This window comes from Artibeus jamaicensis, unplaced genomic scaffold (genome assembly GCF_021234435.1).
Source record: "Artibeus jamaicensis isolate MK-2021 breed Jamaican fruit bat unplaced genomic scaffold, CSHL_Jam_final contig_477, whole genome shotgun sequence".
Classification (NCBI taxonomy): Eukaryota; Metazoa; Chordata; class Mammalia; order Chiroptera; family Phyllostomidae; genus Artibeus; species Artibeus jamaicensis.
In genome coordinates this window covers 6,798,881-6,920,200 of record NW_026521854.1, presented here as the reverse complement: position 1 = coordinate 6,920,200, position 121,320 = coordinate 6,798,881, and the positions used below count along the sequence as shown (strand labels likewise).

The following is a 121,320-nucleotide window of genomic DNA, read 5'->3' as shown; positions in this document are numbered from 1 at the left end:
AGCCCCACACAGGACCAGGGCCACCTGGCTGTGACAGACAGACAGACGCACACACACACAGCCTGGGCTGCTACATTCAGTTCAGTGAAATTTATTGTAGGTTGAAAAAAATCAGCATTCACCTGTTTAGTGTACAAAAAGGACACTAGATCTTTAAGAAAATATTAGGAAACTGCAGACGTGGATGCTTTCAATTGTAACATTTTGGCAAAAGTGAAAAGTTCTTGTAAACACCAACTCCATGGCTCAATATAGTTTTTCTCCACAGTACAATATTAAAAGAAAAAAATAACAGTATCAATAAGTTAAGACCATATTTAATCACCTATAACTTTTGTCCATCAACCCCCAAAGCATAAAACTTTTCTTAGCTTCGTAATTCCTTAAAAGGAAGGGAAAAAAACAAACAACCAAAAGGAAATTCATCTGAGAATCCCCTGACCAGGTTCCCAGGGCAGAGGGTTGGGCCTCCTTCAACAATCCCTTGTCACTAGTCTGCCCATCCACACGCGTGGCTGTCTACACAACTCAGGGTCCCGAGTTTTCTCAGCCCTTTGTCCACTCTGTCCCAAATGAAAAACAACACAATAGCTACGGAAACATGAAGGGTGAGCTTCCTCGTTGCTTGGACACCCAGGGGCCTGTGGAAAAGACTGTGGGGTGAGCACAGGGCAGGCGTTCATGAGGGGCCTGCTCTTTGGGAAACCAGCAGGAGACACCCCACAGCTTACACACGGCTGTGCCTGTGAGCACTGCTGCTCCCCTGTGCGGTGTGGTCAGTTACCCTCCACCCCCTGAAGGTGGCCCTGAATCTGAGTACAACCCTCAGACCCCACCACGCCCTGGCACCCAGGGTCATGCGCACACACACAAACACACACATGGCTCCCCGGTGCTCTGGAGGACACTATACTAGGCACAGTAACTAAGCAGCAATTGGGGTGTCCATATAGCCTGTGTCCCCAGAGTGGGTGGACTGGGAGCCTCTTCTGAGCTCACTCTCAGGGGTCCCCTGACCCCACCAATCCCCAGCCCCTCCCTGAGTGCATACCCCATGGTGGCTCTGCTAGGACAACACCAGGACCCACAGGGGACTGAGAAACAGAGTGAGGTCTCAACAGTACATGAAAAGCAGCAGTAAAGGGGAAATTGAGAACACGGAATAAAGTCCAGCACTGTTGCTGCATAACGAGCTTGTAGCACAGAGAACCCCAGCGCCTGACAGCTGAGGGCCTGAAATAGTGGACAGGCCAGGGGCTCCAGCAGCTGCTCTGGGGGCCAGCTGGAGTTCTCAAAATAGACTGGGGGGTTGACGTACCCTGCACACCCCCTTAGAGAGAGCCCACCCTTGCTTGGGCCTGAAGAGCCTGGTTAGGCACTCAGCCAGAGCCCAGCATGGGAAAGGTGACCAAGGCCGGTCCCCTGCCCAGACTTTCCAATGGCATCTGTAATACTGCAGAAAGAACACAGGGCAGCATCTAGACCCTAGGCATCCAAAGAGGGGGAGGCACAGGTTTAGAAAAAAGATGCTTTCTCTTTCATACAAAAATAGACTCAAGTCTCATGAGCAATAGCTAAAAGTGGCTGTCTTTGTATAAAACTAGAAAAGGCAGGCAGGCCAGCCAAGTCTTCCCTTGGGCTGTAGTCAGTGAAGAGGTGGGCTTCCTAGGGAGCTTGTTCCAGGCAAGGGCTGCTCAGGAGGTATGGGGGCCAGGGATCGGGACACCCCATCTGGATCTGTGACCTGTGGGTGCCAGGTCTGCAGGGGCTCTCCTGAAAGCCGGCATTGCTGGCTCAGATGAACGTGTCTTCCTTGTGTTTATTTTTGTTAAATAAATTTCCCCCCATTTTTTAGCTCCCCCCGCCCCCCTGCCCCAGCTCCCCTGATCCAGGGTGGGGAAGCTCCTGTCCTATGGCCTGGGCTAGGGCCAAGCCTGCAGCTGCCGCTGGTCATACTCAGCAATGAGCCTCTTGATGTGGGCCAGCTTGCTGTGCAGGTACTCACAACGGTGCTTCTCCTGGCTGTAGTTGGTGTTGGTCTGCAACAGAGTGGCAGGGTGAGCCCTGTTCTGCAGCCACGGCACCCTGGAGCATGGCTGTAATGGGGGCTGCCCTGCGTGGAGATGGCTAGCCTGCTGGCCATTCGGGGCTCCCACTACTCCTGCTTACAGGCCAGGGCCCACTGGGCAGTGACAGGGACCCCTGCTCCACCTTGGACTAGAGCCCTGGTCTGGTGTCTCTCCTAAGCCCCAGGCCCTACCATGGGAAATGGCATTGTGGCCAGGGTGAGAGTTGGAGGCATGACCAGCATGAAGCCTCCAAGCTGGGTTAAGGGCACGGCTGGCAAGGAACCAGCTGGCACTCAGGTCACACATGTGGTAACCCACACCTAGTGACCTTCAGGAATAAAAGCTGACATTGCCCTGGCCAGGCATCAGTGAGGAGCCAATTTACAGCTCTTCAGGGACCCCGAGGAGAGAGCCTAGAGCCCACAAGAACGGGCAACCCTGCCAGGCTGGCAGCTGAAGCTGGGAACTTCATCTCCTTTCCTTGACCATACGAGTGCGCACTGAGCAGTGGGAGAGCTGGAGGGCACTGGGGTGCACGGACAGAGACTGCTCCCTACCACCTCTACTGTGGGGTGGAGACTTACCTTTTTGATTTTGCGATACTCCTGCAAAATCTGCCCACGAGTAGTCTAGAGAAAAACAAAAGAAGAAAACAATGCCTTCACCTGTAGGAAGCTCCAAGTGAGTTTGGGGGGTGGGGGCTCACTGATAACCCATGACCTGCATGTCAGCACTGGCCTGGGGACAATAAGCCTCCAGGTGGCCTTGAGGGGAGATGACCTAAGAACAGAGGAAGGGCGGGCTGGGGGAAGGAAGCTGGACCTGGGGCAAAGTGCAGGGGCCCAGCCTCAGGGACGAGCCAGCACAGTGGGAGGGGGCAAAGAACAGGCAGGCGGCCTCCTTCCCTTGTAGCCCAGCTGGCCTGCCCACTGTTCATGGCTAAGCGCAGAGGCCCCTTGACTACCTGAGTGTGCAGGGAAATCCTGGGGCAAATCCACATGGGGCCAGAAAGGATGGGGATCCCTGGGGGCTCATCTGTCCCAGAACCTGAGAATCCCCACTGCTCCTCCAATCAGCTGTCTCCTCTGAAAACCAAAGTGGCCTCTGCCAGTGGAGACAAACCCCGACCCCTGATTAATTATGGCTGGCCCTGTAGTCAGGTGATCAGTTCTGAGCAGTAGCCCAAGCAGGAGGCTGGTGCCCCAGAGCCGGTGACCAACTCTCATTGCAGGGAGCTCCCATATAGGGGCTTAGGGAGAGTACGTGCCCTATGCCAGAGGATAAGGGACTCCTGGTACAGGTAGGAGGACCACAAGGATGCTCCATCCTCTCCCACTTCCCACGGTGGCTCTGACAGTGCACAGATGGGCCATGGGGTGCCGTGTGGCCTGGCCCTTCCCCTCCTGGCCAGGTGCACCCTGTGATGGGGGTAGTGGGCTGCAGAGAGGACCCCATGTGGGACACAGCCCAGGCCCACTGCTCCCTGGCCTCGCCATCCTGGCTGCTCTAAGCCTCACCCTCATCACCAGGGCTCATGTGCCACCTGCTGAGTTGGCTCCACTGTCCCCATTGCAGAGGCCAAGCAGGCAGAGAGCCTTCAGGCTCCAGTGGCACAGCCCAGGGATAGGCCTCAACCATGTGACCAGCAAGGAGTGGCCACCTGCCAGTCCACGAGGGGCAAAATGCTGGCACAGACCCTCCTCAACAGGGATGACAAGGGTTGGGTCTGGAGGCCTTGGGCTTAGCTGAACTGTGAGAAACAGGCCCACCCCTCACCGGGGTCAGGTGTGGGCAGTGGGCCCTACCTCGTATTCCTCGGAGCCCTGGGAGAGCTGCCGGAGCTGGGCATCCAACTGTGTGAAGCGCCGGGTGATCTGCTCGATGCGGGCGTGTAGGTCTCGGTACTCACTGTACTCAGCATTGAAGTCATTCTTATAGCTCTGGCGCTGCTCCGATGAGGAGATGGTGGCGTATTTTCTGGAAATGGGAGAGAGAATGGTGGGGCTCAGGGGCTGCTGCAGAGAGGCTGCAGTGCCTGTGGCTGTGCAGAGAGCCCCACCCAGGAAGGGCCCTGCCAACTCAAGCAGGAGCCTGGCCTAGTACAGGGTGAGTGGCTGGAACCCACACATGGGGACTCAGACTCAGTCTTGCTGCTGCTGATCTGCAGTGCAGGGAGGGGATGGCAGGGGATGGCAGGGGATAAGCCCCTGGGAGAAGATTTGGCTGAAAGGAAGTACTCACAGCAAGTAGTCGGGTGTCTCTGAGGTTGATGTGGGGACACTCGAGTTGTTGCAGGTCCCATTTAAACCTACAAAGACCAAACAAAATCTGCAAGAGGTTCATGCTTTGTTGTCTGAAGGACATGGAGGGACTGTGAGAGACCGTGGGATCCTGATGGACCCAGGGGAACCTCAGCCTTTCATCATGTTCGCATGTATGTTCCTGAACCACAGCTGTGCAAGTGCAGAGCAAACAAGTCCCCAGGGTGTTTGGTTTCCGGCCATGAAGCCCAAAGACAGATGGCCCCAGGGGAAACCTTGAACCTGCCTACACCTCTCTCTGCTGACGGAGTGAGTGGTCCGAGGTCCACCTAATGCTCCCACTCTTCCCATCAGACAGAGGACTTTGGGACCCAAAGGATAGCCCCAAAACAGAGCTGGGCTGGGCACACCCCAGGTGGTTGTGCTAGGCTCGAGGACACAAGACCAAGGCCAACCGGGGCCGTAGTCAACTGAAACGGCAATCCAGTGTGTCTACCCTCACCTCCCCTGCCAGCTTCTCCAATGGCTTTTCCCAGCGTAGAAGAGGTTTTATTACTTTGTAGCATATCCTCAGTGACAGAGGTCTGCCAAGCTCTCTGCTGGTTCCACACTTGGGTAGCAGGCATCTGGGCACCAGGCCACGCTGCAGCACGTGAGTGTGTTGTCTTTAAGGAGGCTGTGCTCTCCCTGGGCTAAAGCCTGATGGATCCGTAGTAGAGAGTTTAGTCCATGTTCCCATGACACATGCCTGGCTTAAGGCAGGCCTCCTGAGATGTTCTGCCGTGAGGCTCAACAAACCTTTGGGGTCCTGCCTGCTGGAGTATTGGCCTCCCTTGTACTGGCAGAGGGGTTTCCTGCAATGGGGCCTCGGCCTCAGTGGCAACAGCCCCCACAGCTGCTTCTCTCCCCACATCTCCATTACTCCACTAGCTTCTCCTGTGCCTCCCAGGGACAAGGGCGAGGGGACGTGTCTAATGAGTTCACACTGCAGGATAGAAGGGCTTCCCAACCTGCCCACAGCGGTCAGTGGGCCTGAGCTGAACCCAAGCCCCCTACCCAGCATGCCGGCCTGCCCAGGAAGGCACCCTGAGGCCACAGGAGTGGTCCATAGCCTGAATAAGAGCTGGGGGATGGGCACAGGACCCCGGAGTGGTCTGTAACACAGGGTGATGAAGAGGGTGGCCAGACAGTGGCTCAGTGGGGGCAGGTGCACCAATTGGGGTCAGAGGTGATCAATCATTAGGCAGGGCTGAGACAACAGGGCCAGACTGGGGGACAGTGCCATGCAGAAGAGCAGGCTAAGTCAATGTAGGACGCTTCCTCAGGTGCTGACCTAGAATGTTCTCCGGCATTTGGGAAGGGGCCTGGTGCCAGCCAACAATGCCACTGTTAAGAAAGATGGATGGTTCCTACACGTGCGTGTTTGCCTGCACACACTGAGCACAGCCCATACCCCAGAAAGAGCCACAGAACTGCATAGGGTGAAGGGGGCTCTGAGGGACCGTGAGGGGCTCTGTGCCCACCCATTACTGTTATCACGTGAGCCCCCTTCAAGATGTAGGTTAAGATGATCATCAACACGAGGCTTGGCTTCTGGTGCTCAATCATCGCCTTCTTCCCAGGGGCGTCTACTCCCTGGTTTGTCTGATTCTAAACCTTACTTTCTTACCTTGGCCTAGGGACTGGGGGACAAGCTGCCTGGCTGATTCACCAAAGGCAGGATCTGAGCCCCAAGTGTGCACGGGGCCAGCTAGGGCTATATCTTTCTGGTCCCAGTCGCCCTCCTTCCCAGGGCCCTGCCAGAGGCACAGGGGTCTTGCTTCCATCATTCAGGAGAGACCATGCTACTGGGCCGGGCTGCTCACAGCCTGTCTTCCTGGGCAAGATGGGATCACAGGGGCACTCAGGGGACCAGGCCACCTTCTTCCAGTCTGCCTACCCAGCAGCACAGCAGGACCAAGAGAAACCCAGCTGACTGACCCTGTGTCTACCAGGACCTGCCCTCCATTTAGAGGATAGGGCTGTAGCAGCCTTTCTGGAGGGCAGTTGAACAACTCCTTAAAAAGCCAAAAATGGCTGTAGTATCTCAGAAATGGCCCTCGCTCTGACCCTGCCTGGGGAAATGATCCCAGAGCTGCAGCAGATGACAAGCCTGGGACTGCCTGCACATGACGGTGAAGGGCGAGTCATGATTGTGCTGCCACACACTGACCAAGTTTATAGCCACATGGGGTGCTCAGCTCAGGGGCCTGGCCCAGGTGTGAACTCAGGGTGGCCCAGGCTCTGCTGACAGCCTGGCCAGTCCACATGCCTCTGCAGCGCCCCATAGCGCTCTTCCTGCTCAATACATGGCCTGCGCCAGCCTTGTACCCCTCGTCCTGCTGCTGAGGCCCTAGATCTTTCCACCTCTGTCTTCCTGACTGGCTGTGTCACTGGCTCCACAACCTTGTTCTGGCTCTTACTGCCTGCTGTTCTATGAACCACCTCCCAAACCCTTCCCCCACAGGCTCTTCAGGACACATGAGGCCCATGGCATCCAGGTGCGGCCCTTCTCCCACCAGGCCACCTGCACAGCTTTCCCTGAGATCATCAGGCCCCTGCCCAGCCCTGGCTCCTTTCAGTGTTTGCACCAGGAACTTGTTCCTCTCCCCATGCACTGCCCCTCCTGTGAGACTCGGCTCGGTGGAACCCATGTCTTAGCCCCCAGTGCTGGCCTGGCACACGAAAGACTGCCGGAGACTCCAAGACTGAGACCTCTGGGTCACTCACAGGTGCCCGGTGTGAGAACATAGTGCAGAGGGGCTGAAGGTGCAGTGTGAGCCAGCGCAGGGGCATGTGGGGCAATGCAGACCCCTTGGCACTGTGTGGAGCCAGTGCTCAGGCTGCCAGCAGTGCCCTCCTACAGAGCCCCGGCCCGTGGGCCTGCCTCTCAGCACCTACCCGGGGCACCTGGTGGGGCTCCAAGGGAGCCAAGCACAAGGTCTGGTGGCTCAGCCTGGGGCCTGTCCTCAGCTGCCCTCTCCTTGTCCTTGTGCTTCTTGTACTTCTTCTTGGACTTGCCACGAGACGAGCTGCTGTGGGGTTTGCTGGGCTGGGCACAGTCCTTCAGCAGGGGCAGGCTTAGGCACGCAGTGGGGACTGAGGTGGCCACTTCCCCACGATCAGAGTCCCGGCCACTGTGGCCCAAGTCATTGCTGACATCAGCCAGAGGGTCGTGTGCCCTCGGAGGATCCAGCCGTGGAGGTAGGTGGGCATCTGTGCCAGTCAGTGGGCCTGGGGTGGGCAGCAGGGCTTCCCTGGTGTGGGGCACACTTAACTTCCCATTGAGGGCGGGCTGAGCTCTCTGTGTGAAGTGCGATATCCTTGGTTTCTTGTTGGCCAGAGGGTCGATAAAATCAGGAGGCTGGGGGCGTTTCTGGAAAGGATGGGAGACCATATTAGAGGGAGCCTGTGTCTGGAGTGACTGGTGTCCCCTGGGGAGTGGCTCAGCAGCAACAGGCCTACCCGACCTAAGTAAGCAGGGAGGCCGGGCCCCAGGAAACCCAGTGCCCGCCTACTCTGGCCACACAGGGGCACGCAGATACCAGGCAGGTCCTTGGAGCCCACCCCAAGGACACGTGCTGAAGAAGAAGGGTGGCCAGGTCATCTGTGCACTGGCCCGACCACCTCCAGAGATTGGTTTGAAATGTCGCTCTGCTCAGCGTCTTCCCCGACGACAGAGATGGTCAATGAGCCAAGTCTGAGGGACAGAGGGCAGCCCGGGGTCTCATCCTCAATTCACAGATGATTACACTGGGGCATGTGAGGCGAGGAGGCCCCACAGCTGGGGTGTATGCATGGACCCAGCCTTTCCACAAGGAGGCCTTGTGGCCATGGACATGGGTTGAGTATTCCAGGCGAGAGGGAGAGATGAGGGGGAGAGGGAAGAAGGGAAGGGGGAGGAGAGAGAGGAGGGGCCTGGATGTGGGACTCAGGTCAGAGCACAAAGGTGGCTGGGGACAGCTTTTACCAAAAAGCTCAAGCAGTGATGAGAGCGGCAGAGCGAAAGACCACCCCACCCAGAGCTGGGTGGGCTGCACCTCCTTCCACTCCCTGCCACCCTTCCTGACTACTGACTACAATGGCAGCAGCCACCACAGCTCACATCGCCCCACTGGGTGCCATTTGTCTTGCAGCCAGAACACTGGATTTTATGGACTCCTCAATGGCTCTGAGAGGCAGCAGAACCACATACAGACAAAACATGAGACTCAGAGCAGCCTAGTGCTTGTCCTCCCTTAGCCACACACTGTAAGGTGTCCAGGGGAAACACACCCCGGTCCTGGACCCTGGCCTCCAGCCTAAAAGAAGCCCGACAGCTGCTCACTCATTGAAAAAAATGTCCCAGCCCTGAGCCAAGGGCCTAATAGACTCCCTAGACATCAAGGCTGGGTCAGGCCCAGTGGCTCTGGGTGAGATCCGCTCCACAAGCACCAGCATCTCCACAATGTCACACTCATGTCCACTGCTCCTACCTGCGGGGGTGAGACCGAGCTCCCATGCTCTCTTGGAGGGCTGGTGGCAGCGGAGTCTCCAGGGAGGCTGCTTGCACTCTGCGGCTGGCACAGCTTCCTGTGAAGGAGAAGCAGGGTGGGTGGGGGCTTGCAGCAGTAACCCACAGGGTGTACCCAGGCCCACCTGTCTCTGCAAAGACACCACACGGTCCTACCTTCCCTGAGTGATTTGGGGATGGGCTGCTGCCCTGAACCAGAGGAGGGCAAGTATGATGAGTACGTTAGGACCTGGTGTGCAGAGCCGCCAGAGCATATCCTGCCCTAGGTTTATCCACAGCTGCCCCTTGGCTGTGGCCTCACTACCCAGAGGACTGCCCTACTGGGTGTCCTGTGCCCAGAGAAGGGTCAATCGATAATCCATTCATCTAGATTCCTGTTACCATGGAAACCAGGAAACCATGCAGAATTGACCAAATTCTCAATGTCTGTACTGTTTACCCAAGGGAGCTGGGACACTGGGGTGCTGGCCTCTCAATTGTTCATCCTAATAATGATATTCACTGTAGAAACTTTACAGAATGTAGAAGAGTACCAAGATGCCCTGGTCTGTGACAGGAAGGGCTTCTGGATTCAGTACCTGCCTTTCTGGGGGCCCAGACCACAGCATCTCCTTGTGGATCAGAAGGATGGCCACTGACCCACCTGGACCTGAGTAGAACAATGCAGCCAGGAATAAAAGAAGAGGCAGACACCCCAACACTTAATGAGCAAAAGTAGGCCCTGACAGGGACCCTGGCACTATGTGTGGTGCTGAGGGCCCTCCTTGACCTGCAGGGAGGCTGAGATCCAGGGGCTCAGAGGCCACATCTGTGCTGCTCAATCAGTGACAAGCAAGCCTGACTCCCTGCCCAAGGGCCACACTCCAGACCACTGGTGCTATCCCCTGCATGTGGCCCAAAATGCAGCAAGAGCCACAGGAAAGGTACCCAAGACATGCAGGTACCTGTCCTGGCTGGTATGCCTTGGTTAATTGGAGTGTCGTCCCATGCCCCACAAACCGAAAGGTCACAGGTGTGATTCCCAGTCAGAGCACACGCCTAGGTTGCAGGTTTGGTCCAGGTTGGGGCACATGCGAGAAGCAACCAATCAATGTTTCTGCCATACACTGATGTTTCTCTCTCTCTCTCCCCCACTCTCTTCCCCTCTCTCTAAAATCAGTAAGCATGTCCTCAGATGAGGATGAAGAAAAAAAACATGCAGGAGCTCACTAGGCAACATGGTCCCCAAGGCCAAGGTGGGGCAGGTTTGCTGTCCAGCCACAGGGAGGCCACCAGAGCTCTGGTTAAAGACTGAAAACCAAGGACAGGCATTTCTGTCCACTCTCTTTCAAGTCCCCCACTAAAAAGACATGAAGAGGAAACAGGAAAAGAGAACAGCATTCAACACTAAAGCAGCACAGGTGGTGTCTGTCCTTTATGATCCTGAGGCCTGAGGGCTGGAGCCTCAGGGACCTCCAAGGAGGAGCTCCAGCCATGCTGTTCCCACACAGCCCTGCCCTGGGACCTGGTCTGCTGCCGAGTCTGCAGCACGTCCCGGAGAGAAGGAACCCAGGCCTTCTCCAGGCACTGAGAGGCTGCTCAGGTCACGTCTGGAGGACAGGAGAGACAGACGTGTGGCCTTGGGAAAAGAGAAAGCAGAGAGACCCTCCAGAGGAGTCAGGGTCGCCAAGTGGGAAGTCCTGAGGAGGTTGGGGCTTCTGGGCAACAAATGTCAGGCTCCAAAATAGAAAAATTCATTAAAAAAAGAGAGACCGAGGGCATGAAAACTAACTCACCAACAAAAACACCAGTCTTACTACTATCTTCAGAAAGACTAAGGACTTGAATAGACATCTCTCCAAAGAAGATATACAAATGGCCAATTAGCACATGACTGGGCACTCAACACTGTTCTTCATCTGGGAAATGCAAACCAAAGCTACAATGAGATACTACTTCATACCTACTATGATGGCTAGACTCAAAAATGAAAAACAAAAGTGTTGGCAAATATGTAGAGAAACTGGAAGTTCTGTGCACTGCTGGTAGGAATGTAGAATGGTACAGTCACTAAAGAAGAGTTCAGTGATCTTCAAGAAGTTAATCATAGAATTACCATATGGTGAGGCCCTGGCCAAGTAGCTCACTTGGTCAGAGCACTGCTCTTATATGTTAAGGCTGCAGGTTCGATCCCAGGTCAGGGCACATACAAGAATCAACCAAATGAATGCATAGGTAAGTGGAACAATAAATTGATGTTTCTCTCTCTCTCTAAAATAAATAAATACAAAGTTTTTAAAGCTTAAGAAATGGTATGTGGCCCTGGCTGGTGTGGCTCAGTGGATTGAGTGCTGGCCTGTGAACCAGGAGGTCGTCAGTTCGATTCCCAGTCAGGGCACATGCCTGAACTGTAGACTGGGTCCCCAGTTGGGGGCGTGCGAGAGGCAACCCATCGATGTATCTCTCACACATTGATGTTTCTCTCCTTTTTCCCTCCCTTCCCCTCTTTCTAAAAATAAATAAATAAAATCTAAAAAGAAAAAAGAAAAAATGTTATGTGTAATGTTATGAGAGAACTGAAAATCCACACTCACACAAACCCTTGGACACAAATGCTCAGGGCAGCACAATCACACCAGGAGGTGGAGACAACCCAGGTGTCCACCGACAGATGAATGAATCCATAAAATGTGGCCCAACCACATAACAGAATGTTATTTGGCCATAAAAAGAATGAAGCACTGACACACACTACAACCTGGATGAACCTTAAAAATATCACAGGCACAAAAGGCCATGTGGTATATGACCCCATTTATATGAAATGTCCAGAACAGGCAAGTCCACAGTGACAGAAAACAAATTAGTGGTTGCCAGGAGCTGGGGGTGGGGGGAGATGGGGGAGTGACTGCTAATGAGGACAGAGTCTCCTTTGGGGTGACGGAAATCTTCTAGGAATTAGAAGTGATGGCTGCACAACACTGTGACTATTCTAAATACCAGTAAGTTGTACACTTTAAATGAGTTACTTGTGTTAAGTTAATTGTATCTCAATAAAGCTATTGTTTTAAACAAATATCCTTAAATCAGCCCTGGCTTGTGTAGCTCAGTGGATTGAGCGTGGGCCTGCAAACCAGACAATTGTGGTTCGATTCCCAGTCAGGGCACATGCCTGGGTTGCAGGCCAGTTCCCAGCAGGGGACACATGAGAGGCAACAATGCATTGATATTTCTCTCCCTCTCTCCTTCCCTTCCCCTCTAAAGATAAATAAATAAAATCTTTAAAAAATGACTTATTTAAAAAAAATCCTTAAATCAGAAGTGGCATCACTCCATGGGTAAGAACACGATGCTGCAAAAAGACTACTGGAAGGACTCTTGGGAACTAAAAGCGATGGCCAAAAGACAGGATGGGAGAAGCCAAAGAAATCTCCTAAAGGAAAAAAGAGAAAAGACAAGAGGCAGACAATGCGAAGAGTCCAAGAGCACAGTGCCCTGGTGGCAGAATCAGAGGAAGCATAAAGAAGGACAGGGCGAGATTTCAGACTCCAAGGGCCACAGTGCCCTCTCGCCCCCAAATCACCTGTGAGGCTGTCCATGTGGATGTGCACAGGGCCGGGGGGACCTCTCACTGTTTCCTACCAACCAAACACGTGTATGTGTGTGCACACACTTATATGCAAATAAGCCCACAGGCTACTTGCTCTCAGCCATGCCCCTTCCTGGGAGCTCAGTGAGGATAAGGCTCTGGGGTCCGGAAACCTGGTGAGAGACTTGGAAGGAAAGACAGACAGGAGCAGCCTCACTGGGCCCCTTAAGTGCCCCATGCCAATTCAAAGCAACTGCGTGAGAGTAATCAGCCATTTTAACACTGGACCTTTTACCAAAAATTCTATGATGAGTGAAAACGCCTGCAGGAGGGGTCAGTGACAACCTGCCATGTTTAGCTGGGGCAACAGAAGACCACCAGAGATAGGAAATGGGAGAGGGCATCTCTTCTACAGAGACGGTCTGCTCTCAGCTCCCCAGCACCGAGGGACCTCAGACAGCCAGAGCAGGGGCAGGGGTGAGGAGAAACTTGGGTTTCACCTAGATTGGCCCGCCCCAACTCAGTTCGGCTTTCCAGACGCAATTACTCCTGTAAAGAGCTGAATTAAACAAACAACAACAATAAAAACACCTGGCTGGTGTAGCTCAGTGGACTGAGCCGGGGCCTGCAAACCAGACAATCGAGGTTCGATTCCCAGTTGGGGCACATACTGGGGTTGCAGGCCGGTTCCCTGCAGGCCAGTTCCCAGCAGGGGACGCATGAAAGGCAACCATACATTGGTGTTTCTCTCCCTCTCAAGATAAATAAATAAAAATCTTTAAAAAAAAAAACAATAAAAACAGCCTTCATAAAGCGCTCCATGTCCCTAAGTAATCATTTAAGTATTATTGTACTTTGCCATGCATAATGCACATTCAAATTTTTGAGGGAAAAATAAGGATGGATATTATACGTGGGTAGTTCCTGAAATACCTTGTATATGTTCTTGTGTTTTGTAATAATTTGCTACATAAAGTTTCTTGTACCATAATGTGTTAAAAAATAAATGCGAAAATTTCTTTATAATACAAAAAACAAGTATCTAAATATAAATGAGTAAAAAATTGAATTAAAAAATTAAAACAAAAGATTTTTTCTGAAAGTTTGGGCCAAAAACATGGGCACACATTATACACAGGAGCGCATTATACGCGGCAAAATATAGGTGCTCGGCAATCCACCAGCTCCCAGGCTAGGCCTCAATCAAAAGGAATCAGTCCCTGGCCATTACTCACTCCTCCCAAAGCCCCCTAAGCCACTCCTGACCTCTAGTTCCAATTGACCCCAGAGGGGACGTGTTTAATTAACATGCTTAGTCCCATCTGTGGGGAGCTTTAACTTTCTCTGCTTCTTAAATGGTTCCAAGGAGGAGGCACAGTCTCCTAAGCAGAAGCCCTTGAGGACTCACAGGTTCTGAGAAAGAAGCTTCACGGGAAGGGAGGCGGGCAGTGGAAACAGTCTGGCTGGATTGAGGCCTTTGTTGGGCACCATGCTGTTGGTGAGAGTGCCACATGCCTTCTACCCCACATCAGGGGCTGGCCTTTCCCCTAGCAGGAGGCCAAGGTGGACTGCTCAGGCAGTGGGGAAGATTGTCAGAGAGTTCCCAAGGACCCTTCCACCTGGCTCTGGGCCCCAAGGCCTTTGGGACTAGACGAGGCCACCCCAGCATTCTGGTGATGAGATCTGTCCCAGGCCCAGGGGAGGTGGCCTTACCTGACAAGCATGCGCTTTAGTAGCTGCTGGTCCCCCTCCGAGTAGCCAGGCCAATCCTTCTGCACATCCTTGTACACACAGTCCTTCAGTGTGCATGTGCCGTCCTTGGCACTCACATTGGCCACCTGCAACACAGAGCCATCATCAGCTTGTGGGAAGCCTGGAGGGTAGGGGACATGGAGGAAAACATGGACCTGGAAAGAAAGACAGCACCCTACACCCAGCTCTTCTGCACTAGGTCCTGAAACACACATCTTACAGTTGCTAGGGGACAGCCTGGCTCCCAAAAGGAGGGGTGCTATCTATAAACCCCATCACCAGCCTATCCCCCTGCTATGGACTGAATGAGTATATCCACCTGAAATTCATGCCACACTATGTGATAGTATTTGGAGGTGAGGCCTTTGGGAGGTGAGTAGGTCCTAAGAGTGAGCCCTCATGAATGGGATTAGTCTCTATAAAAGAGGCTCCAGAGCTCCCTTGCTCCTCCTGCTGTGTGAGGCAGTGTGGAGATGCTGTCTATGAACCAGGAAGGAGGCCTTCACCAGCAACCCAATCTGCTGGCACCTTGTTCTTGAACATCCAGCCTCTAGAACTGCGCGAAGTGAGTGTGTGTTGTTTGAGCCACCCAGTCCATGTGACTGTTAGAGTAGCTCGAATGGATGAAGACCTCTCCACTATGATTTGCAGCTCCCAGGACAGAGGGTGAGGCTGAGGCTGGGGATGCCGGGTGAGGGGGGCATCCAGAGGCCAAACTGACCCCACATTCCATGCAGCAGACAGCTCTGCTCCCACTGGTTAACAAAGGCTGAGTTGGCCTCCAACATGGTTTTCAAAGATGGATTTAAAGTATCTGCTTTAAGGGTGCTTGAAGGTGTGAAGGCCACTGCCCTAAAGCAGGCACTTCTGTGACTGTCTCGCTGGGTGCACTGGACGCCCTGGTCTGCCGCACACACACGTGTAGCCATATGCTGCTATTCCTCCCTATTGCTAGGTTCTAAGAGGACCACGTCACTGCAATTTCCACAAGGAATGTTTTTTAACAGTTGAGTAATATTCCACCAAATGGCTAACTGTGATTCATTCTAAGGTTTTTCCTTTGTTGGACACTGACACACTTCCAATTTCTCTGCAGCAGAAACAGACGTCACTGTGTGCAGGCTATTCCACGCAGGCAGTGTTTTCTTCAACCAGCTTCCCAGAAGTGGGATTAGTCGGTCAAAGGCTCTGAACATTTTTATAGCTTTTGATACGTTTTGCTTAAATGCTCACCAGAAGAGCCTCCCACCCATCAACACTCCCACCCAGCACTGGAGACAGATGCCTTAAATCTCTGCCTTAAATGTTCCCACAGAAGGAAGAGAGAAGGCTCAGTTGAGGAGCACAACACAGTCAGTCTGCTCATCAGAGCCCCTGGGCACACAGGGAGGCTGACAGCCTGGGTGAGGAGCAGCCCACAGTATTCCCAGAGATCTTCCTCTTCCCCATGCTGACAGGGGCCTACTGCCCCTGGGGAGGGCTAGGTGGAGAGTGAACACAGAAGCACAAGGCAGATGGAGCCATTCAAGAGAAATCAGAGCAGGATGCTCTGCCTGCATATGCTGGCTGGGCTGCCTCCAAGAGGCTGCCAACCCAAGCTGAGCAGAGAAACCAGAGCCCAGCATGGTGCCTGCCTGGTTCCAGAAGGGCCTGGAGCAATGAGAGCATGCAAGGGGGGTTGGGGGGGTGGGAGACAACTAGAGATAAAGCAGGTGCTCTGGGCAGGTCCCTATCAGAACCTCCAGACCTGTCTCTCCAGAAAAAGGAGCCTGGTGTCCTGCTGTGTCTGAGGGCTGCTCTGAGGGTAACCTCAGGTGCAACCATGTGCTCAGTCAGCTAAAGTTTCACCCTCTGCATCTAAGGTGCTCTCCTGTTTCTTCTTCATTCTAGGCATAAACAGCGGCACAAGGAGGAAGACGGGAGTGAGGGCATTGCTAAGAACACCACACCAGAGGCTGAGGGCCCAGCTGGCAGCACTGAGGGCTGCAGGCATGTCCAAGGGCAGGCATGGGTCCCACTGGTGTCTTTAGTCCTGACTCACATTTGACAGCTGTCAGACTCCCCTCCTTGGTCTCTGGGGGTGCCCAGCCCCAAGGAAGGGCCTTCTGTATGCTTCCCTTTTATTCCCAAGGACAAAGCCAACACATTTGACTATCCAAGGAACTGAGTTCCCTGGGAAGGTTGTTCTTGGTTCTGGAGCTTTCTGGATGCTTTGGCTAACTTCCAAGCCAACTCGTGAACTCTCAGGAAGAAAACCGTGGCCTGGTCTCTGCCAGCATGACCTATGATCTGGGGATGGTGCCTCAGGAGGCCAAATCCACAGAGGTACCCAGTGAGTGGTCAGGGGAGCCACCAACATCCTGGTGATAGACCCTGGGACACAGGAAATATCTTCCTAGCAAAGGGTGGGGAGGCATCTGCCCATGGGCCCTTGGTGGCTATGGGTGGGCCTGGGCCCCAGCCCAGATATGCAACCACACATGGACTGAAGCTTTATCTTTTCCAATAGGGGAAGACCGCAGAGGCCTCATCTCCCTATGCCTGCCCTTTGCCATGAACTCTGGGGATTAAGGGTAACGAGGGACCCCAGCCAGAGCACAGGTGCCAACATCCTCCTACCAAATGTGCTGTGTGGATCATTAGAGCTTTGAGTTGCACTGAGGAGGGGGAAGAACACCTGGAGGCCCACTGAAGAGCTTGGCAAATGTGAAACTTCATTCTCAGATACAGCTACCACCTTGGTGTGGGCTTTCTGCCCCAGGAGATGCTGGGTGAGTGCCCAGAGTTTCAGAGGTGGAAAGTAGCAAGGACAAGTGAACTGGTAGAGGGAAACCCAGAGAGGCCTGACCGAACCTCCTCCTCGGGTTGCTGGCAGAACTGTCCTCGTGGCAACAGAGCGAAGCACCATTGCATGGCCTAGCTGATGTGGTGAAGCCAGAGCAAGCCACGCGCTTCCCAGGGTCCTCCAGCAGCATGCCCCAAGAGCCCTGGGAGGGGCCCAGAGCAGGGGCTCAGTAAGGTGGCTGGGCTCACTGTTCTTACTCCAAAGCACAGGCTGTTTTTCAGCAGCAGGCTCCACTTGCCAGCATCAGGCTCCTACCAGGTAAGCCCTAGTCCCCTGTGAGGTGCTGCAGTCATGCCCCAGCCACAGATGGGAACTAGAGGGTTCAGAAGTGAAGCCTCCTGCCCAGAGTCACAGCTGGTAACTGGCAGGGAGGCCCACCTAACTGTTGAACCCTAGTTTTTGCTAACTAACAAGTGTGTATCCCTTGTGTCACTTAGTTCTAAAACATTTGTACAACTGAAATCTTGGATCTCCACACGTTAGCAGATGTCAAGGAGCACAGCGCTGGCCTCTCTGAGCTGACCCGTAAGCCCCCAGACAGTAAATGCCACACTCCCAGCCCACCATGTGTCCAGACCATCTGCAAAGGGTGCTCACAGGCTGGCTGGACCCACCCCTCCCCCAGCCAGCCCTGAGGAAGCATGCACCTGCTGGAGAAGGCTGTCCAGCGTGTCCTTGTCTGCCTGGGCCAGGCCATCTTTCTGGAGCCGCAGCAGCAGTTCCGCCTTCCGGTAGGGCCTCAGTGCCAGAAGATGCAGCACCCGGTCACGGAAAGGTCTCTGAGACACCCCACTACCCCCACTAACACCACTCTTCTTGATGGCACTTGCCAGGTTGATGGGAGTTGCCCGCTTCCGGGAGGGCACAGAATCTGTTGCTCCTGGGGCTGGTTTCCTAAACTGAACCTTCTTGCCTACAATGAGAACCAGGATGTTAAATAAAGGATTGGAGAAGGGGGGGGAGTGAAGCACAGTGCTCCAGTGCTTGGGGCTGATGCCAAGTTCCTGAGTGTGGAAAGTGATGGGCAACAGCACTACACCCGTGACTGCTAAGCCAGCATGTCCCACCTAGCCTGCCTGGTGGGAATCCAAAGTGGCTGAGAGCGCCACCTGCTGGCCACATACAGTTCGCTGGGCACCAGCAGGCTCAGAACTGAGAGTGGAAGAAGTACAAGCACATTTAGGGTCATAACTGACTCATCACGGGCAACACGAATCCTGGGGACAAAAACACTGACCACCACAGGGAGAGGAAACTGGTCTATGAGCCCTCGTGATGTTAAAATGGGGAGTGGGAAGGCGTGACCTACCAAGGACCCCATGGGACCCACCATTTCCTTTTATAAAAAAGGAAATAAAGGTGTCAGAGCTATTCGGGTAGCTGCTCTGGAGAACCTGAGATGTTAGCAGCTCCTCAGGCAGATGACTCTGCTCAGAGCCCTGGAGGCAGCAGGCCAATGCCCATCCTTCTGGTACACACTGTGGGGCCCGGCATGGCTGCACCCTCCGAGCCAGTGAGCGCCGCTCTCGAGGGAGGAGGTTAACTCCGTCCTGCACAGCACCCCTACTACTGAGAGAATATGGATGGCCCAGCGTATGCCCCAAACCCTTGGGCCAAAAAAATTCCCCACGATGATTTCTTTTTGCTCTTATCCCTCAAATTGGATTAGTCAGATTAACACAGGAAAGAGTGTTTTTGAGTCCTCAGGGCCTGACTCTGTCCCTAGAGAACCCAGCTGACAGGATGACATGGGGTGGGGACCAGGCCCAGCCAGACATGCCTGCCAACAACCTAAGAGGCTGGATGAGTGCTTCCATCAGAACGCAAACTGTGGCAAAAACCCTCATTATATATACGGAGTGGTCCAATAAGACAAATCTTGACCAAGTTTTTGGCCAAGGATCCAGAAATTTACTAAAATTTGTATGAATGTCTATGTTCGCATCTTGAGGGAAAAGAAAGTGGGCAAAGCCTGTTTGGTTCTGGCCCAGTGGCTGGTGGCCCTGTCCCCTGGGGCTCAGCACTGACTGATAGGGATGTCCTTCAGAGCAAATCCACTGCCAAGCAAAGGAAGCCAGGCTTTCTTGGTGGGGGCGGGGAGATGTGAAACCTTCCTGCCATTTCTTAAAAAAACAAAACAAAACACAAAGCCACCGAGTCCTTCTTTGCTGTCAGCTGGTTCATGCCTCTCTGGCCTGATGCCTCTCTCCCTGGCAATAAATTCTTATAACTCCTCAACTATGTCTAGGTTCAAAAGGTGAAAAGACTACAGCAGGACGATAAGCTTTCTGAATAAATTGTACTTTTCTCCCTATTTTTAATGTTGTTGGGTGTCTCAATTTCACCAAAATTATTTCCGAGCAGATGCTGAGCTGCTGGAGTCTTCCTGGCAAGCAGGGATCAAGACCTTTCCATACAGGTCTCAACCTAGCACCCCCTCACCAGCCCCAACACAGCAGCAAGCCACCGTGGGGTGCATCTGGCGGTTTGGAGCATGCTGGCCATTCGGACTTGGTGAGGAGTCAGCTGGGCAGATGAGAAGGGGTGGCAGCCAAAGAACGTATGGCAACCCTGTCTTCATGGAGCACGTATGCGTGTCCCTGACAGGTAAAGGCCCCTAAGGCTACATCCTGGAAGAGAGGCTGCAGATTCAAATTCCTCCAGTTCTTGGATCCTGAGTCCACCTGAGGGTTCGGAGGCAGTAGAAGGCATAGCCCCCACCTGACTCAGCAGGACTTTTTCCTGACCTGACATGGACCTGGCTGGTTCTGCTCAGGGGCTGGGCCATACCTCTGTCACCCATCACTCCTACCCCTGGCCTGGGGGGGGGGGGCTTTATGTCTCCTGCTCCCCTAAGAGCTGCCTGGCAGGAATTATCCCCTCACAAGTAGAGCCCCTCATGGTAGGAGCCCCAGGTCCCCTTCCTCACCTAGGTATCGGCCTCCGGCCTTGATGACAATGGCACCCCTGCTCCGCGTCTCCTCCTCCGCCTGTGCCATGCTCTGCCGTGCCTTCTGGTAGGAGTCGTCAGTGGCGCACACTGTGATTTTGTCCTGGATGCTACCCAAGCAGTCCAGGTGTACATCCCCATGGCTGTAAGACAAGGGACCAGGAGCCAAGATGAGTACCTGGGAGACAGGGAGCTATGGTCTTGGGGTCCCCACCCCACCCATCCCCCACCAGGAAACAAGGCTCAGCACTGATGGAACCACACAGTTTCCACAAGGCACATCTTAACCCAGAAGAAACAAGGGGACCCAGGCTCCTGGGTCAGAGGCACAATGCCAGGACCTAACAGCCTGGACACACTGAAAGGGGTCAAAGGAGCTCATCTGGGAGAAGGGGGTTCCTGGGCTGGAAGCGGTAGGCCAACACCTGCACAGTGGTCTGAGCTGGGGGGAAGGGCCCAAGGGAGAGGTGGGGAGGCAGGGCTGTTCCTCTGGGCCTCACCTGGAGACATACTGCTGGATGCAGTCGAAGCTGCCCTGGGGGCTGTCACGGCCAATGTTGGAGAGGTAGAAGGAGAAGGTCCGAGCCTCTGAGGGGCAGTCAGGCTGGGGGACAGAGATGTGCTGCACAGAGATGGGGAGGAAGTGTCACCAAGAATCCAAAGCATGGAGGGGGTCATGGCAGAGGCCAGTTGCTGGGCCCTGCCCATCCACACAGTGTCACCCTTATGACAAGAAGATGAGAGCACTTTCCTTCAAAACATACCTCTGCTTTCCCAGCAGTGACAGGACCCCAGGGAGTGCAGAGCACTCAACATGCACCCTGAGGCAAGGACCCCACCCAGATCTGGGCCATGACCCAGTTTCCCCACCCACCAAACAGGACAACCTTAAAGGAAAAATGGGACAAGATGGGAGTCAGAAGCCATCAGGGCATGCTGGGCAGCCAAGATACTCTGACATTTGCTACCACTTAGTGACCTCCTCTCCATCTCCTCCATGGGGATACAGATTCCACCCACTGCCCTGTGGCCACGAACAAGGTTCTGAAGGTCACAAGGGAGACTCAACCACAGCCGGGCACATATTTTGCACACAGCTACCCAGAACATGGCAGAAAGCCCATGCAGCAGCCAGCACAATGAAAATGGGTTTCCGAGGAACTTGAGCCCAATATGGGCAGCTCCTCCTTGCCCATTCTGATCCTCTCCCTAACCCAGTCCTGGTCTGGAGGGACCTGGACTCCTCAGGCAGCATCTTTCTTCTGTCTCAGCTCAGGGGGCAGTGGCTGCAGAGGTTGTCAGTCCCCACTGAGCTGTCACCCCTAAGAGGAAGAGAGGGAGATCCAGCCTGAGCCCCAAGGCTCTCCTGGCCCTGGGTACTTCCCACCCTACCTACCCACCCATCAGCTCGTGCAGCCCCACCCAGGCGAGCAGGTGCACTCTGGCTTCAGCTGCAACATAGAGCTCTGCTACTGTGCAGCCACTACCCTGACAAGCACAGCCCACGTTGGATCAAGACAAAGCCACCTGTGACAGCTTTGGGACACCCCCTGCAGCCTGGCTGAGAGCTGAAGATGGGACCTTGCCACGTGCATAGAGGCCCACCCACCACGCTGCAGACACCCTACCCAAGCATGTGTAGGGAGCAGCCACCATGCTGCCCCCTGGGTGGGGGGGTGGGGGACTCTTTACTCTGACCCTCTCACCCTGTGTGGGCCTTCTCTACCCAGGCACATATGCCCACTTCCAAAGTCCATTCCAGGATAGGGGAAGGCCCAGCACAGAACCAGAGGCCAGTCTGTGCAGGGCAGCAGGTGACACAGGGCTTGAAACCAATGTTCAGAAGAGCCTGGTCCTGTTAGTGACAAGGGAAACCACACACATAGAGGGCACTTGTGACCGGTGTTCTCCAGACAGCTGGGGACGGGCAGGGGTATGCTGGGGACCCCTCCCAGCCCTGTGGTACCACTGCTGTGGAATCCTGGGTTAATGGGTTGTTGCTGGTTAATAATGACCAGCCTCTGGGAACCAGCCAGCTGGCACAGACAGCTCAGGAAGGCGAAGCTGCCTCTGCCAGGGGAGACTGTGGTGTGCATTCCAGGACATGGCCTGGAATGCAGCAGCCATGAGTGTGCCCTCTGGACGGAGTCTCAGCTGCCCCCTCCCCAGAGCTACCATGACTACACCTAATGACAGCACTGACACCAGGCTATGGGGGCGGGGGCAAGTGTCTATGTGACAAACTGGAGGAGGAGACACTCTCATCCCATCCCAGATGCCCTCAGTGCCTCCAAGGCCTGAGGCCTGAGGCTTGGAGGCGGCGCCAACTCCACTGCGGGGGTCAGCAGAGTCCTGGCCAAAAGGCTTTCACCTCCTCCTCCCTTTGAAATCTGTCCTGAGTCAGCCACTGCCACTGTCCCCCCTGCACGTGATAGGGTCACGTGCAATGCAGGTGGGAGCTCTAGAGATAAATCAAGTCCTAGGTGGGAGTGGGAGCAACACAGTAGAAAACAGCACTAGATGTTCAGGTGAAAAGAAATAGGTGGACATGGGAGCCGAATACCACTGACCAGGTCCTCTGGCCAGAGGGGTTTTCAGAGACCGTCAGTTTTCTTCATCATTTCTGTTCCCAGGGAACCATTGTGGGGGAAAAAGAATTCCTACTGCGGCTGAACACGCCTTTTAGAAGCAAAGTAGCCTTTTTTTGCTGGCCTGGTAGGAGGTGTCACCCCCCAAACCCTATCCCAAGACCCTTTCTACATACCGCCTTCCCTTCTTCTTCTTGGGGCTCAGAAGAGCAGTGGTCTGCCCGTACCTCCCTCCCCAGGCCCCAGGGGTCTTGGCTGCTCAACCCTGGTGTGTGATATCTCCACACTCCAACACCCCCATTCTGTAGATACATTCTAGATATTCGCAAGTAGCCACTGACACAACAACGTGCACTTTGTGGCTCAATCTTGAGCACATCCTAACAGATGTGGTTCCTCACTCACAGACATGGACAAAAGGTCTGTGAGCAGCTCTGTCAGACCTTATTCTAGAAATTGCAGCTCATGCTCCCACCATAGCCCAGGGAAATGTTTAGGTCCTGAGCCACCTTGGACAAAACCCTACCTCTCCTCTTTTCAATGGAAGAGTTCTAGAGTGGCGCTGGCTATGTGGGGGTGCTTTACCAGCAATCAGGGGTTAACAACTCAGAAATGACACCCTGATAGGAGAGGGCCAGATATCTCACTGCTCCTAAGAGCCTAGAAAACACAGATGCAAATGTGTATTCGGCAAATGGACAGGTGAGTGTTTTGCTCTAGCAAACACAGCCCTGGAGGGTGGACACCCTTGAGCGCACAGGATGACTGTGGCCACCAGAGGGCGCCATGGAACCAGTCTGGCAGCAAGCCCAGACCAGCCCTGCCAACACTGGGGAAATGTCCCAGGGAATCAGTCAAGTAGGGGCCCAGCTACACATTTCTACAGCTTGGATTTAGTGGTGTTCCCAGTCTAGGCTATGAGGTGGCCACAGGAGCCCAACACCCACCCAGGAGGTGTGTTGATGCCGTGACCCTATTCCAGCTGCACCACATTCACATCTGAGGAGGAACAGTACCAGGAGCTAAGTGAGCTCATCCTGGGCTATAGGGAGTACAATGGGTCTCCTAAAGCCATGTTAATTTGCACATGACCCTCTAAGTGGTCCCCATCTGGGGGTGGGTGAGGAGAATGAGGGACAGAAAGAGAACTAAGGTCCTTGAGCTTAGGAGCCTAAAGATAGGGTCTCAGTCTTCGGTCTGTCACTTTCATGGGTCTCTGGAGATCGGTCCCCGAACATCAAATCAGCCAGACCCCTAATGAGCATGTTCCATCCAGCCCTGCTGCCCTCCTGCTCCTTCATCCACACCCCACCTGCTGCTCCATCTCTAACCTTTCGGGTGTTGCACACAGAGCAAAACCCTCTCTTTACTTCATGGGAACACCCAGGCCCAGGTGTGCACATGTCCCATCAATGCCTAGGAGGAGGAAGAGGAGGTATAGATGCCAGGGAGGCAGACCCAGCACCTGAACCTATGTAGCAAGCTGGGGAAGAGGAGCACGCCCTTGCCACACAGCCCACCCCAGCCTTCACACAGGGTCACACAGGGAAGAGCCTTCTGGTGAAGATTCATAGCCTTGCCTGCCCTAAGCTGCAGCAGTGCCTCCATGCTGAAATCTTCTAGAAACTCTGTTAGACAAAAGAAAGCCTTGAAGGAAGAAAAGGTGGGCCAAGCATGATTCTAAGACTAAGGTGGTAGAACCCCACATCTGGAATCAATGTGGCTCTCGGGCTTTCCACAGGAATTTGGGAGACATAAGGCAGGCACAGCCCAGGAGAACCTCATGAAGCATCTATGAGTGGCTGTGTGGGGTCTTGCTGAAAAGTGAACACCGACCACAGTGGCCCTTTTTGTGCACTGGCTTCATCTTCCCACAGCTGCTCGAGGACACAGCGTGACCATGGCCACCGGCAGGCACCATGAGACCAGTCTGGCAGCCAGCCCAAGCCAGGCCTGCCAACACCCCAGAAATTTCCTAAGGAAAATAAAGAAAGGTGGCAAAAGGGTGACCCTAAGACTCTGACAGGGCCAATGGGCGCACAGAGGCTCCTGAGGAGGCACAAGGAGGTGGGGGTTGTCTGGGCCTTTTGGGATATCTTGCCAACCTTGAATGATATTGATGTGATGGTCAGTGTGTGTGTTCCCTGGCCAGGCCGCAGCTCCTGTAACACCACGGCACTAATCTGGGTGTGTGTGGAGGCATTCTGCAGACACAATGACATCCATGACCAGCTCACTTTAAGTAAAGGAGAGGACCCTCAATGGCTTAGGTGTGCCTCTCCCAATCAGCTGAGGATCTTAAGAAGAAAACTCAGTCTGTCTGAGGAGAAAGCACCCCCTGTGGACTGTGGTGCCAGACCCTGCCTGCCCCACAAGCCTATCTTGGATCCCCGTACCTACACATGCAGACACGTGCGCTTCCTAGAGGCCCCCTCTCTGGAACACCCTGGCTGGCCCAAACCCACAGCTGGCCATCAGGTGCAACTCTTCATAAAAACAAAAGGCTTCCAATAAAGAGTAGAAGAAAAACTATTGTTCCAACGAGTGTTTGGTGGGTGGGAGGCACTGGGGGGTGGCCCTAAAACTGGAGGGAAAGGGTTATGAACAACTTGCCTATTCTTTCATTCCCCAATTTTTCTGTTAACGTCGTCATTTGCAATAAAGTACACTTCAGAATAAAATGAGGGCAGAGTTTCTATAATCCCCCAACCCAGTTCCAAAACACAGACAATCCATGGACTTGGGTCCATGGAGGGAAACAAGTGCCCCACTCAAGAGAGGACACTGCTCGGGCTATAGTGCTGAATTAGCGCAGAGATCAGGTCAGAACAAGGGTTGGGGGCCTGGGAGCCAGGGGCAAATCTCCTACGGGGGCCCCGGACCAGCCTAGGCGCATCTAGAGGCGGTGCTCAGCCTGGCACAGGGACTGGCCTGGAGTGGAGGTGGATGGGACCAAACTCTACACCCAACTACTGCTGTGCCCAATGAGTCATGACAGGCCCCAGACGTACCAGTCTCACAATTTCAGTTGTGAGTAACACAAAAACAACTCACCCCTTGGCTTCCTTGAAATCGAATTGATGGTCTCAGTGAAACAGAATCCTGCAAAAAAGCAAAAGAGAAAAACGCTAAATAAAGATACCTGGAAAGCCAGAGCCTCACTTCCAGTTACCTAAGGAGCGGGGTAAGGAGCATGTGTTCAGGAAAGGTGAGAGAAAACACACGTGTCTGAAAGCTAATGGAAAGGTCACTGAAGCAGGGTTTTGAAAGATCAATAGGAGTTCCCTGAATGAACTGGGGCTGAGGGTATGTGAGTGGCAAGAGTGGGGACACAAGCAGTGGGCAGCTCCTCACTGGTCTCCTAAAACTGTCATCAGCCCAGGCCACCCTGCCTCACAGATACCACCTCCAAATGGAAATCAGGGTGGGTGAGCACCACTGGCTAGAAGGCAGGCCGACAGGTGATTCTGGCCCCTGCACCACTGGCAGGATGAAGCCCAACACCTGACCAGCTCCAATGTCACAGTTTCAGAGCAGTTTGTCACTGTGCCTGGTGTGGCAGAATTTCCAAATGTCATAAAAATATATATAGTAAAAAACTCAAAATAAGTACTTAAAAAGTTTCAGCTATTCAGAGATCAGCCTTCGGGTGCAATTTCGGAAAGAATGTGGATCCAGATAGAAGACTGCACCTTCTCTTCCAACCTTGGTCCCAGGGCGCCCACCTTTCGTGTATCAGATACCACTCCACAGCGTGGTCCTGGCTTGTTGCCATGACCCGCTCCCTCATCCCCCAAACCCACAGGGCCCAAATCCACCTGTGTGCCAGCCTGTCCCCTGCCTACCCAACCTCCTTCACACGGCAACAGGGGGCTGCACTCTCCTACCTCCATCTGGGCCCACCACTCTGGCCTTCACCCTGCCTTACTAAGAGTGGGGAGACTCCCACCCCCATGCCCCCACTACAGTACCTCCCTGAGTGGCTGCCTGCCAGCCCCCTCACCCAGAATGTCAGGCCCACAGCAGGTGGAATAGTGGAGTGGCTCCATCCTAGTGGAGAGAACCAACCAAAAGGCAGGCCTGGACTTAATAGGTGGCTGACTTCTTGGAGCCTGTGGGTCCATCAGCTGCTGGGCTGATGCTCTGGGCATGTGAGAGAGACAGCTCAGTCAGCCTGGACATTGAGGGCCACACATGCATAATTTGTTTACCAGGAACCCCCTCTTTCGCCAAGTATCTCAAAGGACTCCACTGTCTGAAGCAGACCTGAGGGGGTCACTCATTGCACTAGCACTTACCCCATGGGATCTGATGCCCCACAAACCACCCCATACTTCCCAGGACACTGTGTTCCCAGAACACTGCTAGGCGGGCAGAGAAAGCCATCCTCCAGTCCCTTGTCCTGATCTAAGACTGGGAACCAGCCTTCGCAGACACAGAGGTCCTGGTGTTGGTAAGATAGGGACCAGGCTCCTTACAAAGCAGACTCAGGATCAGCTGATCCGACCTATGACCATGACCTTGACCTGACCCCTGCCTCAGCTGCTGGTCAGAAAATGAGAAGCACAGCACCTGTGGGGGTTTCATCCTGGCAGGGTCCTTGGAGATGCAATGTGTAAGTAGCCTTTGCTAGGAATTAGGTTAAGAGATGAAAAGAAGACAAGAAAACCTGGCCACTAAGCAGGTGAGAAGCCCTCAGTGCCATTACCATCGATAAAATACAAACTGTGCACCTAGAATGGGAAGGGTAAACATCCCAGAACCCTCGTCCATGGTTGATGGGAACACACACCATGTGGCTGCTGTAGAAAACAGTCTGGCAGTTTCTTAAAAGGTTAAACACAGAACTCCCACGTGACCCAGCAATTCCAGTCTGAGGAATTAGCCAAGAGAAATGACAAATGTACTAGAACTTACACATAAACAAGCACAGCAGAACTGCTCTTAGCATCTGAGAAGTGGCAACAACCCAAATGTCCAGCAGTTGGTAGGCAGAGAAATAAGAGAAAACCATCCAGAAATAAAAAGGAACAAACTCCTGGTGGACACAACATGGACAAACCTTAAAGCCACTGGCTAAGTGAGAGGCGCCAACATATGACCTCAAGCATTGTTTGAGTCCATTTACATATGTTTCCCAAGAAGGCAAAACTAAAGAGACTGAAAAAGCAGGTCAGTGTGCGCCAGATCAGCAGATCAGGCCTACACAGCACCTTCACTGAAGACTCGGGGGGCTTTGAGCAATATTGCAGGAACACAGAGAAAATTCCTCAACAGTCAGGGGGAGATTCCTGTCTCCCAGCCATGTTTAAGGCAAGAGTGATATAATGTGGGTATGAGGGAAACAGAAGACATCAGAACAGCAGCACAGACGACGCTGAGGCAAAGCAGCCCTGCCTGTCATTATTACAAGCTCTCTGCTAACACCTGATTACCAAAGCCAGGAAGGAGGGTGTTTCTGGCAGAAGGAGGGAACAGCAGGAGCAAAGCAGGAGCAAAGCAGGAGCAGAGATTAGGGACACAGCAGTGGTAGAGGGCAGTGAGGCTTGGCTCTTTTGCTTCCAGGTTACTCAGTCCATATCTCCATGCAGGGGTCAGTCGGGGCAACTTTAGTACTATGTGTGCCATCCACACACAGCAAAACCTTTGTGCTCCAGAGCTTGGGGAACAGGGGCCATGATGATGGCGATGAGGCAAGGCTGGATTTAGCGTAAGGGGGGAGGGGAACTAGGAAGGGTGCCCTCCTGAGAGGAACTCTGCTGGAGTAGCCCAAGCACCCATGTGTGCTGGTCTACCCTCCCTCAACCATGTGCTCCCTGCGGGCCAACCTGTGAAGCACTTAGCTGGCTTGGTAGCTGTCAAGCAAGTTAATCTGGAAGACTCCTTGGTTTCAACATCACTTATTCCCTAAAGGCCTCGAGGAGACATTTCATGTGGGAGAGGTCAATCGAGAGGCCTAGAAGCCCACACTCTCTCCATGATGCTGGGTGGGCTAGCCTCAAGTGCATGACCACACAAGGCCTGACTGTTGTTATGGAGCCAGGCTCTTGGCCACATGGGCTTGCCTGGTGTCTTTCTTTCAGAAGGACCAAGCCCTTGTTAACAACAGAGCATTTTGTACCTTCTCTCTCTCTCTCTCTCTCTCTCTCTCTCTCTCTCTCTCTCTCTCTCTCTCACACACACACACACACACACACACACACACGTGACTCCCCACAGGCTACCTGTCTATGGCCATTAACAGTAACAGGCACAACTTTTAAAGGCTGGGATAGAACACCGCCAACCTAGAATTCTATATCCAGTGCAAAGAGAAAGTAGAATAGAGACTTTTCCAGACAGAGGCTGAGACAGTCTGTTTGCAGTAGATCTCCACTGCAAGGAAGGTTCTGGAAGTTCTTCAGGAGGAGGGAGAGTGACACCAAATGGACACATGGGTCTTACAGACAATGAAGAGTGCTGGGCATGGTGAACTCATCTATGAATACGAAAGAATGAGCTGCCTTTCTGTAAAAGATCACTGACAGTATGGGGCACAGATAGTAACAAAATGCAGGATTTGGACATGCAGCACTAAATGAGAGGAGGTGTGTGCATACAGAAGGCAGTAATGGTGTCAGGGGTGCAGGCACCACCTCAAGTTCACAAGTCTCCCAGAAGGTGAGCATGGTACCAAGAGTGTCTTCTGAGTGAGCAGCCAGAGCCCAAATCAGAGGCTCCTTTAAGGCAGGACCAGCATCGCCCCAAGACCCCAGCAGTCAGTACATCCTGGCAATTCAGGAGCTCCTTGTGGAAACATAACCATCATGACCTGGCTGGCTCCTCCCTGCAGGGGCCAACAGCTCACGAGGTTAGGGGCCCCTGCTAAGTCACCTACAGAGCAGGACAGAAGGTGGCGTCCCAGGACCAGTAGGGTCTGACGGACTGACCTGGGCATTACCTGTTTCCCATTTCCTTGTTGCCTCAGCAGCTTCTAGGCTGGCTTCAAACCAAAATTAGCAAGCCACCAGGTAATGTAACCCCCTGGATATTCTCAGGCACAGCACTGCCACTTCTGCACCTGTCACACTTGGGACCTGAGTGGGTTGTGCTTCAGGCAACATCACAGCAATGCTTCAAGACTCCCCAGATCCTCGCAGGGGTGTCAAACTCATTTTCACCAGGGGCCACATCAGCCTGGTGGTTGCCTTCAAAGGGCTGAATGTAATTTTAGGACTGTGTAAATGTAAACTACTCCTTAACTAGGGGCAAGGAGCTCTGCGTTGCCACCAGGTAGAAACAAGGTGCCAGGCCGGATAAAACAAGGTGGAGGGCCAGATTCAGCTTGCAGGCCATGTGTTTGCCACCTGTGCTTTAGGGGTTATGGTGTTCCTACCACAGGTGCAGAGATCACACACTCCCAGGGTCCGAGCCGATCAGCCCAGTGCCTCCCAAGTAGCAGGCACAGATGGGCCTTCAGGAAGCCCAGCCTCCACAGTGGCCATGTCAGACCCATGCATGGCCACGCACCATTTCCCGCTAGCCTTAAATGGGGATGAAGCTGGGAGCTGCTCAGGACAAGCATTCTGCTGGCACTGCACTTCAGCCAAGCTAGGGAGGCCTGGTGGAGTGGACAGTGGGGGAGGCCTCAGTGCAATGGGGCAGGAGTATTCGTGCCCTGAAATCATTCGACCACCTGGCAGTTCCCTCTCTAGGGGAGCATCACCTGGATGGCTGGTGTGGCTCAGTGGATTGAACACTGACCTGTGAAGCAAAATGTCGCCAGTTCAGTGTCAGGGCACATGCCTGGGTTGCAGCCAGTCGTGTGAGAGGCAACAGACTGATGTTTCTCTTGCACATCGCTGTTTCTCTACCTCTCTTTCCCTCTCTCTCCCCCTCTTTGAAAATAAATAAATCGAGTTGGAAAAACAAAAAAAGCAGTAGCAATGTAGATAAGATGGTGATGCATGTGGAACAAAATGGGGAGCGTGCTGGGAGGTGACAGTCAGGGTAAAGCATGGCCCACGGGAGGAGGCACAGTGCTTGAGGAGGAACTCAGGATGGCCAGAAACCCCTTTATCTCTACCAGTGGAGAAGAGGCTTGGAGGGTGAGGCAACCGGAAGTGGCTTACGAAACCCACCTCCAGGCCCTGACTCAGTTGATGGGGCATCATCCCACAAAGCAAAAGGTCGCTGGTTTGATTTCTCAGTCAGGACACATGCCTGGGATGCAGGTTCAGTCCCTGGTTGGGGTGCATATGAGAGGCAACTGATTGATGTTTCTCTCCCTCTCTTACTCCCTCCCTTCCCCTCTCTCTAAAAATAAATCAATCAAATCTTAAAAAAAAAAAAAAGAAAAGGAAAAGAAAAATCCATCTCTAGGTCCAGCTACAGGTTCACAGGAAGCCAGTGAGTAAGGCACAGAGTTATACTCACAGTTGTGGGTGATTCTGCCCCAAAGGACAATTTAGTGTGTTGTGACTTGGCTGGGGGGAGGGTATTCCTGGCATCTGGTGGGCGGAGGGGGGAACAGTGCCTAACACCCACAGAGTACTGGATGGCCCACACAGTAAAAAGTGAGCGCGCCCCAGAAGTCAGCAGGCTGAGGCTGAGGGGCCGAGTTGATCAATGCTGTGAGGAAAGCAAGGGGATAATGATCATCAGAACAGAATGTAGAAAATTCCACAGGACCAACCTATTGGTTTCTTCAGTAGGTGGATGGCACAAGGGGAGAAGGATGGAGTGCTACAGAGTACCACACACTTGGCACCCATGTTGCAAGTGGCTCTGCATGCGGGCTCTGCATGGCCTGGACTGGACCCAGCCACCGTGAAGACCCCATGGAGACAGCCAGCAGGGTACCAGGGGCTGGGCCTCAGTGCTCTCATAGAGCTGCACCAAGGAAGGTCATGTATACAAAAACCAGTCCTTATCTGTTGACATTCAATATTGTCACTGAAAAAGACATGGGTGAAATGAAAAGATACCTGGGGTTCTTTTAACAAACACTCCTCAGGGAAGAGTTCAGATGGGTAGGTGAGATGTTCAGAGAGTGAGCCTGGTTGATGGCTCAGGAACTGTCATTATTCTCTGTTCCATCTACATGTGAACACCCCCATGTGAAAGGTTTAAAGTAAAATATGCACACAGAAAAGACCACGTGGTGCACAGAATAGATCAAGCAAGGACTGGCCCAACCCGGATGCAACTCTGGGCTGTTTGCCACCAGCCATGTGTGGAAAGCAGCACCCAAGCCCTGAAATGCCCACTATACACAGTGTCAACACGGCTGGGGCAGTGTACTCCCTGGCATATACCTGGCCCAAACCACTCACCCCCGTGACCCAGAGGTGCCCGCAGAAAGTGAGAGAAGGAAAGACATCTGCTCTTCCTTAAGGAGAGTCTGTGTGATTCTACAGAGCTGAGACCCAACCTTCCTGAGTGGAGTACGGACGGCCAGGAAAGGGGGAGGTGATGTCCTGAGAAAAGGCCTGGCTGCAGACCTCCTGGCAACTGTTCCCTCTTTTCCAGTAAAGTACAGAGGATTAGGAAATGCCTTTCAGGAACCTTCCCTAACACTTCCTGGAAGGTTCTGAGCGGGACACAGAGGACATGGAAAGTTCAGACGTTGTCTGTCACTGTGAGGTGTTGTTTCTGTGAACCAGACACAGAGGAAGGCCTGGGACATGTACACAGAAGGTCGGTCTACTGGACATGGCTGGCGCAGGGCTGAGCTGGGAAACCTGGGCAGGGCCTGAAAAGGGGCCCACAGCAGCCCCTCCCCTTGGCTGGGAGAACAGTGGCACAGTCATTATTATGGGGCAGACATATAAAAGCAAGAAAACAGACTCCAAGCAGTTCCAATAAGGACCTACACACTGGCCAGCATAGCACATGTTTCTATCAGAAGTCGTGGAGGTACATAGGAAGCACAGGAAAAAGGTTTAAGAAATCTTGAGGATTAGAAAAATAGGTGCAAATACTCCAACCTCTGCCCACTGTCTCCACTGTTTTCTGTCCCTAGGGCTGTACCTCTTTCAGGTCGTACAACCCTGGCCAGATAGCTGAGTTGGTGACAGAAGTATACCAATACACCAAGGTTGTGGGTTCAATCCTCAGTCAGCGCACATATAAGAATCAACCAATGAATGCATAAACAAGTGGAACAAATCAATGTTTCTCTCTCTCCTCCTCCTTCTCTCTCTCTAAAATCAATAATAATAATTTTTAAAAAGCCAAACTGATATGGCTCAGTGGGTTGGCATCATCCCACAAACCAAAAGTTTACCAATTTTTTTTTTTAAGATTTTATTTTATCTTTAGAGAGGGGAAGGGAGAGAGGAAAAGGGAGAGAAACACCAATGTGTGGTTGCCTCTTATACAACCCCCTACTGGGGACCTGGCCTGCAACCCAGGCATGTGCCCTAGACTGGGAATCAAACAGGTGACCCTTTGATTCACAGGCCGGCACTCAACCACTGAGCCACACCAGCCAGGGCCAAAAGTTTGCCAGTTTGATTCTGGGTGAGGGCACATGCCTGGGTTTTGGGCCAGGCTGGGGCATGCAAGAGGCAACCAATCAACCTTTCTCTCATACATTGAGGTTTCTCTCTTTCTTTCTCCCTCCCTTCCTCTCTAAAATAAATAAAATCTTAAAAAAAAAAAAAGAGGTCACGTCAATGGATTCATACTATATTAGTTTCCTGTGGCTGTTATAACAAATTACCACAAACTTGGTGGTTTAAAACAACACAGGCCTTATGGTCCTGGAGGCCAGAAGTCTGAAATCAATGTCCCTGGGGCAAAATCTGGCATTGAAGGGTTCAGGAAAGGATCATTCCTCCAGCTTCTGGGACTCCAGGGGTCCTTGGCTAAGGCACCATCACCCCAATCTCTGCCTCTGTGGTCACATCATCTTCTGTTCTTGTCTGTATCAACCCCCTCCCTCTCTCATAAGATCACTTGTGATTACACTTAGCTCCTCACCCTCCCAGATCTTGGATAATCCAGAATAACTTCCCCCATAATCTCAAAATCATTAATCCCATCTGCAAAATTCTTATTCCATCTGAGGTCACAGTCACAGGCTCCAGGGGTTAAAACCTAGATTATCTACTGGGGACCCTTATCCAGCTGACTACACACACACTTAGCATAATGCCTTTTGAGATGCATCCATGCTGCTGTCACTGAAGTCCTTTCTTTTTACTGCTGAGTATTAACCACTGTATTACACCAATCTGTTCATCCATTCACTGACTGAGGACACTGGGTCGTTTCCAGTTTGTGAGACCAAGTAAAGCTGCCATGAATATTTACATACAGGGTTTTTGTTGTTATTGTTTTTAAAGATTTTATTTATTTATTTTTAAAGAGGGGGAAAGAGAGGGAGAGAAACATCAATGTGTGGTTGCTTATGGCATGCCCCCTACTGGGCACCTGGCCCACAACCCAGGCGTGTCCCCTGACTGGGAATTGAACCAGTGACCCTTTCTTTGGTTTGCACTCAACTCCACCCACTGAGCCACACCAGCCAGGGCTGGGTGGTTTTCTTATCACCATGTTTTGAGAGCTCTTTATTTATTCTGGGGAGTACTTTACATATTCTAGGGCTTTATCAGATGAGTTTTGCAAAGACTCTCTCTCAGTCCATGGCTTGTCTTTCCACTCTCTTAATAGCAGTCTTAAAAAAAAAAAAAAACCCTAGAAGTTTTTTTAAGTCTGATAAAGTGGCATTTTACCCATTTTTCTTTTATGAGGCTTGCGGTTTGGTGTCATAGCTATCCCCTTTCTTTTTTTATCCTCATCCAAGGATATGTTTATTGATTTTAGAGAGAGAGGAAGGGCTTGGGGGAGAGAAACATCAATGTGAGAAACACTGGCTGGTTGCCTCCTGTATGTGCCTCAACCAGGGATGTAAACAGCAACCTATGGGTATGTATCCAGACTGGGAATCGAACCTGCAACCTTTTGGTATATGGGAAGACACTCCAACCAACTGAGCCACTCAGCCGGGGCTCCCCTTTCTTTTTTTTAAATAATTCTATTTTATGGAAATCTACTAAATTCTTACCAATCTTCCCATTCTCTCCCAAAAAGAAGCTCCAGAGAGCTCTAACCCCAGTGTGCACCTCCTCCATCCCTGTCCCACTGAAGGGTCTCTCAGATTCCCATGTCAGTGCTCCCTGGATGCCAACCACCCAGATAATGCAGGGTGTGCAAACATCGTCTGGTTTTGGCATGATGACCCCTGTGGGGTGGGGTCGTGGGATCCTTGTCCCATGACACCTGTCCCTCACCCTGAGCTGCAACACATGCTGCCCCACCCAAGATGCACACACGGATTTGGTGAACAAGTTGGACCCGGGTCACGGGGGACAAAGACCACACCCCTGCCAGGTCTCCTCTGTCCCTCATGTCAGCCCAGATGATGGCCACCTCAGGGGTCTAAAGCAGTGAGTCACGCACTAATCAGGTCAGAGCACGGGGGATGCTGATATGCAGGAAGTATAAAGGGACCCACAAGGCAGGGTCTGGCACATGCTCCCCACAGCCTGATGCAGGTGGACAGTTTCTGAGCCCTGACCAGCGTGGGCTTACTGGGCATGGGCTCCCACAGAAACTGTTGCCAAACAATGCAATGACCTGCAGGGTTGGGGACAGCCAACCTTCTTCACAAAACCCACTCCCATCTTCGACTATGCAACTATCAGCATTCCTGTTGTAGTGATGAGAATGAGAGGAGGCAGAGCTGCTCAAGGTCACAGGGCAGAACAGAGGTCCCCACCCGCCAGCAACTCTGATCCCAACCTCACAGGAAGACAAGCCCTGAGGTGCCCACAGGGCTCACACTCGGTTCCCCACTCTGCTTAATCTTACCCCAATTTCACAGTTTATTCAAACTCTGTAAAGTACACATGACCCTGTGGTGATAATGAAATGAGACAAACATTCACTAAACACTTCATACTAAATTGCTTCTGTCCCACTGAGCCCCATTCCATCAACAGAGAACATCCCCCTGAGACACCCATGCCCCACAGCTGCCAGCAGCATGGCTTGTCACAAGCCACCAACCACTGCCACCTCTCTGAACAGTGCAACCCACGCCTGCGCTGGGCCCCTCTTTCAACACCTTTGCCTCATTATTTCATCTTCCCATCTGCCTTTCCTCAAATAGAAAAATTAAAAAGCCGCCCTATGAGGGTACTTGCTGCCCACCCCCAGCACACACAGCCTGCAGGCTAAACCCAGCCTACAGAGGGGCCAGGCCATGTGCTATTCTAGTTGGTGCCAGTCCCCGCAGCAGTGGTCATCGAATGGCCAGACCCAGGACCTCACTCTGTCCGTGCTGCCCTCCCCTGTGGGACAGAGAAAGCCTGTGCCACGCTTCAGAGTCTGCACCTCCGTCCCAGGTGCTGCTTCAGCACCTAAGGGCACTTCCCTCCAGAAACGAGGGGACCTTGGGAGTACAGTCCTGGCCTCCCCCACTGCCCCTGCCCCCTCTGGAGCCCTTCATGAAACAAATAGGAAATGCAAATAGAAGGGCAAGAAAGCACACTGCTACTGTGCTAAAGCTTGTCTGACAAGGCCTCACCAGGAGATGAATGTTGAGTGGGATGGTTTTTCTTCTTAATTATTCACTAAAACTCTTCAGCAACAGCAGCAGCTGAATGCAGTGTCAGATTCACTCTGCTGGAACCCGTCCTCCCCTCATGGCCTGAGGATGACATGACAACCCCCTAGATGGCATCAGACACAGAGGAAGCTGAAGGCTTGACCTAGGCTGCAGAGTCCTTCAGGACACACCAGGATGCTGGCTTCCTGAATGCTCCACATTTCAACACGCAGCTCAGCTTAAATATCTCTTATCTCAACATCTATCCCTCAAACATATCCCAGGAGATGAAGGCACAAATCATACACCCAAAAGCTGTGGCTGAGGCCTTCTCTTCCCTTCAGGCTTGAAGTCCCCCAACCCCCACTTCTGTGGCCTTCAGCCAGTGCCCACTAGCAAGTCATTCTCTGCATCCATGTCCTACACCTGGGAACTGCCAGATGCTCAGGTTTCATCACTGACAGAGCCAGGAATGGATTGGTCCCTTTGGACCCTTGCTTGGTCACCAAGAGGCTCAGGTATCAGACTTCAGGAACAATAGAATTCTCTATCACCTGAACAAACAGAACAGACCTTTCTGAAACAACCTAGACTTTCAGACTCTGGCAGCTCAGGAGCTGCTGTGGCTCAGTAGGTAGGGCCTGGCTGCCCTCCAGCCATAATCCCAGCTGCAGAGAGGCTCTCTGCCTCTGTCCCCCTCGTGGTGAGCATCCCCACCCCGCCCCGGGCACTAATGGACTGGCAGGAGAGCATCCTCAAGATGGGCATTTTCAATCTGGAAGTTCTGAAAACTGTGCCCAAGGCCCCAGCAGACGATCAGCAAGTGAGACTTGTCCCCAGCCACCTCTCCGTGCTCACTAGCTGCCACATGGTTCCCATCCCATGAAAGGATTGGCCCTGCTCTTAAGTTAGGTGGTACCTAAGATCCACCAAGATCCACTAGGCAACTGAGGAAAGATGACCATTCCTCAGAGAAAACAGCCCAAGGAGAAATGTCACCAAACTGGGCTCCCCCGGCAGGGCTTCCAGTCTCTTGGGAAGTGTTGCACCAGGTGCTTGGTGCCTACTGGCCCTCCAGAGCCTGACTATGGGACCTCCTGTGGTCAAGGCCACGTACTTCTAGGACCAGCTTCAGGTGGATGATGAGACTGAGGCCCAGGAAACCAGAAGCTTGGCTCAAGGTCACTAGCTCAGTAAGCAGTAAAACACACATTCGAACCCAGGACCCTCCCCAGGTAAGGAGGTGCGGGCCCTCTATCACTTCGGGATGTATCTTCCCACTGACTGCCTTTCCTTCCACATCAATGGGGTCACATTGGTTCAGATGTTCCTGTCACCCTCACTGACTGCCAACCAGTGTCTCACTACAGCTGTATAAGGCACTCACCTCTTTGCAGATCCCTGCTCATTAACCGGCCCTGACAGCATGCCTGAGCCTGAAGTCTAAAACTTTCAGCTGCCTTTTATAAAACATTTTGTCACATGACAAAAAACAAAAGTGACTGGTCTTGCTGCAGATTGACAAGATAAGCTTCAGGTGTTTGCGTAAAAGCTGAGTCCCCCACCCACCCCCCCACCACACCTGGCCCAGAAACCAGGAGGCAGCTGGAGCTCTGCTGAGCAAAGGAATGAAGGTATTCTCTTTTGTAACCACATGACAGCCACCGGCTTCACTACATTCATTATTGACAAGACACTGCGCCACTGTCCACCTTCCACGTGGCCACCTGGCTCAACAGGGTCCTTGCATGGCTTTCCCTTTTACGTGAAGCATGATACACAGCAGAGCCACCTCATCGTCATCCACCTTTATTGAATCTGCAAGTTTCTCAGCTATTCTTTGACATTTTAGGGCATTGACATTTTAGGGTAATACGGGACGCCCCCTTTCTTCACTAGAGTGTGCTACATTCTAGGTCTGCCTAGTACAACCCATGATCAACCAGCTGTATGCCTATGTGTCCCAGCTGTATGCCTTGAGGTGACTATGGCCCCAGACATACCCCAAAGGTCTGTCTGCTCACATGGGGCCATTAACTCTGACCGCCTGGGCAGGGACACTCAGTTAAATATGCCTTCTCCTCAAGCAGCAGATGCCTATTCCCCACCTGTAGCCCAGGCTCAGTCCCCTCTCCCTGACCCCTTCCAACAGCTTCACAGAGGTGGCCATAAAATGTAGTTCCTGTCTCTGCTGGCCTTGGCATCCCACTGTAAGCAGGAGCCCTCCCTTCCTCCTTCCCTTACTTACATGACTACCATTGACAGTGTGACAGTAAATTTGAAGTATCAATTCGGCTAGGCCATAGAACCTAGCTGTTTGGTCAAATACCAGTATAGATGATGGGGTGAAGGTGTTTCTTAGGTAAGATCAACATTTAAAGTAGCAGACTCTAAGCAGGGCAGATTACCCTCCATCATGTGAATGGGCTTCACCCAATCAGTAAAAGGCCTTAAGAAAAAAGATCAAAGTGCCCTGGAGAAAGAAGGAATTCTGCCTACAGCCCACCTTTGAACTACAGATATGGTCAGCCTTTCTCAAGCTCTACAGCCTGTCAGTCTGCCCTACAAGTTTCTGACTTGTCAGCATCCATGACTGGGAGAGTCAATTCTTTAAACAAAGTGCCCCTCCTCAAATTGGTTCTTGTTTCTCTAGAGAAGCCTAATTCACAGACTCAGAAAATGCCTTTTGGGATGGTCTTAAATGCATTACAGCTCTTAATTACAGCATCAAGGCCCTTGACACTGGCTCCTGACCCATCCCTGCCCTCCTCTGAACTCACTCTGAGTTCCTGGCACCACAAGAGGCTCTGGGTTCCAGCTAGCCTGCTCCAGCCACAGCCATAGGGTCACCTGCCTCTCAGAAGAAACTTGTTTGAGACTATGGCCCAGAAGCATCCCCATCCACCACAGCAGCTTAGAGAGGCCCACACCAGGACAGCTCCTAAGAGCTCTGCATTGGAGAAAGCCCACAGGACACATCTCGAACTTGGGCTGTCCTTGAATTTGGGTGGGAAGAAAAAACACATTCCCACCAACTAAAACTTAGCATTTTCTTAGTTACAAATGCAAGCAACAAGCTACCACGGTGTAAGTGGCATCACCCTCTGACATGCATTAGCAACACGAAAGGCCAGTAGTGCTGATGTCTTCAAATTTTTACTCACCACTTTTAAAAAATTACAACAATTAGATCTGCTACTAAATCTCATCATTTAAGACATTAACATGGTAAATCTGTTATGAGGTCACACATTTCTTTCTAATGTTTGACTCCCTGCGTAGTGAATTTCCTTGGTAATTCTACATAGTATTTTAGGCAGCAAAGAGGAGATCCACGCCTATAAAGGACCATGGCCCCTGCCCAGGACTCACTTGACTTCCTGGGAGCTATCCCGAATGGGATTCAGCCATGAATGGCTAAAGAAGAAAGATGCTTATGTCGCTGGAGTTTAAAAAATAAATTAGCCCAAATAAATCTGCTCTTTCTGAACCAATATTTATTTCTGGCCTCAGTAAGTCAGGATGAGGATTCACCAGATAAGCCACATGAAGTGCTAGCTCAGGTATGGAGTGTCAGCACCCTAACCCGCACACCAGTGCTGCCGGGACTGATGCCACCAATGTTTCCTGGTGCCCACTGGGTGTGGTAGGGGATCTCCAGGCAGCAGGAAACTCAGAGCTGAGGCCTGGAGCATTTGGTTTAAAATGCTTATTTATTTAAAACGCCACATATTTAAAACGCCATTATCCTATCATGAACACAGGTGTATGTGGACACACAAGACATCCCATGACTGAGAGAACATTTGGACATGAATGCCCTCTCCCCAGGCCTGTCTGGAGCCCCTGCCTGGCCCCTACCCAGTCTCTTGAGCCTCTTCCCATTCTGGACACACTTCCCCAGCGTCTGCTGTCCTCCCCCAACCCCTGCACATTTCAGGCACACACTGTGATCCCTGGATGGCTTTCCCTCCTGCCTCATCATCTCCCCATACCTGACAGGGAGCACCTCCAATCAGTCAGGTTGAGACAACACCAAGAGAAGCTAGTACAAGTACATGCCCCCTGCCTCTGACCCTCCTGAGAGCCCCTCCCACCCCCAGAATGAAAAGCATGGCTCTGAGCACTTCACAGTGCAAGGCAACCACACAATGACCTGGCCATGCTGCTTCTAACTGGATGTAGTCTCCAAAGATGAGAGGAATGAGAAGAGGCTGCCTTCATCCTCCACACTGAGATCAGACCTTGGGAGTAACTGAGAAGGAAGGGGGTACTTTTGCTAATTAGGACAAGTATTTCTACAAGCTGAGGGATCTGTCAGAGAAATCACAAAGGAAAAAGGCAGCTCAGGACCACGGTGATAAGCAGGGGCTGCTGCCATAATAGTGGCCACTAGGCCGTGCTAGGAAGATTTGCCCAGCACCTTCTGGAAAAGATCCTCTGTGCACCAGTGTGTGGAGCTCACCTTGGACTGCAGGCAGCATGACACCTCTGTCCCCTCCAAGACCAAGGCTGCTGGCCAGAGCAGAGAGGCTTCCCAAATGCAGGGTGTGGTGGTGCTTCAGCTTGAGCAGAAAATGGAGACCATTAAATGGGAGTGCAGCATGCCACTCAGGAGGATGGAATGACAAGAATATAGCATATTTTTCCATCTCTAACATACCCAGGTTGACCCAATGGGCAAAGCAAGCAGGACGGCTACAGCTGGATGGATCCGCAGCCCCAGTGATAAGAGGGAGAGACCTACTGGCTAGCTGCCTGGTCCCTGAGAAATGCCCCCCTCCACCCAGCAGACTGGGGAAGTCCTGCTGGGCCACTTCACAGGTACCTTCCAGTGGGGTTGTCCTGGAGACCCAACATATCCTGAGGGGTGACCTGAGGAAGTGAGGCCACAGCTAAGTGACAACCCATTTTCCTGGGCTTAAGAGTAAATAAAAAACCAAGTCAGATGCAAGAAAACAACTTTTTTTTTTTGAGAAACAACTTTTTAAAACATTACTTGAAAAGTATAGTCTGTGCAGGAGGAAGAGGGAGTTGATGGGAGGAGGCTGCTACCAAGCTCTAGCTGTAGCCTTGACGTTAACTTAGTCTTCCCAGTGAACACACGTCACTTCAGAAACACAACATCCGGGAGGCCAGATCAAGTATCCTAGTCATCAACCCAGGTCATTAAAAGCATTTTACTCCAGGACTGAAGGTTTACTTTAGATTTCAGGAGCAGCTGATCTAAGCCACCATGGAAGTCAAGTGGTAGGACTCCAGGCTGGCTGCTCCATCAGACGACCAGAGTTAAATTCAGGAAGGGAAAAGACAGCCTTGCTGGCACTGGAGAGCTGCATGTTGACAGTGAGAATGCCCAGTACAATTCAAACCCTTTCTGGACTCCTGGGCCAGCGGCCCAGAAATGCCCAGGGTAAGAGGTCAGGATAACTCTGGGGGCCCTGTGTGGCCCTCCTCACAGCCCCTAGCTGCCCCATGCAGGTGCAAAGACCCCCAGGTCCAGGGCTCCTTCCCCCATACAGGCCCGGACTATTCAAACCCAACCCAGACCTGGGAAGGGCCAGACCTTGCTTGAAAGCTGAGACAGCACCCGGTGTCTTCTCCTTTCCTTACAAGAGATTGAGCAGCACACCTGTTTGGATTCCACATTTAACATCTGGTCCCAGGGGAGACAGGAACTAGGGGTTAAAGAGCAAGAATAATGCACAGGGGCTACTGGCAGCTGCTGAGAATTGAGAGCAAAACCGAAGCTGAGATCATAAGATTCACTTCCGCTTCAGGATCTGCCATTTAAAAGCTGTGTGACCTGAGTCAGCCAAACACTTAACCTCTCTCTGGCTTTTGTCACTCGGGGCTGATGATCTAACTCAACTCTGAAACAAGGTACAAACAGCATAAACCGGCTCTGCCACTTGCATGACCTCCAGCTCCGGCCTCTACGTTTCAGAACACTGGAAAATATGGCATTGCCACATTCTTAAAAACACACACACACACACACACACACACACAAAATCCCTGACATGAGCAAGGGGGCAAGGCCGCCAGAGTCAGGCAAAGCCGACCCTTAACTGGATGTGTGGCCTGCCCAAGCGATGGATGCCACATCTGGGCTGTCAGTTTTCATATCTGCAAAATGGGACACAGCGAGGTTACACATTCAACCCCAAGGGTTGTTACTGGGGTAACCATGGCCCTGGGACCTCCATGTGTCTGCTCTCCTACCAAGGTAACAAACAGGCCACAGAGGACAGGGGCTGGGAAAAAGAATGCCCAGGGGCTTTGGGCACACCAAGATGCCCCATCGGGGATAGTTGATCTGACCAGGCCCTAACAAAAGGAGAGTCCTTGACCTCAAACCAAGAAAACCCTGAAACCCCAGAATCCTTCCCAAACTCTATCAACAACCTCCAAGAATACGCAGCAAAGTGATAGCAAGCCAAAAATAATAGTGATAATACATGCTCATTAAATGAAACCTGACTACTGGCTGTGTTCACGTCCCCACATCTGTTGTGTGGGGTTGGCATCGCTGGAAGAACCCGGTGCATGTTGGATGTCTGCCTGGGCCCCTCAGATGGTGCAGAGAGAACACCACGCAGATGTCTGTCGTGGCTTCCTTGAACAGCTGTCCCGTCAACCCTCTCATCTGAAACCCTGCACACTGAATCCTGTTTCCTTAGAGCAGGACCTGTCGGCAGCCTCCTCTCCAGGAATCGACTCCAACAAGGGTAGAAACAGGAACTGTCCCCTCAGGACAGAGGGATAGATGAGGAACCAAGGGCTTCCTTCAAGGAAGCAGCTGTATACCATGGCCGATGAATGCTGTGTCTTAGTCCCTGCAGAAGTCAGCACGGTGCAGGTGCCCGGACTTCTTGGAGCTCCCTTGCTCAGCCCCAGAGGTGGGCAGTGCCCTCCAAGGTCCAGAGCTGCAGCCTAACTGCCCTGCTTGAAGAATTGGAGCCATGGGCTTGAACACAAGATATATACGAAGAAACTCTGGGAACTGCTGGGAGTCACACAGAATTCAGTACTTTCCAATTCATAGCACTACTTGTGTGCCTTCACTAATGTGTCACAAGGTCACTGAAACAAACCCAACACCTTGGAAACCAGCCTAATAACAGGCCTGAGAGTTTCAAAGCCACTAGGCCAACGGGGTCCACAGTCACACTCAAAAAAGTGACAAATGGCCAGTTGTTTGCCAACTTTGCATGTTCAATTCCCTACAGCAGAGCCTGTAAGTAAGCATGGCTCATGGGGACACCACCAGGACAATTTACAGCAGCCAATTTGGGCCAAAACCTGCCAGTGGGAGAGGCGATCTTGTTTGGTTAGGAGTGCAGTGGGTCAGGCCTGGAGAAGAAAAACCTCACATGCTTGGCCAGCAGACAGCACTCAGGAGGCAGCGAGAAAGCCCTGGCTGGGGTCAACCCATGCTAGAGCGAACCCCTTTAAAAGACAGATAACCCATCTGGCAGGTGTGGCTCAGTGGATTCAGCGTCAGTCTACAAACCAAAAGGTTGCTGGTTCAATTCCCTGTCATTGCACATGCCTGGGTTGCAGGCCAGGTCCCCAGCTGGGGATGTGCGAGAGATAGCCAATTATTTCTCTTGCACATTGATGTTTCTCTCCCTCCCTTCCCCTCTTTCTAAAAATAAATAAAATCTTAAAATAAACAAATAAAACAGACTACCCAACCAGGAATGGTAATACTACCACACAGATGAGAGAGAACAGGTGGCTAAAACACACAAGAAGCCACCAGAAAAATACAAATGAGAGTGAAACACAGTTTTTGACCAACACTATCACAAAATTAGGAAGAATCAGATAATACGAAATGCCAAAGGAAGTGGGAAAGGTGCCAGGACGTGGCAGAAGTGGCGTGAACCCTTGGCCACTGTTGAGAGGAAAGGGGAACAAGGCAGGAGCCATGGGCAGCAGCTCAGAGCTGGCCCCATCCCCCCCAGCTGTGTGGTCAGACTAGGCAAGCATTCTGGGCCGGGGGCCAGATGCTCAGGGGAGCCAGCGAAGAGGGACAGGAGTCACGAGCGAGACCCATGGGCCTTGGCAGGATGTACACAGGGAGTGTGATCCCAGGCACTTCCTGCTGATCTGTCTGACACACCTGGCTAGTGCCCAAAGACTGGCTGCACCACGTAAAAGCAAAACAAAGTCGGAAAGCACTGATCCAGAAAAGGAAGGCCAATCAAGTTGACAGCTCACTAAAGTCTGGCAAGTGCCGGGCCTTCCCCCAGACCTCAGTCCCTGGGGAGCATGTCCCTTGATGAAGAGGAGGTGGGGGAGTCAGCAAGGACACTGACACTGGATGGAAGATTTCCAAAGAAAGGCCCCTGGCAGTTGAGGAGAAGAGACTGAGGGCTGAGCAATGGGGTTCCCAGGCATCCTGTGAGGGTGGTTTGAGCCTGGGAGATGCAAGATCAGGAATCGGGCATCAGTCGGGCCTCACATATCACAGCCCACAAGCATGCCCCAGCAGCACTGCCATCTAGCGGGTCCAGACAGGGGGTTTGTTAACAGGTGGTAGAAGCCCTACATTAGGCCACCAATACCTCAGAGTTCTGTGGGACAGGAAGGCCCTAAAAGGGCCTATCGCCAAGGTTCAATTCCCCCCCGTTAAGGACCCATATGCCCAATCCACTAGCCAGAAATGAATGAAGGCTCCAGGACAGCATGAGACCCAGTGAACAGACATGGCCACAGTGGAGTGATGGCTACAAGAACACAGGGCAGGCCCCGTGGCTGTGGGTGCAGACAGGCTTCCGGGAGCCGTGACCACAAACAGCTATGCTGACGAAGCGCTTTCCGTGGGTTGTGGGCGTGACAGGAGTGAGTCGGGGGGGACAAAGGATACCCTGGGTGAGGGCACAGGTACCTGCAGAGGGAGAGGGGCAGGCCTGTGTCAACTGTGCCCCTCGCTCAGGTGGAGGCACCAGCAAGAAGTGGGCACACAGCACTGCATTTCAGTCCTAGGTGACGGGAGCTCAACCACTGTGCAGACAGGCTGGGCACTGGAGGCCGAGGAGGGGAGGCTCTCTGGGTAGGGCCGCCTGCGTGGGCTGACTAACGCAACTCTGTTCTTTTTTTTAAATGCAATCTTGTGACTCTCTGGGTAACAAAATCTGAAGGCACATCCTGAGTGAAAACGATGACATTAGGTTCACTCTTCCGAATTTCCCCTAAATTTTCCACAGACCTCAGGATTCCTCCTGGACTGCTGTATAAAACTGCTGTGTTCATGTGTTTTTCTGTCACATTCACCTGTGATGAGGGGACAAGGAGAAGCATCCACAGACTCCAAAACCCTCAGGGCTGGGAACAGGTTTCCAGAGCAGCCAGCCAGCCTGCACAGCTGGGACTGGGCCTCCCGACCCCACCTGTCAGGCCTGAGGTCAGCCCAGTGCCACCCGCAGGGTTAATCAATGGATCAATAAATAACAATGGAAAACACAAAGCCCAATTTTATGGGGCTTCTTTTCTTCTATTTTTTTTTGCTTGTTTTTTGTTGTCATTGTTTTTTCAAGGCCCACTTTAAACAAATGGAACTGTCCAGGCAGCTCCAAGCCACATCCTGACTAAGGCCCTAGGTGTGCACAAATGAGCGGAGTCCCCACTCCCCAGCTCTAGTACATCCTGATGGCTATCATAGGGAAATGCTATCTTTGTGGGAACCTGCCCCCTCTGGAAAGCCCTCCACACCACCAAGTCCCTCCACCAGTTGACAGACCCCGAAGGCCCACACAGACCCTGCAGCCTCGAGCTCTCGAGGAGACAGCTGCTCTGAAGTCTGTGATGCCTATGCCCAGGAGACCCTCAGCCATGGCTTCAACAGAGGAGCAAACTCCTGCCTTTCAGAACCACCTCAGGCTTTGACTATCTTCCTGGATACCTGAGGCTGCGTATGGAAGGAAGACAGAGCCTACAACACAATGATCCCCACGTGGCAGAGCGGGAAACTGAGACCCAGAAGGTGACGCCACTGTTCAGCCAGTTCCCTTGCCCTCACTACCACCACTCTGCAGCCACTCAGCTCATGTACAGTCAACACCAGTGAGGGTTTGTATTCAATAAGCCCCAACCCCCGACCCTGGCCCTCACCTGTTGGAGGGACAGCACCTCAGATGCCGGAAACCTCAGTGTCTAGGCTCACTGTGTGCCACATGAATGCAGGACAGCAGGCAGCCTTCCCAGGTCTTCAAGCTGGCTCGGAACCAGCCCCAGCTTGACCACCCGGAGACTTGGACCCTGCACCCTCTAGTGCCCCGCCCACAGCACCCCCAAGCTCATCAACCCTTTGATCCCTGCAGTAGCAGAGGGAGGTCCACACCTGCAGCTCGTAGTGTGTCTACTCCTGCATGTGAGTCTCAGGAACAGCACAGGGCCCCAAGAAGAGGGCATGAAGGGAAGGGGCTGTCACACCCACTCAGACGGGCCACTTACAATGGCTGAGCTATGCCCACACAACTGGCAATCCCTGTCATCTGAAAGCATTTAGGCCTCAGTGAGTTCACAGGTGAGAGACGAAGACTAGAAAGAAGAGAGGTGGTGGGGAGGAACCATGTGGCAATGTCCAAATAAAGTGTGTTAGACCACAGCTCTGGGGCACAGACCCTGGTGAGTCACCACCCAACCCAGAGGAGAAAGGAGCTCAAAACCTTGTGTCTTCCCAGCACAGTATCATCCCAACTTCTGCTGCCAGCCTGTGAGCCTCAACCTGTATGCCCATGGCAGACCCATTCACTGGCCCCCCTCTCACCCATGCTCACCCAATGGGGTCATTAACTTTGTATGCTCAGAGACAAGGGAGGACCTTCCCCAAAGAGATGCTAGATGTCAGGGCTAAGAGCAGGAAGGGCCACATACCAATGCTACACTTTAGGCCAGAACAGAAGCTGCTTCAAAATACTTCTTGCCCCGGCCAGTGTGGCTTAGTTGGTCTGGCATCATCCTGTGAATCGAGAAGTCACTGGTTTGATTCACAGTCAGGGTACATGCCTGGGTTGCAGGTTGTCGCTGGTTGGCACACATACAGAAGGCAACCAATCAATGTTCCCCTCTCACATCAATGTTTCTCTCCTTCTCCTCCCCTCCCTCTCTAAAAATCAAAAGTAAATAAATAAATTAAAAATTCAAAATACTTATTAACAGTTCTACTTGCTGTCAGGAGGAGCTAACACAAATCACTGAGTCGGTGGCTCTACTCTTAAGTCTCTCAATCAGTGGGACCCTGTGCACAGGTAAGAAGGCCAGCATGGCCTAGTCCCAACCCCATAGCAGGTTGGAGACAAGCTGGGCACAGGCGCCAGGTGCTGGCTCTCCTCATCCCACTTGCCAGATCCACTATGAGCAGAGTGCATTTCTCTGGAATAAGCAAATATCTATGAGCATCCAACACCAAAAACAGTGCAACCAGGAGAAGGAACGTGCCATTCTAGTTGAGTCCTGCTTCTGCCTCAGACATCTCCCCACAGTCTCCCTGCCCTGAGACCTCCTCACGTCCCATCTCCCTGCCCAGCCTATAGAAGTTCAACAGTCCCACCAATTCTGAAGAGAGAAACAACATCAAAAGATTAAAAAAAGCAAAATCAGCCTTGGCTGGTGTAACTCAATGGAATGAGCTCTGGTCTAGAACCAAAGGGTCACCGGTTTGATTCCCAGCCAGGGCACATGCCTGGGTTGCAGGCCAGGTCCCTAGTAGGGGGTGTAGGAGAGGCAACCACACAATAATGTTTCTCTCCCTTTCTCCCTCCCTTCCCCTCTCTAAAAATAAATAAATGAAATCCTTAACAAGAAAAATAATAAAGAGCAAAATCATGCCATTTCTGCAGACAGAACCTAGAAACCACAGCCCCTCCACAGGGAGGCCTGCCTGAGCAGCACTTCCCCAGTTCCTCAGGCCACTGATATCTAACTCAGAACCTGTCTACAGATGGCATTCATCCCAAGCTGAGAAAACTCCAGAAGCTTCAATAAAGCCCCCTAGCCAATGGAGAGCTCACTCCTGAGCAGCAGGAGATGCCTGCTGCCCAGTCTCCATATAAGAGACCCATCTGAAGCCACTGTCCTCTGATAGTTCCTCATGCCATCAAATGTGTGTTCAAAGACACTGTGAGAACAGTGTCTTTGAACCAACCCCTTCCTTACCAGGCATGATTCTCCATCATAAGATTGGGAAAAAATGGGGACAAGTTAACTGAACAACAATAAAAATAAAAAAAGAAGATGACCCCGACCCTGCTGTATGCCCAGAGCTGAGGCCAGTGGCCGGGAGACTTTGGCCAGAGCTTGACTGGAATCAGAGGCAGACACTTGCCCACCCAGCTCCAGTAGAGGCTCACATACTGACCCTGTGTTTCCAGAGTTCACCAGCAGGGCAAAAATAAAAAGGCAGGCCTAGAGGAAGCTGCGCCAAGCTTGACGCTGTTGCCGAGAAAAGCTTTGGGGAAACCCGGAGGCTCAAACGAAGTGGGAAACAGTCACATCTCTACGAAACTGGGAGGGAGGCAGCCAGTCCTAGAGTGGGTACCCTCAAGTTGAGGCTCAATTAAATCTGCACTGACCACATGACCTGCATCAGCCACCATCCTATCGACAAAATGAAGGGACTGGACCAAAAAACCTCCAATGTCTCATTTCTATAAAGGGCCTGAGTCAGTATCTCAGGCTTTGAGAGCTGGTCAGTTGCAAAGACTTACTGCCTTTGTAGCACAAAAGTAGCTACAGATGACACCACTGTGTCCCACCCAATAAAACTAGTTACAAATATAGGCAGTAAGCCAGATTTGGCCCCTTTGGCCATGGTTTACCTACTCATCTTAGATTTTAAGACTGACACTGAAAAAAAAAAATGCTCCATACAGTCTACCCTGTCAGCATCCTGATCCAATTCTGTTTGCCTAACATTATAATGAACATGCTGGAAGCCTTGGTTTCAGGGGCTGGCAGCTATGGCAGCAACACTGAGCACAGCAGACTTTTGGCAGCAAAAAGAGGCCCATGAGCTCCACCGCCAATCCCACAGGGAAGCAGAACACCCAGAAGGGGGACAAGGCAGGGGATGCCTGTCAGAACCTGGAGAGAAACTCTTCAGAGAGACCACAGGCAAGAGGTTCTCATCAAGGGGAGGTCACACTGAGCTCACCAGCTCTTTGTCCCTGCAAGCCAGGCTGTCCTGACTGATGTAGTAGGCACTCTCCTTGTTTTAATACTGCACTGGGACCCTTAAACCACCTCTCCAGATGTGGGTAGAACCACAGGGTCCACAACAGGAAGTTGAATTTCCCCAAAGAAGTCACGGTTTAAAGAAAGGAAAAAAGGAACCTCCCAACCCACTTACTCCCCTCAAGGAGGTGCTCTGGGTGAGGCCACCCAGAGCCCTGAAGAACAGCATGAGAGAGCTGCCACCCTTAGATCAGCCACATGAGACCTGTGCAGGAGAAAGAAGAGGGCAGCAGGACAGGAGCAGAGGCATACCCTCCCCCTGCTGGAGGAGCCAAGTGGGCTGCATCTGCCCAGAGGGCTAGAGAAAATGGCCAAGACAATGGCACAGCCACTGCCTGCCCAGTACCCCAAAAGGGGCAGCTCTCGACCCTCGAGGCTTCCAGTCCACTTCCCACCTGGGAGAAAGCCCATTTTCCACACTAGTCACCTTGTAATTCCACAGGGTACACCAAGAACCAAATCCCAAAGTAGAAATTCTACCCCATCTGAGCTCTTGACCAGGGAAGGGCCCGTCAGCCTGAGGTGCCTACAGGGCAGAGCCCAGCCCTCCCCATCACCCTCTGGGGTTTGTTTGTTTGTTTGTTTATTTGTTTGTTTGTTTGTTTTGGCGGAGGAGCGGGGGACACAAAAGTCCTGCCACTGGGAGGGTTGGAGTGGTGGTGATAGCTGGGGAGAACAAACCACCCAGGGCAGAGCCCATGTCACCCACTTCCCCAGCCCTCAGTCTCCACTTCTAATCCTTCCATCTTAGAGACCAGGGTCTTGGCAGAGACCAGACTGGGCTCCTGAATCTCACTGCCATCTCCACTCCTCCAAATAGGGCCAAGCTAGCTGTCTCTGCCCTTCCTGTCATCCACACCCAGGTGAGCTGTTCAAAATCTTCCTTCAGGCACAACCTACAGCCAGCCCAAGGCCACCTCAAGTTTTGGAGCCACCATGCCCCCATTCTGCTGGAGTCAGGTTTTCTGTCATCTATAACCAAGGGGAATCCTGAGCCCACTGGTGGTCCAGCAGGTGTTGGAGGCCCTGCAGACCTTAACTCTCCTAACAGTCACATTCATCCTAATGTATTTTAAAGGCTCCAAGACCATCTCACAGGAGTCAGGACAGTTACTATAAAACAAACAAACAAACAAACAAAAAACAGAAAAGAACTAATGATGGCAAGGATGTGGAATAGTTGTAACCCTTGTGCATTGCTGGTGGGAATATAAAATGGCGCATTCACTATGGAAAACAATCAAGCAGATCCTCAAAAAGTTAAACATAGCCTTGTTTGGTGTGGCTTAGTTGGTTGAACCTCATCCCACAAACAAAAAGGTCACCGGTTTGATTCCCAGTCAGGTCACATGCCTAGGTTGCAGGCCAGGACCCCGGTGGGGATGTATGGAAGGCAACCAATAAATATTTCTCACATCCATGTTTCTCTCTTCCCCCCCACTTCCCCTCTCTCTTAAAAGGGGGCAAAAAAGTTAAACACAGAATGATCATATGATCCAACAACCCCACTTCAGGTTATATACCCAACAGAACTGAACACAGTATCTCGAAGAGATGTTTTGTACATCTATGTTCACAGCAGGATTAATTTACAGCAGCCAAAAGGTGGAAGCGACCCTAGTGTCCATTGACAAATGAATGGATAAACAAAATGTGATCCATCCATACAGATGGATTATTCAGCCATAAAAAAAGAAGGAAATTATGACACCTGCTACAACATGGATAAACATTGAGGACATTTTAAGTGAAACAAGCTAGTCAAAAAAAGACAAATGCCATGATTCCACTTATTAGAGGTCCCTAAAGTAGTCAGATTCACAGAGACAGAAGCAGAAGGTAGGTGCCAGGGGCCAGGGAAGGTGGATAGTAGTTAGTATTTAATGGGGACAGAGTTTCAGTTTTGCAAGATGAAAAGTTCTGAAGGTGATGGTGTGATGGCTGCACAACAATGTGAATGTACTTAAGGCCACTGAACTGTACACTTAAAAATAAAATGGTAAAGTTTGTTTTATGTATTGTATTTTAACCACAATTTTATTTATTTAATTTATTTATTTATTTATTTATTGCTTTTACTTCTTTTTTTCCTTTCTATTGAATTTATTGGAGTGACACTAGTTAACAAAATTATACAGGTTTCAGATACATAAGTCCACAACACATCATCTGTATACTATATTGTGTGTTCACCACCCCAAGTCAAGTTCCTCCCATCACCATTTATTCCCCCATACCCTCCTCCACCCCACTCCCTTATTTTATCACAATTAAAAATATTTTTTTAATGCTCCAAGAACTGGTCTTAGCACTACCAAAGCCTCACTGACCTTTACCAGTCACAGAATGGAGCCCCAGGAGAGTGAAACTGAGGTGGGCTTGAGCCCCCCACAGTGAGCCTAGGAAAGGGCTAGAGCCATCTATACTGCACGGACCAGAGCAGAGCAGCGCAGCCACAGCAGCTTAGTCAGACTTCCTTGCATGATGGAATTAACCTCAACTTCCTGCCCTGCCACTGGGCCTCCCTCCAATGCCACTCTCTCAGATCTCACACACAGACATCCCCAATCTTGGCCTCTTTCTGGCCTTCCCCGCTTCCTAAAAGCACCTCCTATCCATTGTGTATAGAGTTTCTCCTTCCCTGTGTCATCGCCTACGGTTGTCATAACCATGCCCTTGGTCGGCCTCTCCTACAGGGATGTGGGGGCCACAGAGTGAGGCCTGACCAAGTCAGTCTGATAGAGAGGACAAGGGGGCCATATGTCAGGTGAGGGGAGAAGTGGGCCAGGGCTCTTCAGGCCCCTCATTCCCTTGTTCTCCCACTTCTTCCCAGAAAGAAGCAGAAGGGCATTGGGAAAAATGGGGTGAGTCCCTGATACTCAGTCCTTAAACACCTTTGCCTGGGCCCTGCTCACCCAGGCTGGATGACAGAGGAGACAGAACCCCTACCTCAAATCTCTGAGGAAGAACAATCTGGAGTGGAGAAGGTTTGGCCCCTTCAGGCTGCCTGTACCCACAGAGTGGAGCATAACCTGAAGGCAGAGAAGGAGCCACTTTACCCCTTTACACCTGACTCTTTGCATTCCCTCAGCAGCAGCCACAAGCCCAGAGTCACCCCAGACCTGGCAGGACATGTCTCCAGAAAGTGAGCCAGCACTTCCAGCCCTTGTCTGCTGCCCATTCCATTGCTGGCCGCTCCCAAGACTGCTGGAGGGATAGAGAATGGGAGTGCACTGGAGGGCCCAGCTCTCTCCAATATAGTGTGGTGGGCATCCCGGCAGGAAAGCTGGTAAAGAAACTGGGGAAAGGTATTTCTTTACTTAAAAAAGAAATCCTTAGCCCTGGCTGGCATGGCTCAGTGAATTGAGTCCGACCTGAGAACCAAAGGGTTGCTGGTTGATTCCCAGTCAGGGCACATGCCTGGGTTGCAGGCCAGGTCCCAGTAGGGGATGCACAACAGGCAACCACACACTGATGTTTCTCTCCCTCTCTTTCTCCCTCCCTTCCCCTCTCTCTAAAAATAAATACTGCACTTTTTCATTTGCAGGACACACATAAGAGCAAGAGCAATCAGGATCTACATGCCTCATTCAACTGATCTGGGAGACCCCTGCGAGCAGGCACTGCTTCAACTAGCAGTTACTGAGCCTTGGGGAGAGAGCCAGCGGCCCAGACCCCAAGCTGTCAGCAGAAGTGACTGAAGACAGGGCACCAGATCCCAATGTGTGGCACCCTTCAGTGAGGTGCCTCCTTGTTTAGGACATCCACCCTGACTATCTAAGCTGGACATGGCAGCAAGGAGAAAAGTGAGGAGCGAACTCCTTACTTCGACACAGGCCTGGGATAGGAACAGAGGCAGCTGGGAGGGCACATCCTCAAGCAAGGTGCCCCTGCACCAAGCCTCAGTCTCTCCGTCTGCAGAACTAAGGAAATACCAATGATGGTTTGTAGAAGATTAACCTCAGCCCTCCATCACCTGCAGCTCATTAATTTCTCAAAGGTGGAGTTGTCCAAGGTGGGCTGACCCCACCAGGACTGCTCCATTGTGGAGGCTGTTTCAGGGTGATCTTAACTCACAGGCACCATGACAGGGTGCAGCACCTCTGTTGAGGCCTGGCCTTGGCTCCCCCAGCATACAGAGCACTCACTGCCCAGAAACTGGTCAAGACCAGAGAGATAAGGGAAACCTGGCAACCAAATGCCCTGAACAAAGAATACAATCCAAGAACCAGAATAAGAAAGGCTGCTGGCTCCCACAGCCACCACTTCCATTCAAAACCATCTTCAAACTGCACTGTCAGGATGCTGGCAAGAACCTGATGACATCCATGCCCTGGGACAAGGTGGCAACCAGAAAGATGTAGCTCTGGAGGAGTGATGTCAGTGCCAATGGTACCTACCTGCCACAGTTGCCTTCCCTCTAGCCAAAGGCGATTCCAGAATGCTGTGAGACCTAACTCTCAAACACCCACCCCAGGCATGACCATAGAGCCCAGTGTGTGAAGGCATTTGCACCACAGCCAGAATCAGGAAAGGTTAACAATGCCCCCTACTCCAACCAGACCCACATCCTTCCCACATCTGTCCCTTTGCCTGGCCTTCAACACTGCCCCAGCACAGGCCTTCCTGCCTTCCCTCCCTCACCATCTACGCCCAAAGGCCAGACTGCAACACCTGCAGCTTCCCACTTCACTCAGGATGGCTGTGCACACCCAGGAATCTAGGATCAGTGCAGTGCTGCAGAAGCCACTAAAGAGTAAAGCTTACCATTATGATTTAAAAAAAAAGAGTTTATACAGTGTGAGGGAAGAAGTGAGACCTAAGATTATACAAGGATACCACTGTGATAACAAAGTGCCTAATGCAAGACAGAGCAAGGTGCCAAGGAACCAACAGCAGCCATGGGAATAGTGTATTTTAGGTACTTGGCCAGTATTCTAGACTAACCTTTATTGCTTTTATAGTCAAAAAGAAATAAATTTTCCAAATACATCGCTGTTAAACAAGGGTTTGGTGAACCCGTGAACTTAACAAACATGTAAGACTCCCCTCCTTTCCAGAGGGCCTGTGGAAAGTCACAAACCTGCCCCCTGACCAAGTGACACAGTTGTAGCCTAGGAGGGACCCAGTCTGAGAATATAATTACCACCAGACTCCACAGAGCCACTTGGTGTGGGGACAAGAGAGCTCCCCTCTAGACAATTAATGTGGACACCAACTTTTTTATTAAAAAGTAAAGTGACAAGCCCTGGCTGGGTAGCTCAGTTGGTTAGAATATCGTTCTGATATGCCAAGGTTGCAGGTTCAATCTCTGATCAGGGCACATATAAGAAACAATCAATGAATACATAAGTAAGTGGAACAAATTGATGTTTCTCTCTCTCTCTCTCTCTCTCAAAACCAGTAAATAGCCCTGGCTGGTGTGGTTCAAGTGGATTCAGTGCTGGCCTGTGAGTCGAGGGGTTGCCAATTCAATACCCATCAGGGCACATGCCTGGATTTGCAGGCCAGGTCCCCAGTAAGGGGTGCACGAGAGGCAACCACACATTGATATTTCTCTTCCTCTCTTTCTGCCTCCCTTTCCTCTCTCTAAAAATAATCAAATAGAATCTTCAAAGAAAAATTTAGCAAGCCTTTTTAAAAATAAGTAAACAAACAAACAAATAAATAAAACCAGTAATTTTTTTAAAAATATTTTATTTATCTTTGAGAGAGGAAGGGAAGGAGAGGAGGAGAGAAACATCAATGTGTGCTTTTGTGCATGCCCTGCTGGGGACTGACCTGCAGGGAACTGGCCTGCAACCCAGGCATGTGCCCTGACTGGGAATCGAACCGTGATCGTGTGGTTTGCAGGCCCCTGCTCAATCCACTGAGCTATGCCAGCCAGGGCTAAATTTTTTTTTTAAGTGACAAAACTGCAAGACATGGCTGTCTGTATCACTCACTCACTGCACTACAGGTCAGGGCTTGTTTGAGGGGATTGTTCTCAAAAGTGTCCCTTTGTGCTGTGGGATGACAGTGAAGTAGCCACTTATCCCTGGAGATGAGATCTCAGACAACTTTGGCTGTGCAGCTGAGAAAAAGGAGAAAGTCGTAAAGGCAGAGAGCAGATATCGAGGCCCTAAAAACAAAGGACAGGGAGGCCAAACCCAAAGGCACCGCATGGATTGCCAGCTGGGCCCTGCCAGGCCAAAGGGTGCAGCTCCTGCCACGGAGAAGCAGATTCCCAAAACAGGGTCTGCTCCAGCCCAGAGCCATGAAGAATGGAGAAAAGTAGTGGCCTTGTTTTTCAAGTATTCACCAGCGATGTCACAATCCTAGCGTGATGTCAAAACTGCCTCAAGAGTAATGAACTCTGGCCTTGCAGCAGAGTCAAGGGAGGGTGGGATTCAGAGAGCAGCCTGCTGTTTACATACAGCCATCTTGGAGACTGGTATGCAGCCAAAGGTCTGATCAAGGATCAGGACAGCAGGCAGGCTTGAACCCTCACACAGCCTTGCAGTCTCCTGTAGAAACCACCAGCATTTATCCCACACTGGGGGTGCTCACCCTCTCCAGAATCTATGAGACATGGGCATTCTGGGAGTGACTCGCCCCATCCAAACCACCTTGAAACACACAAGCTAACTGAACCCCTATATGCTTCTGACACACACTTCTGACACCCATGAGCCAACCTGTTCCTCTCTGCCCACAGGGCCCACCACAGCCCTCTAGAGGGGGTATTGGAGTCCACCTGGTCCTCAGCCAGGCCCAGTTGGCAGGTTTCTCCCAGGGACTGTATCTCCTGGAGTCTCCACCCATTTTCCTAACCCCTCTGACACAAGGCTGACAGAGGACCAGAGGAAGTAAAGTGTGCAGCTCAGGCCAGTGCTGGCATATGGGCCTCGATCCCAAGTTGATGGTTACTGTCATCTTTAAGCTTTTTTTGGAGGAGGGGGCACAGAACAGACACAGCAATTTCAGACATTTGCAGGCCATTCACATCACAAATATTCACAGGAGCATGGAACCCTGGCATTTTAACTAAAACTCGAGACCATGATGTGACTCCCTTTCATAGCTGTGTCCCAGTGGCTCAAGCACCCTCGCAACTTGAGAGGCAGCCTGGCCAGTAAGGACAGTCTAACTGATGTCAGGCTGGCGACACTGCTCCTCAGAGCCTGACTGCCCCCAAAGCACAGTGGGAACAATAAGCTTGCCCTCCTGGCAGTGTTGTCAAAAACAATGGGTTGCCCTGGCTGGTGTGGCTCAGTGGATTGAGTACCCGCCTGAGAACTAAAGGGTCACCAGTTCAATTCCATCAGGGCACATGCCTGGGTTATGGGCCAGGTCTTCAGTGGGGGGCATGCGAGAGGCAACCAATTGATGGTTTCTTTCACATGAATGGATGTTTCTCTTCCTCTTCTTCTTCCTCCCTTCCCCTCTCTGAAAATAAATAAAATATTTATTTAAAAAAAAAAAAGAATGAAAGGTTTACAGGGGCCTGGCCCACAGCCAGCAGGGGCAGAGCCACCTAGTCCTAAAGGCTGTCCATCTATAAAGCAGACAAGGCTGGCAAGAAGCTGCCCTGCTCATGGCCAAGTGAGGTGCCCCCCCAGGAAAAGGAGATGAGCCCGCCTCCTAGGGCCTTGCTGTATGAGGGAATCAGAAACTAAATTAAGGCGCCTCCTGCCACCAGTGCCCAGGCTGACATCCACACAGCCGCCCCCTGCACAGCAGGCAAGCAGCACCCAGTACAGCTCCAGAACAGTGGTGGTGTATTCACTACAGGCTTCCTATACCGCGCCCCCCCCTCCCCGCATACACCCTTTCTGAGGACACATCCCTGCAGCCGCCCTCCACAGATTACTGGATGACTCCCCTGCCCCAATTACCTTACCAGCCCCTCATGTCTCAAGGCCTGTGTGCCCAGCTTGCCTGGACCCCTCACCCAGCAGACCTCAGGAGATGCTTCTGGCATCTCCTAGAAGCATCTCTCTCAATCCTTTCATGTCACCCGCCCCATGCCATCAATGTTGCATCATTTTATTTCCTTCCTGACAATGACCACTGACAAGTTCTTTGTGTTGATTTCTGTGCTGCCCTGTTCATTATCTGTCTCTTGCTTCTACAATGTCAGCTCATGATACTAGGAGCCTGACTTGGTCACTTGTGAATGTCCAGCTCCTCAGTAGTGGCCCTACACAGACCAGGCGCTCAGTCAAATTGAAGTAGCTGCAAGAGTCCAGGCCCCCTGTCTCCAGGGCTCCACTCTAACTTGCAGGCAGGGACTGGCCCTGAGTAGAAGCACCAAGTGCATATGAGGAGTCAGGGTGGTGCTGAGGGTGCACACATGCCAAAAGAATCCCCACAGCCCAGGGAGGAGGAAGATATGGAGCTCAGAAAGGGCCAAGCACTGGGACCCTCACAGCCATGAGAGGAGGAGGAGCCAGGACTCAGAGAAAGCCAGGTGCTGGGATTCTCAGTGCTGTGAGAAAAAAGATCTGGACTGGCAAGGATCAGGCACTGGTCCAAGACCCCATGCAGGTAGAGGTGAGATTCAACTAAACAGGCTGCAATCCCCATGCTTCTTAGGCCTCTCCCTGGGCCCTCAATTTCCTCCCTTAATAAGAGGAAAAGGTCACCCAGCAATGGAGCCCACTGAATCCAACAATAAAATGCCCAAGGGGTTGAGGCAGGTGCTCCAGGGAGGGTCACTTTGAGGTTGGGGGACCACTGAGCTTCACTGAGCTTCTCTGAGCTGGCTCGTGAGGCTATCTTGGAAGAATGGGTTGTGTCCACACTTCCTCCTTTGTAGTCTCTACTGGAAGTAACCCATCACAGCAAAATAGAAGATCCACAAGAATGGCTCCTTGAGGACTCTCTTGAATTTTTATATCCAAGGAGAAACCCCACAAAGCCCAAGTCTGGATGGCCAGCAGCTGTGTGTATTACCACATCTTCACCTTCCACCAAATTCCAGGCAGGCCACAAGGTCTGCTCAAGGCAGCTCAGACTTCAGATCTCTCTGGAGAGAGAAATCTTGGGGACTTGTACGGGAGGCGCTCCAACAGCTAGGATTACAGGAAGTTTCTCTCCCGTCCCCTGCTACTTCTGAATTAGGACAAACCTCTTCACAATTGAAAAGTAAAAATAAAACCCTCTCCACAAGTTGCCATTGGCAAACCCATATTATAACCACAAAGTGAGAAAAGAGAAAACTCTGCATTATTGACAAAACTGCACATCTGAGGTTTTGTTGACAACCAATATACTGTTCTGGTCACACGAACAAGTTCTTCAAGTCACCTGCCCCATGCCCAGCACCCAAAAGCAAAAAAGAGCACCTGAGCTGCCCTCATTTTAGCCCAGTCTACCACAGTGCCCAATGGGTATGATTAAATACAAAAAAACTGCCAAGTCACTTAAATTACCAGACTGTTTCTGAGCAAAACACAAGTTTGGGTCCCTCAAATTTTAGCCCAGACAGCCAAATTGGCCAGGACAGCTTGAAGTTCTTTGAGGGAGCCCCTCCTAGTGACTGACTCTAACCTACACAGCTGGGCTCCACATGGGACCAGCCTGAGTGTGCAGTTACCTTCACCTTCACATGTGGAAGATCTAGCTTAGTTAGGGGATGTAACCAACACCCTAAATTAAAAATAGCAGTGTGACAGCATGAGGTGGATGCACAGGCAGGCCTTCCGGACCAATGGATCAAGTGAGGGCAGCATGGCAGGGAAGGCGGGGCTCCTAACCCAAAGTGACCAGGTACCAAGTTCATCTTATTTACATGACTCATGAGCTCTCCCTAAGCTGTCTCTAGAAAAGCCTGCCTTCCTGCAGGACAAGTCAGACTCAGGAAGGGAATTCCTTAGGGAAGGGAAGCTCAAGTCTACCACTGTGCTCCCTACCTTCTCCTCTTCCTCCCCTGCAAGGAGTGCCTAAGCTTCACCTTGGGGAATCCTTCTGACAAGATGACAACTTACAAAAAAAGATGAGGTCTCACTTCTATTAAGGGGAAACTGAGACACCAGGACAGGAGGGATATTGCCCAAAAAGATGGGAAGCTTGGGAAGGGTGGGCACCCAGGAAGTGGTAGTAATGAAACAGGGGAAGAAATTCCCAGCTTAGCTAATGGTGCTGAACAAGTCTGGGGCAGGAAGAAAGCCACATTCCTTCCTAGTTAGTCTCTCTCCTCACCCGCCCCAAGGCCCCCTCATCCCTGGTAAACACAAACACACAACGCGCTGAGGGAGGCCTCCTCAGCCACCTCCGATTATGAAGCCCCCACTTTCCAGGCAAGGCAGAAAAGAGCTCCCAAACCACTCCCCTCAGGACCTGATCACCAGGCACCTGCAACTTCTGGCCCAACAGAGACTGAGGGCGCCATGATACAAACAGAAATGGGAAGAAGCAGGTCTGACCACAGCCCCAGATGTGCCCCAAAGTCAGGCCTAAGAGAAGGTGCACAGCAGCCTCTTCCCCATCGCCTGTCCTGAACCAGGTGGCAGAAATGAAACGTCTTGAACTTCCCCAGATGGGCCCAAATAGGCCCTTGAGAAGTTGAAAGTCAGCGGCCAGGTTCTGTGGCCAGAGCTCCCTCCCAAGTGCCCACCACCGGCTCTCAACCTGAGAAAAGCACCAAGTCAGCGACCCCCTACATTCGCAGCTTCTTCCCCACAAAACACTACCACTCTCTGAAGATGTCCAGTGAAACAAGGTCACCTGGTGTGTGTTTGGGGGGTGGGGGAGGCAGAGGGAGGAGTTGCAAACAAGCTGTCAGTTTCCACCCAAACTCTCCTTCCCAAAAACCAAGAGTGAGCTCACCTCCAGGGTCCTCACTGGAAAGAGTCAAAGACTGCCCCCGCACACAAACGGAACAGAACCCCACAGGCACCCCGACAGCAGTGCCCCACTTACCCACCCAGAAAGAAACACTGCCGGAGAAGCCCCAACCACACACCCCTCCCCCGGCGAGGTGAACAGTTCGGTTCCGGGTGGACAAGGGAAGGCCACCAGACACCCCCAGGTGCCACACAAACGCTCTCCGGACCAGGCGCGAGAGTTCGGACCCCTCCGCTGGCCCAAACCGCCCACCAGTGTCGCCTCCCAAGGCCGAGAAGAAACATGATTCTCTGCGCCATGCCGGCTAAGGGACCCACAAACAGCACTCCGAATGCCGGACCCCGCGCCCCCAGGCCCGGACGCCGGGCGAGAGGCGCGCGAGGCCGGCCCGCGCCCCGACGTCCCCGACGGCCGTACGGGGCCGACGCCGCTCACCTGGCTGGCCCGGTAGTTCTCGAAGGCCCTCAGGGCACTGTCGGTGAGCTTCACGTGAAACACGGACACCTTGCTACCGTCGCTCACCCGCCCGCACGACAGCCCGTAGCTCCGATTCTCCCTCAGCGCCGCCATCTTGCGACCATCGCTACCCGGCCCCCCTTCCCGACTCCAGGGACGGCGCTCCAAACCCGCCCCGCCCCGCCGCCCGCTGACGTGCTGCATTATTCATGACGCGCTGCTCACGCCCTTTCAGGATGCGAGGAATCTGGCCGCCGACAACGCGCGGCCCGCCGACGTACTTTATTATTCATGAGACGAGGTTGGCCACGCCTTTTCAGGCATACGAAGCCCATAGTCACGCCCCGGCATTCTGCATATTCTTGAAACTTGAATGACGACCTCAATGGTCATTTCCGCTCCAGGACTCCGCCTCGGCAGGCACACCTTTCCAGGACCCGCTCATATATGTATTATTCATAATCTTGACTCAGCCAAACCCGTCGAAGCCCCGCCTACCGGCCACTGACGTGATGTATTATTTATGAGGTCTCCAAAGCTTCAGGCTTTGGCCTGTTGAGAGCCGCAGTGAGGGCGTGAAGGGGGCGGGAGCAAGCGCAAAACACGTGGAGGGCGGAGCCCTCAGCTACCCGGGTGAATGGGCGTGGCTATGCAAACCGAGCGCGCGTGGACCGCTGGGTTGTACTGGTAGGGTTTAATGTGGGCGGATAGCTGTCTCTCCAGCGCCCCCACCCACTCTTAGTGCTTTTAGGGGATTCAGGAGGCCGGTGAACTTTGCTCGTTATAAGAGTGGGCTTTTAGTACAATAAAGTCCTGACACTCTCCTTTGGGAAACCTGCTGTTGTCTTTCCTCTTTCCCCCACCTCTTCCTTCCAGGCGAATTTTCCCTGCCTCTCTTTCTCCTAAGCTCCAAAGACCCTTTCGCCTCTGTAACTTGTTTCCTGAAGCCCTTCTTACCTCTTCTCCCTCTGCGACTTTCTAAATAAACTTTCTCTTACATTTTGGAGTGGAAAATCATACATGTCCAGGCCCTGTGAGATCATTGTTGTCCAACTCCATTTTTTAAAAAAACGTTTTAAGTATTACAAAATTAATCTATTTAAAGTGTAAAGTTCAGTGGCATTTAGTATATTCACAATGTTCTGCAGCCACTACCATTACCTAGTTCCACAGCACTTTAATTTACCCATACATCTGGATATATCCTGGAATGAAACATGTGACCTTGTGTGTCTGGCTTCTCTCAGCATGTTTTTCAGGCTTCATCCATGTTGTAGCCTATACCTTTGCTTCATTCCTTTTTCATGGCCAAGTAATATTCCATTGTGTGGATTGACCATTTTGTTTATCCACCGTCTGTTGATAGACATTTGGGTTGTTCCCACTTTTTCACTATGATGAATAGAGCTGCTGTTGACATTCACACAAGTTTCTGTTTGGGATGGATACTTTCCGTTGGATCTGTACCTAGGAGTGAAATTGCCAAATCATTTGGTAATTCTATGTTTAACCTTTCAAGGAACTGCCAGGCTGTTTTCCACAGAAACTGCATCATTTTATTAAACTCTCATTGTACAGGTGAGGAAACTGAGACAAGTGCTAGCTCACCCGGGAAAGCTCCTCCTAAGCTCATGGGCCTCCAGACTTGTGGAAAACTCTGGGGTTGTTTTCTTTCTCCCTTTAATCTAATTACAGATGGTGGTCATAGGATGAAGATTTTCAGGTAAGAGAAGGTGAAGTTCAGGGACTTTCTGTATGTCCCTACCCAAGTAATCTTGTTAGTTTTGCCCACCACTGCCAAGCCAGCACTACCATTTATATACCCTCTGACCATGAACTGTTGAGGTTCTGTGCTCAGTGCTTAGGACCCATGAGTGTGTTTTGGGATGGATATGGTGGTTTGGACCAATCTGCCCCATGAGGAAACTGAGGCTTGGAGAAGCTTGGACAATCATCAATCAGCAACACTACAACCAAAGGTTGTGCTACTCGGTAACAAGCATTTCTCCACTGCATACTTCCCAAAGCCTCCCAATAGTACCCCAGGGACAACAGAGAAATCACCAAGCATTGACATGTTCTCCAAAAGTCTCTAAGAACTAGGTCACCCAAGAAATTGAAAGCTAGTTCATTACCTTGATGTAGTCCGTCAACACATCCTCTACCCAACCAGTTCACTGCAGAATTTCTAGCCTTTGTATTCACTATGCTATTGCTGCCCAGACACAGGGCTGCCAGCTTACCGAACTATAGACCCCTTTAATTGTTGGTCTCAGAGAAGCCCCCAGCTAGGTCCCATCAGGGTCCCCATTTTCAGTTAAAGGAAACGAGACAGGATGGGGTAATAAGCACAGGGAGTGTGAACACCTGTGGAGTTCACATCTGGGTACTCTAGGCACATCACCCCACTTCAAGCTGGTTTCCCCCTCTGTAACACAGGTCTGTTCCTTCCTGTAACACAGGTCTACTGTGGCCCAAGAGGAGATCCTCTTCTGGATTCCACTCCTCCTCTGGCCCAGTCCCAAGTGGCGGTCAAAGAAGGCTCCAGAGCCAGTAGAATGCGGGGTGGGAGGCTTTATTTCACTTGGGGTAAGGGAGAGCCTGGACAGAGGGCAGCACACAGGGCAGGAGAGGTTGGCACTTGGACAGGGACTGGATGGGGGAAAAGCTGCCCCCAGGCCTTGGGAAGGAGAAACTGAGACAGATCCCTATTGAGACCTAACCCAGGGGGATGGGGGGGTGGGAATTGGGTCTGGAGGAATGAGGGCCCCCTCCTTACGGGCTGGACGGGGGCTCGGCCCTGCCTCACTTTCCTCCAATAGGGCCTTAGTCCCTCCTGTTCACTGGGCCACATGACCCTCAAACCTCACTGTCCCTGCCCCAAAGGAGGAGGCTAGGCCAGAGAGGGTAGTGGACAGGGAGCCTGGGAGAGTTAGGGAGCATGTGGTGGGGTCCATGGTGCTTGAAAGGATGGTGGCCACCTGGGCAGTCAGTTCCTGGCAGCGATGACCACAGAGAGAGCCACGCCCCCCAAGGCAACAGCAGTTGCCCCAAACAGCCACTTCCAAGGGATGGACTGTAGATAAAGGGGAGGGAGGAGGAAGCTGGAGGGCAGTCAAGACTGATATCTTGGGACTCAGGTACCAATACAGCCCACACAGCCTTCCAACAAGCCACTGCCTGACTGACCATGCCTTTCCTACTTCCTGGTAAACTGCTACATGTGCATCAAAACTCAAGCCAAATCTCCCCACTTCCAGGATACATCCCCTTCCCCTCTGGAAGCACTATCACTCCCCACCCCAAGCCCTACAGACTGTATTCCACCTTCTGCTTTAGTCCAGGTCACACAGGGGTACAGCCCGTGTCACCGGCATGGTCCAACACAGCCCAGGTGATGAGGACATCAATGTTTGTTTGCAAAATGAAGACAGTCCTTTTATGTGGTCTGTCCTGCCCCTCCTGCAGGAACCTCCCTGCCCACTGGCCCCAGCTCACCCAGGCACCCTTGCCAGGACACTTGGCAGGCAGCCGGCTGGGGTTGCCCAGCATTTTCCGGTACAGGGCAGTCTCCGTGCTCCGCTGGGCTGCATGCTTTTTCACTAGCTTCGAGAGCTCTGCATGGATCGTCTGGGAGAGGAGGGTGGCAGATAGGCTAAGAGCATGCAGCAGTGGCAGCAACCAACATGACCATCATCGCTGGTGCTCTGCCTTTCTGGTGTCCTGGGTCACTTGGACTGGCGCCACAGGAACACAAGGGTTCCATCTGCCCCTCTCTGGCATCAGTAAAGTGGGGACTACTGGCTCCATGCCTCCAGGGAGCCCATAGATGGTGCAGAGCACAAGGTTGTGGGAAGAAAGCTGGGGACAATGGCACTGGCCAACCTGGTAGCACCTTTAGCTTCTGAGATCCCTGGTTCAGAATAAGTCCAGCCCACTTATATATGGTCCTAAGTGTCTCAGCAAGCTGGCTAGGGCCCTTGAGACACCTACCCCATGCCACTGCTCAGGCAGAAACCCAACAGGGAGAGCTACAGCAAGGACAAGGGGCAGATGACAGGAGGGACACCCCAGGCAGGCTGATAGGGCAAGTTCCCAGGGCACCCCCATTCTGCTCACCTTGTTGGAAGGTTCCAGCTTCAGGGCTGCCCTCAGGATGGGGATGGCCTCACTGTACTCCCCTTGCTGGGCCAGCACCTATGGGAGAAAGTAGTTGGCATCACTCCAGACCCACAACTGGGCCATGCTTTCTTTCATGAAACCCAAAGCCACCAAGTTCCTGGCCACCTTGTCAAGTTCCAAATCTATCTCCAGGAGTCTACTCTCCTGAGCCCTCAAGACTCCATGATCACCCCAATGGATTCAATGTTGTCCACCCAACCTTCTCCTTCCCTAAGTGCCTGTTTCGGTCTGTGAAGAGACCCAGTCACCCAATTCACCTACTCCTCCCTCACCACCTTGACTGGATACTTCCAAAGCTCTGACCACAGTGAATGACTCAGAATCAGCATGTAACTCAAACCAACCAATAAGATTCAGCTTGAAATATGCTGGTGCCGCCGGGAAGCTGGATGTTAAGCAGCAAGGATGTAAGCCTGGAGCTTCTGGAGGGCAGGAGGGAGCATCTTGGTCACTCCCAAGAAAGGAGCCTGCCTGAGAGGGGAACCCACAGCAGACCAACATAGTATTCCTATAACACTGCTAATGCCTGGATCCAGCCCTGCCTGAACCCAAAATGCCCAGATTTGACAGTGTCACAAACTATCCTCTTTTTGCTTAAATCTTTTTGAGTAACTGTCACCATCCAACCAACATATCCAAACGTGTGAGTTACAAAAGCAGGGTTATAAACCCTTGAAAAATAGGAATGACATTGTCTTCCTCTCCACATTTCTATGCAGAACTTCACACATAATGAGTGCTTAAAAAAATGCTGGTTGGCCCTGGCTGGTGGTGGTTCAGTTGGCTGGAGCGTCATCTGTAAACTGAAAGGTCATGGATTCGATTCCTGGTCAAGGCACATGCCTAGGTTGCTGGTTCAACCAATCCGTGTTTCTCTCTAATCAATGCCTGTCTGCCTGTCTCTCTCTCTATCCCCCTCCCTCCCTTTCCCTCTCCCTAAAATCAATAAGCAAAACCTCAGGTGAGGATTTTTTAAAAAATGCTGGCTGGAGGGAGGCCATGCTCAGTTCTCTCACAAACATGCTAGATGACCCAGTGCTTGCTTACACCTGCTTTCTCAGTTCACTGCTTAAAAGGTGCTGGAAAATCCCCATTCTGCCCCATCCAGGGTTGCTGTGAGTATCAAAAGATGGGAAAGAAAGCAATTAAAGTCAAGTCCATGCAGGCCAAATTCTCCCCTATGTTCCACCAGAACTTACTAGGCACCTACTGTGTACCTGACCCTCTTTGCAAGGTTAGAGATTTAGTAGTGGCTGAGACAAACAGAAGCTCCACCTGCTAGCAGGGAAGATGGACAAGAGGCTTGACACTTCCATGTGCTGACGGTGACGTTGGAAATATAAAGACAGGGCGGGGCGGGGGTCAGCAGGAAGGGCTTCCCAAAGAGGTGACATTATATATAGCAAAAACCTAAATGAGGCAAGGGAAGAACACATGCGGGTACCTGGGGTATGACTGTCTCAGGCAGAGAAAATTGCCTGTGCAAAGACAGGTGTAAGGAGGCTAAAGAGATGGAAAGAAGCAAGAAGTAAAGTGGAAACTGACGGGAGGAAAAGGAAAATCAGATGGCTTGGCTCAAAGCCCCAAGGGCAGCAATGAGAACTCAGCTTTTGTTTTGAAGAAGATAGGAGCCATGGAGGATTGTATGCAATGAGCAGTCACCATTGGGTCACACAGCAGTGTGTGGGTGCCTAAGGCTTAGGGTTCACATCTGGCCTCAGTCAGTGAATTGCTGATTCAAATTTCACATCTCTGCACCTGCCTAGGCCTTGGTTCTTCTACCTGTACCCCAGAGTTGGCTGGCTGACATCTATTCCCTTTTCAAATCCTGGGTTCAGAACCAGTCCCACTGGTCTGGGCTGGGGAAGCCAGCCTGTTACCTGCACCTGTGGCCCATGGCCCACCCAGCCGTGGCCCACCTTGCCCTTGCGGAACAGCGCCTTGATGTTGTCAGGCTGGTGCTCAAGCACAAGGCTACAGGAGCGCAGTGCGGCCCGATAGTGGTCTAACTTCAGCTGCGAGGCTGCCAGGTTGTTCAGACACTTCACCTTCAGCTGCAGGAGCTGCTCCTCCTCCTCAAATGTCATGTCCACTGTTGGGGGACAGTACTCAACTGTGGGAGCTGCTACCACACGGCCAGCCCCACAACCACCTGCCCACTACATGACCCAGGCCAATGCCCAACCCTCGCACCCAGTGGAAGAAGAGACTAGGGAGGAGTCTCAGTCATGGGAAGATGGTCCTCAGGGGACCTCAGTCTCCCCAGCTCTGAAACAGGCCAAGACTGCACCATTCTCAGCACTGCCAGAGTCTACAAAACAGAGCCTAAGTGAAGCAAAGGCTTAACTACAGGCATGTGGCGTGATACTGTGTGAGGTCACCCCAGCCCCCACATCTACCTGTATCCTATGATATCCCATTGATCTGGGATCTCTCACAGGGCTGGAGTGAGCCCTAGCCTAAAGGTTAGGAATGGATGCATCTATCCATATTCTGGAATATTTTACAACATTCTGACAGTCAGATCCATGTGACTTGAGGTTGCTGGCACTAGCAGACACCTTTACAGGAGAGGTGGGGGGATTTGACCAGGTGGTCACCTTTGGCGCTGGAGGTGATGGCCTTGATGGCGAGGTCATACGAGTTGGCTGCCAGCACAAAGTCAGCCCGCTGGTAGTGAGCATTGCCGCACTCCCGCTTCCGGTTGGCCAGTGCCACACGTTCCTGCCCTGTGAGCATCTCCAGGTCAGGCCCATCCACAGCTGTCTTCAGCGTCACCTCCAGGCACAGGGCCGCGTGAGGGGGGATATATGGGCTCCTGCTGGGGGGTGGGGCAAGGGGAGCACTCAGACCTGGCAGCCACCGTGATGGCACCCCAGACACACTGGGCAAGCTTGGGAGCAGGCAGAAAATGACTTAGGTCCTGGAACTGGCCCTACTCAGTAAAATGGAGAGAAAAATGACTCTTGCCACCCTTGAGCTATGTGATTTGTTGAGTCATATACCTACCTCCTCCCTACCCCAAAAGGGACCCCCACAGTGGCAGGTTCTCACCTGCCCTGGGGGCCATAGCAGTACTTGGAATCAGCAGTGACCATAGCTGTCTCCCCCACGTCCATGAGCGGGACACTGAGATCCAGGGCCTGGATGTGCAGAGGAATGAAGGTCAGATGGATCGTGGATCCAGGTGCAGCCTGCCCCCACCCACCCAGCTATCACCACCTCACTTGCATCACTCCCTCCATTCCACCTCTGCCTCACCCCACCCTGCACCAGACTGCCCAGACCCTAACCCACTCCCACCTGGATGACGTCACAATCACCCAGGGTGAACACCAGCTCCGGCTCCTCCTGCACTCGTGTGCCATTCTCCAGTGACATTTGCAGCTGCACTGTGACCACCTGGCCTTTGGTAGGGCGGCTTGAGCCAGGTGGGCCTGGGACCAACGTCTTCTTCCTCAATAGCCCATTCCCTGCCAGGGACCAGGGACAAGCAGCCTGTCACTCAGTGGCTCAGTTGGACACCTGCTGTCTAAGCCCCTTCCCCTACAAGCTCCGCCAGCTTCACCTATCCCAGGAGTGGCCCAGCCCCAGGGCATAAAGCTGAGCTTCAAAGATCTGCTCGGCCTCTTACTGGGCAGGTGACCCCACACCTCTAGGCTTCTGTGTCCCCGTGGTCTGTAATGTAACACTGGTCTGGAAACAACATTAAGTCTGAATGAATTCTGGTCTAAAGGTTAGGGACAAAGAGGTATCTATTCATATTCTGGAATATTCTGCAACATTCCAAATTTGTGTGCTGCTTCCCAACTTGTACATGCCCCTGCATCCAGCCTAAGCACTGATCTAGTGGATTCTGGAGGACCCTGTGTCTTGAGGTTTCAAGGCACTAATGGTGGATATACTGAGTGGATCACACTCAAGCACTGCCTCTCATCGGGGGAACTTTTGGTTTGGGGTTCACAGCCCCTCTCAAGGTTTGTTTCATTGTCTGAAAGCCTGAACTATGACTTCAGAATGCAGCTGACAATATAAAAGGACAGAGCCAGCCTCCTGCTCAGGGAAGGAGTGGGGCAGCTTCTAATATCAGTAGAAAAAAGCTTCCCAGACTCTAACATAGCCAAGGAGGCTGTGCTGTGTAACCTTAGGCAAGCGCCCTCACCAATCTGAGTCTGTTTCCTCATCTGCAAAACATGGGTATGGTAAGAATTACATCACCAAGCTTGTCATGAGAATAAAGTAAGATGGTGCACAAGCCTGGAACAGAACCAGTTGGCAGTCAATATTACCTGGTGTTGTTTTTGGAAGTAGCAATGTTTTTATCAGCAGTGTTGGTAACATTAGTAACAGTACTGTTTTATCAATATTATTATTACTTTATACTATTGTTTTGGTATCAATATAAAAGGTAGTAGTAACAATGAGGTTTTACTATTATTTGCGTGGCACTAGCATTATTTAGCATGTTATATGAATAGGAGTACTAATAGCAATACAATTCTCCAGCTCCCAGAATTGCTGTGATGCGGTCCATGGCGGGGACACATGTAGATTCTGAGTCCTTTCTTGCAGGACTTCTCTGAGAAATTAGAAGGCTAATGAATACTGTAAACCAGACAGAGGAATGAACAACAAATTGGGATGTTCCCCAGATCTATGTAATCTGAGGACACACTTTCCAGGGAACAGGTACTTGTCAAACAAATGCCAAGAAAAGAAGCAGTGGAGCCCTGACTAATGTGGCTCAGTGGGTTGGGTATTTGTCATGTAAACCAAATGGTCGCCAGTTCAATTCTCAGTCAGGTCACAAGCCTGGGCTTTGGGCCAGGTCCTCAGTTGGGGGGCGTGCAGGAGGCAACCAATAGATGTTTCTCTTGCACATCAACGTTTTTCTCCCTGTTTCTCCCTCCCTTCCCCTCTATAAAAATAAATTTAAAAATAAAATCTTTAAAAAAAGAAAAAGAAAAAGCAAAAGCAGCAGTGGAGGTGGGAGCTGCTGGCGCCTTGGAATGCTGGCTGTGTGGCCCTGGATGGGTGACTCAGCCTCTCTGAGCTAGTGTGTGTGTATGAGAAAGAGAGAGAGACAACGAAAGGGGCTCATAGACATGAAACATGTCAAGCAGCTGACTATGTCTGGTGATTACCGTGGTTACCACGTGTGTTACTTCCAACCTACTTCATGGCAGAGTTGGGGAAATCAGGGGAAGAGAAGGCTTGGGCCAAGGTCACTACTGAACTGTAGCTGTCTAGGACCTTTGGGTAAACCCAAGCCTCCCCTGCACCTTACCCAGGATGTCCAGCCACTCTTCTGGGGCTGGAGCAGGCTCGGGCTCAGGTTCCATGGTGGCCAGAAACTCTCGGGCCAGGGCCCCAGGCTGTTCAGTCTCCTCCAGTGGGGGCTGCCCCATGTCCTCTAGCGGCTGCAGCTCACTCGGGTCCTCCTCCTCCTCTTCCTCTTCGCCCTCTGCATCTTCCATCCCATCCAACACTTCGAAGTCCTCAAGAGGTGGGACCCCAGCAGGTGGTGGGGTGCCGGGCTCAGGGCCCACAGCAGAGGGCTCAGCACAGGATGCCATGCTGCTGGGGAGGACGAGAACTGGCCCTGGTGGAGGGAACAAATGGGAGTGAGAATCCCATCCAGCCCCTCATATCCACCTGTACATCCATTCTTCACACTGTAGATCACTTGCTATGTGACTCAGGGGCTCCAGGCCTCAGTTCCCTCATCTGTAGAGTGGGTAGAGCAACAACCCTGGCTTGTCCAGAGGATAAAGACCCAAGCATCAAGCCCTGGGCATCAGACTCAAACACAACTATTATCAGAGCTAAATAATGTTTCATATTTATAAACACCCCAGGAAGAAGGATACATTCCCCCACATTTTGCAGGCAAGGAAATTGAGGCCCAAAGGAGCAAAGCCATTTGCCCAAGGTCACAGAGCAAGCCAACTGCAGGGTCAAGATTTGAACCTGGGGCTTTATTTGATTAAATGCCCAGACATCCTGGGTGGTTTTTAGGTAGACAATCCCTGAGGTCTTGGGGAGGCTATTTTTAGAGCCCAACAGAAGGAGAACTGAATCTTTACCAGTGCTCCCCATCTCTAGCTGCCCCTGCTTCTAAGAGGGGCCGTCTGCTAACTTAACCAGCACCTAGAAAACCCAAACCTTTTCCTTCCATACTCTGATCCTAAACCACACCAAAGACCCTAGCCCAAACACTTTCTGGGAGCCCTTTCTACTCTCCTCCGGCCTCCTGACTAACCTCCCAAAGTGGTCTTTACAAGAGTGGTGGAGATCCCCACCGCATCCTACAGCCTCTTCCTTGAGCCATCAAAAACTGCCCCCCACCCCCAGGCCCCAAGCTTGGAGGTGGTACAGATTTCATTCTAATCCACAGCATTCCCCATCCCTCCCCAACCTTCACCTGCCTGCCCCTTCCGGACCCGGCCCCCTTTCCTGAGACCTTCCCAGCCCCTACCCCCACAATCCCCAGTGCCTGCACAAGTCGCCCTGGAAGGGCGACCATCGCCCCCAGCCCACGCCAGTTGCCCCCACAGCCGTCTTATCGCCCCGTAAACAACCCGATGTTCCCAGACCGCCCCCCTCCTGTCCCACAACACCCTACGCCCTCCAAATGCTCCCCGCCCGTGCCTGGCCCTCCGTCAGCCCCTCACCAGGCCCCCAAAGCCCCACGCCTGTTTGACGCCACTAGGCTGAGTCCCCAACCTCCAGAACCCCTCCAGTGCCCCGGGCCCTGCACGTCTCTGCCAGCATAGCTCCCCTAGCTCCCCTTGGACCTCCTGGGCCCCCACCCCCGCTGCCCCCGCCTGGCCGCACCCCCTCCGGCACTCCGACCCCCAGCACACCCTGGCTCGCCTCCCCCGCGGCCCTTCGCCCCGCCCATAGGCTGCAGACCCCGCCGCGCCGGCCCCCAGACCAGCCTAGGCCGGAGGAGCGCTCCGGGCCGACACGGCCCCGCCAGCGCCCCGGGACACGTGCCTCCGGCTCCGGGACCCCCGCCTGGGGTCCTGCGCCCCCTTCCCGCCCCCAGCCGCGGCCGCCGCGCCTCGGGAACTCAGCTCGGGCACCAGGCCCCGCCCCTGCCGTGCCTATTGGCAGCCGCCATCGAGACTTCAGTATCCATTGGCCTAAGCCCACATCCGTCTCAGGCGCAGGCACCGCCCCCTTCCTGCTTGTATCCGCGGGGCGTTATTAAAGGGGCAGAAGCGGCGGCGCGAGTAGGGGAGGGGGCGGAGGCAACGGGCTTTGGACCAGTCCATTTGTGGGTCGGCGCTGTGCAGCCTGTGCGATTCACCGCTCGGGTCTGAGCTTCATCCTATCCTTTTGCTAAGTGGAGATGAACACGCCAGTCCATTCACTCTAACCTTGGGGGCTGTTGGGAGGATAACATTAAATAGTATTTCGTTAAGGAGTTCTGGAAAACACACCCTGAAGTAGTGTAGACCCGACGTCTTGAGGGGGAGATGTGGCCAGGGGTACTCAGAACCCCCGCTCCCCTACGTGGTATAATCCCCGGAAGGTTGCCTAGTGCATACCGAAGTTGCTCAGTGAAGGCTAGGTGAGCTACTGTCACTCAGGGCTGCTGGGGGGTAGTTCCTCCTCCCTGCACCCTCTGCCAGATGGTGATAAGGTGCCTACTGCCACGGGAGAAGGTGGCTGCCTCGATTAGATGGGTTTTTATGAATCATGATTTAAAAGGGGGACACTTACTCCTCCCTCGCTCTATTCTCTTTCCTTCCCACCAGTTACCCCCTTCCAGAATGATCTTGTTTGTTCTTTTGCTTCTGACCCACCTCACCCATATCTGCTCCATCCTGAAAGGAATTTTTCTTTTGTGCCCCCACCTCCTTGAATGGCGCCTAGTACCAATGGGAGTTCAATAAATGAGCGAATAATGAAATGAATGAGACACTGGCTTTGGAAGCAGCTAACACTGAAGGAGGAACTGGCTTTGGGCGGTAACTAATTTGTTAGATCAGAGCTCGTAGGTCATCTCCTACAGGAAATGCTCCCAGACGTTCCCAAGGCAAGGTCAGGTGCCCTGACTGGCTGTTCTCCTAGTATGCTGAACCTCCACTTCATAACTGGCTTCTGTCTGTGCCACTTGGCCTTACCTCTGCCTCATACACTAGATGGGAAGACCCCCGAAGTCTGTAAAGGGCCTGTAGTTTCTCATTGTAACTCTGAAGCCTACACAGTGCATGAGAAAAAAAGGTTGGGGGTGAGGGAACTTTGGGGAAAATCTATACGGAAGGAAGGAAGCAGACTGGCCAGATAGAAGAGGTGGGAGGGCAGCAAGGATATGTGAGAAATGCCTGGAAAAAATATCAAATAAACACTGGGCCAGTCCCAGCCCTGTAAGTATACCTCTGAACGTCAGTGTTTTTATCTGTAAGGTGGAGTCACCCATCCAGCCCCAACTCTGTCACAGGGACTGGAGGAACTGTAGTAAATGATACTGGCACATAAACAACTAAAATAAACAAAATAAACTAATAACACTAAAATTAGGACAATAATAATGGCTGACACTCAGGTATCATAGGTGTAGGCAAATGTATTTAATCCTCACATTAGCCTTATGAGACAAATACTCTGATATTTGGAATCCACATCATTGGCTAGAGTTGCAATCATATCTTCCTGGTGAACCAAACTTGTGATTGTTATAATGTGCCCCATGTTATCTCTATGCTTCTTGCCTTAGAGTGGACTTTGTCTGATATTAAGTTGCACGGCTGCTTTCTTGGTTCTTGTTTTAAAGTTTCCATCCTTTTCTATCCCTTATCTTCCATCTTTCCATACACTTATGTTATACACGTATCTCTTGTAAGTTGCATAGAACCAGGTTTTGTCTTTTGATCCAGTCTGCCCATCTTTGTCTTTCAACTGGGGCATTGGGTCTCTTTACACTTAATGTAATTATGGACATATTAGGACTTAATCTGCCTTCTTACATGTTTCTTCTCCATCACACCTTTCTTCTGCTCCTTTTCTCTCTTGCCTTCTTTAGGATTGGATACATGCATTTTGGTAAGACTCTTATTATTCTATATATAGGCACTATAAACTAAGGCACAGAGAAGTTAATTACCTTGTTCAAAGTTAAGAATGATGAAAGGCACAATGGGCCAGGTCCCTTCCCTCACTGACTTTGTGTTCCAGCCAGAGGTCTGGATACTGCACAGGCAATATGTAGATAACTATCTAATTTCAGCTGTGATGAGTGCTATGTAGGAAATAAAACTGAAAAAAGTGGCAGAGAAAGGCTTCCAGTCCGAAGACTTATGCCTTTCCACCACGAATGTTCCCATCACTGGGCTGAGTGGTTCATTAACTTTCCACCCTCTACCTCAAATGTACAAAGGAGGAAAACATTTTTGTTTCCATTCCACAGTACACAAAACATTCGGGACTGGCCAAGTCCTTTTTTGGCCTGGCATACAACCCCACCCGCTTCTAGGACCCTTATAAATGTTTTAGGGCTTTTAACAGCCCCAACAGACTCATTGAAAAGCTTGACTTATCCAACCTGGGTCTCTTCTGCTGCAGCCTGCAGACAGAGCCATGGTTCCGTTTTTCCCCGCAGCCCCTGCCCCTGCCCTGCCACATGGACTCCTCTCAACACTGGCTGTTGTCTGGCTCACTGACCTCCACGGTTTTTACAAAAATAAAGTCTATATTATGTGCTTTCCTACCATGCTGCCTTTTCTCTTGTGATTCCCTTAGCCCTGAATAACTGTCAGCACCTATGAAACTCCCAATCCTACCTCCAAATCCCATCCAGATATACTTGCTTCCCTGTAGTCAAAAATATATCCCACTTTTCAGATTTCTCCAGCCTTGGGTCTCTCATCCCTGTAGCTCAGGACTGTGGCATACATGGCCGGAAATGTCTGTGTCAGACTGTCTCCCTTTGTCCTCCAGGGCTAAGCCTGGACTGAGTATTCTCTTGATCCTCAGAACATGGGCCACATCAAGAGAGGGTGACTAGATAGTTTACTGAACAATTGTTTGAACTGCTTGTTGAACTAAATATATAAGAATGCTAGTCCTCATTAACTTTTCAGTGAATAAAAGCAGCAGCGTGGAGGTAATAATACAATTTACCGAGGGCTTACAATGGGTCGAGCCTTGTTATAAGGAACTTAATGTGCTTGTTTTCATAAGATTAAGCCAGTTGCCCAAGGCTATCCAACTAGGATGTGACAGAATTGGAAATTAGAACTCAGATATGTTCAATTCCAGGGCACTTAAAGAGTCTTGTATGTGCCCAAGGACTTGTGTGTATCTCCCAAACTTTCAACAATCTCCCAAGCTTTCAACAGAAGATGCTGTGATTACCCGGGCTCACAGTTAACAAACTAAGATCCAGAAAAATTACACATGTAACATACACACATCATAAGACCTCGATTAATGATAATGAATTGCTAGCATCTATTGAGCAATTACCATTTGCCCCGTTTTGCTCATGATTTTCAGTATGCACACAGGGGGCAGATATAGAAGTATATATGCATGTATGCATTGGTTAGTAGATGTAGAAATCTAACTCTGACAGTTGAGAGGGTCTCTAAGCAGTGAGTATACCCAGCACTCAGAGGTTAGTTTCTAAATAACACTCTCCAAAAATGGAACCAGAATCCTTGGAGAAAAGGCTGATTCCAAGGATATTCTATAGCAAACAAGAAGCCCTGGCTAGTGTGGCTCATTGGATTAAGTGCCAGCCTGCAAACTGAAAAGTCGCTGGTTAGATTAGCAGTCAGGGCATATGGTTGCAGGCCAGGTCCCCAGTAGGGGGTGTGGGAGAGGCAACCACACATTGATGTTTCTCTACCTCTCTTTCTCCCTCCCTTCCCCTCTCTCTAAAAATAAATAAATGAAATATTTTCAAAAATAAAAATTATCGCCCCTGGCTGGTGTAGCTCAGTGGATTGAGCACAGGCCTGTGAACCAAAAGATCACGGTTCGATTTCCAGTCAGGGCACATGCCTGGGTTGCAGGCCAGTTCCCAGCAGGGCACGCATGAGAAGCAACCATACATTGATATTTCTCTCCCTCTTCCCTTCCCTTTCCATCTAAAGATAAATAAATAAAAATTTTAAAAATGAAATTACAAAAAATAAAAGTTATCTTTTAAAAACTTTTAAAAATAATAAAGCAAACAGGGAAAAGTAAGGAAGTACTCAGAGAAAGATGGAGACATATCAACAGGCCATAGGTGCTAACTGAAAGGGGCAGCAAAAGCAAAATAGATAATATAGTATTTAAATATAACATACAGTATAAAAATACTAATTTATTCAGTGATATAAATACGTGACTAAATGCATAATTGGAGAATAAACAGCTCTTGTTTACAATAGAACTCCAATTAATAAACAGAAAATCACCATTATATAAACATCATAGAAATAATTGTTACCGGCAAGAGCCATGATGGATGCTAAAACTAGTGGATAAATGTTTAAAAAGGCCCTGACCGGCTAGCTCAGTTGATTAGAGCATCATCCCAATACCTAAGCTTGTGGGTTTGATATCCAGTCAGGACACCTACAAGAATCAACTGACTCCATGAATAAGTCAAACAACCAATCGATATTTCTCTCTCAAACCAATTTTTAAAAAGTAAAATAAAATGTTTTTTAAAAACCTAGGGTATTTGCATTGTCTCTTAATTATCTCCCCATAGGATACTTATTAATTGCAAAGGAGAAAACAGTGACTTGATAGTTGAGAAACTGGCAAGGCACTGCAGTAAGCAAGCTATCAGTCAAAACCGCGTGCCTCCTGGTACGATGCATTGAAGACTTGACACCTTTGGGAGCCCTGTCAAAACTCCTCAACTTCGGTCAAATTCTGAGGAAACTGGATAAAACCATATTGATGGGTGTTCTACAAAACCATCGGTCTTCCAAAACATTAAGGTCATGAGAGTTTAGGAAAGACTGAGGAACTGTCACAGAACAAAGAAATATCCGAAGGAGATGTGACTAAATGGGACCCCGGACCAGTAGAAAGGTCAGCAAATATACCACTGATACAACGACGCCTTCCGCTCTGCCTTGGAACTCGGGCTTTGAAAACTACGCAGACGCGACGGGGACTACTTGATTGGCTATGCGTTGTGACGCACTGCCGAACGGCAACTACTCATTAGTCCCACCGTTTCCTGCCGCGCCTCCACGCAGGCAAGTTGGTGCCGAACAAGTCGCCGCCTCCGGAGATCACACGAATGGTGCGTGGTGACGTCACAGCGGCGCGGGCGCCATCCCGGAAGCGCAAGCAAGGCCGCCAGATGTGCAGGTGCTGCTGCCACCGACGCCGGGCCAAGTTCTGGGTGGGCCTGGGGCCGCCGGTACAGCTGGGGAGTCAGGCCAGGTCGGGTGCGGCCTCTAGGCTGTCGCGGAGTGGGGTGCGCTAGTGGCCACGTCTGCACACCCCTCCTGTACACAGACCTCAGTTTCCCCGTCTGTTAAGTGGATCCGGGTCCAGGTTGCGGGAGTTGGGGCCTCCTGTGTTCAGGTCTGCAGTGTCACCCGGATCTGGGCGTTGCCCTCCTGGGCCTCAGTTTCCCCGATTTGCTGGGGCGGGGTGCGAGGGGATATGCGAGCCCCGTCCTCACTCCGGGGTTTTGCTAAGCTTGGGCTGCCAAATTAAATTCTGTTAAAAGACCTGGGTAGAATTGCGGCGCCTCTACGCCTCTCCGTTTGATCTTGGGTGACGGGTCCCACCCCTGTGAGCTTTAGTTGCCCTCGGAGACGAACGATAGTGTCTGCCTTGTAGGGGTGATTGGGGTTTAAATTTGCTCATATTCCTGGGAGCATCAGGGAGGCCCTCGTCAAATATGCTGATTCTCACGCCCCCTCCTGGGACTTCTTTACACTACCCTTGGATAAAGAGACCGCCCCGAGTTCAGCTTCTTATTGTTGGATTCAGTCCCCAAAGACAGCACTGTGAGATTCTGATTCTTTGTTATTACCATTTTCTGCATGAGAAAACTGGTCCAGGGAGGTGAGGTGATTTTCCGAAGGTCATACAGCCTCCCCCTCTGCGTGTTTCTCTCATAAATGTATTTGGAGCAGGGCCCAGAGCCCTAGTTGGGTCATTTCCACTCTTATGTGGCACAGACTAGTTGTACAGACTAGTCAGGGAAGTCTTCTTGAGAGAAGCAGCTGGAAGTTGAGGGTGTGCCTTGAATCTCACATCTGGGAGCCAGAGACAGGAAACAGCCCAACTTTGAAGCAGAACCATTTCCTGCAGGTCCAAATCCTGTGCTTGCCAGTCTGGTGGTGGGTTTCCCACCACATGGTCCTGCCCTTTGAACCCAAGTATACATGATCATGCTTTTATTGAAATGTGGAGCCTGTGGGTGCCCATAGCTGGCACATAATGGGAGTTCAATAAACAGTGATTATTGGCAGAGGGGCAGGATTTCACCAGGTGGTGGTATGGTAGCCTATTTCCAAAAGACAGGTAGGGGTTGCAAACTGCTAGCCAGATTCAGGGCAGAAATACTCTTGGTCTCCATGGTGTTTGGGGGGGAAAAGTATCAGTTGCTAACATTTGTAAATGAGGCGATTTCACAGAAAAAAAAATCTCTATTTCTGTTTTGTTTGTTTGTTTGTTTCTTCCTGGAAAAAAATCAGAAGTCTGGCAGGAAGCAACTGCAGTAAGAAACTGCTGTGTTGTCATGGGTAGATACTGAACATCTGTACAGATTTACACCTTTGTAGATTCAGCGGACTGTGGACATTTGAGTAGTGACTCAGGTTCACTGGCCATGTAACAGTGGCCCAGTGCCTCAGTCTCTCTGAGCCTCAGCTTTCTCATATATAAGTAAGGGTTATAGTTTCCATGTATAAAGTAGGTAATTTGTTTACCATAAAGTTGGTGCTGAGTAAAAACGAGGGTGGAGGAAGTAGGCTCTGAAAGCCCTTCCTGATCCTGGGTGTAAATCTTTACCAATGGCAAATGGGCCTTTCTGTTGGCCATTAAATGTGTATGCCCTAGGAACAAGCTATGTCATCATTCTAGGTTTTTCCTGAAGCCCCCCCCCCCCCACCAGGAGAATCAGTGCTGGAGCTGGAGCTTTTTTTAAAAGATTTTATTTATTTTTTAGAGAGCAGAGACAGGAGGAAGAGTGGAACATTGATATGCAAGAGAAACATCAATAGGTTGCCTTTCACATGCCCCTAGTTGGGGACCTAGCCCACAACTCAGGCATGTGCCCTGACCACAAATTGAACCAGCAACCTTTTGGTTCATAGGTCAGTGCTCAATTCACTGACCCACCCCAATCAGGGTTGTGGCCTTCTTTTTCCTGTCCTGATCCAGAAGCCCCCACAAACTGGGATGATTATCTGTGTGCCAGGGAATCTGAGGGCCATAGAGCTATCTGGATTGCTGGGCCCCACAGCCTGGGTGCAAGTGCCTGAAATTCTTGGCTTTAATTTGCCGTTAAGTCTAGTGTCAGAGCAGAGTTTGAGTGGTCTGTTTGCTTCTGCCAGATGAAGTTCTGGTGATCCCTTGCTGTGAGCCAGGTTCTGGGCTGGGCCCTAGAGACACAGCAGTAAGTGAGAGAGACACACTTTGACTCTCTTGGAGCTGATACTGCTATGGGAAGACAGGCAAACAGGTCTACTGATAACTAAGATGAGACAGTGAAGCAATGAAAACAAAATGAAGTGACGAGAGTAGGGAGAATCATCAAGGACTTCCTGGGAGCGAAGTCCCTGGAGGTGGTAATGATTTGAAGGGGCAGCCTTGCATGTTGTGCTAGTGGGGACAGCAGGTGGAAAGGCCCTGAAGTAGGAATGGGCAAAGGTAGAGGTGGGAGTGTGTGGGAAGAAGTGGGCAGATCTGTGCAAGTAGAAGGTACCACTGGCTTTGGGCACATCGAGAGTGGGCGCTGGAGAGGAGAGATGGGATTCTGATGTGCTTCGGTGCAAGTTATAAATGTAATCTGGAGTTCTTGAAAAACCCCAAATTCCCAAGATGACAACTGAGGCTCAGGTGGCATGACCAACTCACATTTAAGCACCCTGTGGGGTTTCCAGGCCCTTCTCTCTGTCCCGTCTGCCCCAGTGCCTGGTGCAGACTGAAGACTTTCTTCCTCCCTATTTCAGGCAGCGGAGGAGGAGGAAGAGATGGACCCCCCGGACTCGGCCTCGAGGGTCTTCTGCAGCCGCATCCTGAGCATGGTGAATGTGGATGACGTCAATGCCATAATCCTGGCTCAGAAGAACATGTGAGTGGTGGCCAAGGGCCCTGGGCCCAAGCGTGGGAAGGAATCCACTTTACCGGCCAGCATTCTTTCCCTGCCCGTCCCTACCCTGGCCCCATACTGGTGATAAAATGAAGGAAATGAGCAAATCTGCTGGCTGGCTCCAAAGGAAATTTTTTCACGGCCTGGAGGTAACGCCTTGGCACAGGAAACAGGGCTTTGGGATGGTTTCACAGCTGCGGATGGCTTGGCAGGGTCCGCAACAGCTCCTGTCCCAAGTCCTGGAGTGGGGAGAGTTGGGAGAATAGGAACGGCTGCTGGGGGATATAAGGGAGCCGGTGAGCTGACTTCCTGTTGGGAGCGTGGTTTCTCAGAGCCCAGGCTGTCTGCAGAGCATGCCCCTTTGTCCTTCTTGGGCCTTGGCACCATGGTCACTGTGGCCCAAGTAATCTGGGCGTGTCCTGTAGGAAAGAAGGGCTGACACAATCTTGGGGTGGAAACACGGACTTCATTTTTGTGTCTTTAGGCCAAAGGTTCTTCCTTCCATTTATTTTTTTTATATATTTTATTGATTATGCCATTACAGTTGTTCTGTTCCCCCCTTCATTCCCCTCCACCCTGCACACCCCCTCCCTAACCATTCCCCCCCTTTAGTTTATGACCACGTGTCTCAAGTTCTTTAGATTCTATCTTCCTTCCATTTATGACACAGCATGGACCTAATACCCTTACCTTCTGTGGTACCCTGTGACAGAGTTGCCAGTTATGTCTGGGTACCAGCAATACCTATTTTTCTCCTAGTTCTTTAGGTTAGATTCAGACTGGGCCCTGGGGAATTCCTAGCGTGAGGGAAGACAAAACCAGACACAAACCTTCTTGGTGTCATGGTGTCAGGGGTGTATTAGAGAAACAACCTGGGGCTAGAGGAGTCAAAGAGCCTGCTTGAAAGAGAGGGTGAAGGCTACATAGGAAGGGCACACTTGAGTAGGGCTTTGAAGGTTGAATAGTAGTTTGCTGGATGGCTCAATCATCAAGTAAAGCTTTGTAGGACAAGGGAATACCACATAGAAATCTCATGGAGCAAGAACGTGGCTTAACATGGCTCAGTTAACAGAGCCTTGGAGGCTGAGCAGAGGCATTGGCCCTCACTCTGTCACAGGCTGGACCGCTTTGAGAAGACCAATGAGATGCTGGCAAACTTCAACAACCTATCAAGTGCCCGCCTGCAGCAAATGAGTGAGCGCTTCCTGCACCACACGAGGACCCTGGTGGAGATGAAGCGGGACCTGGACAGCATCTTCCGCAGGATCAGGTGGGTGCTTTGCCCTGCTGGCCTCTGCCTCCCGCTCTGAGCCTTGGGTCCTCCCCTTTTTAATAGAGCTACCCGCTCCATGTAACAGAGTGACAGGGAGATCCAGCTTGCTTGTTTTACAAGGCTTCATTGCTTAGTTAGTATCCAAAAAGATCTGAACTCTGGGATCCTGAAGTTTCTGAATTTAAATTTTATCTTTTGATAAGTGCAAAGTAGCACCAGACACATGATGCAGAAAAGGCAAGCAAAGAGCTGACAGTAAAAGGCCAGCCTCCTGTCCCCTTAACCCTCTATCCAAGTCTTCTCTCAAGAGGCAAATCAGATTGCTGGATCTAGAGTGCCAGCAGCTAGCACTGCCCACCTCTCCTGACCTGCTCAGTGGGCCTCATCTCAGCCTCCACACAGACACCCTCACTGAGGATGCCCACACTGACGTGGGAGTTCCACAGGGCCCTCCAACCCAGAACAGTGTGACAAGCAGTGAGAGGGAGGTTCCCACCACCTACCCACCCACCCAGAGCTGACAGCAAGGGTTGTTAGCCTTCACAGGGCCCAGTCTATCTGCTCAAGGGGTTCAGCCTATGTGCCTTCCCTTCCCCTGCAGGACACTGAAAGGGAAGCTGGCCAGGCAGCACCCAGAGGCCTTCAGCCGTAAGTGTCACCCAGGGCTCCTGTGCCCCATGTCTGGTCTCTGCAACACTTGGATGACAGCATTTTCAGTGCAGTGCTGGCTCTTCGAAGGTTACCCCAGGGGTTGGTGGGCAGTGGGTCCAGAAACCTGGGGCAGAGAGCAGGGGTGGGGTTGCTAGCCTGGCCTTCTTGGCAACCTGCAGAGCCAGTGCAGGGACTAGGGTCCCCTCCCTGGGGGGAGGCTGCATGGGGGAACATGGATAAGAAAAATGGCAATCCTTGCCCCAGTGAGTGTCATGTACCCCTACAATCAGGCTGTTACCCCAAACCACCTTTGAGGTAGGGGCTGTGAGTATCCTCATTTTACACAGCAAAACGGAGGCCCAGAGGGGCATCAACTTCTCAGAGGAAGCACAGCATTCCCTTACACTGAGCCTCAGTTTACTCCATGTGCTGAATGGGCCAACAGCTCCCCCTACACCCTTTTCTGCTGACAACCACAGGTATGAGGCAATGCTGTTGTCATCAGCCCTAGTGTATCAAGGAAGGAGGTGAAGCAAGGGCAGGTGAGGGGCCTGGCTTAGGTGACATAGTCAAGGGCAGAGCTGGGTTCAGGCTCACCCCCAAGACCCACATCAACATGATCCAGAGAACCTGAGTCCTCATGTCACCTCACCTTGAAGGGAGGCCTCTCACCTGCCTGGGCCTCAGCTCCATCTTCATAAAATGGATGAAGTTGAGTCCCATGGAGGCAGGGAGAGAAGGTTGCTACCAGGGGATCACAGGCCCAGTTAATCCCTCATTACAGCGACTAAGCCCACTCCTGCCTGGGCCTCCTTTCCCCAGACATCCCGGAAGCATCCCTCCTGGAGGACGACGATGAAGACCCCATTCCGCCCAGCACCACAACCACCATTGCCACCTCGGAACAGAGCACAGGCTCCTGTGACACCAGCCCAGACACCATCTCGCCCTCTTTCAGCCCTGGCTTTGAGGACCTGTCCCACGTCCAGCCTGATTCCCCTGCCATCAATGGCCACAGCCAGACGGATGACAAGGAGATACAGGGTGAATAGCCCTGCTCCCAGCTCAGAGGGGTCACAGGGCTCTCCAGGTGTCTGAGGTGGTAGTGGGTAACCCTGCCTCCAGACGGTCAGCTTTGCCATCCTATTCTGTCACGCAGGGCACTCTGGGAGACAAGGCTGCCTCCCAGGGGTGTGGAATTCCTGAGGGTCTGTCATTCCCACTCCTTCCTCACTGAGAGCATCTCTCTCCTTCAGACCCTCTTCCGGGCCAGGGGATGAGCAGTCATTTGGAGTCAATGGGCTGGGCACAAGGAAGCTTTTTCAGAGCCAGGGCTGAGGTCTGCTCTGAACAACACTTAAAGGTTCCCAAAGACAAAAGCCAGATATCCCGTCTCAGCGCCCCCAGTCAGGACCTCCTTGAGGTGGGCAAGCACTATCATGTCTGAGTTCACCACACCCCCTTCCTGCACATATAGTTCTGGTGTCCCTGTCCCTTCCTCCAATGAAAGTATTAAATACTTTCTCAAATCGGTATCTCAAGGCTTCTGAAACAATTGTAGAAAGCTCACAAAAGAACCTGCTCCTCAATCCACTGAACCCCAAGCGTGATAAGGCCCATGTCTGTCTGACTAGAGAAGTGGATGGACCCTGAGGGCCCTGCAGGCTTCTCCCAGGGCCTCCATGAAGCAAGCCAAGCCACCTTGGAAAACAGAAATTAATGGAATATTTTTGTATTTGATGTTTACAGATGCTGTTGGGGAGTTATTAATAAAAAGACTCCATTACTAAAAAGAAAAGGATGTACCTAGCAGTGGCTTTTCCCCATGGTCGGGTCCATCGGCTCAGAAAGGGGAGAAGTGCTGGGTGTAGGAGGGACAGGATGGGGTACACACAGCCAGGCACCACTGAATTAGAAAGATGTGGCTGCCCTTGGTGGGAATCTCAGGTGGTGGCAGCCATAATAACCCAAATTCCTATCATTGTTGCTCACAACACTTCCCTTACCTCAGAGACTTTTCAACCTTTTTCATTTCATGGCACACATTAATTAATAAAATTACACAGCACATCAGAAAATATATATTTTTTTGCCTGACCCCCCCAAAAGGTGTAATTTTGATTCATTCACACTGGACAACTATTTTGTTGGCTGTTATTTTATTTGACAATCTAAAAGGAACGGGGTCATTGCCCCTATTTATATTGCCCCAATAAATAGGTATTGCATGTTTTAAAAATTCTTGCAGCACCAGTTGAAATCGATGCCTTACCTCCTTGAATAACTCCTCCAGATCTCAGTCACAGGGCACTGAGCTGGGTCCGCTTCCCCATTAGAAACTCAGAGTCCCTTCATCTTTGAAGTTATGTTATTAAAGGCATCTTCCCAGACATGAGAGTGTCTGCTTTTGCCTGGTCCGTAGGAGTAACAGTGAGAGTTCAAGGAAGTAAAGAGGTACGCTGCCAAACCTGCAAGTAACTTTTCCGTTCTCACCTCTTTCATGCGCCTGCCACTTTTTTAGCCTTCCACCAGTCTCCTGGGTCCCACCCCATTCTCTTGAGTAAATGCAGCGACCCCACCTGCTCTCCCTGCTTCCCCGCGCGCCGCCCCAAATCTGCGCACAGCCACTAGAAAGTTTTAGAATAACTGATTCTGGATGTTAGGTGCCTAGATGGCTCCCGCGCCTCCTACCTTTTCTACTACCCCGCTTTCCGAACCCGTAGATCCTGTGTTTAATGCCTTCGATTAAGCACAAAAGAGCCTGCTCTACCCAGTAACTACTCGAGGGCCCACAAGGTGCGGCCTTCGGCCGACCCTGAGACTGCAGGTGGAAATACACGGTAAAATGTGGCAATCTTCTCATTTGAACCAAGGCGGAAGCCCACAGACGGAAGCAGGTAGCAGACGCTCGCCCACAAGACACCACGGCTTCGTTCGCCAGCACGCAACATGGCGGCGGGGCGGGGCAATACGCGCGTCGCGAATTGTGACGCATTCGTGCAGCGTGCTCGGTGCGCAGGCGCTCACGGCGGCGATTTGGCCGTTTCCGGTTGTGCCGCCCTCTTTCTTCTCAACGAGGCGGCGGAGTGTGTTGGCTGTGGCGTCTGTGCGGGTTCGCTTTGGGCCTGGGTCAAGTGGGAGGCAGCAGGGAACTCGGGGCGCTGGGCAGCGGAGGGGGCAGCTCAAGTCGGTTTGTGCGAGGCAGGCTCCGCGGGTCAGCTAAGGAGGGCATATTGGGCCTGAGTTCTAGGCCCCAATAGGGCCCCGGGAAACGAACCTGACTTGGGACGACAATGTGTTACCGCGCCACCGGCCCAAGCTATCTGACGGGGCCTTGGGGCGGAGATGGGTCTCTTGGGCAGATCTGAGTTATTGGGATGGGATATTAAACATGTAAACGTTTTCTCCGTGCCAAACACTGCCAGTTCCTTTAAAAGTATTAAACCCTTCCCACTTACCGAGCTGGGTCTCAATCTGCCTCCTTTTTCCACATCTGTAAGTAGAGGCTGGTAGTGTTTATCTTGTAGGATTTTTTTAAGTGGAAAAAAAAAAGTCTGTGTAAACAAGTATGTGGCGCGTGGTTGGTAGATAATTATGGGTTGGAGCAAAGGCAAGAGGTGTGGTCTGAGAAGTTTGGGGGTAACTGAGAAGGAAGCCAAAGTGAGTATGAGCTTAGAGTTGTAGCCAAGATGGGATTCCCACCCAACCTTCAGGAAGGGTATTTTGTGGAGCACTTGTGGCCAGGAACTGGAGGAGGGGAGGTTGGTGGATGGATTGATGGAACCTCCAGATAACACCTGGGGAAAATGTCTGTCATGATGGTACCCAGGGTATATGCTTCTCATTGCATCTGCAGTGAGAACATTTGTTCCCATCTGCATGGGAACAAATAGGCACTGGGGTGGGCCTGCAGTTGGGGTCACCATGGACAGGACTGGTAGTCAGGGCCCAGGTTTAGGATGCTCAGTCCTGCAGTACTCACTACTTTGTCCCAGCCTCCCCAGCAGACACAGAGATGCAGATCTTTGTCAAAACCCTGACTGGCAAGACCATCACCCTTGAGGTTGAGCCCAGTGACACCATTGAGAATGTCAAAGCTAAAATCCAAGACAAGGAGGGTAAGTTGGGCCAGGTCTGGGTGCTGAGGCCTTGCCAGTGCTTCTTCTGCATAATCTCAGGAAGGCATCTTGTCATTTCTACACAGATTTCCCTTTTGAGGGGTTAGGATTTGTTTTCTTTTTTTTTATTTACTTTTAGAGGGGGGGAGGGAGGGAGGAAGAGGAGAGAAACATCAACGTGCTGTAGCCTCTCAAACACCCCTAACTGGGGATTGAACCAGCTGGCACTCCATCCAGGACAGAGAATTAATGGTGGAGAAGTCCTGTGGGGGAGGGAGAGCTGCCAGTAAGGTTTGCCAGAGTCTCAGTAACTGAGTTTGTCTTGATCCATAGGCATCCCACCTGACCAGCAGCGACTGATTTTTGCGGGCAAACAGCTGGAGGATGGCCGCACTCTCTCAGACTACAACATTCAGAAAGGTACTGCGTGTGTCTTCACCAGACAGGGGCCCTTACCTGTTGGGAAGCCAGGGATTTATTGGCCTCAAACTCCTTGAGGGCTGGTGTGGCCATCTCCCAAAGGATTCTGACGACTACCCATCACACCTGAGCAGCTCTGGTCGACAGGGCACTGAAGGGCTCTGCCCTGTTCCTGTGGGCCAAGATTGGGCACTGACAGCCTCATTGGCACCAGGGGTGGGGTAGTCCTTAAGGCGAGGATCACAGGAGCTTGGGGAGACTTGAGCAAAATACTGTTTTCATCCCTGGAATCCATCTCATGATTGCTACCTGTGTTTCCAAATGGCAGCGATTTCCCACATTCTTGCTCGCTTTTTTTGTTTTTTAAATGTGGTAACTACTATAAAGGAAATCAGTGTCACTCTTGGCAATTGTCAAGCTTTATCCTGCCTAGCAAAAATAAAGTGTCACTCCTACACCACTTAGAAATCACCTTAACTGTTGGGAAGCCGGCTGGACACTGCTGTTGGCATTTATTAGCCTCAAACTCCCTGAGGGCTGGTGTGGCCATATCCCAAAGGAAGCTGACATGTACCTGTTAGACCTGAGAAGCTCTGGTCTGCAGGGCACTAGAAGGCTCTACCTTGTACCTGTGGACCAAGTCTTGGGCCCAGGCTAAGTCACTCTCCCCAATCCTCATTTCTTGTAGAGTCCACCCTGCACTTGGTGCTTCGTCTGCGTGGTGGCATCATCGAGCCCTCCCTCCGCCAGCTCGCCCAGAAATACAACTGTGACAAGATGATCTGCCGCAAGTAATGCAAGCTTGGGGTTGGGAGCGGCTGTCCCTGGGAAGAGTGTTCAGGTACCCTGACCACTCCCTTCTCTTCCTTTGCAGGTGTTATGCCCGCCTGCACCCCCGCGCTGTCAACTGCCGCAAGAAGAAGTGTGGCCACACCAACAACCTGCGCCCCAAGAAGAAGGTTAAATAAGACCCCTCCATCACCTCCTCTGGCCTATAGGGCAGTCTTCTGCCTAATCCCTGTGACCCTGGGGCCTCAATAAAGTTTCCCTTTCATTGACTGGAGCAGTAACTGGTGTCCATGTGGCTTGTCTATCTAGTGGGGAAGGTTTACAAGAAGTGGGCATCTTCTTTAGGGACTGGACTGCATGTCTCTTGATTCTGCAGGGCCCTTGGGAGTCCTGTCCTTTTAGGTTTCATCTGTAAAACGGGTTGTGGTCCTTGCCCTCTTCCATGTATCCTACCGTGCCCACCCATCTCAGTTCTGTCATCAATAATGGGAGTGGAGACCTCAGGCCAGGGGCTGGTGGAACTATCCCTACCTAGCAATAAACACCCGTTCTTAATTTTTGATGTAGAAGCACATGGGTCCCACCTGAGAACAGTGATTTTGAGAGTAGGCCTTTTTTTTTTTTAAAAAGACATGTTTTGGCAAGTTAGGTGAGGGCTGTTCATTGGACACCCTGAGAAAGCCATGCTTGGGGGGGGGGATTAGGGCTTGATGTAGGTGGCAACCCAGGTCTGGAAAATGCCTAAGATTAGCTGAGACCTGCATTGCCAGCTAAAGGCCAGAATCTTAAGTCATTCCATATCTGTTTCAACCCTGTGAAACTACACTTGCTCCTCTGTAAGCCAGGCCATCGCCATCTTAATGGTCCTGTTTTGACTGCTGAAAAAGGAAACTTACAGTTCTAAGTGGTTGGTCATCAGTGGAAAGCTTGGAAGCCACCTCTGCCCTTAATATGAAGCCCTGTTTGCCTCACCCCTGCTCCCAGGCTCCTCCCTTCAGATCATTCTGAGGTCTTTATACAGTCTGAGAGTCTGAATTGAAGTCCCACTTGTCACAACCTTGTGCATTGGATGGCACACCAGTTTTCCTTGTGTGGGGACTAAAATGTGAAAGGAAGTCGGTGTTGACGTAAGCATGTAGCAGCCTACAAACTGAGGGACAGTCTATACTCAAAGACATACACTCAAGGACAAATTAAAGCCCTGGGCGAGAGCATGGGTGGAGGGGTGCCTAGTGCCTAGTATCCCCATTTTCAAGGTTTCCCATTTGAAGGGCCATAGGCTGCGGTCTGGAGACCTCCGAGCCTGTAGGGGGCGCCCAGCGGAGCAACGTCCTGGGCATGTCTGCAAAGTCATGATCAGAGGCTGCGCCAGCTGTCCGCATCACCCGGCAGCTGGAGGAGCTCCAGAATTCCAGGGATCTATGTGGCTGGCCCTGTGTGAATCTGGGCGGAGCAGAAACGGCGCGGGTTGGGTGATTCGGGTTGGATGCTCTGGCTTTGTACTCCCTCTCCAACATCTGGACACTGGTGCAGCGCATCCACCAACTGCAAGCTAAGCAAGTGCAGGCCTTCCGCAAGCTGGAGGAGTAAATGCTGGTACTGGAGTGAGCTGGGGTCGTAGGGTTCAGCCGTATGCTTGCATCAGAGGTGGGCGTGCCCGGGAGTGCAGCTGGGTCCCAGCACAGCTGCTTTGACATAGGCGGGGCAGGGTTTGCGAGGGGACCCAGGGTATGTCAGGACTCACACCTCAGGATGTCTCTACCCCAAACGCAGAGTTGAGCCTAGTTCCTCTGCAGAAATCATTGTCTCCCACACTCGGGTCTACACTTTATCGGGGGTAGCTTTCACGTGGCCGATGCAGGTGCAGGGTCTGAGACTCCCAGAGGTGTAGCCTCAGGACCCCCTCTACCACAGTGACACAGCCAGTACCTGCACAGTGTCCCAACATACGTCTTCAGGCGCTACTGGACCACAGTGCACAAGTGACCCAGGCCTTCGCTGCCTCGTGGGAGCTGCTAGGGGTGAAGGCCGAGCTGGCCAGCCCCAGAGCACAGCGGCCGCTCGCCTGCCATGTGCACAGCCTACAGCTGCTGCAGCAGACCCTTGCCACCTGCTGCTGCCCGCTACTCCAAAGCCTAATTTCTCCCGCTGTGGCCTGCTGGGCTTACTCTGCGCCCTCATGGAAAGGGCCAGAAGACTCCCGTCCACTACAACCCCTGACCCGGGAGCCCCCGACCCCGGAGCCCCAAACCACACCTCTTCCCACCTCTTCCCAATTGTCCTCTAAGGCTTCACTCGAGATTCTCTGGACCCCTGGTCCCCACCTGTCCACTGGGTTACATTAATGCTGTCCTGGATGACCTGCCCCCACCCCCACAACACTCCTTCCCTCTGGCTCTTCTTAAAGCCTTAGGACCAGTCCTCAACTGTTCAATGGGTTTTCAGGCCCTGCCCCGCCCCCAGAGTAACCCTAGACCCTAGCCTAAATTCTGAGCCTACTCTTGCCCTAGGGTTCCAAGGCCCTGTGTACTATGCCTCTACAGCCAATCCCGTCTGAAATACACTATTCCCAGACTAAGTCCATGCGAAGCCATGCCCGTATCACACTCTACTTGGGATTCCATGGCCAACCACACTTCCAAGATCAGGTTCCTAGTTTAGGTTTTCGGCCTACTTCCACCCTGGAATTATAGCATTCTGTCTCGCCCACAAGACCATGAGCCTCCAACTACTCTGCCCCTGCAACCAATACCTAGCTGACTGCCAGTCCCATACCACCACTACATGCAGGCTACAGGATGCTCTGCACTGACTCTAGAGCTTGCCTACTCTACCCCCTCCTCAGAAGTCCCTGTTAATTGAATCCCAGGCTTCTCCCATACAAAGCACCTTCTGCCACTCCCCACCAGTGGTCCCACCCCTTCACTGCTTTTCTGGTGTCTCTTCTTCTGATGGGGGGGGGGGCAGGAAGTAGCCTTTGCCTTCTGTGATATCCTCCTTGCTGCCCCTCCCGCCCTGCCCCCTACACCAGGTGGCCCTGCTGCAATCATGAGGGCACCAGAGCTGACAGGGCAAGAGGACACCCTACAGCTGTGCTGGCTGATGATAAAGTGAGTGCCTCCTACCAGTGGCCTGGCCATGCTAGATTTATTGCACATGGGCTGGGCACGTGCTCCCAGGCAGGTGTGCTCTAGCGCTGCCACCATCAGACCCTCTGGACCTGCACACAGCCCAAAGGGTGTGCACACTGGAGTCTGCACCTGGTGGTTCCCAGATATAGCGCATTCCCCAAGTGCATACACCCTCCATTTCCACACCAGACTTGCTACTCATTTCTGGGGCAGCTGTACATCTCAGATACCAATCCTGCTTATATGGTTGGACTTGGAGCTTGGACACATCACCCAGGTGCCACTGGACACATGCCTGCACATTCCTGCCCCAAGCGCACACACATGCACACTCCTTCATCTGCTACAGTAACATTGTGAACCCTCTTGATAGGATACATTCACCCAAAATGACCTGTTCTCTATGCCCACTGTGACCTACAGGAACACCCCTATTTCCAGGCACCCAAATGGCCCTCCTGGACACCAATGCTGCCTAGAGGTTTGGTGGTAGGCAGGGGAGCCCAGAGTTTGCCACAGCCCCCTGAGAGCTGCACAGTGGAGGCTAATTTGCCCTATCTGGGTTTTATTTATAGTTCCCATTCACTCTTATAGGGTAATTAAAACCTTTAAAGCTGTCAGCAAGGTTCTCCAGGACCTCAGGTTTGATGCAGAATCGCTGAGTGATTGATGGTGACTCCCCAGGAACCAGCTGAGGTCAGACATGGGAAAGGGGTCGGGCACCCAGCTTTGACTGCTAGCTGGCTGGGATTCAGCCCCACTGGGCTATTAACAATACCTCCTTGAGGTCACCACGTCTCACACAAATAAAGGACCCTCCACCTGCAGCTGCTCTACTGTCTCTGCATCCTGGGGTGCTGGGGTGTGTATACCTGGTGAGGGGGGCCCACAGGGGCAGGGATGGAGGGTGGGAGACTCCCTTTTGCCAGACTGATCAAATTCTGGTGTTTTGAATCACACTCTCCAAGGAGCTTAGAAACATGGTTCTAATCCTGAGGAGAAAATGCCTGAAATTCTAGGGAAGTGAGGATTTCATTCGAAAAGTGTCCTCATGTCTCCTCTACAGTTCCTACCCCAGGCCTCTGCAACCCCAAACTCACCTTAATAATCAGGGTACCTAAGTAGCTCATTTATTTTAAAAGATTCTTTGGTGGGGTCCTGGGTGAGAGAAGTAATGACTCCTCTTCACCCTCAACCCTGTGAGGGATTCTGGGCAGCTTGGCCAACCCTCCCCCGCCCTCCCCCGCCCCCAGGGTGGACCTAAGGGTGGCTTCACATGCAGGACAGAGATGTGATCCCTGGAGCTCAGTGCCCACTCCAGCTCCTTCCTGCCAAGGGTGTTCAGGTACCACGAAGTGAGGGTACAGCAGAGGTGGCCCCAGTCTGGGTGTGACCCTGGGTCTCCACGAAGCGAGGGCAGCTCCAGACCTTAGAGTTTATCTGGCAGGACCTGTAGGCAGAGGGGAAGCCAGGCTAAGCAGGGAGCCTGGGATGGGCCAGCACTGCAGATCAACTGAGGAGCCCCCACCCTCCTTCCAGTTCAGATACTGGCCCCACCACTTTCAGATGAGTGACCCTGGGCAGGGTATTGCCTCTCCCTGGGCCTTGGTTCCCCATCTGCAACTACCTACCCACCCCAGGGGGTGTACTGCAGGTAAAGCCTTTGGCAAAGGGCCACATGCAGTAGGCGCTGAAACATGCTAACTTGAGCCAGTATGTTCATTTATTCCTGAGGATGACGTTCCACTTTGCCCATTTTCACGGAGTTGGGTGTTCTTACTAGGCTAAAAGCCAGAGGGCCAGGCACACAGTTGTCGCTAAGTGAATGCTGGTAAATAAAACTGAAGGCCCATGGCCTATTGGCCATCAGGAAGGGCCACTGTCTTCCTATCACCCATCCACCTGGGCCCCCCTTACCTCTCGCCGCGCTGCGTCTGCCCGAGGGCAGGATCCCCTCGTCCTGTGCTTGGAAGGAAGGAGGTGGTGTCTGGGGGCTGCAAACCTACCTTTCCGCCCCACCCCTCATCCTTCGCCCACGGGTCCCTCCTTCCTACCTGGTTTCGCGTCTTGTGCGATTTCTGCATCCAAGCTCGCCACTGGTCGTAGAGGCGGAAGCTGAGGTTCGAGCAGTACGCGTGCTTCTTGAGCCAGCCGAGGAACTGCTTGAGCTCGCGCCGCACCGGCCCCGAGCTCGGCTCTCCGCCCCGTGGCTCGCAGGCCGCGCCGCCCGGACCCGAACGTTCTGAGGGCGGAGCGGCAGCGTCAGGGCGAACCCGACAGAGGGCGCGCGCGGGCAGCAGAGAGAGGGTCCCTGCGCGGCAGACTGCGTTCCCCTCGGGGACCTCCCCCCCCCATTTCCATGAGGCCAGACAGGGTCCTCCCCACCGCCCAGCCCAGCAGCCCAGCTGCGCCCCTGAGGAGGTGGGGGAGGGTTGGGAAAGGAAGGGCCTCCCCCTCCACATCTCCTCCAGGGACTCGATTCCTGTGGCCTGAGCCAGGTGTGAGAGGAGGGAGTTGGAGAGAAGGTGAGAGAAGTCAAGTCCCAAAGGATGAGACGCTGAGAAAGATCATGGGACAGAAACAGGGAGAAACAGAGGCAGAGACTGAGAGGTGGGGACAAAGAGAGACGGGAGATACGGGGAAGACGAACGCCATGAGGATCAGACAAGGAAATTCAGAGGACAAGGTATGGAGAAAGTGGGGGGGACAGAAAGCCTGGGGATTGAAACCAAGGAAAGCAGAAAGAGACGAAGAGAGTGACAGAGTGACAGACAGCCCCTGGGAGCATGAGCCAATGGGATGGGGAGCGGGTGGGAGGGCCAGATGGGAGGCCCGCCTGCCGGTACAGCTGCTCAACTCAGCCAGCCCCAAACAGGCCGGCGGATAAGGACATCGGCCTCACGTCATAAATAACACAGGGGACCCGCTGACAGGCCCTGGCACAGCCCAGGCCCCTGCTGGCCTCCCCCAGTCTCCCCAGCCTCCTCTGCAGACGCAGCCGCCTTCTGGCTCCCGTGCAAGAATCGCAGGTGCTGGGCACGAGCAGGGGCCAAGGCTCAGCCCCTCCCAGTCATGCTAGCTCCGCCCACCCCAGAACCTGGAGGGCCCCACAATGGGGGCTGGGGAGCTAGCTGGCTTGAGCTAAGCTCTGCCCCTCCCTGGTTCTAAGACCCTCTCTGGGCCTTGGCTTCCCCATCATCCCAGGAGTGAGCGTGGGCCTGGACTTCCAGCAAATCGAGTTCAGATTCCTGTATGACTTTGGAGGCTGGCTAAACCTCCTGGGGCCAATGTCCTCACCTGAGAAAAGGGGGCCACCGTTTCAGTGAAAAGGATAGGAGGAGAAGGGGGAGGGAGGCTTAGGTGGTGCTCACTATGAGGGCACTTTCTGTGGGTTATCGCACTGCATCTCACCTGCACAGCAGCCTGAGACAGAAGTCATTATCGTCCCCACTTTCCAGATGGGTAAGCTGAAGCCAGACATTTCAAGTAACAGATTTCATATCATTTCACAAAAGAGAGAATGAAGGTCTCTGGGCTAAGAGGAACCCCAGACTGCAAGAAGAGCCAGACCCCCTTTTGCTCCTCTGATCATCCCCAGCCCCCTACCTGGGTCAGAAGGGGAAACTGAGGCCCATCAGAGGGGCAGTTGGCAGCCCATTAGCCTTGAAAGCAGGGGTCTCAAACTCACTTGCCCTTAGGGACTGGGGAGGAGGTACAGGTGGGTGAAAAGGGCCAGTTGGGGATGAGGCAACTGGAGAAAGAGGACCAGGCATAAAGGGGCAGCCTATGCTGATAGGGGCTGTGAAGCAACACTGGCTGTGTCCTATTACATCTTCTAGAAAATTTTCCTAGGGCATCTAGGATATGTGTGTTAAAACTTCCTGGTTTTTTTAAAAATTAATTTATTTTTAGAGAGGGGAAGAAGGGGAGAAAGGGAAGAAGAGAAACATCAATGTGTGGTTGCCTCTTGTGCCCCCCACACTGAGGACCTGGCCCCCAACCCAGGCATGTGCCCAGACTGGGAATTGAACCCTTTGGTTCGTAGGTCGGTGCTCAATCCACTGAGCCATACCACCTAGGGCAAAAACTTCCTGTTGTTAAATGTGTGCAAGTAAATCAAAGTTGTGGTGTTTCCTTTTTTTTTTTCCAAATGACAGGTCAAAGAAAATAGATTCAGGGGCCAAATTTGGCTCCAGGGCCACCAGTTTGAGATCTCTGTTCTCCTGGAGAAACAAAACAAAACACAACAAAACAAGAAAACAGAAGCCCAGGCTGATTTAGGACTGTTCCTGTAACCCCTAGGCCTGTTGCGATGCTCACCGCTGCGGGGGGTGGAGGCTGCAGTGGGGTGGCTCCACTCGCTCCAGATCCCTGCCTTTTTGGAGCCGTAGATGCCAAAGGGGTTGCAGCGCACTTGCACGAAGTACACGGTGCCTGGCTTCAGGCCCGCCAGGCGACACGAGGTCTGGTTGCTCACGTCGTCCACCACCTGGGCAGCAAGGGCAAGGTCAGAGGTCAGGGCGGGTCAGACCAGGACAGGGCAGGTCTGGGGGACGGGGCGGACACCTTCCAATCCACACTGTCCTCCACGCGGTAGCGAATCTGGTACTTGGCTTGGAAGAGGAAGTCCTTGAGGGCCGGCGGGGAAACCCAGCGAACGCTCAGCTGGTCCTCCAGGCCCCCTACACGGCTCACGTGCACGTCAGGCGGGGGATCCGTGGTCACTGCAGGGCGGGGTGGGGCGGGGCTTAGTCACAGGCTCCTCTGACCCAGCTGGCCCCTAATTGGGTTCAAATCCCAGAGCACATGGCTTAGGTGGCACCTGCTTCCGTTCTCCCCACTCCCACGCCACCCCCCCTCGAAGATGGGTGGATTACATTAGACAATATTCGGGAAACACTCAGCGCCTAGAAGCACTCAATTAATGTTAGCTGTTATCACCATTATTATCTGTGACAGGAGCAACATAATCCTATCTTCAGGGAATTCTGCAAAAGCAGACACTGCCTAGCTGATATTATTATTATTATTATTATTATTATTATTATTATTATTACTCCCAGGAGGCCAGGGGACCATCACCCCTCACCTCCAGCTCCTTTCCACCTTACAAAGGTCATCATTATGTTGACCAGATGGTAGGGCCTTGCTGGGTGCAGAGGGACAACTGAAGCTGAGAACATGCCCACCAGAGCTTCAAGACTTCAGGAAACAAGTGGGAAGCAGGCTGGGATAAGGGTAGCTCCAAGCCAGGAGGAATCTGGGATCCTTCTAGGAGCCCTGTGGGAAGGAGGGAGAGCTGGTTCTCCCCCTGAGGCCTTGGAGAGGGGCTGAAAGGGTTAAGGCACAGGCCTGCTCAGGGCTGAGAAACACCCTAATTAGATTAGGCCCAATTCTGCTGCAGATCATCCATTTCCTGCCTCCTGCCTGGAACACCCCCCACCCCCAGCTCCAGGCTGTGGCTTCCTGGGGTGCCTGAGACCTGGGCATCCCCTCCCAGCCGAGGGGTGGGGGCCCTCCAGTATACCTGGGCTTCGGAGAAGGGGGCCAAGCCAGGTATTCTCCTCAGAGTGGAACTATCCTGGCTAATTCAGGGCGCTACAAATCAGTGGGTACTCCCCACCCAACCATCAGTGTTGGACCAGAGATGCAGCCATGGCCGGGCTTGGTGGGGGGGCAGGATCCACCCCCAGGGGTGTCTCACCCACATCCAGGATGTCCAGTGTGAGCACGTCTGAGCGGGCTGAGCCCAGCCTGTTGGTGGCTTCCACCCAGATCTCGTAGGGGGTAAAGAGGGCCAGGTCCTTGGGGATGTGACAGGAGTGAGGTCCGACTGTGTGGTACTCCTCACACGTGTTGTCCTGCCCATACCACCTGCAGGGGGAAGGGGGTGAGGACACTTACTAGGGCAGCACCAGAATACAGATGGGACACTGGGCTCAGAGAGGGTGAGCAGGTTTGGTAAAGGCCTCACAGCCAGTCTGGGACAAATGTCGCCCAGGGCCACCACCAACCTCAGCTTGTACTTCAGGGAGTAGTTCGTGTGGAGGAAGGTCTCTCCATGGGCTCCCGGCGTCCAGCGGCACGTCAGGTCTTTCATGTTCTTGGACCAGCAACTGATGTTGAAGGGTTTCTCTGGGGGCACTGAAGAGGGGGTGCAGGGGCTGAGGGTCTGGACTGGCTGAGGACGGGCAGAGGAGCTGCTGGTCGCCAGCCAGTCCCCACCTTAGAGTGGAAGGAGGGCGGGCAGGGTGGATATTGTCATGACCCCCTGCAAGAGCTCTCTTGGGGATCAGGGCAAAATGGGGGGTTCTCCAGACACTCACTCCCACCCTAGAGGTTTATACCTCTCAACCCATGCAAGCGTCCATGCCCCCCATCCAGCCCTGGGTCAGAGGGCCCATGATTCATGCCCCTCTCCAGAGGGAGATGCTGCCCCCAAAAGCTACCCCTGAGTTTCCTGGGGCCCACTTACGGCCAACATAGAGGCAGGAGCCCGCCAGTATGCTGCCATCTCGGGCGTGGCACACGAGGTTGTCCCCCGACTGCTGCCTGGATCCATTGAGGTTGGCCAGGGCTAGAGCCAGTGTGGAAGCGTTGAGCACACGAGAGAGCTCAGGGGGCAAGCGGCGCCCGTTGAGGGTCCAGTAGAGGCCCTCTGCGGTGGGGCCCGGTGGGTCCCCGTGCACTGAGCACGTGGCCTGCAGGGAGGAGCCGATGAGGAGCGTGGGGTCCTGGGGGCTGATCACAGCTGTGTCTGGGGTCAGAGAAGAGGGCCTATCAGGCCTGGGATGGAATTGCCCTGTGCCCCGCCGGGCTAGGACCTCCAGCACTCTCGACCATCCTGCAAGGGTGCTCTTTACTATTATCTTCCCCTTCCCCTTTTTTTTTAATTTCAGAGAGAGAAAGGAAGGGAGGGAGGAAGGAGGGGGAGATAGAGAGAGAAAAAGAAACCAACTTGTTTTTCATTTATTTATGCATTCATTGGTTGATTTGTGTGTGTGTCCTGACCCAATATCAAACCTGCAACCCTAGATTTTCAGGATGAGACTCTAACCGACTGAGCTACCTGGCCAGGGTTTATTATTTCCATTTTACAGATAAGCAAACAGGTTCAGTTAGTTCATCCAAGCCACTCCATCACTGACCTGCTCAAGGCTCTGAGTGGTTACGGCAAAAAAGCCCACTCACATTCAAGTCACTCTTGTTTGTGAGACAAACCCTACACTTTCTGCCGTTTTAAAATTATTTCATTTCATTTTTGGTAATTAGAAATAAAAGATTGTGAGTCCTTGCTCTTATATCCTGAGGGCCTCACACACAGTAGGTGTCTGTCTGTATGGAGGACTCCCTATGAAAATCCTCTTTTTTTAAGCCAGCATGTTTTATTGATTGATTTTAGAGAGACGGAAACATTGATTTGTTATTCCACTTATTTATGTGTTCATTAGTTGATTCTTGCATGTGCCCTGACGGGAAAGGGAACACACAACCTTGGCCTATTGGAACGATGCTCTAATCAATTGAGCTACCTGGCCAGGGAAAAAAAAACCCTGCTTTTTATAGATTAAAAAACTCAAGGCTCTGAGAGATCAAGTCCCCTGCCTAAGGTCATTGACCAAGGGAAGGACACACTATTCAAACCTAGATGTCTCCATCTCTAAAGTCCTGCTCTATATTGGAATAGAAGGTGTCTGAGGCAGGTTCTAGGTCCTCAACCACCATCCGAAGGGACCTGACTCAGTCCCTTGACTTGCTCTGCCCTTTGACTCATTTTTCCTAATCTGCAAAATGGAAATGAGAAAGTTCCTGGTCCCCAGGGCCATTTATGATGATCAGATTCTGGGAAATGACTTCCTAAATTGGGTTGGGTGCTGAGCACTGGCCCTCAGGGATGGCCAGGGCTCCCCCTTCTGGATATCAGAACCTAAGAGGAGACTGTTTTATCCACAGGGAAACCAAGGGCCAGAGAAGGGAGGGTACTCATAGTCCAAGCCCCTGACACCCCTCCCCGAGTCTCGGTCTACCTATCTGGGAAGTGGGCATCATGGTTTCAAACACACAGTTGTTTGAGGAGTGAAAATACTGTCATAAGAAAAACCCTGTGGGACCTTTAAGCCAGGCTGACCTGGGTTCGAATGCCCCCAGCTCACTGTGGAAGTTCAGTCCAGGCACTTCACTTCTCTGCGTCTCTGAAAAGAAGCCTCCCTCCACCAAAAGCAGTTGTAGGGATTCATTAACTCATGTGTTCAATCCTTCATTCACTGATCACCTACAGTGTGCCAGGAGCTGGGGGCACCATGGTGACCAAAATACCCAAGGCTCCAGCTCTTGTGGGCCTTGAATTCAAGAGAGCAGCAGGAAAAAGAACAAATAATTATCTAAGAGAATAGGGACAAAGTAAAGCATGAGTCAGTCGTGGCAGCTCAATGGTCCAGGAGGTACGTTCAGGGAGGTGGCATTTGAGCTGAGACCTGAATAAAACGAAAGAAGTAGCCATAAAAGTACATAGGAGAGAGTATCCAGGCAGTGGAAGCAGCAAGTGCAAAAGTCCTGGGGCAGGAATAATAGGAAATGAGGTCTGGGAGGTCAGCAGGGGCCTGACTGGCAGGGAGTATTCCAGGATTCTGAACAGGGAAGGGATTTGCATTTTTCAAGGATCCCCAGGCAATGGTTAGAAGGGACTGACTGCAAGGGGGCAGAGGGGAGGGCAGCCAGCTTCCTTGAGATGGCCGCCAAGGACAGGATGATCCTGGCCCCCTAGAAGCAACCCTCCTCCGCCCCCAGAATGCCAGCCGCTGCCTTATGCTGGCCTTCACTGCCCTAAATGGGAGAGGTCGGGTGGATCGGGCTCTATGGGCCAGCCCTGACGATTTTCCGGGGCAGTCTTGGCTTGAGGGCTATATCTTGCTGGAGCCTCGGATCACAGTTGCATTTGAGGCTTGGCCCAGGGCTCTCCGGAGGTCTCAGCATCCGTGCGAAAGAGCCGGGTGAGCGGGCCAGAGCCGAGGAGGCGGGGGAGGCTGGGGCGGGGTGGGGGTGGGGGACTAGGGGGCCGCCCTGGAGGTCCCAGGCAGCCAGCCGCTGGCTAATTCAGAATTCCTCCTGCATGAACTCGGGCGTGCCAGCATCTCTGCCCCAGCCCACCCACCACTTCCTGCCTGCCCCCACCTCCAGCAGGGTGGGGGACACGGGCAGGCCTGGCTTGCATGGACCCCGACCCACTCCCAGTCCTCAGGGGTGGGTTACATCCCTCTTGCCACCCCACCCATCGTCAAAGTCTAGTCAGGAATGGGCTTTCTGGGGGGTCCTCGCTGGGGGGCACTGCCCCTCTGCCACACCCACCTGGCCTGGACTAGCACTGCTTGCTTGCCAGCAGCTGCAGCTGCCCTCCAAGGGCTGGGCGGGGGACAGGGCGAGAGGGCAAGGCCAGGCGGGCCTGGACAGGCCAGCCTCCCACCCCCACCCCAAGCTCCAGCAGGGAAGGTCAGAGGGAGGCCTTCTCCTCTTGTAATGTGGGTGCCAATCCCAGATGGATCATCTAGGCAATTGGGTTCCCCCTCTCCTGTTCTCAGTTTCCTCTTTCATAAGAGGGGAGGAAAATATACCTACCTGCTGGGGAGATTCATGAAATGTGACTGCAAGGTCCAGAGTACCTAGGAACTATTAGGATTACAGCCCCTCCCAGCTCTGAGGTCCTGGCTGGCTGTGCACTCCCCAAATAATGGGCCAAGGCACTCAGGACCGGGATGCAAACATTCCACAGCAAAGCAGCTGGGAAAAGCCCACTGAGGTTAGGGGGCCCTTGGCCTGATTGGGGGGCCTCCTAAAAGGCTCCCCAAAGCAGATCCCTGGGCTAGGCTTTTGGACAGCCCTTCCATCCTACATCCCTGCCATTCCCGCAGAGCTGGGGCCTTTAAAAGTTTTTCCCTTCCCCACTTTCCAATCTGGAGCCACTGCCGTTATTAAAAAGGAACACCATGTGTTTTAAAAGGGAAAAGTGTGAGATTCTCTGCAAGCAATGCAGGAGGGTGGCCTCCATCCTGGGGTCCCCACAGGGGTCCCCATCTCCCATCCCGCTGGTACCTGCAGACACTTTACGACCCACCCGCCTGCTGGTCAGGTGCTAAGACACACCGTAAGTAGAAACATATTGCCGAGGTGTGAGAATCTTTTATTTAATTTCTTTCCCCTTAAAGGAAAAAACACACGTACAACAGCCACCTCCCCACCGCCACCTTCCCTGCTGCTCTATAGGCTGGAAACAAAGCTTGCTATGAACACTGGCACTCACAGTCGCTGCCCACTGTCTGGCAAAGGCATCAGGGATACAGAGAGGGCCTGGGGCCCCTCACCTGCCCAGGCGTCGGGAGACTGCTGGGTTTTCAGCAAGTGCCCCTAGGGGGTGCCCAGACCCTGCCCTCTCTGGAGGAGCACCGCAGGGTGCCTGCAGACAGCTCTTTGTAGTGTGGGGCGTCCTGGGCAGCAGTGAGTGTCCACTTGAGGTGACCTGCATGTCTGGATGTAGTATGTGGAGTGAGTCTGCGTGTCCAGGGCAGGCTTTTCCTGCGTGTGTGCTCCTGTGTTATATCCCCTGAGGAATGAATGTGTGACCACGAAAGTGTGTGTGCCAGGGATGGAATGTGCGCACTCCCTGATGGTGTGCGAATGTGCATCTGGGATTCAGTGTGTGCGTCTGAGGGCCAGGGTGACGGGCCACAAGCCAGTATGTCTTTGTGTGTCTCTGGGTGTGTCCCAGAGCGGGTCTGGATGTAGAGACGATGTCCTGGAGGGGGTGTGCATGGGGTAGGGGACAGAGAGTGCCGAGGCCAGGAGCTCCCGACGGAGCCGGGGTCTCGGCCTGCCCAGCTGCGGGTTTCTACCCCGCCCCCCCCCCACACAAGGCTGGGCCCCTGGTGCCCGGACTCGCTGGCTCCCGATTCCTCTCCCTCTCACCCACTGGCTCACAAAGATTTCTCTTGCTAGAGGTTCCCAGCCCAAAGCAGCCCGGCCGGTAACAGTTCCGAGCTGCCCCAGTGACTGGGACTCCGAGGACCCCCTCGTGCGGTGTCCCGCCGGGGGAGGGCGGCGGCGCCGGCCCGCGGAGAGGCGCGTCCCCGGGGACCCCGGGCCGCGCGCCAGGCGGCCAGAGCCGCCCCCCTCCCGCCCCGCCTTCCTCGTGGGGCTCATCTCTCCACCGGGGGGTGCTCGGGGCCGGCACCCAGCGCGCCTTCCGCGTGCGCCCCCGCCCAGGAGCGGTGCCCCGTGGACTCCGCGGCTCAGAGTCCGCGGACGCTGTTGCGTGCGCCCGCCGAGTCCCGGCATGCAGAGGGTCCCAGGCCGCGGCCCCCGAAACTCCGGGGTCCGGGCCAGGAGTCCTGGGCCGGGCGGCCCAGGTAAGGCCTCGGGCGCGGAAGCCGGACCCGCGGGCCAGTGGACTGCTGCGCTGTGCGCCCCGCAGGTGAGGGCGCCCCGAGGGCCGTGCCGGGGGCGCCTTCCTTTGTTCCCGAGCTGTCCAGGTGGCGCCTGCGCTCCCTCCCCGCCCCCCCGCGGCTGCCCCCAGGGCGCACTCACTCCTCCCAGGCGGGAAAGGGAGAGCAGGGCGCTGGGTACTCACGGGCTCCTGATCCGTCTCGAGGCGCCCCGAGGACGCAGAACAGCAGTAGGGGCAGCAGCGGCGGCGGCCGCCGCGCGGATTGGGCGGCGGGGCCCAGGCGGCCGGCGGGCATGGGGCCGGCGCTGCCGGGGGCGCGCGGCGGGCAGCGGCAGCGGCGGCGCGGGGCGCAGGAGGGCGCGGGCTGGGTAGCCCGCACGTCGCTGGGCGCGGGCCGGGAGGCCGAAGCAAGTCTGAGCAGCCGAATTGACAAGGCGCTAATGCGCCGCTGGCCCCGCCCGGCCCCGCCCCCGGCCCGGCCCGGCCCTGGGGGGGGGGGGCTGGGAGCGACAAGCCCCGCACCGGCTTCTCCGCTGCCCGCCCGCCCGCGGGCACTGCGCGCCCCACCCGTCCGGCCTCCGCCCCGCCGCGCACCGCGCGCCCGGTCCCCTGGCCCAGATCCCCCTCCCACCCAACCCCTACGGGCCCGAGACTTCCCATTTGAACCCAATCAGCTCTAGGCTCCGCACCCCCAATGTGGAACCTGGCGCCCCCAACTCTGTTTCATATTCCCGTCCACTTTCCTACACCCTGCTTTCGGCCTCGTGCCGCTTCAGTGTCCCCTGTGGCCCTCAGCCCTGGCTCACTACCCCCATCCCGGCCGTAATCCTCTGTCTAGTCCCCACCCCAGCTTTGGTCCCAATACCCCACTGAGTGGTCTCTGAGCCCTACCAGTTTCCATGTCCAGCCCACCTTCCTCCCCTGGGGCCTGAAAGTCGTCCCCTACTCTCTCCACGCCAGAGGCGCGCGGGTCCAACCAGTCTCGGCCCAACTCACTGCATCCCACCTCTCCTCCGCCTTCCGCGGGCAACTCCCGGCCCAGGTTTTGCTGGAGGGAAGACGGAGAAAAAGCTGGAAGCACGGAGTCCCTGGGCCCTCACTCTAGGTCAGCTGTCCGTCTCGCACGGGATGAGGCTGGGGATCTTCGGGGCGCCTGGGGGCCTCAGGAGGGAGCTCCCATGTGGGCAGGCGACGGAAAGGGGCCCCCGTGGGAGCAAGGATCGGGCCCTGTGAGGGCCCAGCCCGTGGGCGAGAGCGATGTCCAGGAGAGAAGCGGTAAGGAGCACCCCCCCCGCGACTCATTGACACCCCCCCCACGGAAAAAATCCGCTCAACGGCCAGCGGGTGGGGTGCGACACGCAGTGAGTAATCTTTCCGGCGGCCGCCGCCCGCCGACTGCAGGTAACGCCGGCTGCCCGGAGCGATGCTAGTTTGTCTTACTTTTTTTTTTTTTTTTTTGCGCAGGAATCCTTCTCAATGTTATTATTTTTGGCCATTGCTTGGGTGTCGAAACCCGGTTCCCGTACGCCTCATCCCACTGCTCTAGGTCCCTAGCCTATCAGTGTGCCCAGGATAAAAGAGTTCCTGATCCCCCCAAGGCCGAGGTAGAAGGGCACCTGAAATGAGAGTTCCAGCCCCGCGGGCTGTTTGAGTGGAAGCCCCGCCCCTAGCCCTGTGTCCTCAGAGGGGAAGGTCTCTAACTCTCCCTTCGCCGAGTGCCCTTAGAGGCCAGGGCTCTTCACCTATGTCCCTAATTAGCCAAGGGGATAAAAGTGATTGAGGGGGGCTCAGGAGCCTCAACCTTGTTTGCTGAAGCACCACTCCACCTCTGTTACTTAGGTCTCCAACCGAGACCCTAGAGAGTCAGAAAAGAGAATTGGAGGATGGGGTCCTGGGGGAGGGGGGGCTAAATGAAGCCTTTTACTGTGACCAGCCAGGCCTATGCCTCAGTTTCTCCCTGGGCGCTATGGGTGACTTCTAGCCAGCCTAAGGGTTTCTGTGGGGAAATGCAATGCAGCAGAGTGCCCCACAATCTAAAAGCGCTTAGCATAGCACTGAGCACTGGGGGCGTGTGTTTGGGGGGCAGGGGTGGTCCCCAGGTCTCAGTTTGTCACCTCTGAAAAATGGGGCCATAATTCTGCTAGGTGGGTGGTCCAGAGGCTGAGGTGGAGGTGGCAGTTCTTGGATGGACTTGTGTCCAGGATATATGCCACCCTACCTCCCCCTTCAACGTCTGACTCCCTCCTTGGAGGACTTCTAGTTTCTGAAGCAAAATCTTGATATTTCCCTCCAATTTCTGCTCCTCCCCCAGTCATTCCTCGGATTTGGAAAAAGGCTCTCCCATCCACCCAGGTGCTCAGGCCAGAGACCTGGAGGCGTGCGTGACAACTCTCTCCTTTGTGCATCCCCCACGTCCCATCCATCAGCAAATCCTGTTGGCTGTGATTCCAAAATACATCCCCATCCTGAAGTTCTGACCCCCTTCTCCCTACCCCATATGGGTCCAGGCCCCACCATCTCCCTCTGGGGTGCTACCCAGCCTCCTGCTATAATTCCCTGTAACCTTCCTGCCCCCATCTGCATAGTAGGCAAAGGGAGCTTTTAAAAGAAGTGAAGCAAGTCTCCTCTACCCTGCCACACTCCTCCCCTCCTCTTCCCCTTCCTCTCCCTCACTCGCTCCAGCCAGTGCAGCCCCGCTCCCCCAAACACATCAGGCAGGGATTTTGTACTTTTGCTGTTCCTTTTGCAGGGATGCAGTTCCCCCAAATCTCCCCCCAGTTAGTGCTTTCTCTTCCATCAGGTCACAGGTCAAATGTTACCTTTTAAAAGGACCTCCCACCCTTCCCAAGCACTCTCTATCCCTTTCCCTCTTTTAAATGGAACACAGTTCTTCAAATGCTGGCTTTCTCTGGTGACATTCCCTTTAGACTGTGAGCACCCTGAGAGCCATTAGGATCCCACGTTGGGCCCAGCGTAGAAGAAGAGCTCAGTGAACATTTGCAAAATGAAAGGACATAGAATTCTCAGTCCCTCCAAGCAGCAAGAAAACTCAGTCCCAGTGAATCATGCTGTCTGGGGTCCCAGCTAGGTCTATGCCCCTAACGTGCTGTGTGATCCAAGCCAGTATTAGCCTCCCCCCTGCCCATCCTTATCTATAGAAGGGTGTGGATCCTTTGAATTTCCAGTCTTGTCCAGCCCTGTCCTGGAGCGTGCCCTCTGCTCTCTGGGTGACCTTGACCCCTATACCTTTGACTTTAAGGAAAGATTTGACCTCTGGGTGCACCCTTCTTACCCTTGGTGCCCCTGTGGCTTAACCCCTTCTTCCCCAGTTGCACCACCTCTTTGCACAGGAAGAGGAACCAGCATTGATGGAACTTCCAGCAAATATTGACCCAAGTCCTTGAAGGTGGCTGGGAATGCACTGAGAGGGCAGATGGAGGGAAGGCCCCACTTGGGCTGGGGAGGGCCTGCTCCTTAGTCTTTCAACCTCTGCACCTAAAGATTAGGTTGAGGGAGACCCTCCAGCCCCAGCTCCCTGCGTCATTCCAAGGCCCCGAGGCACCACTGAGAGGAGGCTGTGATTACAGCACCTTTAGGGTTCCTTTGGGACCCAGAGCCAGTGGGAATGAGGAGGGCACACAGTTGCCTCTCCCAAGAGACACCTCCCCACACCTTGTGTTTCAGGTCAGTGCTCTCAGGAAGTGGTGACAGTAAGGTGGACAGGGGGGTTATGGCAGCAGAATCAGATTCAGGACCTGTGTGCACAAGACGGTGGGGCTTTATCATTTTCACCCAGGAGGCTGAGCAAGCCGAACTGAGCTGGGATGCTTGGGTTACAGGCACTGGGGTGGGAGTCCCAGGGCTGCCCAGACCCAAGTCAGGGCCAGTGCTCTGAGCCACGAAGGCCTGGGTTCCTTTCTCCTCTAGTACTCTGTGGAGAACCTCAGATATCTGGGGAGTTGGCAGTTGAGGAAGGGAGACATTGTGCCCCCCCTTCCCCTCCCTGCCTATTATTAACCATCTCAGGCGCCAAGAGCCTGTGCCTTCTCCCCAGCCTGTACCCGACTTGGGGGTGGGGGTCAGCAGGGTCCTGGTGAGGGCAGTAAGGGACAAAGGGCGCTTGTCCGATGCCTGCTCTGACCTCGACCGCTGCTTCCCGGACGCTGGGCCGCCGCTGATTCACACCCAGGCTGGCCGCAGAGCCCCCAGCCAGCCGCCCCCGCCAGGCCGCCCCGGGGGGGTAGGAAGTGGGGGGGGGGACGAGGGGCGGCGCCGAGTCAACTTTCCCTCTTAAGCCCCGAAGGAATGTCGGCGGATTTCCTGAAATCCGACCCTGGCCGCCCGCCGGCCCTCCCGCCCCTCACCTGGATCTGCTCCCTCGGGAACTGCAGGAGGGGCGAGGGGGCTCACCTGGGGGGCCCAGGTCAAGTCCTCCTTCCGCTCCCACCCCCAGTGACTTCGTGGAGCAGAAAGGGGGAGGGTTGCAATCAAACCTTTTCATTCCTCTCCGGAGACCTAGGCCAGTGGTCCAACCCCTCCTGCCTCAGTTTCCCGCCCCACCCCCGCAGAAGGACTCGGGGTGTCCTTACTTCCTATTACGCTCTAAGCGACACCTCTTGTATTCGACGTGCCTCACCTGGACCGGCACTCTTGGCCACCCTAAGCCTCAGTTTCCTCATCTGTAAATTAGGAAATGTTATCAATACTTCCTTACAGGGTTGTTAGAAGAAAAACGCTTGGGAAGTGTTTTGAGATGAATGGAGGACGGTCACTGTGGGAGGCTTAAGCGTACGGGGCTCTGCAACTGGCTTGAATACCAACTGCCTAGGGGTCCTGGGGCCTAGATTTCCCACCAGTGGAATCGGGTGTGTTTCTCGAGGCCCAGGACTGACGCGCAGTGGGTTAGACAAGGGGTTTCCCCACACTCGCGCAAATCGGGGCTCCGAAGCCCCCCGCCGCAGGGTCGCGGCGGCCAGGCCCGGGAGGGGAAGGGGAGGGGCGCGCCAGGATCCAGATGTTCGGGGTTCACCAGGCACAGCCGCGCCTGATTAAGCCACGTGGGGCCGGCGGAGGCCGCGGAGATGAAAGCGCGGCGGCCGACCCGGGAGAAAGCGTACGCCATTCCAACCCCCATCTACCCGGTTCCTTCCTCCTGGGCCGGAACCTGCGGCGGCCTCTGACCCGTAGACCCCGCGTGGCTGCCACACCGTCTGCGGGGGCGGGGCGTAGAAGACGCGCAGGCACACGCTCGGCCTTGACAGGCACCTGTGAGGACACCCGGGCGAGAAGCGGTCATCTTTGCAGAAGACCCAGGTTTAGAGGGGCGCCCCCACTTCCATGCATGAGGAAGAGTCAGCTAGGCTGACCTTATAACACTAGATTCATGGAGCTACAATGTGTCACTTGGAGTGAGTCTTTTATGGAAACCAGAAATGTCCGTTTGTCCCAAGATTTCCCAAGAGAATTAGAAATTTTAGCAGCACCTCCGTATGCCTATCTGCAGATCTGTACCCCATCCCACTTGGCTGGAGCCCGAATGACCCCCAGTATGGGGGAGCAGGGGTCAGATCCACCAGATGTGGATCAGGTCTGGGCCACAGAAAGGCGAGGCTGAGGGAGCCCTGAAGGAGCTGAGGAGGCTTCCCTAAGGAGGCAAACTTCGCACAAGTTACCACCTCCCTGACTTGGGTACCAAAGGAGATAATGCCAAGGACCCTCCCAAGGCCTTGGCTGACCTAGCCCTGGGACCCTCACTACCCTACACCTCTACTCTCCGACTGGGCTCCAGCCCCACCTCCCTCCTCTCCTAACAAGGTCCTCCCTGCTTCGGGGTTCTCGCAGTTCGTTCTGCCTCGGTTGCCTGGCTTGGTCCTCCATGATACCTGGCGAATAAACCCCTCTACCCTATAACCCGATTTGTTTGCTTTTGCTCTTAGCTCCGTCTGAGAGCCTCTCCTCAGTGAATAGGAGGGAGGTGTCAGGGAACCCCCGAGACAGGCCAGACGTCAGGGGCTGAAGTACACCTGCCCGCACCCCTGAGGTGCAGCAGAGCCGCTGCCCCGCCCGTTCTCCGCATCCTCCGCCCTCCCTTCCCAGGCTGCCTCGCTCGGGTGACGTCAACGACCCGGTCCCCACAGCCGCCGCATCCTCCGCGCCTGCGGGAGCCGGCGTCCCGCGCCCCTCGCGCCTGGCTCAGCCATGGCTCTGGTGGCGCTGCTGCCTCTCCTGCTACTGTTGCTGCAGCCTCCACCCGCCACGCTCGCGCCTCCTGCCCGCGACCCCTTCGCCCCACAGCTCGGGGACACGCAGAGCTGCCAGCTGCGGTGCCGCGATCGCTACCCTATTTCGCAGCCTTCGCAGGTGACGCGCTTGCAGCGCCAGCCCGAAGACCGGCGATCTCCTGATGGGGGAGGGGTTGGGGATTCAGGTCCCTCGGTTGGGAGCAGGAGACTGGTCCCTAGGAGGGGGAAGGGGTCGGAAATGGGGGGGGTATCTCTCTTATGAGGTTGGGTTCGTTTGGTGGGGGAAGGGCTGAGGTCCTTTGAAAGGGGGCAAGCGCAGGCACCCAGGTTCCCCAATGTGATGCGGCTGTTTCTGCCTTGGGGAAAGGACTGGGAAGGCCCTGCGATGGGGGAGGGGACTGGGATTCGGGTCCCTCGGATGAATGCGGGGTTGCGGGGCAGGGGGGTGTCCTTCCAAGCGGGGTTGGGGTAAGGCGAGGACTGAGGATCCTAATGCCACCTGGCGGACTCTCAGTTACACTCTGCTGCGCAAGGACCCTGGCTTGCCCAACCCTCACCTCCTTCAGGCCAGACACTCCCCTTCTTGCCCACCCAAGCAGCTTTCATACACTCACATATTCCTGCCTACACCTACTCAGAGTTACCAGCCCCTACTTGTACTCTTATGTCCCCACCAAGCTCCTTCCCGATTTCCCCAGACCTCTAGGGTGATGAAACCTCCCCTGAGCCCCCTCCCCCTTTCTCAGGTCCTGGGAATCCACCTCAATCTCCCCCCTCTTCCCTGGAGCCTTTGGGGGGGCCAATTTTCCTCCATCTTCCCCAGTTTTCTAACCTTTGCTGAAACCAGCATTCTCCATTGTCCATCTTCCTTCCCCCTCCCCCTCTCTTCTCCTCAGAGCTAAGAGCCCCACTATTTATATTCTTAGCATCATCCTAATGTCCCTAGATTTGAGGAAGGGGAACCAAATCTTCTACCTCTTCCCCTGGGTGCTTCCAGCACCCAGCTCCTCCCCTCTCCCTCTGGCCTGAGCCCTGTACCCCACTCCCAGGAGGAGCTGGAGCAGAAAGACACCTCCAAGTCCCAGAATGAATATGACAGAGCTGTCTTCACCAGTGCTTGTGAGCGAGGCTGCCGCCTCTTCTCCATCTGCCGGTTCGTAGCCAGGAGCTCCAAACCCAATGCCACACAAGCTGAGTGTGAAGCAGGTGAGGGCTGGCTGGGTGGGCCAGGGTGGGGACAGGTGGCCTGGGAAGCCTACCCCCATCACCCTCTTCTGCCCCTGCAGCCTGTATGGAGGCCTATGTGAAGGAGGTGGAGCAGCAGGCCTGCAGGGAGGGCTGCTGGAGCCAGAACCCTGAGCTGGAGCCTGAACTGGAGTCCAAGCAGAAGGTGGGCACCCTCCCACCTGCCTTTCTGGGCTTATACCCCCACCCCTGCAAATTCGCACTCGTGTCCAGAGTCTCCCAGGCTCTCTGATCCATTCTGTGCCTACTGGGTATCCTCAATCAAGCATGTCACATCTCAAGCCTTAAGCCTCAGTTGTCATTCTGTGACATAGAAAGTACCCTCTCACCATCTCCCCCCCCCACCTTGCAGGAATTAAATAACAGAAAACAGCCACCATTTATCAAGTATTTTTCCTGGTCCAGGCCTGACTTTAGCCTGTCCCAAATTCCTCGTGCTGCCCAGAGGCACTAGGGACAGTGTCATACCCAAGAAGACCAAGGTCACACAAAACTGTGCAGATGGTGGCATCTAAAGCCAGTGCCACCAGGGCTTATAACCATCCCTCAACTAGCTCATCTTCAGTGCCACCAGAGCTTACTTTATTTAGTATCTACTGCATGCCACATGCTGGTTAAGCACTTTTCTCATGTTGAACAGGTGGCCAGGCATCTGGAGAGCTCTGAACTGAGGTTCAGGGGGCAGCAACCTTCCAAGCACACACACACACACACACACACACACACACACACACACACACACACACACACAGAGTCCCCCCTCCCTCACTGCCCTGGGGAGAAATAATAACTGCTTACTCATAGTCATGGGTGGCATCAGAGGAAACTGAGGCACAGGAAATAATTAATCGTAACCAGAGACCCATGGGCTGGGGCTCCACACAAAGCCCTTTCCCACCTCTCTTCATTTTCCTCCACCTGCTCTAGCCTTTCACTGTTCATAAAAGCACAGAGCACTATTATTCCTTCTTATTCTTGATACCATCAAAAGAAAAATAATGATGATGGCAAAAGTTTGAATAGCAGCTATTATATATTGGGCACTGGTGCTGTGTCATCGTCTAGCTGAAATCTTGTAGCCACCCCATTCTAGAGCTCAGAGAGGGCAATCCTTTTCCCCGAGGGCACCCAGCCAGCCAAATACAGTAGTGCTCTGTGTTTCTCCTATGAAGCCCTGTTCCCCCAAACCACTTGGTGAAGTCCAATCACTGTGGACTCACTCAGCTCTCTTCCAATTGGTCAATGCCCTGCCTCAATCACATTCCATGCCTTGGGCTTCCCATTGGCAGAGAAATGCTCTGGAAGCTCCAAGCAAGGCTCTTTCGTTCCTGGACTTGTTTTCCACCCTCTGCAATGACCTTGTCAACTCAGCCCAGGGCTTCGTCTCTTCCACCTGGACATATTACCTGCAGACTGACAATGGGAAGGTGGTGGTGTTCCAGGTGAGGAGTCTGTCAGGGACCAAACCAGAGTGGTTGGTGGGTGGTCAGGGTAAGAAGGCAGGATACAATCATTCTGGGCTCATGAAATGCAAAATATATAGGTGATCAGTCAATCTGGTGGCACTGAATCAATCAAGCCTCAGGCACAGCTGGATCCAAGGGTTCAGTGTCTCATTTTACTACTTGATTCTGCTTTCCTCTGTGGTAGCTTTATTTCTAGGCAAGCATTTTACTCCTCATAGCAGGGTGAATGCCTAAGGCTCTAAATTACTTCTCTGGAGTTTTAACTAAGCAGGAATTTACAATGATTGGCCCTGACCTGGGTGGTCATGTGACCACCTCTCAGCCAATCCCTATGATTCTATTGGCTTGGCCTGGATCACTTTCTTCAGGAGCTGGAGGCTGGGGTCAAGACACACTGAAGGGCTGGGAACAGTAGCAGGGAACAGCATCCCTGACATCACAGCCCCATGGAAGACTGTACTTCCTGCACCCAGTAGAACTAAGTGCCAGCTGAGCATGGGGCGATGGAGCCAATAGAGACAGAGAGAGGCGCTTCCCAGAACCAAGGTGGTGCCTTTCTAAAGGCCTTCTCTGTGCTGTCTTATTCTTGGTCCAGACCCAGCCCGTGGTAGAGAACCTAGGGCATGAGGGGGCCCATCTTCAGCGAGTGGAGGTGACCTGGCGGGGATCCCATACTGAGGCCTTGGAGGTGCATGTAGGTAAGATCTGAGCCTAGACCAGTGTCCCTTTCAGGGGCATTTATAAGGAATCCTCCTGGCAAATGAACCCTCTAGGACTGAGATTTCTGTCTCAACTCCTGGAGTTCTGTAGTCTGTCTCTCACGGTTCCTTGGTGCATTTTCCAGGTTTCTGTGGCTTATCTCCCAGGGTTCCCTGGTCTGTTTCCTAGGGTTTCATGGTCCATCTCCCAGGATTCCGATCTATTCCAGATTGGAATAGATTGGAATGATCTGGCCCATTACGCCAGGTCCTGGCCTCCTTTCTCCTCTCTATGGCTGCTGCAGCCTCAAGGGGAAGGACTGGGGCCACTGAGGAACAACCTGTCTCTCTGACCCTTTAGGCTCCTTGGACAAGGTGAGGAAGGCCAAGATCCGAGTCAAGACCAGTAGCAAGGCCAAGGTGGAGTCTGATGAGCTGCAGGACAATGACTTCCTCAGTTGCATGTCCCGGTGGGTGGCAGGATCCTGGGAGTGGTGTTAGGGTAGGAGGGGAGTATTCCCAGACCCTACTGGGGTCACTGAGAGTATATGCCATGTTGGGCAGGCGCTCTGGGCTTCCTCGCTGGATTCTGGCCTGCTGCCTCTTCCTCTCTGTGCTGGTAATGCTGTGGCTCAGCTGTTCCACTTTGGTGACTGCTCCTGGCCAGCACCTCAAGTACCAGGTGGGTGGGGCCAGTGGGTGATTCTGGAGGAGGGGTGGGTTGGGGAGAGCTGCTCCCTAGTTCTGGATGAGTCTATTCCCTCTCTCCATGGAGTCGGGCCCCCCTAACTTGCTGTTTGACATTGGGTAAGTTTCTTCACTCCTTTGTGAAATGGGGGGAAGAATGCCCCCACCTTTAGTCAGGGTGACCTGAGATCAGGGGTGGGAAGGACTCTTGCAGGGTAGGGGCTGAGTAGCCTGCCCTCCCTCTTCCTTTGCAGCCCCTGACCCTGGAGCAACACAAGGGCTTCATGGTAGAGCCAGACTGGCCCCTGTACCCTACCCCATCGAATGACTTTGGGGACAGTCCCCCACCCTACAAACTGAAGCTGGACCTGACCAAGCTGTAGGTCTTTGGCCTGAGCACTGCCAGGGGCAGGAGCTCCTCCATCCTCACTGTCCTATACCCAGGGGTCCAGGCCAGGGTGGGACCGTCTTTGGACTCCTGTACCTCCAAATCCTCTCTCCCTGGTCCTGTTCCTCACCCCTCTGGGTCCTGGGGTCACCATGCTCCACTGGGGGGAGGGATCTGGCCTTTGTTCCTACCCAGGCCTCTTTTCCCTGGAGTGTGCTACTTTTTGTCTTCTATTGTGTAGCTTCATGAGTATTTAAACCCAAGTTCTGTGCCACCCTCTTCCTTCCCTGTCTCTATTCAGGATGGAGGACATTTCTGAGGCCTCTGGGGAACGAACCACCTTGTACTAGGGCTCCCTACTTTCTCCCCACCTCACCTCCAGAGATCCAGCCTCGGTGGGAGGAGGCCCTCTGGGAAGGAGGCTGTGAGCAGCTCCATGGTGTGAGGGTGGGCGGTTAAGGCTGGAATTGCAGCATGGGGGTTGGGAGGAATAAACCATGTACATAAAAGGTGTCTTGGACCAAGCCTGCTTGTTTGTTTTTCCATTGGCCCTTGGAAAAGTGGTCTGAGCATGGCCATGACCTTTGCTGACCAGGCCTTTCTGAGATGGGGGAAGCCCTGGGAACTCCCCGTGGCTCATGTGCCCCTAGAGGTTAATCCACTTGTGTCCTTGGCCTTCCAGCTAGAGTCAGTTGTAGTGGTGGGAGGGAGTGGTGACAGGACCAGCAAGATATGGGAAGAAGGAAGAGTGAGAGAAGATGTGTTTCTCTCCATATGTCACTTCCTATATTCCCCAACCAAAGACCACAGCTCTACCAAGTGAGCCTTCAGCCTGGGCATGGACAGTTCCCCCTGTTGCTTGTTCTGCACACTGCACTACCCATATCAGTTACCCAACCTTGAGCACACCTTTGCAAAGGGCCCCTTCATAACGACGCTCCTGAATCATCTATTCTCAGTGGTTCTTGCTGCTGCCAGGATCCTGCCTGATGACATGAGCATCAGGATTCAACATGAAGGCACTTTAGGTCCCCAGGTGTCATTCTGAGCCTGGCTTGTAGTTTCAGGGCCTCCCTTAGGAACGTTGCCAGGAAATGAGACCTGGACAGAGATGAGAAGTGGAGACAGGCCAGCCCTGCCCAGTAGAACTTTCTGCGATGACAGAAACATTCTGTCTGCACCATCCCTAGACACATGGTGTTATGGAGCCCTTACAGTGTGGCTAGGTGACTGAAGAAGTATATTTTTCCTTTTCTTCAGTTTGAGTTGGTATACATTTAAGATTTTTTCTGTTTTTTTTTTTTTGCAGTGGTAAAATATATATCTCACATAAAATTTGCCATTTAGCCAGTGTTTAAGTGTGCAAATTGGTAGAATTAGCCTCATCCACAATGTAGTGCAAACATCCCTGCTATCAATTGAAATGGCTACTGGAACTGTTTAGCCCAGCTGGAGGGCTCCTGGTGGTCCTTTACCCCATATCCACGCCCTGCCCCTGGCCTCCTTATCTCGATAGCTCCAGACACCTGGTAGCCCCTTGACTCTTACCTAGCCTCACTCCCACCTTATCCCATCAGTAGAGCCAGTCCACTTGGCCTCTAGCCCACATGCTTCTCTGTTTCCATGGAAACCACCTGAAGTCCAAGCTACCACCTCTTTTTTGGGCTTCCTGCTTCCCCTCCGGCCACCCTCCAATTCCATGCAGCAGCTGGGGAGCTGTCAGTATTATGCAAATCTAGTCTCAGATATCACCTCCCTCCTGGGTTTTCTGCTGCCATGAGGAGCTCAAACACCCACATGTACCAACATAACCCCCCACAATATGGCCCCATTAACATTAACCACTTCTAGAGAGGTGGTTAATCGCCTCTCGATTGTTAATGCTCCAGCCACATGTGTTCTTGAATCTACCCAAGGCCTTTGCTCTTGAATTTACCTCTGCCAGGAATACCCTTGCAGCCCAGCTCTTTCCAAGTTCTTAACAAAAAGCACTCAGCAGAAAGACATCCAAGCCATCCCAGACTGGGCTACTATCCTGTTATATTCACGTTTAGCTCCCTATCAGTCTCCCTGTGTTTACTATAGTAATTGTTAAATAATTAGTAATTACTTGTTTCAACACTGGTGCAACCTAATTTTACAAGCTCTGTGAAGGCAGCTTCCATGGGTTTCATAGGTGGCAGGGCATGGAGCAGGGGATCCGTAATTATGTTTATTTGGGTTTCTCCTCATTTTCCTCTCAGACCTCAGAAGTAGCCTCACCCTATTAAGTCCATCCCCTACATGGGGTCTGGCCGTGCCCCTCCCCCACTGACTTCCATGACTTCCCCTTGCCGACAAACACCACCTAATTCCCTCTTTTGGGCTTTCTTTTTTAATTTATTGACTTTTAGAGGGAGGAAGGGGGAGAGAGAGCACAACACTGATTTGTTGTTCTACATATTTATACTTTCATTGGTTGATTCTTTTTTTAAATAGATTTTTATTTATTTATTTTTAGAGAGAGAGGTAGGGAGGGAGATAGAGAGGGAGAGAGATAGCGAAACATCAATCAGTTGCCTCTTGCACACCCCTAACTGGAGACCTGGCCTATAACCTAGGATGTGCCCTGACCAGGAATTGAACTGGCAACCTTTCAGTTTGCAGATCAGTTCTCAATCCATGAACTACATCAGTCAGGACAAATAGGTTGATTGTTGTATGTGCTCTGACCAAGGATTGAACCCACAATCTTGTTATATTGGGATGACACGGTAACCAACCTGGCCAGGGAATCTTATGGACTCAGTACTCACCAACCTGGCAGCCCCCTCTCTCGTTCTGTCCCTCTCACCTTTTGGTCTACCAACAAAATGGGTTCTATTCTTATTGCTTCCTGTAGTAACATCAATGGTCCAGCCTCTGGGCCTTTGCTTCAGCAGCTGCTCCTTCCACTAGGAATGCTGTTATGGACTTGGTACCTGTCACCCTCTTCTTCCTTTCTAACATAACTCTAGTTTGCTTTGGCCAAACCTATGTAACTAAGGTGAAGGTTAGCAGCATGACACAAGCCTCCTTTGGTATTGGTGGGATTTCTTGGGAGAGAGACATCCCTGTTAACTGGGATTGCTGAGCTGGGGGGATGTAAGTCTGGAGCTACCAAAGGTCATATGTCACCAAAGTGACAGACTTCCAGATAGATGGAGAGAGACTTTGCTCTTATATTACTGGGAGTCCTGGATCAAGCTGTGCCTGAAGCCCACATTCTCCTTGGTTTTTTGGTTATGTCAGTTTGCATTCAGTTTCCTGGAACCGAAAAGCTGTGACTGATCCCTGTCTCTTTGCCCTCCCTCCTCTCTCTCAAGACTCTGTTTTGTTTGTTTGCTGCTGTGTGTCTAGTGCATTATTTCTTTCTTTCTGTTTTTGTTTTTTTTTTTTCCAAAGCATGTCTCCAACCAGTACTTGGCCCACAACCTATGCATATGCCCTGACTGGAAATTAAACCAGTGATCTTTTGGTTTGCGAGATGATGCCCAACCCATTAAGCCATATCAGTCAGGGCTAGTGTATTACTTCTTAAAGCCCAGTGCTGGGCCAGTGAATGCCTCATAGATGTGGAATGAATAATGCTAGGTGGTGAGGATAGAAACACTGTGAGTGCTGTGGGTGTGTGGAGAGGGAAAGGGAGTCCCTTCCAAGAAGGTCAGGAGTGATGGCCTCCTGAAAGAGGTGACAGCTGACTTGGGTTTTGAGGAGTGGATAGAATATTGGGAGAAGGGAGGGAGTCCCAGGTCCATTCATGTGTGTGTGCCAAGAACAGTAATCCTTGCTCATATCACCTGCCCCTTTGAGGGCTTCACTGGGAGAGGGTCCCGAGTGCCACACAAAGGCCTTTGTGCCCTTTCTAGAGTCACAGGAGAGAGAGCCCTTTGCCTTCGTCTGGGGCTCCTTTCACAGGTGGGGGCCAGCAGAAGTGACCTTGTGGAGGATCCCTGACTCACCACAGCTCTCTAAGTCTCAGTTTTCTTCTCTGCTCTCTCAGTTCTGTGAGGCATCTGGGAAGCTGACCCCTCTCCATCCTCCCTCTGCCTTCCTCCTGCACCCAAAGCAGACCTGGTGGATGGTGGGTGGTGGCTGACATCATGGGAGTAGGCAGGAGTGGCCATGTGTCCTCACAGCTCAGGGTTGCCACGGCAACTGGCTATTCGTTTTCCTGGCAACAGGCCTGAGTTCTGGGCTGTGGGAGGCAATCTGCTGAAGAAGGGAGGCAGGCAAGTGTGGTGTCCCTGTGATACTCCTTCAGTGCTAAGAGGGAAGGATGGGGACTCCTGTCTTTCTCTTCTCTGTGTATGTTGGGGGAGGTGTAGGTTAGGCTCCAGCTAGAGGCTGCCCAGGTCCCTGCTCAAAGCCAAGCATAAGCTCAGTGGGGAAGCTGAGGCCTCCATGGGTCTGGCCACCATGTGACTCTGACCACCACCCTCTTCACATTCAGTCCTACCAGGCTCCATGTGGCTTCTGGCATTTTCTCTCCACAAGGTCCCCACATAGGCTATTCCCTCTGCCTGGAAGACTCTGCTTTCTTCCTGGGCATCTCTTCAGCCTGAATGTCCCTCCCTGTTCTCCTGACTGAGCCTGGTCCCTCTAAGTCACTATGCCCGAACTCAAGCTTCTATCATGTTGACAATTATGTTACTACTTCTTTGCTTGTGTGATGATTGGTTTAATAAATGTTCCCCCTTCCAGATGTGACACGTGAGCAGTCTCGGTTGCAGCTGTGTCCCACACTCCAGGAGGCTGCTTTCAATACATCTCTGTCTACACTCTCCCTCCTTGCTCCAAGCCTTGCCCATGTCACCCCACCCAATGGGGTTTCTTATCTCTGTCTCTCAGACTCTTTCTGGGGCCTACACATTACTGCCTCCTGAAATGTTCTGCAACATTCTAGGCCCTTTCACAATCTTCCAGAATGTCCCAGAACATTCTAGAATATCCTGTCCCCTGCTTTTATTAAAGCTGGATATCAGCTCCTCAAAGAGGCTGTCCCTAACTTATGGCTAAAGCAGCCCCCACCCCTCACTTGGTCACTCTTAGCCTGTTGCCTTCATGGCAACTATCACCATTAGGAAAGGTCTTGGTCATTGATAAGTTCATATGTCTCAGGTTTGTCTTTCCCATTAGAATATACATTCCAGAGTATTCTGGGACATGAGGGCAGGGGTCTTGCCTGGTATGAGTACAGCCCAGCACCTGGCACATAGCAGGCACATAATGGGTATGTTGGTCTAATGGAGGGGGATAGCATGAGTGAGTCCAAGGTGGTGGGGAGCTCTAGGGTGGGATGGCTTTGACATTCTCCCAGTGGGGCCCTAGGCAAGTTACTCTGAGCCTTTGGGTCTTCCTTTTCTTTTTTTTTTTTTTAATTTTATTATTTATTTATCTTCAGAGGGGAAGGGAAGGAGAGAGGGAGAGAAATATCAGTCTATGGTTGCCTTTCATGCATCCCCTGCTGGGAACTGGCCTGCAACCCAGGCATGTGCCCTGACTGGGAATCGAACCACGATTGTCTGGTTCACAGGCCCACGCTCAATCCACTGAGCTATACCAGCCAGGGCTGGGTCTTTCTTTTTAATTGGGGTGTAATTTACAAACAGCAACATGGACTCATTTTTTACTGTACAGAATCATGAGTGTTTACACTACTGTGACCTAAGTACAGAGTAACTCTAGTCCCTGGGGGCTCCTTCATGCTCCTTCCCAGTGGGTCACCCCCCAGAGGTAGCCCCAGGTCTTACCTCTGTCACCTTGGCCCCATCTGACCTGTTTTATTAAAAACAAAACAAAACAAAACAAAACAAAACAAAACAAAACAAATCAGCCCTTGTTGTGGTGGCTCAGTGGACTGTGCACCAACCTTCGAACCCAAATGTCGCTGGTTCAATTCCTCGTCAGGGGACATGCCTGGGTTGTGGGCCAGGTCCTCAGTTGGGGGTGTGCAAAAGGCAACTGATCAATGTTTCTTTCACACATCAATGCTTTTTTCCTTCCCTTCCTCTCTCTAAAAATAAATAAAATATTTAAAAATATTAAAAAATACTGAAAAATTAGCCTTAATGAGGCAAAATGTACTTCAATAATGCAATCATTTTAAGTGCTCGATGAGTTTTGACAGATGTAACCCCCCCTGTTGTTCCAGAATCAAGGAATAGAACATTTCTATCACTTCCAGCCCCCATGCTTCTTTGGGGCTAATGACTTCCCTCCCTGCTGATCCACACTAGGTGGCCCCTGTCCCAACCTGTCAACATAGATTAGCATGGCCTGTCTGTGAACTTCCGTAAGTGGAATCACACAGTGTGCCCTCTTCATGCCTGCTTCTTTCACTGAATGACCCACCTCTGGGATGCATGTAGCACTGGTTGGTTTTTTCCTTGCTGCATAGTATTCATTGTGTGAATATGTCATTTGTTTATCTATCAACCTGTTGGTGAACCCTTAGATGTTTCAAGTTTAGGGCTGTTATGACCATTTGTGCTCACCTCTTTGATGAAGACATGTTTTTTTTTCTGTTGGTAAAGACCTGTAGTGGGTTAAATGGGGTCACTACACTCCTTATTTTATGTCTATTTGAACCTCAGAATGTGACTTTATTTGGAAATAGGATCTTTGCAGTCCCTGCTTTCACCTGTCTTAGGCACATACCTCAGAATGGAATGGCTGGATCACAGGGCAGGTCCATAAGGAACTTTTGGAGGAACTGGCATGCATCTCCTTTTCTTGCTTACCATCTGACCTCCCCCTGGAATGCCAATTCCCCTAAGGGCAGAGACTGTTTTCTTCCTGACTCAGAGCCCTGGGCAGCATCTGGCACATTAAGTAAGTACGCGGTGCATAAATGAATCATTGTGACTCTTGGCTAAGCAAGAACTCTTAGGTTCTCTAGATCTGTTTCCACATCTGTGAAATGGGAATGAACTCAATCATTCCCTCAGGAAGAATTAGTCTCCCCTCCTCCAAAAAGGCTCTGAGTCAAATACTCAAATATCCAAAATAGGCTGCTAGTTGTCCTGGAGAAAAGAATCATCAGTTTCGCATTTCTTTCTGGATGGTGAAGAAAGTCAAGTGCAGAGGGTGAGGGGGTCCTGCAGTCACACAGCAAGGGCTTTGGGCTCTGGGTCCTTAGGGAGTAGACTCTATGGGAGGCTGCAACAGAGGCAACTCTTGAGGGCCCCCACCTTAGTTGGGGTGCTGGAGGCAATGAGGGTCATTGCCAAAACTGCTGCCTAGAGGTGAGCCATACCCAGGAGGACCTCATGGGAGGTGGGCAAAGCAGTTTCCAGTGATTTCCAATGGAAAGTGGGCTCTGGGCTAGGGGAGGAGCCCCACGAGACAACCCCCATCACTATGAATAATGTAATGGCTGATGTGGACCGAGTGCTGCCACAGGGCCTCCAGGGCCTCCAGAGACTCTTCCTCCAAGCCAGGGGTCCTGGAGGTCCCCCAGGTCCAAGGTCTCACATGTCTGGCAGAAGCCAGAATCAAATCATATCCACAGTCTTGAATGCTGATTTACCACCCCCAAGACCCAGTTTTCTCATCTGTAAAACTGGCAGAGGATTAAAATCAGGTGCTTAACAAATACATGTGCATGCATGTTCACAGCACATTATTTACAATAGCCAAAAGGAAGAAACGACCCAAATGTCTATCAATGGATCAATGAATGAACAAAATGTGGTCCATCCATACAATGGAATAGTAGTTATAAAAAGGAGTGAAGCACTGATATACACTATAATGTGGATGATAAATTATCATAACCTCATAAATATTATTCTGAATAAAATAAGCCAGACCCAGTAGGACACATATGTTATTCCATTTATATGAAATATTCAGAATAGGGAAACTCATAGGGACACAAAGCAGATCAGTGGTTGCCAGGTACTGGGAGAGTGGGGATGGAGAATGAGTGCTAATGGGGAGAGGGTCTCCTTTTAAGATGATGGAAATGTTTTGGAACTACATGTAAGTGATGGTTGCATGACATTGTGAATGCAGTATGCCATTGAATTGTACACTTCAAAGTGGTAAATTTTATGGTATTACATCTCAATTTAAAAAAGGAAAACTCAAATAAGGAGTTTGTTAGTTAGGTGGAAAATCGAGTAGTGTGGGAGTGCAAAGGGTGGGTGTGGGAGAGGGAAGTGCCGTTAGCTGCCCTGGGCTACTAACTGAGCTGTCCTGAGCACAAGTGCATTGTTTATTTTATATTGACCTCTGCCCAGGGCCATTCTAAAGATGGAGAAACTGAGGCATAAAGAGCTGGAGTAAACTGTCCAAAACCTCATGGCTCATAAGAAGTGGATGCAGAACTCAGTGTGATAATAGTATTTATCAGATGTTGACCTGTCTAGTTTATAGAGAAGCAAAAGTGGGCACTAGGAGCATCTGCAGCTCACTCTAAGGCCGCTCAATGGTGAAGGGCAGACAGGTGGAGGAGGCCCGGCATGAGGATATAAGAAACAAGGCATCCCTTACCCCTGCTCCAAGCCTCAGTTTCCTCTTCTGCAACACCTGGGTGTTACAAGGAGGTTTCTGAGCTCCAACCTGGG

General features: G+C 52.5%; 7 protein-coding genes across 16 annotated transcripts; 4 read left to right on the top strand and 3 right to left on the bottom strand.

Moving 5' to 3' along the window:
- Positions 1–1,637: 1,637 nt before the first annotated feature.
- On the bottom strand, positions 1,638–60,871 carry ELL (elongation factor for RNA polymerase II). 2 transcript variants are annotated; one of them, XM_037142052.2, is made up of 12 exons: positions 60,693–60,871; positions 25,640–25,687; positions 20,498–20,619; positions 19,977–20,140; positions 17,695–17,960; positions 14,164–14,288; positions 8,845–8,941; positions 7,271–7,745; positions 4,311–4,377; positions 3,875–4,046; positions 2,654–2,698; positions 1,852–2,039 (listed from the first exon to the last, which is right to left on the bottom strand). In XM_037142052.2, exons 1-12 carry the CDS (start codon positions 60,825–60,827, stop codon positions 1,923–1,925), a joined length of 1,833 nt encoding a protein of 610 aa, XP_036997947.2. In that variant the 5' UTR covers positions 60,828–60,871; the 3' UTR covers positions 1,852–1,922. The 2 variants fall into 2 exon arrangements, with proteins under 2 accessions (XP_053524039.1, XP_036997947.2); XM_053668064.1 differs by lacking the exon at positions 4,311–4,377 and having other exon boundaries at positions 1,638–2,039.
- A 1,003-nt stretch (positions 60,872–61,874) lies between these two features.
- Positions 61,875–72,002, bottom strand: FKBP8 (FKBP prolyl isomerase 8). 3 transcript variants are annotated; one of them, XM_037142073.2, is made up of 9 exons: positions 71,895–72,002; positions 70,183–70,497; positions 68,199–68,368; positions 67,950–68,038; positions 67,496–67,713; positions 66,815–66,987; positions 64,833–64,910; positions 64,212–64,343; positions 63,273–63,789 (listed from the first exon to the last, which is right to left on the bottom strand). In XM_037142073.2, the coding sequence occupies exons 2-9, from the start codon at positions 70,469–70,471 to the stop codon at positions 63,703–63,705; spliced, it is 1,236 nt and encodes a 411-aa protein (XP_036997968.1). In that variant the 5' UTR covers positions 70,472–70,497; positions 71,895–72,002; the 3' UTR covers positions 63,273–63,702. The 3 variants fall into 3 exon arrangements, with proteins under 3 accessions (XP_053524138.1, XP_036997968.1, XP_036997967.1); XM_037142072.2 differs by having other exon boundaries at positions 67,496–67,716; positions 71,895–72,001; XM_053668163.1 differs by lacking the exons at positions 63,273–63,789; positions 64,212–64,343 and adding an exon at positions 61,875–62,180 and having other exon boundaries at positions 67,496–67,716.
- Positions 72,003–77,158: 5,156 nt separating this feature from the next.
- Positions 77,159–84,264, top strand: KXD1 (KxDL motif containing 1). Of its 5 annotated transcripts, none has more exons than XM_053668161.1 (5): positions 77,159–77,225; positions 80,048–80,169; positions 81,305–81,457; positions 82,062–82,108; positions 82,896–84,262. In XM_053668161.1, exons 2-5 carry the CDS (start codon positions 80,069–80,071, stop codon positions 83,207–83,209), a joined length of 615 nt encoding a protein of 204 aa, XP_053524136.1. In that variant the 5' UTR covers positions 77,159–77,225; positions 80,048–80,068; the 3' UTR covers positions 83,210–84,262. The 5 variants fall into 5 exon arrangements, with proteins under 5 accessions (XP_053524136.1, XP_053524135.1, XP_053524137.1 ...); XM_053668160.1 differs by having other exon boundaries at positions 77,189–77,259; positions 82,896–84,264; XM_053668162.1 differs by having other exon boundaries at positions 77,225–77,300; positions 82,896–84,264.
- An 850-nt stretch (positions 84,265–85,114) lies between these two features.
- UBA52 (ubiquitin A-52 residue ribosomal protein fusion product 1) lies at positions 85,115–87,712 on the top strand. The gene is made up of 5 exons (XM_037142078.2): positions 85,115–85,223; positions 86,107–86,229; positions 86,563–86,649; positions 87,338–87,440; positions 87,524–87,712. The coding sequence occupies exons 2-5, from the start codon at positions 86,127–86,129 to the stop codon at positions 87,615–87,617; spliced, it is 387 nt and encodes a 128-aa protein (XP_036997973.1). The 5' UTR covers positions 85,115–85,223; positions 86,107–86,126; the 3' UTR covers positions 87,618–87,712.
- A 1,235-nt stretch (positions 87,713–88,947) lies between these two features.
- On the top strand, positions 88,948–91,239 carry REX1BD (required for excision 1-B domain containing; the record flags this gene model as incomplete). Its single annotated transcript, XM_053668055.1, is given in 5 exon segments — positions 88,948–89,024; positions 89,361–89,416; positions 89,419–89,556; positions 90,470–90,548; positions 91,164–91,239. Coding segments are annotated over 5 exon segments (426 nt in total), but the record flags the coding sequence as incomplete, so codon positions are not given.
- Positions 91,240–91,683: 444 nt separating this feature from the next.
- On the bottom strand, positions 91,684–102,300 carry CRLF1 (cytokine receptor like factor 1). Of its 3 annotated transcripts, none has more exons than XM_053668137.1 (9): positions 102,187–102,300; positions 97,045–97,326; positions 96,584–96,713; positions 96,274–96,443; positions 95,136–95,293; positions 94,890–95,058; positions 92,624–92,811; positions 92,487–92,534; positions 91,684–92,019 (listed from the first exon to the last, which is right to left on the bottom strand). In XM_053668137.1, the coding sequence occupies exons 1-9, from the start codon at positions 102,296–102,298 to the stop codon at positions 91,999–92,001; spliced, it is 1,278 nt and encodes a 425-aa protein (XP_053524112.1). In that variant the 5' UTR covers positions 102,299–102,300; the 3' UTR covers positions 91,684–91,998. The 3 variants fall into 3 exon arrangements, with proteins under 3 accessions (XP_053524112.1, XP_036997974.2, XP_053524113.1); XM_037142079.2 differs by having other exon boundaries at positions 92,487–92,529; XM_053668138.1 differs by lacking the exon at positions 92,487–92,534.
- Positions 102,301–108,110: 5,810 nt separating this feature from the next.
- On the top strand, positions 108,111–113,254 carry TMEM59L (transmembrane protein 59 like). Its single transcript, XM_037142080.2, has 8 exons — positions 108,111–108,363; positions 109,295–109,451; positions 109,532–109,635; positions 110,780–110,932; positions 111,552–111,654; positions 112,016–112,124; positions 112,219–112,336; positions 112,596–113,254. Exons 1-8 carry the CDS (start codon positions 108,202–108,204, stop codon positions 112,722–112,724), a joined length of 1,035 nt encoding a protein of 344 aa, XP_036997975.2. The 5' UTR covers positions 108,111–108,201; the 3' UTR covers positions 112,725–113,254.
- Positions 113,255–121,320: the final 8,066 nt, after the last annotated feature.

Bases quoted from the DNA above. Each gene is read 5' to 3' on its own strand.
- ELL (XM_053668064.1), bottom strand. From the start codon at position 60,827: ATGGCGGCGCTGAGGGAGAATCGGAGCTACGGGCTGTCGTGCGGGCGG. The intron at 25,688-60,692 runs GTGAGCGGCGTC...GCTTTTTTGCAG, and splicing joins AGAACTACCGGGCCAGCCAG to GATTCTGTTTCACTGAGACC. The intron at 2,699-3,874 runs GTAGGGCCCACT...GTTTTTCTCTAG, and splicing joins AGGGCTCCGAGGAATACGAG to ACTACTCGTGGGCAGATTTT.
- FKBP8 (XM_037142072.2), bottom strand. From the start codon at position 70,471: ATGGCATCCTGTGCTGAGCCCTCTGCTGTGGGCCCTGAGCCCGGCACC. The intron at 67,717-67,949 runs GTGAGAACCTGC...CCCACCCCCCAG, and splicing joins TGCTATGGCCCCCAGGGCAG to CAGGAGCCCATATATCCCCC. The intron at 64,911-66,814 runs GTGGGCCACGGC...TTTCTCCCATAG, and splicing joins CGCTGTTCCGCAAGGGCAAG to GTGCTGGCCCAGCAAGGGGA.
- KXD1 (XM_053668160.1), top strand. From the start codon at position 77,218: ATGTGCAGGTGCTGCTGCCACCGACGCCGGGCCAAGTTCTGG. The intron at 80,170-81,304 runs GTGAGTGGTGGC...ACTCTGTCACAG, and splicing joins ATCCTGGCTCAGAAGAACAT to GCTGGACCGCTTTGAGAAGA. The intron at 82,109-82,895 runs GTAAGTGTCACC...CCCTCATTACAG, and splicing joins GCACCCAGAGGCCTTCAGCC to CGACTAAGCCCACTCCTGCC.
- UBA52 (XM_037142078.2), top strand. From the start codon at position 86,127: ATGCAGATCTTTGTCAAAACCCTGACTGGCAAGACCATCACCCTTGAG. The intron at 86,230-86,562 runs GTAAGTTGGGCC...CTTGATCCATAG, and splicing joins TAAAATCCAAGACAAGGAGG to GCATCCCACCTGACCAGCAG. The intron at 87,441-87,523 runs GTAATGCAAGCT...CTTCCTTTGCAG, and splicing joins GACAAGATGATCTGCCGCAA to GTGTTATGCCCGCCTGCACC.
- CRLF1 (XM_053668137.1), bottom strand. From the start codon at position 102,298: ATGCCCGCCGGCCGCCTGGGCCCCGCCGCCCAATCCGCGCGGCGGCCG. The intron at 95,059-95,135 runs GTGTCCGCCCCG...CTTGCTGCCCAG, and splicing joins AGGACAGTGTGGATTGGAAG to GTGGTGGACGACGTGAGCAA. The intron at 92,812-94,889 runs GTGAGCATCGCA...CTCCGCCCTCAG, and splicing joins AGCCTCCACCCCCCGCAGCG to AACGTTCGGGTCCGGGCGGC.
- TMEM59L (XM_037142080.2), top strand. From the start codon at position 108,202: ATGGCTCTGGTGGCGCTGCTGCCTCTCCTGCTACTGTTGCTGCAGCCT. The intron at 109,636-110,779 runs GTGGGCACCCTC...TCCCATTGGCAG, and splicing joins AACTGGAGTCCAAGCAGAAG to AGAAATGCTCTGGAAGCTCC. The intron at 112,337-112,595 runs GTGGGTGGGGCC...CTTCCTTTGCAG, and splicing joins GCCAGCACCTCAAGTACCAG to CCCCTGACCCTGGAGCAACA.